Genomic DNA, 144,179 nt, shown 5'->3' with positions numbered 1-144,179 from the left:
AGGGAAGATATAATTCAAAGATCTGAAGACTTTTGGGAATTTATGCATGTCTAAGTACATATCCAAGTCTTGGGGGAAATGTCTGGAAGCTATTCCGGCCAGACTCTTGAATGTTTTGCTCCTTTTCTTTCTGATCTCAGCTCTACTGCCATCACCAGATTACCTGGTTTCACTCTATTTTCATAGCACTCATCACCAATTGATATTTATTTATTTGTCTAGTTGTTAATTGCTACATTTTCCCACTGGATAGGAAGCCCCAGAAAAATAGAAAACTTGTTTGTTTGGGCCCTGACATATTAAGTTCTCAATAGGTATTTGTTGAATGAAAGAAGACCAGGAATTTCCTACATCCTACTATAGGCAAGGAAGAGAGAAACGTCATCTCAACAATTTAATTCTTAAAACATTATCTCAATGTATATATTTATTTTAATTGCAGTAATTCACTTATTTGGAATAATCCAACATAGATTATTCTAGTTCTTATTAGTCAAATTTTTGAAGTATCCAGTTGATTTTCAGACAAATATACTTCTACTTTTTGAGATAATTGTAGAAAAAAAGCTACAATTAAGGCAAAATTCCACATTCTCTTAGAAAGTAATGTATTTACATTTTTAAATTTAATAAAATGCACAGAATGCATTCACCTTGCATATGAATGTCTTCATTCAAATAGCATATATATACATGTATATATATGTGAAACAATTGGTTTTCTATATTATGAAATAATTTAAGCAAATGAAAAGGTATATAGGATAATATAGTCAGCATCTATGTATTCACCATCCAGCTTTTTTGAATTTAACATTTTTCCATATTTGCTTCATATCTTTTTTTAGACAAATAAACATTTCCAATACATTTGAAACCCCCTGGATAACTGTCCCTTGTCTCATTCAATTCTCCCCTTCCTGGAGGTCATAATTATCTTGATTTGATTTTTAACTTCTCCATGCCTATTTTTATAATTTTATACATATGTATGATTCTATAAACAATATAGAGTTTGCACGTTATTATATAAGTGGCATCATACTATAATTAACCCTTAAACAACAGGGGAGTTAGGAGTGCCGACCTCCCACACAGTTGAAAATCTGCGTATAACTTTCAAATGTTCCCAAACTTAACTACTAATAGCCTACTGTTGACTGGAAGCCTTCCTAATAACATGAACAGTGGCTTAGCACATATTTTGTATATTATGTGTATTATACACTGTATTTTCATAATAAAGTAAGCTAAAAAATGTTATTAGGAAAATCATGAGGAATAGAACCTGTATTTGCTATTAAGTAGATGTGGTTCATTGTAAGGGTCTTCATCCTCATTGGTTTTATGGCATCATAAGGGTCTTCAATCCTCACTTGTTTTATGGCATCATAAGGGTCTTCATCCTCATTGGTTTTATGGCGAGTAGACTGAGGAGGAGAAAGAGAAAGGATTGTTCTTACTGTTTCAGGGGTGGCAGAGGCAGAAGAGGTGGAGGAGGAAGAAGAAGAGGCAGGAGAGGCAGGGGCATTTAATATAACTTTTATTGAAAGAAATCTAAGTATAATTGGATCCTCAAAGTTCACACCTGTTTTATTTAAGGTTCAGCTGTGCTGTGCATGTGTCATTCTGCAACTTTTTTTTTTTTTGATCAACATAGTTACTTGACATTTGTCCATTTTGATACAAATAACTAAGGCTTATCATAGGCTACTATATATGATTTTGCTTATCCGTCTATCTCGTAATACTGGGCTGGTGTGACAGTTTATACTCCCACTTTTAGTATATGAAAGTTGTTGTTTAATTCACGTTTTCACTAATTTTTTAAATTACTGAACTTTATTTTCATGTTTGCTTCTCTAATGGGTAAAAATTTCATTTTTTTTTTGGTCATGCAATTAATGGTACAGTAGAACATTGTTTCTTAGGTCTAATTAACTTTTAGCTTCTTTGTTCAAATGAATCAACTGTTCATTCATATCCTGTATCTATTTTTCCTTAGGTTGCATATCTTTTTATATTCATAAAAGTTTTTTATACTCTGCCTACCAAAATATTTTGGTTGCATGAATTATAAATATCATTATACAGTCTATGGTTTACCTTTTTAATTATTTATGGCATATTTTTCTGTATAGAAAGATTTTTATTTAAATATTCAAATTTAGCAAATTTTTCCTTTATAATTTAATATATCTAGTTTAAGACATTTTTTCTTACTCTGAGACCATAATGATTTTATCTTACATGTTCTTCCAAAAGTTTTAATATTTTAATTTTCACATTAAGACTTTTAATATTCAGTTTTAGTATCCCTTATCTGAAATGTTTGGGACCTGAAATATTTCAGATTTCAGATTTTTTCAGAATTTGGAATATTTCTATATACATAATGAGACATCTTATTGGTGGGATTCAAGTCTAAATACAAAATTTATTTATGCTTCATATATACCTTATACACATAGCTGAAGGTAATATTATTTTTCCCTTTGGATGCTAACTAAATGTTGTGTTGTGCGCCTGTGATTTGACTGAGAACTGTCATGTGAGGTCAGGTGTGAAATTTTCCATTTGTGACATCATGTCAGTTCTAAAAACTTTCAAATTTTGGAGATTTTCAGATTTCAGATTTTCATATTAGGGGTTAATCTGTATATAGCTATATATTTATATACAGTATGGATCAGGGATCTAATTTTGTTTTTATTTATTATTTATTGAATATCTAATTCTCTCCCTCACAGATGTATAATTATACCTCTGTAATACAGTAATTTTCTAAAAATATTTTTTATATTTCTGACCCCTCTCTAGTTTTCCTTGTGTTTTTATATATCTATATATCAAAACTACACTGTCAACTATATTGTTTTGGGGGATATAGCACGGCACTTCCAAAGTCGAATACCTGTGTTTAAATCTTGTCTTCATCATATTCTAGTGTATGCCCTTGTATTGTATGTATTTTTTAGTCTCTGTGCCTCAGTTTTTTCATCTGTTGAATGAATTTAGTAATGGTAACTACTTGTTTTAATCCACTAGGGCTGCTATAACAAAATATTATATATACTGTGTGGTTTATAAACAACAGAAATTTATTTTTCATAGTTCTGGATTGTGATCTCAAGATCAAGCCACTGGCAGATTTAGTGTCTGGTGAGAGCCCACTTCCTGGTTCATGAATGGCTTTTTCCTTTACCCTCATATTGCAGAAGAGGCAAGGAAGATCTGTGGAGTTGCTTATATAGGATCTAATCTCATTTATGGGGAGCTCACCCTCAAGATCTAATCACCTCCCAAAGGCCCTACTTCCTCCTAATACTAATGGACATTAGGGTTCAACATATGAATTTTAGGGGAGTGTAAACATTCAGTCCATTGTACTACCTAAGGATTGTTATGAGGATTAAGTTAGCAAATGCTTATGAAACCCTTAGCACAGCATGTCACACACACATAAAAACACTTGAAAAAATTGTAACTATGTTACTACTACTATTACATTAAAATAAGTCTTGATATTTTGGTACTTGCCCTTTTCCCTAAAAAATTCTCTTAGCTAATTATTGTCTTTTTGCTATTGCATATAAATTTCAGAATTGACTTGTTATGCTCCAAAAAATAACTTATTGAAATTTTAATTATATTAGTATTGACATTTTTGGATTAATTTGTGAAGAACTGGCATCTTATGTACTTAGTCTATCCATCCATGAACATAGAATACATTTTCATGTAATTAAATCTTCTGTGTTTTCAGTACAATTAAATAATATCCTCCATACAAATCTTGCATATGTTTTGTTAGATTTAGTGTAATTTTTTTAAAGAATTTGTACTTCTCAATTAGTTCTGGTAGATAAGAACACAATTGATTTCACTCATTTATCTTATACATAACTATATTTTGAATTTTCTTAATTCTTCTAATTGTTTTCTATAAGAAATTATAAAGTTTCTATGTAGATAGACTTTGACATTACCTACAAATTATAGTTGATCCTTAAACAATATGGGCTTAGGGATGCCAACTCTCCACCTTACAGTCAAATAGTTGCATATAACTTTTGACTCTCCCAAAACTTAACTACTAATAGCCTACTCTTGACTAGAAGCCTTACCAATAACCTAAACAGAGAGTTACACATATTTTGTATGCTATATGTATTATATACTGTATATTTACTAAAAATAAACAAAAGAAAATGTTATTAAGAAAATTATAAGAAAAATACATTTACAGTAATTACTGTAGTGTATTTGTCAATACTGTAAGTTTACATCATCTGTTCACAAGATGAATCATCTGTCTGAAATGGCAGGCAATCACAGCTGCAGACTCCAATCTATAGTACATATCAAGCAATTTAACTTTTTCTTGTTATGTCATAACTTTTCTCTGCTTCTTGGGAACACTTCCAGCATTACTAGTGGCACTTCATATGGTTCCCATGGTGTTATTCGAGGTTTACCATATGGCACTAAACATGATGAAAATAGGCAAGAATGACAAGAGATCACTTTTTACTATGGGATATAATTTACTAGAGAGACAAACTGCTCACACAGAGGTGATTAGCATCACGGGGTGATTTAAGTGGACATTTGCAACATTTGAGCTTACCACAATAGCAACAGGAGGTAGTTATAAAAGTTTTATAGTAGTGTAGTATACACTATAGTAGATTTATTCAGTTTTGATTTAATATTGCATCTTCACATTTATTTACATTTCTCTTGACTGTGATTGGTGCCATGTATGGTCTGTATATGTTTGTGTGTGTTAGTTTTAAACTAAAATTTAAATTTAAACTAAATTTTAAGTTTTGTAATAGGTTTGCATATATTTTATGGTAGTAACAAAGTAGATTAGTTTCTACATAAATTTTATACATCATCATATACCTAAATTTTTCTCAGTTTTTTGATATACCATGGCTATGTGTTTAATCTGCAAGTTTTTTCAAATTGTCATAAATCTCCAAAATTTTTTTCGATGTATTTATTTTTAAAAGTCTACATGTAAGTGGACCTTCACACTTCAAACCCATGTTGTTCAAGGGTTGACTGTAATGTAAGTTTTCAAATAATATAGCTTTCTTCTTCTTCTTTTTTTTTTTTTTTAAATTGCTTTGTCTGGGATTTCCTGAGCAATGTGAATAGAATGGGTAACTTTACTTAGTTCTTGACTCAAAGGCTTTGGGTCTCTTATTCCTTCATTGGGTACAATGGTTGCGAGTCTTGAAAGGTATACTTAATCAATAAAGACAGTTTTCTTTCATTTCTATTTTGTGTTTTATCATAAAAATAATTGCTCCTATCAAATGTGTCTTTGTATCTGATGAGCTCATATGTTTCTTCTTTAATTTCCTAGTGCAGTGAATTTATGTAATAGCTTTTCTGATGTTGAACATACTTGCTTAAACAATGATGTAACTTTTTTCCACTTTGCTGGCTTCCATTTAATAACATTGATGTGGTTAGGATTTGTGTTCCCACCCAAGTCTGATCTTGAATTGTCATCCTCACAATCCCTAGGTGTCAAGGGAGAGACTAGGTGGAGGTAATTGAATCATGGGGGTGGTTTAAGCTATGCTGTTCTCCTAATAGTAAGTTCTCATAAGATCTGATCGTTTTGTAAAGCACTCTTCTTTGTTCTCTCAGCACTTCCCCTTCCTGCTGCCTTGTGAAGAAGGTGCCTTGCTTCCCTTTCCTCTTCTGCCGTGATTGTAGGTTTCCTGAAGCCTCCCAACCATGCTGAACTGTGAGTAAATTAAACCTCTTTCTTTATAAATTACTCAATCTTGGGCAGTTCTTTATATTAGAATGAGAATGGACTAATACAGTAAATTGGTACCGGGAGTGGGGTGCTGCTATAAAGATAGCCAAAAATGTGAAAGTGACTTTGTAACTGGGTAACAGGCAGAGGTTGGAAGAGTTTGGAGGGCTCCAAAGAAGATGGGAAGGTGTGGGAAAGTTTGGAACTTCCTAGTGATTTGTTAATGGCTTTGACTAAAATGCTGATAGTGATATGGACAATGAAGTTCAGGCTGAGGTAGTTTCAGATGGAGATGAGGGACTTATTGGGAACTAGAGTAAAGGTCACTCTTACTATGCTTTAGCAAAAAGACTGATGGCATTTTGCTCCTGCCCTAGAGATCTATGCAACTTTGGACTTGAGAAAGATGATTTGGGGTATATGCAAAAGAAATTTCTAAGCAGCAAAGTGTTCAAGGTGTTACTTGGATGCTCTGAAAAGCATTCATTATTTTGCGTTCACACTGAGATGATTTGGAATTGGAACTTATGTTTAAAAGGGAAGCAGAGAATACAAGTTTAGAAAATTTGCAGCCTGACAATGCGATAGAAAAGAAAAACCCATTTCCTGATGAGAAATTCAAGCCAAATGCAGAAATTTGCATAAGTAACAAGGAGCCAAATGTTAATTGCCAAAACAATGAGCAAAATGTCTCCAGGGAATGTCAGAGGTCTTCATGGCTACTGCTTCCATCACATGCCACAGGCATAGGTGGGAGAAAGATGATTTCATGGGATGGGCTCAGAGCCTTGCTGCTTTGTGCCATCTTAAGAGTTGGTGCCCTGCACCCTAGCCATGGCTAAAAGGGACCAATGTACAGTTCGGGCCATTGCATTTGAGGGTGCATGCTCCAAACCTTGATAACTTACACGTGGTATTGGGTTTGCAGGTATACAGAAGTCAAGACTGAGGTTTGGGAACCTCAGTCTAGATTTCAGAGAATGTATGAAATGCCTGGATGTCCAGGCAGAGGTTTGCTGCAGGAGTAGAGCTCTCACAGAGAACCTCTGCTAGGGCTGTGTGGAAGGGAAATGTGGGGTGGAAACCCCTACATAGAGTCCCACTGGGGCACTGCTATTGGAGCTATGAGAAGAGGGCCATTATCCTTCAGACCCCAGAAAGGTAGATCCACCAACAGGTTGCACTGTGCACCTGGAATAGCCCCAGGCTCTCAATGCCAGCCCATGAAAATAGCCAGGGGTGCTGTAGTCTGCAGAGCCACAGAGCAGAGCTACCCAAGGTCTTGGGAGTCCACACCTTGCATCAGCATGCCCTGGATGTAAGACAGAGTCAAAGGAGATCACTTTGAAGTGTTAAAACTTAATGATTGCCCTACTGGGTTTTGGACTTGCATGGGACCTGTAGACCCTTTATTGGTTGAATTTCTCCCATTTGGAATGGGAGCATTTACCCAATGCCTGCATGCCCATTTTATCTTGGAAGTAACTTTTTTATTTCATAGGCTCATAGGTGGAAGGGATGTGCCTTGTCTCAAATAAGACTTTGGATTTAGACTTGGACTTTTCAGTTAATGCTGGAATGAGTTAAAACTTTGGGGGACTGTTAGGAAGGCATGACTGATTTTAAAATATTAATGGGACATGAGATTTGTGAGGGATCCAGGGCTGAATAATATGATTAGGACTTGTGTTCCCACCAAAATCTCATCTTGAATTGTAATCCTCATGTGTCAAGAGAGAGACCAGGTGGAGGTACTTGAATCATGGGGGTTGCTTCCCCTATGATGTTCTCATGATAATGAATGAGTTCTCATGAGATCTGATGGTTTTATAAGAGATCTTCCCCCTTCACTTGGTACTTCTACTTCTTGCTGTGTTGTGAAGAAGGTGCCTTGCTTCCCCTTCATCTTCCTCTATGATTGTAAGATTTCTGAGGCCTCTCCAGTCATGCTGAACTGTGAATGAATTAAAACTTTTTCCTTTATAAATTACCCAATCTCAGACAGTTCTTTATAGCATATGAAAACTAATACAAGTATTTTATCTATAATATTTGAGTCAATTTATAGATTTTATGTTCATATTTGATAATGTCCTCTACTTTCTTTTTCAAATGCCTTAACTGTTTTTTAAAATTCAGATTACAGTATTAGAAGGAGGTAGAGCAAGATGTCAGAATAGAAAGCTCCCCCAGTTGTTCCCCCCACAAACACACCAATTTACCAGCTATCTGCACAGAAAATATACCTTCATAAGAACTAAAATTCAGGCGTGTACTCATAGTACCTGTTTTTAACTTCATATTACTAAAAGAGGCACTAAACACATAGAGAAAAGCAGTCCTGAATTGAATTGCTAACATACCACTCCTCCACTTGGCTCTCCCTGCAGTAGCAGGCATGGTACAGGGATCATCTCTGGGTGCTCAGGGAAGAAGCGCACAGCAGTCCTGAGACATTAAACTCAGTGCTGTTCTGCTAGAGCAGAAAGGAAAACCTGACAAAATTCAGCTGATGCTTGCCCACAGAGGGATTATTTAAACCAGCCCTAGCCAGAGAGGAATCACCTATCCCTGAGGTCTAAATTTGAGTTTCTGCAAACCTTGCCATTGAGGACAAAAGTACCTTGTGTCTCTAAGTGAACGTGAGAGGCAGCCTGTGCCATAAGGGCAGCAACTTTTAGGCAAGCTCTAGTGCTGAAGTAGGACCAGAGACAGTGGACTAGGGGAGCATGCAACCTACTGAAACACCAGCTGGTGCAAGTAAAGGAGTGCTGGCATCATCCTCCTTTAACCTCAGATTACATGGGTCACTGCTCCAAAAGTTAAACCTTCCTTCCTCTGGAGGAGAGGAGAGAGAAGAGTGGGAAGGAGTTTGTCTTGCATCTTGGATACCAGCCTGGAAAAACCCTAGATCCTAGATGACATTTCTAGACACACCCTGGGCCACAAGGGAACCAGCAGCCATGAAGCAAGTCCTGGCACTGTTTATCACCTGCTAACTGAAGAGCCCTTTGGGTCTGAATAACCAGCAGTAATACCTAGGTACTACACTGAGGGTCTTGGTTGAATCTCTGAGACTTACTGGCTTCAGTGAGATTCAGAAAAATATTAGCTGTGGTGGCTATGGGGCAACACTCCTTCTGCTTGAGAAAAGCAGAGGGAAAAGTAAAGGGGATTTTTCTTGCTTTGTGGGTACCAGCGTGGCCACAGGGAAGAGCACCAAGTGGGCTCATGGGGTCCCTGATTCCAGGGCTTGACTCTTGGATGGCATTTCTGGATCTGCCCTGGTACAGAGTAGAGCCCACTTCCTAAAGGGTGAGTCCCAGGCCAGACAGTATTCACCACAGTCATTTATATAAGAGCCTTTGGTCCTTAAGGGAACATGGGAGGTAGTCTGGTAGTTCTTGTGGTTTGTGGTGCCAGTGACTATGAGGTGGCCTCCTCTCTCTTTGGAAAGGTGAGGAAAGAGTGGGAAGGACTGTGTCTTGTGGTTTGAATACTATCTCAGCTGCAGTACAGTAGAGCACCAGACAGACTTCTAAGGTTTTTGATCTAGTCCATGACTCCCAAATGGCACCTCTGGACCCACCTAGAAGACCTCACTGATGTGAAAAGAAGGACACAGGTCTGGCTGGCCTTTGCCAGTTATTGATTGTGGAACCTCAGTGCCTTGAGCAAACAGAAGCAGTAGCCAGGGATTAATCACAGCAGGCCTTGGGCAAGACCCAGTGCTGTGCTGGCTTCAGGTCTGAGTGGTGATGGTGGCTACAGAGGTGCTCATGACACTCCTTCCCCAGCTTTAGGTGGCTCAGAACAGAGAAGGAGACTCTGCTCTTTTGTTGAAAGTAATGGAAGAGAAGAAGGGTCTCTGCTTGGTATTCCAAGGAATTCTCCTGGATCTTGTCCAAGACCATCAAGGCAGTGTCTCTAGAGGTCTCAGTGTCTACTAGAACCACAGCATTACTGGGCTTGAGGTGCCCTCTAAAGCAGATACAGGATAACTAAGTCCCTCCAAATATCTGGAAAGCCTTCCCAAGAAGGATGGGTACAAACAAGCCCAGATTGAGGAGACTACAATGAGTACATGAATACTCTTCAGTGCCCAGACACTGAAGAATATCTACTAGCATCAATGCCATCAGGAAAACATGACCTCACTGAATGAGCTAAAGGCACTGGGGATGAATCCTGGAGAAACAGAGATATGTGACCTTTCAGACAGAGAATTCAAAATAGCTATATTAAGGAAACCCAAAGAAATTCAAAAGAACATAGAGAAGGAATTCAGAATTCTGTCAGATAAATTTAACAAAGAGATTGAAATAATTAAAAAGAAGCAGAAATCCTGGAGCTGAAAAAAATGTGATTGGCATACAGAGTAAGGCATTCTTAGAGTCTTTTAAGAGCAGAATTGATCAAATGGAAGGAAGAACTAGTGAGCTTGGAGACAAGCTACTTGAAAATACACAGTCAGAGAAGACAAAAGGAAAAAGAATGAAAAGCAATGAACTATGCTTACAGTATCTAGAAAATAGCCTCAAAAGGGCAAATCTAAGAGTTATTGGCCTTAAAGAAGAAGTAGAGAAAGAGATAGAGGTAGATAGTTTATTACAAGGAATAGTAACAGAGAACTTCCCAAATCTAGAGAAAGTTATCAATATCCAAGCATAAGAAGGCTGTAGAACACCAACCAGATGTAATCCAAAGAAGACTACCTCAAGACATTTAATAATCAAACTCCCAAAGATCAAGAATAAAGAAAGGATTATAAAAGCAACAAGAGAAAAGAAACAAACAACATACAATGGGTCTCCAATACATCTGGCAGGAAAATTTTCAGTGGAAACCTTACAGGCTGGGAGAGAGTGGCATGACATAAAGTGCTGAAGGGAAAACAAAACCAAACTTTTACCCTAGAATAGTATATCTGATGAGAATATACTTCAAACATGAAGGAGAAATAAAGACTTTCCCAGACAAATAAAAGCTGGGAGATTTTATCAACACCAGACCTGTCCTACAAGAAATGCTACAGGTAGTACTTCAATAAGAAATAAAAGGATGTTAATGAGCAATAAGACATCACCTGAAGGTACAAAACTCATTGGTAATATTAAGTACACAGAAAATCACAGAATATTATAATACCATAACTGTGGTGTGTAAACTACTGTTACCCTAAGAAGAAAGACTAAACAATGAACCAATCAAAAATAATAACTATGACAACTTTTTAAGATATAGGTGGTACAATAAAATGTAAATAAGAACAACAAAAGAGGAGGTAGAGAAAGAGATAGGGGCAGAAAGTTTATTCAAAAGGATAATAACAGAGAACTTCCCAAACCTAGAGAAAGATATCAATACCCAAGTGTAGAAAGGTTATGGAACACCAGGTAGATTTAACCCAGATAAGACTACCACAAAGCATTTGATAATTAAACTCCAAAAGATCAAGGATAAAGAAAGGATTCTGAAAGCAGCAAGAGAAATGAAGCAAATAATGTACAATGGAGCTCCAATATGTCTGTCAGCTGACTTTTCAGTGGAAACCATACTGAAAGGAGGCCGGGAGACATAAGCAGTACAATAAAATGTAAATAGAAACAATGAAAATTTAAAAGAACTTTGGGAGGCCGAGACGGGTGGATCACGAGGTCAAGAGATCGAGGCCATCCTGGTCAACATGGTGAAACCCCGTCTCTACTAAAAATACAAAAATTAGCTGGGCATGGTGGCGCACGCCTGTAGTCCCAGCTACTTGGGAGGCTGAGGCAGGAGAATTGCTTGAACCCAGGAGACGGAGGTTGCGGTGAGCCGAGATCGCGCCATTGCACTCCAGCCTGTGTAACAAGAGTAAAACTCCGTCTCAAAAAAAAAAAAAAAAGAAGAAGTTGAGAGCTAGAGTTCTTATTAGATTTCTTTGTTTATGCAAACAGTGTTAAGTTGTTGTCAGGTTAAAATAATGGGTTATAAGATAGTAATTGAATGCCTCATGGTAACTTCAAACTTAAAAGCATACAATGGAGACACAAAAAGTAAAAAGCAAAAAGCTAAATTATATCACCAGAGAAAATCACTTTCACTAAAGGAATTCAGGAAGGAAAGAAGGAAGATAAGACCACAAAACAACCATAAAACAAATAACAAAATGGCAGGAGTAAGTTCTTACTTATCAACAATAACATTGAATGTAAACAGACTAAACACTTCCATCAAAAGACATGGAGTGGCAAAATGGATAAAAGAAACAAGACCCATTGATCTGTTGCCTATAAGAAATACACTTAACCTATAAAGGCACACATAGACTAAAAATAAAGGAGTGGAAAAAGATATTTGATGTCAATAAAACCAAAAAAAGAGCAGGAGTAGCTATACTTATATCAGACAAAATAGATTTCAAGACAAACACTAAAAGAGACAAAATAGTTCACTATATAATGATAATGATAAAGGGGTCAATTCAACAGGGGGCTATAGCAGTTTTAAATATATAGGCACTCAATATGGGAGTACCCAGATTTATAAAGCAAATATGATTAGAGCCAAAGAGAGAGATATACCCCAATATATTAGGAACCAGAGATTTCAGCATCCCACTTTCAGCATTGGACAGATCTCCCAGACAGAACATTAGCAAAGAAACATCAGTCTTGATCTGCAATATAGACCAAATGGACCTCATGGATATTTACAGAACATTTCATTCAATGGCTACAGAATACACATTATTTTCCTCAGTACATGGATCACTCTCAAGGATAAACCGTATGTGGGGCCACAAAACAAGTTTTAAAACATTCACAAAATTGAAATTAAGCATATTCTGGACCACAGTGGAATAAAACTGGAAATTAATAAAAAAGAATTTTGGAAACTACACAAATACATGAAAATTAAATAATATGCTCTTGAATGACCAGTAGGTCAATGAAGAAATTAAGAAGGAATTAGAAAAATTTTTTGAAACAAATGATAACAAAAACACAACATACCAAAATCTATGGGATATTGCAAAAGCAGTATGAAGATGAAATTTTATAGCTATAAGTTCCTGCATCGAAAAAGAAGAAACACTTCAAATAATCTAATCATGCATCTTAAAGAACTAGAAAAGCAAGAGTAAACCAAACCCCAAATTAGTAGAAAAAGAAGAGATCAGAATCAAAATAAATGAAATTGAAATGAAAAAGAATACAAAAATCAATGTAACAAAAAGTCGGTTTTTTTGAAAAGTTAAAATTAACAAACTTTTAGCCAGATGAACTAAAAAAAAAAAAAAGAGAGAGAGAGAAGATACAAATAAAATCAATCAGATGTGAAAAATGAGACATTACAACTAATCCTCCAGAAATTCAAAGGATCGTTAATGGCTACTATAAGCAACTATATGCCAATAAATTGGAAAATCTAGAAGAAATGAACGAATTGCTAGACTTATATAACCTACCAAGAATGTATGAGAACCGAGAAATCTAAAACCCAAACAGACCAATAACAAATGAGTTTGAAGCCATAAATGTCTCCCAGTAAAGAAAAGCCCAGGATCTGATGGCTTCATTGCTGAATTCTATCAAACATTTAAAGAAGTAATACCAATACTGTCAAACTATTTCAAAAAATACAAGAGGAGGGAATGTTTCCAAATTCATTCTACAAGGCCAGTATTACCCTGATATCAAAATCAGACAAAACACGTCAAATAAAGAATGCTACAGTCCAATATCTCTGATGAATATTGATGCAAAAATCCTCAACAAAGTACTAGCAAACCAAATTCAGTCATTCACTAGAAAGATCATTCATCATCACCAAATGGGATTTATCCCTGAGATGCAAAGATGGTTCATCATATGCAAATCAATCAATGTGATACATCATATAAACAGAATAAAGAATAAAACCATTTGATTATTTTAATTGATGCTGAAAAAGCATTTGATAAAAGTTAACATCCTTTTCATGATAAAAACCCTCAAAAAACTGTATATAGAAGGAACATACCTCAATGTAATAAAATACATACATGACTGACCCACAGCTAGTATCATACTGACTGGTGAAAAACCAAAAGCATCTGCTCTAAGATCTGGAACATAACATAGATGCCCACTTTCACCTCCTTTATTCAACATAGTACTGAAATTCCTAACTAGAGCAATCAAACAAGAGAAAGATATAAAGGGCATCCAAATTGGAAAGGAAGAGGTCAAGTTATTCTTGTTAGCAGATGATACAATTTTACATTTGGAAAAAAATCTAAGGACTCCACCAAAACACTATTAGAACTGATAAACAAATTTAATACAATTGCAGGATACAAAATCAACTTACAAAAATAAGTAGCATTTCTAAATGCCAACAGTGAACAATATAAAAAAGAAATTTCAAAAAGTAATATCATTTACAATAGCTACACATAAAATTAAATACCTGAGAACTGAAAGGTCTATATAATGAAAACTATAAAACACTAATGAAACAAATTGAAGAGGGAACCAAATAAATGCAAAAATATTCCATGTTCATGGATTAGGAGAATCAATAATGTTAAAATGTCCACACTACCCAAAGCAATCTACAGATTCAATGCAATTCCTATCAAAATACCAATGACATTTGTCACAAAAATAGAAAAAAGAATCCTAAAATTTATATGGAATTGCAAAAGACCCAGAATAGCCAAAGCTATCCCGATCAAAAGGAACAAAACTGGAGGAATCACATTACCTGACTTCAAATTATACTACAGAGCTCTAGTAACCAAAATATTGTGGTACTGGCATAAAAACAGACACATAGGCCAATGGAACAGAATCAAGATTCCAGAAACAAGTCCATAAACCTACAGTGAACTTATTTTCAACAAAGGTGCCAAGAACATACACTGGGGAAATGACGGTCTCTTCAGTAATTGGTGATGGGAAAACTGGATATCCATATACAGATGAATGAAACTAGACCCCTAACCTTTCACCATACAAAAATAAAATTAAAATGAATTAAAGCCATAAATCTAAGACCTCAAACTATGAAACTACTACAAGAAAATATTGGGAACACTCTCCAGGACATCAGTCTGGGCAAAGATTTCTTTAGCAATACCCCACAAGCACAGGCAACTAAAGCAAAAATGGACAAATGTGATCACGTCAAGTTAAAAGCTTCTGCACAGCAAAGGAAACAACAAAGTGAAGAGACAACCCACAGAATGGGAGAAAATATTTGCAAACTACCCATCTGATAAGGGATTAATAACAAGAATATATAAAAAGTTCAAACAATTCTATAGGAAAAAATGGGCAAAAGATTTGACATTCCACAAAAGAAGACATATAAATAGCAAATAGACATATGAAAAGGTGTTCAACATCATTGATCATTAGGGAAATACAAATCAAAAATACGGTGATCTATCATCTTACCCCAGTTAAAATGGCTTATATCCAAAGACAGACAATAACAAATGCTGGCGAGGATGTGGAGAAAAGCGAACCCTTATATACTGTTAGTGGGAGTGTAAGTTAGTACAAACACTATGGAGAACAGTTTGGAAGTTCCTCATAAAATCAAAAATAGAACTATCATATGATCCCACAATCCCACTGCTGGGTACATACCCAGAAGTAAGGAAATCAGTATATCGAAAGGAAATCAGTATTATCTGCACTCACATGTTTGTTGCAGCATTGTTTATAATAGCTAGATTTGGAAGCAATCTAAGTGTCCATCAACAGATGAATGGATAAAGAAAACGTGATACATATGCACAATGGAGTAGTATTCAATCATAGAAAAGAATGAGATTTATTCATTCACAACAACTTGGATGGAACTGGAGATCATTAAGTTAAGTGAAATAAGCCAGGCACAGAAAGACAAACATCACATGTTCTCACTTATTTGTGGGATCTAATGATAAAAAAAATTAAACTCACGGACATAGAGGGTAGCAGGATTGTTACCAGAGGCTAGTGAGTATAAAATCACTATACTAAGAGAGAAGTGGGAATGGTTAATGGTTACAAAAAGAAATACAAAAGAATGGATAAGACCTAGTATTTGACAGCACATCAGGGTGACTATAGTTAATAATAACTTAATTGTACATTTTAAAATAACCAGAAGAGTGTAATTGAATTGTTTGGAACCCACAGGGTGAATGATTGAGGGTATGGATACCCCCATTCTCCATGATGTGATTATTTTCACATTGCATGTCTGTATCAAAATATATCATGTCCCCCAAAAATATATACACCTACTATGTACCCACAAAAATTAAAAATGAAAAAAAAATTTAAAGGTTGCAATATTGTAAAAAATGATAACCTCATAAAATGAGTTGCAGAGCAGTGTTTATTCTGGAAGAACTTGCATATATTCAAGAATAGTTTTCAAATAATATGTATAATAGCTCTGTAAAATATCTGGGCCTAGTATCTTTTATAGAAAGATATTTTATATTACTGACTACATTTATTAAAACTTATTAGTCTATTAAAGTTTTATTTCTTTATTTTATTTTATTTTTTATTGCATTTTAGGTTTTGGGGTACATGTGAAGAACATTCAAGATTGTTGCATAGGTGCATATGTGGCAGTGTGATTTACTGCCTTCCTCCCCTTCACCTATATGTGGCATTTCTCCCCATGCTATCTCTCCCCAGTTTTGATTAGTTATACTTAAGAAAATATCTATTTTATCTAAATTTTCAAATCTATTGACCTAAAATTGTTTAAATTACTTTCAAAATATTTACAGTTTGTATATCTATGAAATTTCTATTTTTTTATCTTCTCAATAGTCTCTTTCTCTTCTCCTTCATTACTTTCTTATTTTTTTATTTTATTTTTTTTTTGAGATGCAGTCTTGCTCTATCCCCCAGGCTGTAGTGCAGTGGTGCCATCTTGCCTTACTGCAACCTTCCTCTCCTGGGTTCTCCTGACTCAGCCTCCTGAGTAGCTGGGATTACAGCCTTGCATCCCTGGGATGAAGCCTACTTGATCATGATGGATAAGCTTTTTGAAGTGCTATTGCATTTGGTTTGCCAGTATTTTATTGAAGATTTTTGCATCAATATTCATCATGGATATTGGCCTGAAGTTTTCTTTTTTAGTTGTGTCATGCCAGGTTTTGGTATCAGGATGATGTTAGTCTCATAAAATGAGTTAGTGAGGATTCCTACTTTTTGTATTGTTTTGAATAGTTTCAGAAGGAATGGTACCAGCTCCTCTTTGTTCCTTTAGTAGAATTCAGCTGTGAACCCATCTGCACCTGGACTTTTTTTGGTTGGTAGGCTAATTAATTGCTGCCTCAACTTCAGACCCTGTTATTGGTCTATTCAGGGTTTCAACTTCTTCCTGGTTTAGTCTTGGGAGGGTGTAAGTGTCCAGGAATTTATCCATTTCTTCCAGATTTACTGGTTTTTGTGCATAGAGTTATTTGTGGTAATCTTTGATGGTAGTTTATATTTCTGGGGAATCAGTGGTGATATCCCCTTTATTGTTTTTCATTGCATCTATTCAATTCTTCTCTCTTTTATTTTGTATTAATCTGGCTAGCAGTCTGTCTATTTTGTTGATCTTTTCAAAAAAACAGCTCCTGGATTTATTGATTTTTTGAAGGGTTTTTTTATGTCTCTTCAGTTTTGCTCTGATCTTAGTTATTTCTTGTCTTCTGCTAGCTTTTGAGTTTTTTTGATCTTGCTTCTCTAGCTCTTTCAATTTTGATAATAGGGTGTTGATTTTAGATTTTTCTTTGCTTCTCATGTGAGCATTTATTGCTATAAATTTCCCTCTAGACACTGCTTTAAATGTGTCCCAGAATTTCTGGTACATTCTGTCTTTGTTCTCATTGGTTTTGAAGAACATCTTTATAGCTGCCTTCATTTCATTGTTTATTCTGTCATCATTCAGAAGCAAGTTCTTCAGTTTCCTTGTAGTTATGTGGTTTTAAGTGAGTTTCTTAATCCTGAGTTCTAATTTGATTGCATTGTGGTCTGAGAGACTGTTTGTTATGATTTCTGTTCTTTAGCATTTGCTTAGGAGTGATTTACTTCCAATTATGTGGTCAATTTTAGAGTAAGTGCAATGTGGTGCTGAGAAGAATGTATATTCTGTGGATTTGGGCATGGAGAGTTCTGTAGATATCTATTAAGTCCACCTGGTCCCGATCTGCGTTCAAGTCCTGGATATCCTTGTTGAATTTCTGTCTTGTTGATCTGTCTAATATTGACAGTGGAGTGTTGAAGTCTCCCACCGTTATTGTGTGGGAGTCTAAGTCTCTTTGTAGGTCATTGAGAACTTGCTTTAATTATCTGGGAGCTCCCATATTGGGTGCCTATATATTTAGGTTAGTTAGCTCTTGTGGTTGTACTGATCCTTTTACCATTATGTATTGCCCTTCTTTGTCTCTTTTGGTCTTTGTTGGTCTAAAGTCTGTTTTGTCAGAGACTAGGGTTGCTTTTTTGTGCTCCCCATTTGCTTGGTAAAGCTTCTTCCATATCTTTATTTTGAGTCTATGTGTGTCTTTGCACATGAAATGGGTCTCTTGAATACAGCACACCAATGAGTCTTGGCTTTTTATCCAGTTTGCCAGTCTGTGTCTTTTGATTGGGGCATTTAGACCACTTACATTTAATGTTAATATTGTTATGTGTGAATTTGATACTGCCATTTGTTACTGGCTGGTTGTTTTGCCCGTTAGTTGATGCAGTTTCTTCATTGAGTTGTTGATCTTTACCATTTGGTATGTTTTTGCAGTGGCTGGTACTGGTTGTTCCTTTCCATGTTTAGTGGAGCTCTTGTACAGCAAGTCTGGTGGCAACGAAATCTCTCAGCAATTGCTTGTCCATAAAGGATTTTATTTCTCCATCACTTATGAAGCTTAGTTTGGCTGGATATGAAATTCTGGGTTGAAAGTTCTTTTCTTTAAGGATGTTGAATATTGGCCCCCACTCTCTTCTGGCTTGTAGGGTTTCTGCCAAGAGATTCACTGTGAGTCTGATGGACTTCTTTTGTGGGTGACCCGTCCTTTCTCTCAGACTGCCTTTAGCATTTTTTCTTTCATTTCAACCCTGGTGAATCTGACGGTTATGTGCCTTGAGGTTGCTCTTCCTGAGGAATAGCTTTGTGGTGTTCTCTGTATTTCCTGGAATTGAATGGTGGCCTGCCTTGCTAGGTTGGGGAAGTTCTCCTGGATAATATCCTAAAGAGAGTTTTTCAGCTTGGATTCACTCTCCCTGTCACATTCAGGTACATCAATCAATCGTAGATTAGGTCTTTTCACATAATCCCATATTTCTTGGAGGCTTTGTTCATTTCTTTTCACTCTTTTTTCTCTAATTTGCCTTCTTGTTTTATTTCATTGAGTTGATCTTTAATCTCTGATATCCTTTCTTCTGCTTGTTCAATTCAGCTGTTGAAACTTTGGTATGCTTTGTGAAGTTCTTGTGCTGTGTTTTTCAGCTTCATCAAGTATTTATTTTCTTCTCTAAGCTGGTTATTCTAGTTAGCATTATTGTCTAACCTTTTTCTCAAGGTTTTTAGTTTCTTTGCATTGAGTTAGAACATGTTCCTTTATTTAGAGAAGTTTGTTATTACCCACTTTCTGAAACCTGCTTCTGTCAATTCATCAAACTCATTCTCCATCCAGCATTGTTCCCTTGCTAGTGAGGAGTTGTGATCCCTTGGAGGAGGAGAGGTGTTGTAGTCTTTGATGATTTCATCCTTTTTGCACTGGTTTCTTCCCATCTTTGTGGGTTAATCTACCTTTGATCTTTGAAGTTGGTGATTTTGGATGGGTTCTCTGAGTGGACATCCTTTCTTTTAACGTTGAAACTATTTCTTTTCGTTTTTTGTTTTCCTTCTAACAATCAGGTCCCCCTGCTATAGGACAGCTGGAGGTCCACTCCAGGCCTTGCTTGCCTGGGAATCACCCGCAGGGGCTGCGGAGCAGCGAGGATTGCTGCCTGATCTTTCCTCTGGTAGCTTCCTCCCAGAAAGGATCCTGCCAGGTGTCAGCCTGAGCTCTCCTGTATGAGGCATTTTTGTGGTTATTCAGGGCTTAGGGAGCCACTTGGGGAGGCATTCTGTCCGTTGTTGTTTGCCTGCGGAGGTGCTGCTGGGCTGCCTGGGACTCAGCCAACTGCTGTGTAAGCTTCCTCTGGCTTTTGTTTACACAGGTGAGATTAGACCTGCCTTCACAATGGCAGACACCCTTCATCTCACCGAGCTTGGTCAGCCTTGGTCGAGCTTGAACTGATGTGCTGGCTGTGAGAGGGTTTCAGTTTGCTGGTCTTTGTGGGGGTGGGACTTGTCAAGCCATATCACCTGTCTCCCTGCTTTCAGCTCTCCCTCTTCCTGGGGGAACAAGTAGATCTGTCTCACCAGCGCTTTCGGCGCTAGTCAAAACTTCTGCCCAGATCTGTGCCAACAACTCACGGTGCTGCACTGGCAGGAGCTGTCACTCAGATCTGTATTGATAACTCGTGGCACTTTTCAGCCTGGCAGTGTTCTCCTGGAATGTGAGTTGCAACAGCCATGGGAGAAGCGCAGTATCTGAACCAGAGTGCTGAGTGGATAAATTCCCTATCCTCCATCCAATTGCACTTCCCAGGTGGGGCAGTGCTCTGCCCTGCCTCAGTTCGCCCTCCTTGGGCTATACCTACTGTCCAACCAGTCCCATTGAAATGAACCTGGTACCTCAGTTGGAAATGCAGAGATCACTTGCCTTCTGCATCTTTCTTACTGGGAACTGTGCTCCGGAGCTGTTCCTATTTGGCCATCTTGGCGGAAGTCCATATATGTCAATTTTAATTGTTTTAAGAAATTTTAAATTTCAAGCATGGTGTCCTCTTTGAACCATGAATTATCCCATTCTAAAATGTTTTGTTTATTCTTCTGATACTGATTTATTGCTAAATTAAATATTGCTATACATTATTCTCTTTTAGTGATTAGATTCTTTAATGTTTACTTGGGTTTACTTTGTGCTTTCATACATGACAAATTTTGGTAAATTTATAGATACTGAACACAATGTTTTATTAATGTCCATTAAGTCAAATTCACTTTTGATTGCACTTTATATGTAATTACTTTATATGGTAGGTAAAATTATAAGATGGTCTCAAAGATTCCAGGCCTCTGTTTCCAACAGTTTTCCTAGTATGCATGGGGCTTGTGAATACGATGAGATTTCACTTCCTTGATTAGGTTGCTAAAGAGTTGACTATAAGTTAATAAAAAGGAAGGTGGCTAGGACCCCAGGGTGGCTAGGACCCCAGGGTGACCTTTAGGAGCTGAGAGCAACCCCTTTGTACCAGACAACAAGAAAACAAAGACCTCAGTCTTACAGCCGTAAGGGACTAAATTCTGCCAAAAATTGAATGAGCTTGGAAGAAGCTCCTGAGCTCCACATAAAAATGATACCTTGATTTCAGTCCTGTGAGATAATGAGCAGAGAATCCAGACTTCCCGTCTTCAGAAATAGTACTATAATAAATGGCTACTGCTTTAAGTGCCTAATTTTATGGTAGTCTGTTACACAACAAGAAAACTATTATGCTATATTTTTGAATTTGACATCAATTATTAAGGGACGTATGTTACAATTTTACATTGTGATTATTCTTGGTAATTTTTGTCAGTAATTTTGTCAACTTTTACTTTTTTTACTTTTAGCCTGCGATACTTGGGCTATATAAATTCCAAATGGTTACTTCTTATTAATGAATTTCTTTGTTATTACTAATTATATTTTTGCCCAAACATTATTTTGTCTGATATTAAAATAGTTATTCCATATATCTCTTGTATAGCATTTTTCCATCATGTTATTCTTTAACCTTTATTTTCACTCTTTGTTTTATGTTTTTAGTAGTATCTTTAGTAAACAGCAAAAAGCTAGCTAGATTTTAAAATCTTGTTTAAGACTCTTTATATTTAAAAGGTGAGTTTTCATATGTTACATTTAGTGTGATTACTGATTTTTCATAATTTCTATCACCTTATTTATCATGCTTTTAATTTATTTTTAAAAAGCTCTCCTGCCTGATATTATTTTGAGCAAGTTCATCTCTCATACCTTCCACCTCTGTTAGTTTAGTTCACAATATATTTTTATTCTTTCAAGCTTGGAAGAAACTCAATTACTTTAAAAATTATAATAGATATTTTTGATATAATAAACTTAAACATTAATCAAAATTATTTATATGTCTAAATATACAAGGACATCTCAGTGCATATTGCTCAGGTGATGGGTACACCAAAATCTCACAAATCACCACTGAAGAACTTACTCATGTAACCAAATACCACCTGTTCCCCAATAACCTATAGAAATAAAAATAAATAAATAAATACACAAGGATATTAAATAACACACAGAAACTTAGGTTTTTAAAGATCTGATTATACCCTTTTATCTTGTACTTTATGACATCTTTTACCTTCACCTTAATTTTATAACATTCCAACTAATCATTTTTATTGATATTGATTTATACAATCAGCACTTAGTTACTCATTTTTTCCCTCTTACTTTTGCACCTTATACCTTAATTCTGTGTTAAATTCCTTTTTTCTCCCATCCAAGTACTAACTGGGTCCAACTGTGTTTAGCCTCAGAGATCAGAAGAGATTGGACATGTTCAGTGTGGTATGCCTGTACACAATTAACTTCCTTCTTTCTGATGAATATTCTTTTGTAGTTCTGCCTTTATGCTCTCAGTATCTGCCTGCAACTGATTGATTTGGATGATAGTTTAATTGGGTATAGAATTATAGGATAATAATTTTTTTCTCTCTCTCTCATAGTGGTTTGATGATTTCTGGTGTTTTTGATCTAGGGAAGTCTTTAACACTCTTCCTAATGAGAGGAAGGCTCTATGACCCCTCCCATGAATCTTAATAATTACTAAGACTATTTGGAAAATAGACTGTGGTAGAAATGGCACAATGCCAATTTGTGTGCTCAGGCCTTGAAAGACTGGCAGTTTCTGTGTCTTTCCTCTTGGAATCCTCACTCTCAGAGAGGCCAGCTGCCATTTGAAAGGTTTGATTACCCTGATACTGCTATGCTGTGAGGAGGTTCATGAGAGTCACATGGAACAGCTGCATAGAACCAATCATCCAGGGCAGGTGACAAACATAGAAGTGAATACGCTATTTGAGACATTTAATCTGATGTAGAAAAGATCCAAGGCTGTGGACATAGGGCCCCATTCTCATTGTCCCAGTCTTTTTCAACACCCCAGCAAAGGCCTGAATCATTGTGGAGCAAAGGCTAGCTGTCCATACTATACTCAGCTAAAATTCCTGACCCAAAAATTATGATCATAACAGAATAATTGTTGTTTTACCTAGTTTTGGGGTTGTTTGTTATGAATTAATAGATATCTGAAATAATAACATTTTGCCTTTATAATACTTTGATCATATTGGGAAATTATGCATTTATTAGTATAAGTAGTTGTTTAATGTTTATCTTCTCCAAGATTTTAGGTTCTATAAAAATAAAAATAAAGCATAATTTGTTTTATACTTCATTCTCAGAGCCTAACACATACAGACACTCAATAAATATTTAGTGAATAAATAAATATTTTAAAAGTTTATATTGTTCAATTATTTTGTGCTAATTATTGCTTTATTATAAATTTCCTTAAAATTATTTTACAGTGTTTTTATTGGAACTTCTATAATCTGAGAAAATCAATGAAAATAATAGATGAAAATAGCTCCAAACATTCAATTTAATCTGCAGATGTAAGATGTGATTCTTTTTATACTTTCAAGGCTTAGTTTCATTTTCTGTGCTGATAATTTTTCTGGCCTTAGAGGCTGGAAAAAGTCAATGAACAAAAACTGCTGGATTAAGCAGATAGAGTACACATTGAAAAGTTTAAGATTTAAATTTAAAGATTGCTTAATCATTTTTATTTTAAAATCTGGGAAACATCAAAATGCTTTCTCCAAATGGGCCCTGGCTCCACTGTGTATGACATGATGATGCAGCTACTTCATGGTTTCCTGACATCTGTTGCTCCATGTCTTCATGGACAGCTGCTGAAGGTTTGATCTGTTTATTCTCCTTGTCACTTGGTTATTTCTGCTTTCACCCTTCAAAGATAAATAATAATTCCTTTGCAATGAGAGTCTCTTAAAATTGAGTTTTAGGGAAACAACTATTTGTTCATTTATTTATTTATTCAGATGACACTATGCTTTAGAAATTAAAGCCAGCTTTATGGATACACAAAATATTAAAAAATGAATTTTAAAATACAGAAAAAGAAGGAAAGGATAGAAGTAAAAGAAGAAAAAGAAAAGAGAGTAGTATGGTCTTGGTATAAGATTCAGAAAATTCAAACCATAATGACCTTTTTGTTGGCTTCTGGTGGGACAACATTTATCTTTATGTATCATAGGAAAGGGGAAACTGGTCAGTTACATGATTTGAAATGTTCCTAATATTTATACAAGCCAATTGCTCACAAGTACAGTTTTTCTTGGTTCCCATACCAGACAGTAATTTCTCCCAGGTTTCTCATAAAGGAGACCCAAGAGGAAGAAAATAGTTTCAGCAGAACTACATGTTAGTATAAAACAGCATTTAGGAGAGGCTGTAAGCAATTGAGGAATTTAGAAGAGAATAGGTTTCATTCATATTTGTCATCCCAGTTACTAACAGTGCCAGGCACATAGTAGGTACTTATTAAATCTTCTTTAAATGCGTGAAAAAAATAAAATGGAAAAAGTTTGTGATTTCTTAATTATTTTAAACAGAAAGTTCACTAGAAGAGGAACATTCTTTGAAAGACCTGACATGGACTGGGCATGGTGACTCATGCCTGTAATCCCAGCACTTTGGGAAGTGGAGGCAGGCAGATCGCCTGAGGTCAGGAGTTCAAGACCAGCCTGGCCAACATGGTGAAAACCCATCTCTACTAAAAATACAAAAATTAGCTGGGCCATGGTGCATGCTTGTGATCCCAGCTACTCGGGAGGCTGAGGAAGGATAATTGCTAGAACCCAGGAGGTGGAGGTTGCATTGAGTTGAGATTGCCACTGCACCCCAGCCTGGGCAACAGAGTGAGACTCCATCTCAAAAAGAAAAAAATAAAAAGACCTGACATGATATCTAGCACCACTTTCATCACCATCCATGTCAGGTTTGCTATGGAAAAACCTCTTGTCCTAAGAAGAGTAGGAGGTACCACTGAGGGTTAAGCAAATATTAGTTGCCTAGAACTGAGAACTGCCACTGTGGGTTTAGATGCATTGGAGGAAATGTCTTTTTAGCTTTTGCAGTCCTCACTGCAGCACTGAGAACTTGGGAGTCAAGCAGTAATACCCAGTGCTGTGAACCCATATTCCCTCTCTACTACCCAGAGCAACTGGTCAATTGTTTTACTTTATGCCCTTGGGTCCCCCAATTCCCTCACCTTCTAAGTTCTGTTTAATTTAATAAAATCCAAGGACTGACCAAGTTTTTTTCCCCAGGTCTTCATTTTCTGGAACAAATCTTAAAATATATGTCTACATTCAGTGATATTAGAGTTCACTTTTCTAAGCCATAGTTTTCCTCTTTATCAACCTTTATGTCCACTGAACAATAATTATACTGTGGCCTAAAAGACACAGTGTCATTGTGTGGGTTAAAGTCGGAGTATAAAAGAGGTGGGGTGCATAACAATAAGGCTATAGTGCTCTTTGCTGTGTTGCAACTGTCCATCTAGGTTACGTGAGAAAGCCCAAGGTAACACCAAGTCACAAAAATAGGTTGCTTTATTACCACACTGCTCCTCCCTCGGAAGCACATTTCTTCCATCAGAACAATGCTACACATTTTGTGTTAGTAAAGAATGAGGCAGTCTTTCCCTTTATTTTCTTTGGTCAACATTTTCTTTACCTGAAAAAGCAGTCTCTGTGTGAAAATGCAGAAAACAAAGCACTATCTTTTGGACTTTACTTTTTACCCCTGCCAGGGAAACACCAAAATACAGCAGTGGGCAAGGCTCCCGTGATGGCAGGTTGCACCTTCTCTGTCTAGCAATTGGATGGGAGGGAAGGAAATGGGGAGGCTTGTTGATTTTCTTTTTGTCCCTTCCACCATCCCCTTTTAACCTCAGAATTGGCTTTTCTTAGGGGCTGGTTAACATTTCTCCGCCAAAAGAGAACAACAAAGGGGAAAGAAAGGGAGCTAGGGACATCAGATATTTTCTGCTGTTCTGCAGACTGGGCTGTGTTGTAGCAGATGCTGAGAAAATCCAACAAGTCTTTTTGGTTTTTTAGAAGAGAAATCTTGCATGATGAAATCTCCAGTGAGCAGAGAACTAAGGGGGCACCATGTCAACTTGGGTTGTTTGGGAGACCTCACAGTTTCTAAACCATCAAGGTGACAGACCCATAACACATAGGCAGCTCTTGCCCAGTGGAACCTACTGGCATCTCAGACACTTATTCTGGCAAGTTAGAAAAGTAGAATTTTATATCCTTTCACATATGTGAGGATACCAGGCTACAGGGCAGGAAATGATTTAGAGTGGGCAGACTATGAAAACGCATTATATTTTGCTTTTATGAGCAAGTTGTCTCCTCCTTGGCTGTCCTTGTGCACACTAAGAGGAGGTCAAGAAGCTAGAGCAAGTGCTCTTCTGTAGACCAACCACACTCCACTCAGGCCAGTTGGCCCCAGCACAGCCCTCTGCACTGAACTGTTGTTCAGTGAGATATGCCAGTTTGCAGAACTGCAGAATCTGAAGAGGAGGAGAAGAGCGAGAGATGACAGATGTAACAGCTGACTTAGTAGTCTTCCCTGACTTACATTTCATGGGAAAATGTACCTACAAGAGAAATGACTAGGTAGAGGTGGGCTTCAGATAATCAAGGTTGCATGAGTGTTACACAAGTTAGTCTAGTGTAAAAGAAGTTGAGCCGCTTTGACATTAGATAAAAACAGAAGTTTAAAGCAATGGCTTTGTCACTTTCTTGCTATATCATTTTGGACAAGTTGAACTTTTTTGAACCTCTGTGTCTTCATCTATAAAATGCAGATACCTCAGAGTATTGTTGAGAGAATCAAATAAGATAATATTTATTTAAGTACCTAACTTAGTCATTGGTACTATTACCATCCTTCTATCAACACCATCTTCATCATTATAGCTACTCATTGTATTTTCTATGCACCTGGTCTTAAACGTTATTATTGTAATTAAATATCACTGCAAACACCCTGTATGTCACTGATCAGCATAGTTGCAAAGCAAGAATAATAATGCATTTACTCTTATTTACTCTTTAGAACTAAAACTCACTTTCCCCCAAAAGGCAAGAAAAAGCATGTTTTGATTTATTCAATACTTAATTAAGAGTTAGAACAGTAGCTTCATTTGTGGACTATTTTTTCTATAGGAAATACTTTTACAGGATCTAGTCTTTCAAAAACTAGCAGTGCAGCATTTAGTAAGTCATGTTACTTTGTTGGACCTCATTTTCTTCATTTATACAAGAGTGCATGAGGTTCTCTGAGTTCTCATCTGCTATGTACAACTCTCCTGAGCCTTGTAAAATCCCAATGAGTTTCATAAGGTAGGAATTGCATTCTCTATTTGGTGCATTAGCTAAGGTAGTTGAAGAAGTTACATGGTTTGTCAAGGTCAGTATTAGTAAGTAGAGAGAGTAGGACTTGAACTAAGAGCTTCTGGTCTTAAGAAGAGTGTGCTGCTGTCTTATCATCAATCACATGAGAATGATGACAATGTCTCAAAATAATTAAGACATATTAAAGCCTATTATTAACTATACTATTATTCTGGTGACTCATAAGCACTTAAGAAATTTATAGTTCTTCATGATTATCATTATACAAAATAGCACAGACCGGTTAATTTATTTAAAAAGAAATTTATTTTTTACAGTTCTGGAGACTGGAAAGTCTGAGCTTGTGGGGCTGCAAATGGTGAGGGCCTTCTTACTGAATCATAACACGACAAGAAGGCAAGAGCATGCCAAACTAGCTTTTATAACCAACACACTCTTGTGATAACTAACCCATGCCTGTGATAACCCATTAATCCATTAACTCAATAATCTATTAATCCATGAATTAATTAATCCATTCATGAGGAAAGAACTATCATAACCCAATCACCTCTTAAAAGTTCCACCTTTTAATACTGCTTAATACCATTACGTCAGGGATTAAGTTTTAATGTGAGTTTTTGAGAAGACAAACATCTAAACTATAGCAGTAGAACTCTGTCATTTCAAACAACGGTGACTCTTGAGATTTTTCCTTTGCTGATCTGTAAGACTCTTTTGTACCTTGATAGAGTCAACTATTTCTTACTTTATCCTATTCATAGTAACCAAAGAATATTCTCATTGTCTATTTCTTATCCCACCCGTGTTGCTAATATTTTCGACATGTCTGTGAATTGAAATTTACCTGTTAGAATGTATTTGGATAAGCCTAGTATATCATCTGGTAGAAATACAGTGTTGTCTGGAATACATATGGTCCTCCAAAGAGTGCATCTTCTAACAAAGCAGGAGACTTGCTGTCTTCATAGAACTCCATGTGAATTTTTACTAAACCCCAACTGAAGTAAAATGGAATGATTTTCAGATGATGTTAGTAAAACCACCTCAAGACTTAAAAATTAACTGGCTGTGAAGGCCACATAGTCAGAACTGGTAACTAGACTCTGAAGCCTGGTCTTAGGAAAGTGGAGTAAAGTACTCTCCCTCTACAACCACTGCCACCAAAATGTTGTCTAAATAGTCTGTACTTTTTCTTCATAACCTTATTCCCTTTTGTTATTTAATGTTTTCTGATCACTGGTTTAACGTTTCCTCATTACTAGAGACTATAAGCTTTATGAAGAAAGGAACTAGGTCTGTTTTGTTCTTCAGTTTGTAATTGTAGTTAATATAATGCTTGGCATATAACAAGTGCTCAATTCACAATTGTTGAAAAAAAATTGAGTGGATAATTTAAAACAAAGAACAGAACAGAGCTTTTGAACTTGGTGTGAACCAGAATTATCTTGAAGAATTTCCCCTTTGATTCCTTTATGTGGATATGGCAAGGAAAGAGGCAGTATGGAGAAGAAAATAGAACAGGGTCCTGGGCTGGGCATGGTGGCTCATGCCTGTAATTCAGCACTTTGGGAGGCCGAGATGGGTGGATCACCTGAGGTCAGTAGTTCAAGACCAGCCTAGCCAACATGGTGAAACTCTCTCTCTACTAAAAATACAAAAATTAGCCATGTGTGGTGGCAGGTGCCTGTAATCACATCTACTTGGCAGCCTGAGGCAGGAGAATTGCTTGAACCCAGGAGGTAGAGTTTGCAGTGAGCCAAGATCATGCCACTGCACTCTAACCCGGGCAATGAAGTTAGACTCTATCTCAAAAAAAAAAAAAAAAAAAAAAGGAAAATGGATCAGGGTTCTTTTATTCACACCCTCACTTCCTGTACATTGACAGTTAGTGCTTGTCTTCACAGTGTTTCCCTGGAACCAGAGTTAGCTTTTCTCACTCGCTTGAACAATGGAGGATCTTGGTTCTGAACTCCTTCAACGGAATTTGGTAGAAGTGAAAAACATCAGGGTCCAGGCTTGCCTCATAACAAGTTAAGAGAGGAAAAAGATCGTAAGAAAACTGAGCATGATGGCTTTTGACATGAGGAAGGGCATGTCACAAAATCAAGCATGTATCATTATTATTTGAATCTTGGAATTTTTCAGATGTTTGGAGGGCACTGACCTCCAGAGCACGAAGAATGAAATTGCTTCTAAATGATGGCTTTAATTATAATGAAATCATGATTTGATCCACTTAGTTTATGGAACAAATATGTACATGGGCCTGCTTTTGCCTCTCCTTGATCTGATTTCCTGCCTCTCTTCTCTTCATTCTCTACCCTCCAGAAACACAGTCACCTCTTTGTTTTTGAGGAAACTGGCCTTGCTCCTCTGAACCTTTGCATGTTCTATTCTTTCTGCTTAGAATACTTTTCCTCAAGCTCTTCATGTGGCTACTTCTTGCTCATCATTCAGTTTTCTGTTTAAATTTTACCTTCTTGTGTCTTACTACTCTGCCTAAAATACTCCCTCATTTGAGCCTTATTTTTATCTTTTCCCTGACAGTTATCTTTCTCTGTGATTAGCTCATTGCTTCAATCAGTCGTTCATTCATTCATTTTCTGTCTTTCTCCATAGAACATAAAGTTTATGAGAGCATAACTGGTGTCCGTTTTGTTCACTGTGGTATTCCTAGTGTTTAGGTTATTATCTGATACTTGGGAGGCATTTAACATATTTTTGTTAAATGATTAGATGAATGGAAGAGATAAGAGGAGTCTGGGAACATAAATATGCACTAGATTCTGGATGTTTGAGGACTACATTAGGGAGTTTGGATTTTATCCTAGTGTATTTTATCAGTCTAGATTCTGTGTTGCCAACAGCAGAATCTACTATGCTAGTTTAGGCAGAAAAGGAAAGTATTAAAACAAATACTAAGTAGTTCAAAGTTAGGATGGCCCCTAGGGTACATGGCCCCCAGGCAAATATTTTGTTTCAAGTGATACATGACAGTTAATAAATGATCAATCTAATTGATGAACATTTAAGTAATTAGATGACAGTGTAGGACGAGTGAGGCAAACTAGATAAATGAAGATGTTTCCTGTGATTTTTAGCTTTATAAGGATCTATTGCTATTGAAATAGAGAACTATTCCATGTATTCCAGGACTATTGCCTGACTTACTCTGGTGTATAAGACATTCCTATATCCTATACAAATAAGGTAACATATATACTTAGTTATGAGAAACACACATCATTTTGTGTGTTTCTGCGTACTTTTTCCCCCATTTCATTTTCCATCTTATTTTTGTGTGTGGCCATGATGAAGAGTCTTTCAAAATATGGAGGTCCCTGAGACTCAAGGCTTAGAGTAGAGGTCTTACTTGCCAAGGTCTAAGGGTGGTACTCCTTATAGATCGTTTGGGAACACTTAGAAGCCAGGCTCTGAAGCCATGCCATCAGGATCCACACCCATCCACACTGTGGAGGCTGCTCTGGTGAAAATTTCTTTTCACATTATCACCAGGGTTTGGGTCTAAATCCCAAAAGTCCTGCTCCATTTACTTTCAGAGAGCCAGGCACTTCCACTGCTGTGCAGGCCAGAAGATCAGTCTGTGTGAAGCTCTTTCTCATATTGTTCAGCCCCAAACTAGTCTCCCACAGGTGTTTCTTGATGTGTAGAAGCCAACTTACACACCTGCCCTCTAGGCTTCAAGAGTCTGAAAAGGCATTTTTCCCTCAGTTCTACCTTGTAAAGGTAGGGCTCCTGATATGAAAAGTTAATCAAATAGAGGGAGAATTTGCAATGATATTAGGTGGCTGCAACTGACAAAGTCCAATGCATCAGATTTTTAGTATTGTAAGTCAAAAGGTGATTTATGACTTAAATGTAAGTCAGATATGTTTTATGATTTTAAAAGATCATTCTGGCTGCTGATGAAATTATGGGTGGCTGGTGGCAAAGTGGCAGCAGAGAGACTGGTAAGGATGCTACTGCAGTAGTGCAGGAGTGATGTATAAGATAGGTGACTTGGACAAGGTGTGGCAGCAGGGATAGCAGGAGGTGTCAAGTGGTTGCAACAGTGCAAAGAATGGAATGGATTAAAGAAGGTGAGGCTGAGGCAATTTGCAATCTCCTCATTTAACTAAAGTGTTTATATATTAACAAATAGAGATAATACTCTTTTTATTAACTTAGTCTTCTCTTTCTGAGATGTCTATGAAAATGAAAGAAGACTAGATGTTGTCAAAATAATCATCTAATATCACTTAAGATGCTAAGTACCAGAATGAGCATGTAGCATCCCCCTTTTCTTTACTCATGTCTGGTTTTGATAGCCCTCCTCATAGATGACAACTACATTTTAATTAGATGGAGGGTCTAAACAAGACAGGTTAACAATAAATTTATCTTTTTTGGTCTATGCTACTTTTTTTATTTGCTAAAATTACAGCAGACATCCTGGTCAACTCACAGGGCTCTCTATTTCAGTTGGTTCTTATCTCCTTAAGAAACCAAGAACTTGGAGTTCACAAACTAAAATCTGAAGTGAATGTTGCAAATATGAGCTACCAGGAAGTGCTTTTAAAAGGAATTTCCTGGTGATCATAAAATAAATATTATCAACTCTTTTATTACTAATCTGAAGATAAATATATATAACCTGATCTAGTCACCACTCAGAGGAATATATAATTTTTGAGCGGGTCTGAAAGGTTGAAAACCCTTCATAAGGAAAAGGAATTGTTTTAAGGAGATCCGATTATGAATGATAGAGTGAAAACTGAGTGAGGAAAGAATTTGAGCTGAACATCAAAGAAAATTTCTTTCAATAGGGGTCCCCTTTGTGGTGAGAGAACCAATTTTGGAGTCTCTCCAAACAGGTCTAGTAAGCACTCTGAAAGACAGCCAAATCCTGACCTGGCCAGTCTTTGGCCCACACAGGGAAGATGTCTTTTTCCTCCAAGGCTATCTTTGCTCTGAGCAGTGATTAGATGAAAAATGAATTTCAGAAGAGATTTAGAGGTTTTGCACAGAGTACCCAGATGTCAAGGCACCTCTCATACTTCCATTGCTGCCTGACAGCCGAGGTGAAACAGAATGTGGCCAATGATCACCCACAGGAAACAAGTTTTCTGTCATGACAACAACCTATTTCAAAGGAAATTATTGCCATTATAATCATAATTTATTGATATGCGATGTAACAACATTATTCTAAACAGTGGCTGGCTGACTGGTAGAATGTCTTCATTATCCATGAAATGGGTGTTCCCGATGACATACTAAGAAACACATTCAGTGAGCTTCATATTTTGCCATTCAGAAAAAAAGAAAAAAACAATTTTGCCACTTTAAGAAAGGAGTACTACATTCAACCAGAATGCTTATATTTCCTAGCTTGACATTTCATATCTAATGCTAGAAAGTTTATAGTTCTTGTATGTTTTGGCTTTTGTGGTTAGATTCAAAGGAAAAATTAAAACCAAAACTTTGCCACAATCTTACATGAATGAATTTATTTTCCTTTTTTTTTTCCATTTTTTTTTTCCCTGCAGAGAGAGGGAGATGCACCATGAAGGGGGTTAGTTCAGGGGAACTCTGCTGTTGGTTTTCATGAAATACAGAAGACCGGGAAAAATAGGGACACTCCTGCCAATGATCACCTGTGCACTAAAAGCTATACAACATTGCTGAACAAAAGAGCCAAAAAACTAATAAGAGGGGAGATACACTGTGTCCATAGGTCAGAAGATTTGATGTTGTTCAGATGCCAGTTCTCCCCAGATTGATCCATACATCCAGTTCGGTTACAATTAAAACCACAGTGGGCTTATTGAAAATGAAATGCTGATTCTAAATTTCATATGGAACTGGAAAGTTTCTAGAATAGCCAAAACAACTTTGAAAAAGAAGCACCAAGTTAGAAAACTAATACTATCTGATTTCAAGGCTTGTTACTAAGCCACAGTAATTAAAGCATATGATGTTGGTGGAAAACAGGGATAGGCACAATTTTTATGTGAAGGACCAGATAGGAAACTTTTTAGGCTTTGTGGATCATATAGTCTCTGTGACGACTATGCAACTCTCCTGTTGCATCATGTAAATAGCCATACACAGTATGTAAAAAAAATGAATGTGCCTGTGTTTCAATAAACTTGTCTTCAAAGACACTGTCTTTAAAGAAATTTGAATATAAGTTCAATATAAATTCAAATTTCTTTAAATGCAGTGTCTTTGAAGAAAAGTTACTGAATAAAATTAATAATTTTTAAAAGTCATCAAAAAGTATTTTTTGATTTCTTTTTTTTTCAACCATTCTATAGTGTAAAATCCATTCTTAGCTCACTGACTGTACATAGATAGACAGTGAGCCAGACTTCACCTGTGGCTATCATTTGCTGATCCCTGGTGTAGAGACAGACAAAACGATCAATGGCATAGAATGAAGAATCAAGAAATAGACCTACATACATATAGATGACTAGTTTTTGACAAAGGCATTCAGGATATTTGATGAAAAAGAAAAACAATCAAATGTTCTATCATTTTCCATATGCAGGGAAACAAAAGAGCTTTGATCCATACACCATAATGTATACAAATATTAACTCCAAATAGGTAATGTAAAACTTAAAACTATAAAACTTCTAGAAGAAAACATTCATGACCTTAATTTAGAAAGGATTTCATAGAGAGAATACCAAAAGCATTTGGTATTCTTAGATTGAATTCCAAAAGCATGACATAAAAAGGCAAATTGGTAAATTAGACTTTATCAAAATCACAACAGCAAAAGAGTCCTGCTCTTTGGAAGACAATATTAGAATAAAATATCAATTGATAGATGAGTGAATAAACTATTATGATATAACCCATAGAATGTTTCAGTAGGAATAAACTTGATGCTTGCTGCAAAATGGATAAGACTCAGAATAATTATGCTATGGTAAATTTATATGTATAGTCTGGCTTCTTACTATATATATATTTATATACTTTATATATATAAATATTATATATTATATATAAATATATTAATATATTAATACTATATAATATATTATATATAATAAATATATATTAATTATATATTATATATAATAATTAAATCATATATTATATAATATATATTATATATCATATATTTATATATATTTATATATAATAATATATATAATATATAATTATATATAGTATATTATAGTATATTAATATATTAATACTATATATAATATATAAATACCATATATAATAAGAAGCCAGACTATATATAAATTTACCATATATTACATATCTGTCTACTATATATAGATATAGATAGATAGTACATATCTATTTAGTAAGCCCACTGTCTATGTACAGTTAGCTAAGAATGGTTTTTACATTGTAAAATGGTTGAAAAAAACAAATCAAAATAATACTTTTTTGTGACTTTTAAAAATTATTAATTTTATTCAATATATTTTCTTCAGAGACACTGTCTTTAAAGAAATAGATAATACATATCTCTCTATCTACTATCTATCTATCTATCTATCTATCTATCTATCTATCTATCTATCTAATGTTTGTATATACCAATACAAACATAAAGCAGAGAATAGAAACAGATACAGATACTCTAGGTATTGGAATGATTAGACAAGGCTTCATAAAGTCTATGATTACTATTGTCTAGAAGATAGATGACATGATAGAGATTTTTGTTGGAGAAGTGGAGTACTTTTTAAATTACCAAATAAAAATCTAAGAACTGATAAGTACAATTTCCAGAATTATCAATCCCAGAATTCAGTTTAACAGAGGATTAGATGCATCAGAAAGAACATTAATTAACTGGAACATAAATTATGCTTTGGTCATTTATTGTACAACAACCACAGAAACACATTAAAATTCATTTGGTTCATTGGTCTGCAGTTCACTCAAGACAGCTCTGCCTTAGGTTGCAGTTTTTGGTGGTGCTCGGCTTCAGTCTGCAGGTGTGTGTGTTGGCTCGATCCCCAGAGCTCCACATGCCTCAGCAGCCAGACAGGAGTCCTTGAACAGAACTCCATGTACCCAAGGAAATTTTTACAATTTAGACAAAGTGTAAAATTTACTTGAACAATACAATTATCGAGTCACCAAAACTGACACAAGAAATACAAAGTATGAAAAACATTAGATATGTAGCAAAAATGGAATCTGTTATTGAAAATAGTCTCACACAAAGATCCATGTTCAAATGGCTTTGGACAAAGTTTAACAATTTCTTAAAGAAGAAATAAAATCAATCTTAATTATTTGGAAGAATAGAAAATAAAGGGGCATTTTCCAACTTAGACTATGATGCCAGCCTGAGTTTGATAACAGAATTATAGGCCAAGTTCTCTCTTAGACATTGATGCAAAACCCCTAAATAAAATATTAGAAAATTTAATAATACATGAAAAGATAAATACATTATGACTAACTTTGCTCTACATCTCAAGAAAGAAATGTTGGTTTAACAGCTGAAAAAAACAATGTAAGTCACTACATTAAAAGAAATTCAAGGAAATGCAAATTAAAACCACAATGAGATATCACCTTACTCCAGCTAGAATAGCCATTACTAAAAAAGTCAAAAAACAATAGATGTTGGCATGGATATGGTGAAAAGGGAATGCTCCTACACTGCTAGTGGGAATATAAATTAGTAAAATCTGGCCAGATGGAGTGGCTCAGTAATCCTAGCACTTTGGGAGGCCGAGGGAGGCAGATCACTTGAGGTTGGGAGTTTGAGACCAGCCTGGCCAACATGATGCAACCCTGTCTCTACTAAAAATACAAAAATTAGCTGGATGTGGTAGCACACACCTGTAACCCCTGCTACTCAGGAGGCTGAGGCAGAAGAATTGCTTGAACCCAGGAGGTGGAGGTTGCAGTGAGCCGAGATCACACCTCTACACTATAGCCTGGGTGACAGAGTGAGACTCTGTCTCAAAAAATAAAAAATAAAAAAATAAAAATTAGTACAACCTATATGGAAAACAGTATAGAAATTTCTCAAAGAGCTAAAAGTAGATCTATCATTTGATCCAGCAGTCCCACTACTGAATATCTACCCTAAGGAAAATAAATCATTGTATCAAAAAGACCTCTGCATGAATATGTATATCACAGCACAGTTCACAATTGTGAAGATATGGAACCAACCTAAGTGCCCACAAACTGACGAATGGATAAAGAAAATGTGGTATATTTACACCATGGAATATTACTCAGCCAAAAACAGAATGAAATAATGTCTTTTGTAGCAACTTGATGGAGCTGGAAGCCATTATTCTAAGTGAAGTAACTCAGGAATGGAAAACCAAATACCATATGTTTTCACTTATAAATGGGAGCTAAGCTGTGGGTATGGAAAGACATACAGAGTGGTGTAATGGACATTAGAGACTCAGAAGTGAGGATGGTGGGAAGGGGGTGAAATAAAAAACTACATAGTAAGTATAATGCACATTTCTCAGGAATGCACTGAAATCCCAGGCTTCACCACTATGCAATTCACTCATGTAACCAAAAACCACTTGTACCCCAAAAGCCATTGAAATAAAAACATAAAAAACCACATGAGAAAAATCAGATGATCACTTTAATAACTGAAAAGATAGGATTAGAAAAACTCCAGCATCCATTCATGATAATAAAACATTTCATTAATCTACTAAAGAGTATCTGTAAAACATCTACAACAATCTTCACACTTAATGGTAAAATATTGCAATATTTTCCCTTAGATTGTGGGTTAAGATCTGTTCTTCCCAGTTCTCTTCAACACTGTACTAGAGGTCCTAACCAGCACAACAAGGCAAGAAAGAAAAGGCATAATAATTTAAAAAGAAGAAGTAAAATTTCCATTATTCACAGGTGACATGATTTTGTACATAGAAAATCCAAAAGAACTGAAGACAACTTATTAAAATTAATAAGTGAATGTAGTAAAAATCAATTGGGTTTTACGTGCCATGTAATAAACCTTCACAGTTCATAAAGCTCTGAGTGATAAATGTGTGCAAGGTTATTTTTAAAAATGTTGGGGGTCAGGTGACAAAGATCTCTGGGGTTAAGGTTTTCTTGCATGTCTTGGTGGAAGACCCAAAATTGCCAAGTCCCCAAAAAATGTCAACAAACTATTAGAAATTAAAATGTAAAGAATGGTGCCACTTAATACAGCATCAGATGGCCAATTACTTAGAAATAAATCTCGTGAAAGATTTGTTAAGACTTCTATAAAGAATACTCTAAAATATTATTGAGAAATTAAATAAAACCTTTCATGTTCTTGGATTGGCAGCTCAACATTGTAAAGATGTCCATTTTAAAAAAAATTAATCTATGGATTCAATGCCATTCCAATAAAAATGCCAGCAGATTTTTAAAATGGAAATTGATAAAATGAATCCAAAATTTATATAGAAATGCACATGGAAAGAATAGCCAAAATAATCATGAAGTAGTTTGGGAGATTTAAACTATGATATTTCAAAGTTTTTTGTCGTTCGTTTTTGTTTTTCTTTTTTTTTGAGACAGAGTCTCACTCTGTCACACCAGCCAGAGTGCGGTGGCAAGATCTTGGCTCACTGCAACCTCCACCTCCCAGGCTCAAGTAATCCTCTCACCTCAGCCTCCGGAATAGCTGGGATTACACATCCACACCACCATGAATGTTTTTATTTCATGATTATATTTATTATAACACAAAGGTGCCACCACAATAGAATGGAGAAAATAATTTTCTCTTTAATAAAAGTGCTGAGCCACTGTGTATCTATTAGGAAATAAGATGAAAGGACTTAAATATGAAAGGTAACACTTTTTAAAGATAACATAGGAGAATTTCTTCATGATGTTGTAAATAGGTAGGCAAAAATTAATTAATCATATTTTGTGCTTAGCTCCTCATAGTCAGAAGTAAGTTCCAAAGTGTGAAACAAACTATAAAGTGTCCTGTTTACCTGACCATCTCACTTTAGGCCCTGCATCTTGATTATAAATAGCCAGTTGGGGTCCACTTTTATAGACATTTCTCTGTAATGATATCTAAGATGTTTTGGGGACTTTATAAAAACAATAAAAGAAAAACTTTGGAAACCCTGAACTATGTTTGGTTTACTATGTAGTAAATGTAACAATAAATACATACAGCAAACTATAAACAATATACAGCATTATGATATTTATTTCCCAATCTATCTCTGAGGATTTAATGAAAACTGTAGCCAGCTGAAGCTAAGGGATTTTCTCTTTTTCCACTATGGTTTAGGTTTCTCCTCTTTCATCATTTGGGTTCTTCTCATGCTTTGTATTCCATGTCAGGCTGGAGGGGTTGATTATAGTAAACAGCTAGTAATAGAACCCCTCTGTTGAAGTGATATAAATTGTGATTAGGAATATGGGCTCTGGAGTCAGACAACTTTCTGTAGAATTCTACCGTAGATGCTTACAAACCGTCTAAAGTTGGACAAGATATTAAATCTCTTTTAGCCTGTTTCCCTAGTTGAGAAATACAGTAAGATACTCACAGGCTGCTGTGAAGACTAAATGTGCATGGTATTTGTGAAATGCTTGACCCAATGTCTAGTCCATAATAGTTACTCAAAAGTAGAAGCTGATTTTTCACTTCCTCTTAGTAAAACCCTTATTGTAACTGCAAGGAAGTCTTAATGTATAAAACAACAATGACTGAAAATTTAGATTTCAAATAAAAGTCCAGGTCAACAGATTTTCTTTAAAAGGCCCTTGCTTTTATTAAATATGTTCTATAAGTTCCATGCAGTTAATTACTTGAAGGTACTCTCTCTTTTCCCTTTCCCTTATTTCTGTAGATTTTGGTTTCCTTAACCTTCTCTAATGTGCTCAGCCCCATGGTACAAAGAAGGAGGGTTTTTGTTGTTGTTGTTTTCTTTTTTACTATCAGAACAAATTCTAGGTTGAGCCTCAAGTAAAAATAGGTTCTTCATTGTGCAGAACTGATGAGTTCCATGATACTTTTACACAAACTCCTTCACTGCTGCAGGAGTCCAAGTTTTACTGTTTAAAAACATATGGCACAAATTATGCCATAGGCCAAAGTTACTCATAAGCAGAGCCTTGCTTTTTTCTATGGAACTCAGTGCCAGTACTTTCTTGTTTTACTGGTGGCCACTGGTATGTGCTGCAGGGGTTGAAATCTTCTTAGTTATTCCATGGACGCCAACTCATGCCTGTCCCTTGGATGTTCTGTTATTGAGGAATAGGGTATTTTTTATTTACAAATGTGGAAACCTGCAGCCAGGCATAGATCTTTTACAATGCAGTGAACCTTCCAAACCCTTGTCTTAGTCTCTTGGAACCAAACAAATTACATGCCATAGTGTGCTGTATATCACAGCTAGAATGCTTATAATGTCTGGCTGAATGAAATTTGGGAATGGGCTTCTCTGGTGAGCTGCAGCAGATTGTGCCTTTGACTGACAAGCTGCCATTTTCTTGATATTTGATGATTTGGGGCCCTTCACCTATCCATGCAAAAAAAAAAAAAAAAAAACTTAGCCTCAGAAATCTTTGGCATTTGACCCCAATATTTTTATACAGTAACTGTACATACATTTATCACTCAGAGCTTTATGAACAGTGAAGGTTTATTACACTGCACTCGAACCTCATTTAACCTTTTATCTCGAAGCGATACTTTAAGACAGAGTTGGGAGAGTTTGTACAATGGACTGATTGGTTGACCCTTTTTGTGCTTTCTTTCCTGAGAAGCCTCTGGTATGGAAGCTAGAGGTCAATAAATATTTTCTCTGACCTTGAAAAAACTTACACGTCTGTTTGAACTTACCCTCTTAGGGCCTCAAAGTCCTGGAAGCTTTTTGGATAGCAGGGATTTTCTAAGGGGAAGACCTCAGTGTGGACTGGTCAGAAGTGGAAGTGATCAGATCTGTTCCTCTTGTGTACCATTATCACTTTCATTGCTGAGTATTTTGCCTATGCTTTTCCCATTTTCCAGTACACACATCAGCCATTCCATAAAGGCCCCTTCACACCTAGTGACTACTATTTCTCCTTTTGCTATTCTGGCCCATGTGGAACTCAATTCTCTAAAAGTTTCTTTTTGCCCGAACCACAGAATTTAACATTTTATTACCATAAACTATTTTAGATTATTTTATTATTTTATTTATACAAGTATTGCTTTCCCAACTTGCTTATTCATTTTTTGAAGACTGGAACTATATACTCTTCTTTGTGAATCCCATACAAACCTAACACTATATATAACATATAGCAGGAATACAACATAGGTTGAATGCACTTTGACATATTATCTGAAAAATACATTTCCATCATGAGAAAAATATTCCTTAATACACAGGCAATAATTCAGAATGGAGCAAAATCACCTGCCTTCAAGATTCAGAAAGTCATATGTTATTATTCTTTGGAATTAGACCTGTTTGGATTTGGTGTTTAAGAACAGCTACCATGTTGCTTCATGGATCTAGAAGCAAAGATTTGAGCCCTTTGTTTCATTCCCTCTCCATTCCAATCCAGTGGATGTGCAGGGCTATACTACCTTTAATGTTGAGTCACACAAGGAGACTCAATGAGAGTCTCCTCCTTTTAAGTTCAATGAGAAAGAGAACCATGTCTGTACCAGAAGAATAAATGGAAGTCCGTGTTCCATTTAATTTTCATTCTTGCAAGGCATATCTCAAAACCAGGTCTGAGAGCTGGTTCTGTGGTTGCTTTTGGACCTGCCTCATAGGTGTCCCACTGAAATCAGTGCCAATCAACAGTAATAACATGTCCTTCTCATTGGGGAAATGGAAGATGCTGACTCTAATTTCAAGTGGATCTGTAGACTTTCAGTAATGATGGGGTTGGGTTGATCATTTTGGCTCATCTTTTCAATTCTACTCAACAAAGCCGTTGTTTTCCTTTCTGTCCTTGTTTCCAATGTCAGCTTCCAAAGCATTCACACTATTTATGACCCTGCATGGAGTTTATGGTCATTATCCACATTTTGTCTTTCTGATGGTTTGGAGACTGGTAATGTAAGCAGAGCTGCCAAATGCTTTAACCAGCTAGTAGATCTGGGCTACAGTACCAGGAAGCACATTCAGAGGCCCAACATCTTTTTTTTTTTTGAGACTGAATCTCCTTCTGTACCCAGGCTAAAGTTCAGCAGTGCGATCTCAGCTCCCTGCAGCCTCTACCTCCCAGGTTCAAGAGATTCTCATGCCTCAGCCTCCCGAGTAGCCCAATGTCTTTTTATGTGCCATTGATTTGGTGCTTACTACCTGTCAGACACTGTTCTTTTGCTTCATAGCTATTAACATAGTTAATTTTTATAGCAACCCAATGAAGTAGGCACTATAATAATCCCCATTTAATAGATGAAGAAACTGAGACACCAAGAGGTTACAACTATTTTGCCTAAAGGGACACAATCAGTAAATGGCAGGACTGGAATTTGAATCAAGGCAGTCTAGTTCCAGAGTCCATGCCTTTGATTACTGTGCCTCATTCCTTTTGTTCTGTGCATTTTGTTTAGTTTTTGGCAGATACTTGTGGAATACCTTATGCCCAAAGCATTATGTAAAACAATCTTGGGAATATGGAGAAGAAGAGGCCCAGTTATTGTCTACAAAGCACATCAGCATTCAAGGGGAGTGAAGGACACGTCTGGCTCTGCACTGCACATGTGAGGTGTTCCCTCCATCCTTGTGGACATCTGATTCTTCACTGGGGAGAGGGAAATACTTCGGATGTTGGCAGGACTGATGACCCATTTTACAAAAAGAGCAAAGTAGTTGTTGAGGTGCTTTTCCATGTGGAGGGCTTTCATATGGGCTATGTGGGAGTATATGGGCTATGTGGGGTCATTTATTTAACATATGTTTATTAAGCATCAGTAAGTGCAAAGTATGAGATTAAGGAAAACCAGAAGCTTTTAATTTCTTACCTTTAAATATTATCATAAACTGTCACCAACTTTGACTACATGGGGAAAGATAGTATAAAAAGTAATACATATTACAGATATTACGTTCCATTAATGCAGCACTATTCCTATGCATCTGTTTTTATAAGGAATGGTAACAACAACAACAACAGCAGCAGCACAGGAGGGAAAAACACAGATTAGGTATATTCCAGTAATTTTGGCATCTATCAGTGACGAGGGCCTAGGGTTCCACCCTCTCTCTTTTTAGGGCTTCTCAATATGGGTGCCCCTGCTTGGCAAAAAAAAAAGAACCCATTTTCTTTTAAATCCATATGTAGCATGAACTTGGCCAATGTACCAGCCCCCTAGGAATATTAAATGTACACCATTTCATTTATAGGAAAGAAGCAAATTAAGACAGAGCACATTTGTGTAAACCATAAACTGCATTTAACAAGGCAGGAGGCTTGGGAATCTACGGTCAAGCTGGTTGTTTTTCCTGGCACCTTGTTAAACATGGTTGAAAGTCTGCATGCTGGGGAATAGCCCACTTTCTCTTTGTTCTTTGGAATGACTCTAACTGACCTGGTAGACCTGGGTGGATGGGGTGGAATCTTAGATACCGGAGCTGGAAGAGAACAGGGGAGTGTGGTGGCCTAAACTACTACTTTCAAGTGGTACCCAACCTCAGCTGGGCCTGACAGTCAGTGTGTTAATCCTGCTTGCAAGCCCTCCACAAAACAGGGCTGCCTCTAACACTGATTCCAACATCTAATAACATTTATTATCAAGCCACTTTTTCTATGCCTAAATTAAATCCTTCCTCCTGCAGTTTAGTGCATCTCCTTATATTCTTCCCTCAATAAAGATGGAAAACAGCTGGTCAGCATTCCCTGCAGAATAACTCTTCCAACTCTTGAAAGCCATTAAGTTCCTTGATAGTCTCCTCTCCTGAAGACAAACACTGAAGCTTTCCTCACTATTTTCTCCACTCATCTTTTTCTTTCTGGCTTTAGGTCTTTCTCCAGCTGCTTGCTTCTTGAGGCCACCTGGAAATATACCTGCATTTCTTCCTAATTATATTGTTAACTGGGAAATGATGATGAAGATTTTGTCTTCAGTCACCATTTTCTGATAGACTTTGTCATTAAGTATCCCAGCATATCATGCATTGGCTTGAATTAACTAAAGAATTTTCCCCAATCTTTAAGCATTCTGGGTCTATGGAGACCTTGTTGATAAAAATGTGTGTGTGTGCATGTGCGTTTGTGTGCAATTGTGAATGTTTTTTCTGAGATTTTTCATTCATCTTTTTCTAAATATTATATAAATATGTACCTCTATTTTTTTTTATAAATTGGGGATGGAGTGGTGTGTGTGTGTGTGTGTGTGTGTGAGTGTGTGTATACTAACTCTGATTAATTTGTAATAACTTCCCTGAAATCAATGGTGAAAAGGATTCTGAGTCTTTATGCAGTTAAGCAAGGAAGAACGATGTGGAAGTGAATGTTTTGTAGAATTAGCTGTGGGTGAGAATGAGTGTAGCAGTATGATTGCCAAGTTGTGTGGCGACAAACTAAGTGGTTGAAAAGTTAAAATGATAATTATTGTTCTTTTTCCTTCCCTCTGCTGATATGTCTTTTAGGAAACACAGTCCTTTTATCAATCTGCCTATGGGCAGCATCATTAATTAATTTCTCACTTACCCCGATTCAGTACCTCCCAGTACATTTTGGTGCCTCTTTAGCCATCAATCTCTGTATTCTATTGGCTAATCAGCAGTCCGGGAAACCGCTCCATACTAAAAATTTATCAACTCATCCTTGGATTACTATAACAGCCCAATAACTGGCCAGCTTTCCTCTTTTCCCACTATTTAGCCTTTCTGCCAACACCCTAGACTGATGCTTCATGTCTGGCCGTTCATTGCTCAAGAAGTTAGTGGCTCAGTATCACTTAATGTAACCCATTTAAATGTTGCTTCCTTCTTACTGTCTTTTGGGGTCCTCCCAAAATAGATACCATCCAATATACTTATTTCAGTTTCCTATCACTTCCCAGAAATGCTTTCATTTAAAAATTTTAAAAACATGTTTTGTACATTCAAAGAATTTTGAGCATCTCACGTAGAATCTCCTCCCTCTTTCCATGCATCTAAATCTTACTCATTGTATGAGACCTATCATCCATGAAGCTTTTCTAAATGTAGACTTCTAGCCTTTATTGATGTCTCTTTTCTCTAACATCCTACCACAATTATATTCTGACACTTAGCTCAATTATATATAGTTGCGTGCCTCAATAATTGTTGTATGAACCAACCAGTCTTCTCTCTTCAGACTCTAATTTTCTTCAGAGAAGAGACCATACCTTTCCTTTTATCCATTTGTTTTACTGTCCTTCCTTTTATATACCCTGCAGCAGTGCTCCACTCAGAAGTAGGTTTCCAAAAGCACCTATCTCACATGATCCTCCAAATAACCAGTTTAACTGTTTTTCACAATGATTAGATTCATTTAAAATAATTTGACTAGTCTTTATGGCTTTGGATAGATGGATTAATATTTCAGAAGGTATAGTTACTAGTGACATTAGTAAAGAAAAATGTATTTGGGCATTATACATAGTTAATAAATGATTGTCTTTGGGGGAAGAATAAAAGTGATTTCATTTTGACAGAGCTCAAAGTATTATTAATTACATAGATGCTAATATGGTATTGAGGAATATCATAGAAAGGCATTGAAATGCAACCTCTCACCTGGCTTGCATAAAGGATGATGAGATGTTCATCACAAGATTTCTCTACTTTGGCACAGTGAACATATTAAAGATTGCATGCAAAATCCCAAAGCAGAAAAAAATATTAATCATTAGTATATAACGTTCACTTGTACAGTAAAAAAAAAAAAATCAGAAAGGAACCTGTTGGCTGTTGTTTGTCTCTCATATTTTGGTAGGGCATGCTTCAGCCAAAGAAGTTTTAGAAGCCCAGAAAGATGCTGGAGGATCTCAACATAGCTATCATTCTGTCCATGCAAATGTGATGGTGACACTATCTGAAAGTCACCTGAGAGGCAAAGCAAAACTGCCATAGCATGGCATTTCTGAACCACAGAATAGTGACTTAATTGATTTATACTTTATTCTTTTTAAAAGACAGCTGAATGGCAAAGGTCTTTCTTTTGTGTAGTACTGGAAAACTGGTTGTCAAACAACCTCTACTCATTTAATAATTTATCCCATTTTGTAAAAGAAAGGCAGCTGACATTCAGTAAATCTACTCCATATTTAAATTACTACATTGAACAACAATAAGGAGAATGAAAAATCTAGTCCATTATTTAAAATTAAACATATATGAAACTGTTTTTTTTTTTTCAAATGATCACCAAAGGCTGTAGTTTAAAGGCAGCACTGAAGCCCTGAGTGGAATAAAAATGCCTAACAGTGGTTTGCAAATGGCAGCAGAATTATTTATTCTATTTTTTCTATACATAAGGAATCGAGCTAAATGAACAATGTTTAAGCATGTCAGAATTTCATCAATTTTGCATGAGCATTCTCAAATATCCTGGTGGGGGTAATTGCTTGCAAATACATTTAAACTAATGATATGTTATATCCTTACTTGATATAAAACTATTAAAAGATACATTATTGCATTTGACAATGCCATGCAGCTGGGTCAGATCTTAATGACAGATTTTGGCATTTGTGAATTAAGATACACTCTGCTGGAAGCAAATATTTTGTAAAAATAAAAGCTATATACTAGGTAAGTTTGATCATTTATCTAAAATTTCCTTTTCTGTTTGTTGGGAGCTACAATAGTTAGGAGTGAAGAGTTTGTTTCTTTCCTAATATTGGAAAAGGAATCCAGAGCTATAATTGAATCCTCCTCATACTCCTTTTCCCTCAGCAGGAGAGAAGAGAACTTGTAAAATCTACCATGTGGTTTTTAAAGTCCACTTAGAGTATAGTTTTGCATCTCTTACAGGCTAAGGTGACTGACATGCCTTAAACCAATTAGAGAAAGTGGCCCTTTTCCCCCATTTAAAAAAAAAGCACATTTATTTTTAAGGAAAATAAGCTAGGCTGGAAGGAAATATTGCAGGGGAAAAATAATTCAAGGAAAAAAATTAAATAAAAGCCCACTTGAAGAAATAGTTTCGCAAAAGGAAAATGTAACAATTGTCTGCAAGGAATCTTTGATGCTGAACTTTTGGGGAATATTGGCTTTCGTATTTTTTTAGCCCACTCTTCATTTTGCATGAGGTCAGTATACCGAGGGTCCAGCTTTTTTCAACGTAGATTAACTTGCCTGGATCTCACCCTAGGTTCTGTGATCAAAACCCCAGTGTGATTTCTATTGTTGACAATGGGCTAAAATGCATATTAATTTGACTCCACTGCCAGGATTTGTGAGACTCCAAGATGGATTGTGAGGCAGTCATTAATGCTTATACGTGATTATGGAACTTAGGGAGCTAGCTTGGCATCCCACTGGAAGTCAGATGATGTTATGATTACAAGGAAGTATTGATATACTTCCCTAATTGTTTCTTAGGACTTTGGATTCTATTTATGATGTCATTACAAAGCTATGCATTATCTGCATAATCGCCAAGGAAAATACTCTCTCATGAAGGGAAGTGCATCCCACTGAGATAATGCCACAAGCTACAGCTATACATCCAACGGCATATGTATGGTGTTGAAATAATAAGACAGCATGAAATAATGATGAATTCTTGTTCCCATCATGACAGAAAGCTTTCCCCAAATTATCACTATTACTGGCTTAATTGATCCATGTTCAGTGAAAGGATTTCAGCAAATGGATGGCCTTGGGACTCAATTCCTACCTCACAGCACAATTTCTAACAGTATCAGCCTAGGAAAGGCCAGTCCCTCTTTGCAGGAGCTGTGATCACCCTGCATAGAATGCACACTGCGGCTTTGGAAGTGTGTGCATATGTGTGTGCAGCCATGTGTGTGCACATGGGAGGATCTTTACACAAATGTGCACACACTACTCAGTTGATGGCTTGGATTGAAAAGCAAAGGAAAGATAAACTTGCCTCGGGAGTAAGAGGAGGATAATTTTTCTCAGTGAACAGACTCTTCACAGAGTGAAAAAAATTACACATTATTGTCGCTTGGTGTTATATATATGAAGCTCTCACCTTGACTCTGCAGCCTAGCAGGACTAGGTCTTTTATATGGCACAGAATAGTACAATATACCTCTACTGCAAGGTTTTCGGTTACTCGGTAATTCTGATACATATTCTCTCCCTCTCCTTAAAAGCCACGTATCCTCTGATTTTCAACATCATTGAAGATTATTACAACTTCCCTTCATAATATACTGTAAATTTTATTCTAAAGCACCAATTCCTTGGCTCCTAAGAACAATCTTAGAGAAAGAGTGCACTATACTTCTTACTCTTCCAGTAATGTGAGAGGAGACCTAATGAAACTCTTTATGCAAATTTTCCAGTTATCAGGTAAAATCTTCACATAGAAAATCTGTCACATGTTGTAAAATTTCTTTATGTTATCAAATGCTAATGATGACTCAGAACACAGCCCACAGAGGATCTTTGAAATCCTTCATAAAAACTGTATTCCACCCCAATATCAGAGGCTTTGGAAATTCCGCAACTCTGAAGACGTGGGTTTGTAATTAGCACGGTGCGGGCTTCTCTGCCCTCTGAAACCATAATGTTAATTACAAAAATTACACTGTGTTTAAAAGTGCAATTAAGAGACTCCACCGCACAAAGGGAATCTTGGAACCTCTTTTCACACTTTGAAGCCAGGTCATAATGTAGCCCATAAAAAGGAGGCCAAGGCTCATTCCCTTTTAAAGGCTTCAGAAGATCATAGAGGCTATCTCAGCGAGAATGAGCTCTACTGAGCTCTGCAGCGCTCTTAATGAATAATGCTATACCTGGAGCAAGGGAGGAGGCGAAAGGAGAAAATTAGCTGAAAAATGATGGCTGCTCAGCACCCAGCTTGGCTATTGCAAATATCAACACCCAGCTTGGGTCTACTTTGGGCCAATTCTGGAGTCATTTGCTTGGTCCTGGTGTCAGCATAGATCCCAAAGTGGGACTCATATATATTCAAGTAAAACCATGAAATGGCATTTCTTGGATTCAGATCTAGTATTATACTTAATTCAGAGTGGAAATTCTATAAGATTTATTTGAAAAAAAAAAAATATACTGGAAGATGAGCCCTACACCACGTCAAACTCCTTGGAGGAACTATGGAAAAGAAATGAGAGAATTAGGCTGATCACTTTATTTGGTGACTTCTTGGAAGAATTCAAACTATATTGTTGGTGGTGAATTGTGTTGTGAGTAGTGTGAAGCAGGCAGTGTGGACTAGTGGGCAAAACACTAGAGTAGAAAACAGGAGCCTTAAATGAGAGCCTTAGGGCTGCAGCTGTGTGACATTTAGTGACAATTTAACTTCTCAAAGTCTGAGTTTTCCCACCAGGGCAGTGTGAATAATGCAGCTCTTGAGGATGGTCAAGATAGAATTATGTGAAAGAAATTATTGGGAACGAAAATGCCCAGCAGTCTATAAAATGGCAAACATATACAATTTCACATTGCTGCAGATATGCCTTGAGTCACTATTACGAGAATTTTCTTTTGGTCAACTCTTAAAGAGGTTCTTCCTCTCACCCTGTGTTACTGGTTAAATTGTGTATCCCCCCCACCAATGTCCCCCATCCTCTGCCCCAGTTCATACGTTAAAGTCTCAACTATCAGTGCCTCAGAATGTAACCTTATTTGGAAATGGGGTCATTGAAGATGTAATGAGTTAAGATGAGTCTATTAGGGGGTGCCTAATCTAATAAGACTGGTACCCTTATAAAAAGGGGAAATTAGGGCACAGAGACAGATTTGCATGGAGGAAAGATGATGTGAAGCAACAGAAGAAGGCCATCTACCAGGAGAAAGGTTTAAAACAGATCCTTTCCTCACAGCCCTCAGAAAGAACCAATCCTCCTGATACTTTGACCTCGGACTTCCAGCCTCCAGAACAGTGAGACAGTATACTTCTGTTGCTAAAGCCAGTCAGTTGTGGTACTTTGTAACAGCAGCCCTAGGGAATTGATGCACCCTGAAAGTGTGTGTTTTCCTTAGGGCCATTTTTCTCTGATAACTTGAAATATCTTACCTGTTTTTCAAATGAATATACATGAGGTCACATAGCCCTTTCTCTGAGTGTTCCTTTACCCGCAGCCATAGTCTTCAAGTCACTCTTCTCTACTACTAGGGTTTCATATATACCTTTGGACTCCAGAAGCCTACCATAATTTATTTGATGCATCCCTTTTACTTGTCCCAGGGAACACTATAAGGCATAAGAGTTGTAGGTTGAAACCAGAATGGTGGAAGTTATAAAGACAGTCCCAGAAACAGGGCATGCTGGGGAGATGGGCAACTCAGTGCTGGTATTCTACAGCCAGCATAAGGCAAAAAGACATTTGCATGTTCTGTTAGGCCTATCATGCATCTCTTAGGCCTATCATTAAGTCTGTCATTAATCTCTGGCACTGTTCTGGCATCAGATGACAGTAATAGTTACTCCAGAAAGAGATGGGGATGAAATATTTTATAAAACCCAGGAAGGCATTTTTATCACCCTTTTTTTATGCCTCCATTTCCCCCTCTTTCTGTCTCTGCTATTCCTTCCCTCTCCCTCTCTCTCTCTTTCTCTCTCTCTCTCTCTCACACACACATGCACACATGCACACCCCCATGCTAAATTCTGAATGGAAGATTTTGCTTTTTTTGTAGATTTGTATTTCACAGATTATTTTTTGTAGGTTTGCAAAATCTGCAAAAATGCATTTCTCAGGTGTGTAGAACATCTATGTTCTAGATGTTCTGCCTAAGTTGCTGCCTAAGTAATTTCCATCAGGGGAATTTTTGATTCTGTGTCTCCTGAAAACCCTGGATGTGTTAACCACAACTGTTTTGTACTCATGAACTTTTATGTAGACTCTGAGCAGTTACACTTTCCTTAATCCTTCCTTCCATTTACCAATAAGTTTATTGTGAAGTCTATTGTGCAAACTCCCAACATTGCCCAATAAATCACCAACTTGACCTTTCATAGAAATATTGAAGGCTGGTATTGAAACTGGCTTAAAGATGAGAAGGAAATTCCTTGGTCCTCCTCCCACCCCTGTTATTCCACCCCCCCAATGTTTTACACAGTATGCTGCCCATTGGCCTGGGCTGTTTGGCCTATGTGTCTGGAAAAATTCACTTCCTCCTCCTTCATCTTCTACCTGCCGGACTCGTTACAGAACCAGACAGTTTACATATGTGATCCTTCCTATTTAGAAAATTAATGGTGTTTTCTGGCTCCAAATCACAGCTTGTGGTGCTCTGCAGGCGATGAAAAACTTGGCCAGCTTCAGCAGCAAGGCAGCCATTAGAAAATTAACCCTTGGTGACCAAGGAGCAAAGGTAGGCGAGCGAGGTCCTGGAGACGTGGCAGGCTGTAGCTTTCAGGTGTCGGTACATATGTTAGCCGTGTAGGAACAGCACACATGGGGCCCCCTGAGAGCTTCTAGCTAGCATGTTTGTGGTTGGCCACTGCGGAGAGGGCACGGACATAGCACTTGGCAGCCAACGCAACCAATATGCCACGCTTTTTATCAGAGCTCAGGAGAAAGCCCAGAGACCAGCTTTGGAATCCCAGCCATTGCTGTCTTGGCTCCACCTGATTAAAAGATGTGCCATTCAACGCCATCCCTATGTGCCTCCATTTCACACCCCATGCTGGGCTGGCCTCAGGAAGTAGCTGACCCTGGGAAGACTGAATCATAAAAGCCCGGGTGGGAGAAAACTTTAAAGTGATTAATTTCACATTAACTGAAATCTCCCTGCTTGCTTTCTGTTAGGGTTTTTTTTTTTTCCACCTTGGGTACATGGAAGCCAGAGAAGCTATTTCAATTTGTAGTCTCGTAATTTTGTGTGTGTGTGTGTGTGTGTGTGTGTGTGTGTGTGTGTGTGTGTGTGTTTGCGTAGGGAAACCAGGGTCTGGGTACAGGGCTTGGAAGTGGCAATAATAACTTTGGGAATTTGATTTCAAGGGCAATATTGCTTGGATCATTGTTACAGTTTTCTCTTATCACAGGAAAGACAGAGCCAACATGTTTTGAAGGCTCAACTCTGGTCCTGGATTTATCCCCCACAAACGTAAAATCATTTTCCTTGCTCTGTCCCAATGAACCAGCAGCAATGATCCCAAGGATCCAAAGCACTGGGGCACGCTTTTCTATATTTACTCCTTAAACTGAGGTGATACAGGGACTTCAGATAATGAGCAGTCATGGAACCCTGAGCCCACCACTGTGGGGGGAAACAGGGCAGCCAGAAGTGTAGGCGCATGGACGATCAGAGGCTGGAAACCTTCTCACTCCAGCTCCTGCACACCTATCGTGCAATCCTGAAGTCAATTTTTATTTTTAGGTTCCTGGTACAAGAAAACACAGCTGCTTATTTTACTGCTTCTGAATGCTTGCTCCGTGGTATTCAGTGAAATCAGGCTATATTCATCTCTAACATTGTGTAACACCAGCTTTAATACAAACAGGGGTAAATAACAGTGGCACATTAATTACTCCTTTCTAGTTTACTCTGACAAAAATGTACTAAAATGAAGACTAATATAATTATAGATGATGCATTTTCAATTAGCCTTTGTTAATACTATTAATAAGATTAATAATATATACTAAAAATGTCAATATGCTTATCTAAATAATTTTTTTAAATCACACTTTCAAGTCCCAGCATCAAACATTAAGGCACAGTGTCTTAATTACATGTGCTCATCAACAAAGTTAAACGGATAACATTCCTCAAGTGTAGTGGAGACAGACACAGGCAAGCTCCGAGACTGCCTATGTATTCACCTTTCTCAGTTTCGTTTTTCTTTTCTGTAAGCCATTAGTGTTTCTGGAGAGAGCATAACCAGCACAGGGCTTTGCAGACTTCTTACACTGTGAGGGCTACTCATGGAGTGGCTTATTTTCTAATACACATGCACATGTAAATGACCCCTTTCTGAACTGAATGATTAAATGTGGCCCTTTTGCCTTTATAATTTTAATAATATACAACACAACTGTGACTGGTGTTAATGTACAAATTAATTGTCCCAGTGAGACCTTTCTTCCAAAAAGGCAATAATAGCTGGATTCTCCTTGAGAATGTGAAAACCCTCTGGTATACTAATAAAATGAAAAAGGTTCACAAAATAATATCCTAAATAATTGGGTTCCCTGTACCAAAGGACCCCATGTTGTTTCTCTTAAGTGATCTAAAAAAATTGTGATTATTCCTTTGGACGTAATAAAACATAATAAAAAAATATATCAGTGAGGATAACATGGAAAAATCACATCCATGTCCCCTGAATATGTTTAAAGGTGAAATTCTGAACATTTTCTCAATATTAAGGAGAAAAGAAGTTTTGTGAGTAATGATGTTTATTTAGCTGATACCATATTGGTAATAGGCCCAGTTCTGTCTCCCACTTTGTGTGTGTGTGTGTGTGTGTGTGTGTGTGTGTGTGTGTTATGTATATTTTATCATTAAAACTTTTTAACAGCTCTACTTTGTAAATCCACTAGCCCTTTCCTCCCCAGAAACTGAGAAACTGCATGCTCCTACTGTGCTGTATTCATAATCAAATTAGTGTCCTTTGAATAGAGTGTGTGCTTATGTGCTTGTGTGTGTGTGTGTGTGTGTGTGTGTGTGTGTAGTGGGGGTGGGGGTACAAAACTGTTCTCCTTCCCAGATGGATGTTTTCATCCCAGGAGCTTTTCTTTTTTCCCCTTCAGATATAAAGGCTTATCCAGACTGAAAATCTCACCCCTCATTTTTTTTCTCCTTCTCATCATAACCTGTTTATTTACTTGCTCTTATGTGACAACAACCAGAAAAATACAGCGGCTGGAAATGAACATATTTTCCATGAAGAAAGAGGAGTTATGGAGAGTGGTGGGGACCTAGAGGGAAACTAGGAAATGCAAAGGGGGCTGTGGACAGAGCAGGGGGTGCTGGAGCGACAGAATGCTGAAGATAGTTGTCCCAGCTACGAGATAAAAGCTACATTACATGAAATTAATGGAGGCTGTCTGCGACATACATGAATCACTGTTTCAACACCAAGAAACCAGCACAAAAGAATAAAGAAATCTGAGTACTAACTACATCTTCAAAGGTCTCCTATTTACCCAGCTATACTGGGTACTGACACAAGTGGGGGGAAATATAAGAAAAAAGCACTGCTGTGATCGAATGAATGCGACCATATGAGCTATATTGGAGCCGTATGCATCCTATTTAGCTGATATCAAACACAGTTTAATGAAAGTTAAATAGTTTCTGAGGAGTGCATGAGCTGGAACAGATTAGATTCCACCGAGGGGTCTCTCAGCATATTGTTGCTCACATGTATTCCCTGCTCAGGGCTGCTACAATTCCAGCACTCCATTAGCAATACACAAAAGACTTATGCAGATAGCGGGCATAAGCTCCTACCGCCATGTTGGGAAATAAAAACACACATACACAGACACACGCACACACGGATGAAGGTTTTGTTCAATGTGTTCATCTCAAAATAGATCTCTGTAATTCAAAATTGATAAGCGCATTTGTGGAAAGAAGGAAGTAGCTGCCTCTATTTTTAAAGAGAGAAATATGTAAACTGCCTCAAATAGAAGATACTGCATCAGGCACATAATGAGAGTTTGATCTTTTAGAGGACAATGACATGGGTGAGTGCAATGCCCTTTTGATCTGCAGGCTACATCTGGCCTCAAGGTGCCATGGCTTCCCTGTTAACACCCCATGAACTTATAAGGCTGTATGCTCCTGCAAATTCCCCACACACAGTATCTCTCCAGCAATGCCTCATTTTTTTAATGTACAATTCCTTCCAGAAATGCTGCTGAACAGTCTGTCCATCTATTCACATGACTGTCACAAAAACTGACATGAATTGCAATTAATAATTTCATTACTTAGCAAAGATTTTTTTTTTAAGTTCCCCACCATTAAATTGTCTATGTGCATTTTTTCCTTCCTTCTATCCAGGCACCCCCTACTCTGTCTTTATTGAGCTGACTTTTCATGGACAGACAGTGGTGTTCTAATTTAAACGGGAGAGATCTTTCACATTGGTCTTTCTATAAAAGTGACCAGAAGGGTTGAATAGCATCATTTGCTCCTTTCAGATGAAGGGCAAAAGAAGTCCTTTCCAGCCTCAGCTGTGTTCACTTTTTTGCTCTTGCATAATTGCAGTCAAACTTCATTGAACATTTACTCTATGTCTGGCATTTTCCTGGGGCTAGGCTGGGTTATAAAGAAAAATCAGATATGCTCCCTATATTCAAAGAGCTCATAGTTTAGAGTAGAGGTTCTCAGCTAGGGGCAAGGTTAACACTCCCCCCACCCTAGGAAATATTTGATAATGTCTGGAGACATTTATTTTTGGCCGTCCCAACTGTGAAAATGCTACTGGCATTGAGAGGATGGAGGCCATGGATGTTGTTAAACATCCCATAATGAACAGGACAGCCCTCAGCAACCAAGTCCAGAATGCCAACAGCACTGAGATTTAGAGAGACAATTGTTTCCCAGGGAGGAGTAAGGTGAAATTCCTGGTCCACTTTGGACTCTCTGGTGTAGCTCTGTACCTTGTTCCTATTCCCAGTGAGGTCTGAACACTGTGGTGTATTGTCCCCTGATAGTACCAAGGGACAGAATGAAGCTCCCATGGCCCTTTGCTTAAACTTTGAGAATAAACTCTTGAAAGCTTTTGGTGGCTAGGAACGTGCTTCAAGTTTTGGGAAATCCTTTTTAGTTTCTTAAGTTTCTGAGATTAGGAGTAACGGCTCTTCCATAAATTCAGCCACAAGGAAAGAAAACAGAAAACACCATGCTCCTGTCCCGCATTGTTTTTCAGCTATGGGGAGAGTTTTCTATTAACATTATCCAAGTCCTTCTCAAAGGGGCAGGATTTTCTCAGTCATCTCTTGTTTGTCCTTTAGTTATTATTCCTAGAAATAAAAGTGGCCTCACATTAGGGAATGGAGTGTCTGGGGCGACCCGTCAGAGGCACTAAAGTCATCTTGGGACTCTGGCATAATAATTTTATTAAGAAGAAGAGTAGGTGTGAAGTTGATATGAGCTGTCTCTTTTGATCAAGAATTTCCTCACATTATTCCTGCTGTCCCTGTCACCATATTACATCATCATATTCCATGTGACATCATGTCAGAAGCGGTGCACACATTGAAAGTTGCTTCCACCTGGTGGTGACAACATGGGGAGCTGATGTTCTGTTTGACAGCATCAACAAACCTAGTTTATCTGTAAAAACATTGACAGGCATGTCCTTTGTTTCCTCTTAGATTTGTGCTCTTCAGATAATTGGGAATATAACATCACTGTGGCTAGAAGCTGAAGCATAATTTATAAGGAACTGATAGCAAAGTTTATCTACTATGACTAATAATCATAATGTAGTAACGGTAACGTCTGTCATAATTAAAAGGAACTAATTAGAGCAGAAAACAATATCTCTCCTTAAGAAACCTTACCTAGCCGAGGAAATAAGACATGTAGATGGCACAATGTGTGCTAATTCATTTAGCACAGTGAACCCAGGTAACAGCACGTGTATAGAATGATTGATTGACCTGGAAATAATTCACATAGAAACTAATTGATTGGCCGAGTGTGGTGGCTCATGCCTGTAATCCCAGTACTTTGGGAGGCCGAGGCAGGCAGATCATGAGGTCAAGAGATCGAGATCTTCCTGGCCAACATGGTGAAACCCTGTTTGTACTAAAAAATACAAAAATTAGCTGGGTGTGGTGGTGTGTGCCTGTAGTCCCAGCTACTCGGGAGGCTGAGGCAGGAGAATTGCTTGAACCTGGGAGGTGGAGGTCGCAGTGAGCCAAGATCGTGCCACTGCACTCCAGCCTGGCACCTGGTAAAGAGCAAGACTCTGTCTCAAAAAAAAAAAAAAAAAAAAAAGAAAGAAACTAATTGATTGAGGATAACTGTCATACCACCTTTACCTGTAACATGAGGCACTTTACAAGGGCACAGGGATGCTGTTGCATGAAGTAGCCCAAAGCAATTATATCAGGAGAATGACTCCTTCCTTTCATGTTCTTAGATGTTAAGTGTTGGTCAGCCTGAGACTTGAATAAGGAGGAAAGGCTGGCTGCAATGATGATTACAAAGACCTATTTTTGATAAAGAACATTGTCAATGAAATGAGACTACATTCCTGATGATTGGCAAGATTTGGGAAATATTTTGGAGGGACTTATTACAGTGTGCTGTGAGGATTTCAGGATTTCCAGAATCTTGCAACAGTTTCTCTTTAACCTGCAGGTGGCATTAGTAGTAAAAATGTATTTCCTATCATTCTTGAAAAAATATTCAGCAATGAAGTGAGGGAAACAGTAAAGGGCTTCACAGCATGACTCAATTAGAGGAGCAAGCCCGATTCATTGCAGATGGCTTTTTGCTATGTTTAATAATCCAAGGAACTCAATGATCCAAATCCAGAAATAGTAAACTACAATTCTTATAGGAATTGAAAAATCTGGGGAAGTTTTTTCTTTCTCTTGAGTTTGGAATACAAGCATACGTCTATATGCATACACACACACATGTCTTTGTGATTCTGTTTCCATGTGGGAGGCCAAGAATTTGAGCACTGGGAGCAAACTTGGTTCTTTACTTACAGAGTGAGAATTGAAACTCAACTAAGTGTGATCGAAACTCTCTAAAACCGACCCCCAGGATTCTCTCTCATTGCTGCTGGGCCCTATATCTAGCCCGGAGAGACTTGCGCATTGCTCGTATAGCAGTTCCCACAGCCATGGTACTTACTTTTTTCGCTTCTTCCTGGTGCAACAGCAACTCACTAACTGCACTGGCCAAGCAAATTCTTGGACTGAATGTGATGAAATACCTGGAATGGAGCCAATTTAGGGAAGTCTCCCAACTTAGAGAGATGACAATCCAACTAGTTATACCTGGAAATGGAAATAGGAAATTCAGAGAATATTTCTTTAAAAACTCCAAAGCATCAAAGAAATTAAAAACTCAGGAAAACTCAGAGAGCAGGTATAAAACCTGTTGGGATTGGAATCTGTGATCTTATTCTGAATTAAATGGAGGAGAATGACTATGAGGGTGAATATGTTAAATAGGATGGCCCAGCACACAGCCTTCTAGCAATCCCTAAGCATCCTTTGGGGAACATGGCCTTCTAGCGGAAAGAAGCTGCAAAGAAATGACAAGCCCATTGGAGATCTGTGTAAACAGAAAACTCTGATAGATAAAGATTCTCCAAGAATAGGTCCACTAACAGTGAAGTTAGAGGTTGTTGTGAAGTGAGCATTTTCTCACACTGAAATGTTTTATTGTTCATGCCTCTGGTTTCTTTTCAATGGACAGTTGAGAATTCTGCTGATTTTTTTTCCCCCAGAGACTAGGTCTCACTCTGCTGTCCAGGCTGGAGTAGAGCAGTGCAATAATAGCTCACTGCAGCCTCAACCTCCTGTGTTGAAGCAATCTTCCCACCTTAGCCTCCTAAGTAGCTGGGACTATAGACACATGCCACTGTGTAGAGATGGGGTCTTGCTATGTTGCCCAGACTGGTCTCAAACTCCTGGCCTCAAGTGATCTTCCTACCTTGGCCTCCCAAAGTGCTAGGATTACAGGTGGGAGCCACCATGCCCTGCCGAATTTGTTGACTTCTAACAGTCTTGATTAAGTGCGAGAAGTACATCTCTAGCCATGGATGTATTCCTCAAAGTTCTCTTTAGACACTCTTATGGGAAGAGTAATGCTTTATTAAATATTTAGCACTGACATAATGTGAAGGGGTCTTTTCGATGAATCAGTTCAATCTTAAGCTTTTACTGAGCCTGAAAGTTGTCACCTACATTTCTCCTTTGCTCACTAGCCTCTGTCATGCATCACTACTGCCCTGGCTCTGGTTCATACTCTGTCTTTCTCCTAGGAAGCACAGCTCCTCATGCAGCCAGTGCTGATGGGAGTTTCCATCAAGAAGTCCATTTCTAGTGGAGGCTGCCACTGCCTGCATCTCTAGGTTTCCACCAGACACTGCTATGACCTTGCACTCTGCTGTTCCCTGCAGTAGGGGAGACTCTGGAGCCCAGAGAGCCCCCAGGTTGCCGACCTGGTCTGTGGGAAAGTGGCAAAAAGGCCTCCTTTACGGTGGTGTTATTTTCTATTAGAAGGGACTTCAAGCATTGTTGGATGTGCCCAAAGACTTAAACAGTATTTAGGAAAATCACTTATTCAATAATAACTGATATCCTCTAAGCTCTCCACAAAACATGGACACAAGTATCAGGGAGGCTGGCTGGATACAGCGCCAGCATACCTGAAGCACAGTCCAGTGCTAGGCTGGGGTTTCCTATCTTGGACGTGCTCTGTGGCAGAACCAGCTCTTCCTGATATAACTTGCCACATTATGTGGAGCTGAGACTTCATAGTACTTAGATGAATCTTATTCGAGTGTCCCACTTTTCTTTCCTCCTCCTGGGTCTTGCTGGGAACGTGGAAAATCTGATTTCTTCTGTCTGATCTCCTTAACTACAGATCTTGGAAACTTTTTAAAAAAGATCTGATAGTCTTATTCAGATTAAAACATTAGCTGAGCCAAAATAGCATGTGGTCTGACTTTTCTTTCATTATAAAAGAAAATCCTTTATAAAAAAGAATTTTTCTTTATAATTTGAAAAGTTATTTTTTGAGATTTGCACAGTACTATAGATTGCATATTTGTGTTCTCCCAGAGTTCATATGTTGAAATCCTAATCCTCCATGTGATGATATTTGGAGATTGGGCTTTGGGGAGGTAATTAGATCTTTAGGGAGGAACCCTCATAAATGGGATTCGTGACTTTATTAAGAAGAGACACAAGCTTGCCTTGTCTCTCTTTTTCCACTTAGTGAAGACACAGCAAGAAGCTGGCCATCTGCAAACTGGTAAGAGGGCCCTCATGGGAACCTAACTATGTTGGCACCCTGAGCAACATCTTCCCAGCCTCCAGAATCGTGAGACATACATTTCTGTTGTTTAAGCCACCTAATCTATGGTATTTGGTCACAGCAGCCTGAGGAGTCTAAGACACGTGTCTACAAAATGTTTCATAATTGGCTTGATATTTAAAAGATAACTTTAAAGAATCTCATGAAACCTAGACAGTCTTGGAATTCTGGACATAGGATTGCTTCAGCTTTAGTGTATGCAGTAGTATTGATCAGCAGCTGAGAAAACACTAAGTCATCTTTACTTAAAATTCTCTTATTAATCAGTTTATTCTGCCAGGATTTTAGCTCCTTCATATTGTACAATACAGGAGATGTATGTGGCAACTTATGAGACCACTGCAGGTTAATTATGCTATGTAATGACTATCAGCCTCTTGGCTGTGTTTTCTGTTCCTGGTCTGCTACTTATGTAGGCCATGACCCCTCAGTTTTCATGGGTAGGACCTCTGTATATGTTTCAACTCATTGGCATTTCAGCAGCTTTCAGGATACATTATTTTACTTTCATCAAATTCTCTTCAAAGATTTGTTATGGACATTTCAGGCCTTGGTATTATAATGACTCAAATATATACCTCCTACCTTTGATCGTTTGGAAGAATTGGAAGAGTGAAAACTATCAATCCTTGTAAATCCACTAATATGTGTTTATTGCTTCTCATAGACTTAGTTTTTATTTCTACTCTGCAGATATATACTGGATTGGCTCCAAATTGCACTACACACCATGTACCACAATTCTTCCAGGAAATGTGCACGTGCACGTACACACACACACACACACACACACACATCTTCAAGTATATGCAATTGAATTCAATTACTCATTTCTAGGTTTCATCCTAAGAACAATTCTGAAGAAACTTCAAGATTACAAAACAATAGGTACTTCAGACTTTTGAAGCAAAGAAGTTAAATTATTCGTGAAAGTAGGATATCGAAAGAATCAAAATAAAATATGGGAAATAGAAAATCTGTAGGTTTAAGGACTAAGTAGTGGCTTTATAACAACTGCTCTGTCTCAACTTTCTCATCTTAGAAATAGAAGTCATTATAGTAGCTGTTCTCCATGTTTTATAATGTTATCAAAGTAAATAAAATGAAGGGAATATTTTGAAAAAACTTAAGGATGGCCAGTGTCTGATTTACTGTTGCTGAAAACATCTGATTACCTGCAGGAAACTCAACAATGCCCAAGAGTCCCACCCAGCATGGGACTGCTATCATATCCACAAACTTGTATCCCTATGGGCACAAATCTGTGGGCTTGTGCTATTATGGACAATGGTATGTTAGGATTTGTCTCATCCTTTATGAAAATTCCTCATCCATTCACTTGACAGAACAAATCAAAACATGTGAGAAGGGATGATTGTTTCAAAAGAAAAGTGGGATGTGCAGAAAGGGTTATGCATGGAGAGATGCCTTTGTGAGTATTGTGTGCAGAGGGAGAGAATATGAAGTTTCTTTGGACTTGGCAGCAGGAAGATGCAGTAAAAGAAACTAAGTTCTTTTTTTAAATTAAAAAAAATGCCAGACCCTTAAAAAAGGGGAACACTGACCTGGTAAGTCTCAGGCATTGTTAAAAAGGACCCAAGACACATTTGTTTTGACATAGGTGTGCATATTTCTACATTTCTGCCCCTTTACAAACACATTTGTTCTAACCATATTGCAACAGCTCTGCATTCTTAGCCAATTCCCCTGAATTCTTAATTCTTGTTAACAACTCTGGCAATTAACCAATTACTCCTACCACTGAAGGGCTCAGGGAGGAAGAGACCGATGATTTATAGCAGCACAGCATCCACCCTTGTTGAATTGAGCTCAATTGCTGGAGTACTTCATTTAGAGAATAGATGGGGAGGTGAGTAGCCAACAGGCTGAAGACAATCAAAAGACTACAACTGCCAACAGGTGACAGGTTGGAAGTGCTGCTTCCTCTGACTCTTGTGCTGTTACTTGCCTCTTGTCCTTGTTCCCAAAGCTCACACAGAATCCTGATGTCACTTGGGTGGATCAGCCAGCTAACCCAGTGTTGAGGGTTTTACAGAAAGGTAGAATCACAGTTTTTAAAGAGCCTCAGAGATTGTCCTAGCCTGTAAGTGCAGGAAGCTGTTCTATAAGGCCCTGGTAGATGACCCTTTAGATCCTTTTTAAAAATTATCAGTAATGACTTTGGAAGGCAGTTCATTCCACTGCAGGACAATTGCTTGTTAGAGAGCATCCCTTAAAATGAGATACAATCTGCCTGTTTCTAATATATGCTCATTGATTGCATCTTTGTATTGTGAAGCAATCCAGAATTACTCCACTCTTGCTCCTAGATAATGTGCCTCCAAAACTTGAGAACAGCTTTAATATCTTCATCCTCTTTCTTCACTGCACTTCTTCTTCTGTTTGTGGGACAGAGTTTTCTTATCTTTTCCCAGTCCCTCCTAAAAACAGCCTTCTGTTTCTCAAGGCTCTTCTTAAATTGCAGCATCAGCATTTTTAACATAATTGCCCATGGTGTATTCCTTGTGAAGCCCATTCCTGCCATTTACATCCTCATATTATCTTTGGTCCCAATAAAACCATGGATTCTGAGGGACTCATTCAATTAAAGCCAATAAAATGACCAGGACCATGCGGATGACATTTGCTAGTCCTTCCCTGAAATAACTTTGGATTTATCATTTCTGTTACAAGAACTGTTTCGAGGGCTGTGTGGTATGGCTTGAACTTTTGATGTACTCTTTAAGAGCATCTAAATTTACTGAGTTAATAAAATTATAGACACTGATAAAGGCAATAATAGAGCAAGAAGAGGTGAACAGTGGTATCAGCCAGAGGGAGAAAAGGGAAGGACACTCAGAGTAGGAGAAGGCAAACAGTTTCTGCAGACAGGAAAGCTCTTTGGTAGTGGGCCTAGAGTCATCCCAGAGGGCAGGCCCAACCAGATAGGCAGACCTGCCAGTGTGCACATGTGAACTGAGGGGTGCTAAAACATTCGTAGTCCCCAGATATCTGTTATACTCCTCCTACCAGAAATCCCCATGCGACTAACTCTTTTTAGCTTAAGGCCACTGTAAAATTGTAAATGTTCCCTGGGAGAGTAAAATATTAATCCATGATCAACTAGTGACATCTCAGCTACATTTGACCAAATTAGAACTAGCTAGTCACTGAGCAGACTCCTAGAGGAATAGGCTACAAAACTGATATGTTTTAACTGAAGGAGCAATACCAAAGGACATTTCAAGACTTTATGGTGTAAGGGCATGAAGAGGAAGGTTAGAGATAAGGATTTGGTGGAAAGCAAGTTGCCTGAGAAAAACGGGGTGCCTCTGTGGAGGCCTGAGCAACCCTCAGCAGGTGTGTGGCTACTGGGAACTAGATGAATAAAGTGAGGATGCTAAAAAGCAGCTAAAAAAGATTATGAATAAATCTCTTAGGTTGAAATGCTGTGGAAAGACACCCTGAGGCATTCTCCATCGAGCTTGAGCTCGGGAGCTATGGGTTGGCTGGGTGGGCAAGATGCCCTAGTTCTTTGATTTTTAATTTTAATTCCCCACTTCTGAATGGACTTACTTAAATTGCTTCAGAGCTATAAACTATAAGGGGAAATTCATTTGATTCCCTGCTTTTTTGCTGATTTTATTCTTTCTTATTCTCCCCATTATATTCCCGGTGAGGCCCCAAAAGGGTGGTGAATTTGCAGGGGTAGAGGAGTTAGAGGTCAGAAGGCAGATCATCAATGGAAGAAAAAGCTGAGGAAGAATAATTTTCATATTCTTTATAATCATGAACTAGAAAGACTCTGAATTCCAATGACAGAGAAACAACTTCATGTAACTTAGGCAGAAAACGAGAGTGGATGAATAATAAATACATAAATAAATAAAAAAGAGTGGAAGGAGAGGATACAGTCAGGATGCCTCGATGTTGAGACCTCAGTGTTGGCTCCTCCCTCTCTCTCTCTCTCTCTTTCTCTCTCTCTCTCTCTCCCCCCCCCACCCCCACTCCCTGTCTCCTGTTTCTTATGTGTGCCTCTTTCTGCTGTTAGGTTCATTCCTTCTAACCACAAAGAGGGTTTCTCCAATTGCAGGCTTACATCTTCTCAACCTCAAGTTCCTTTTGTCGTTGTTGCTTTTAGTTCAGTTTAGGAAAAAGACAAAAGGGCCGAGGATGGTTCATTGTGGGTCCTAGGCTTATTCCCAGAATGATCACCAACTACAGTAAAGTGTGAGGCAATTAGCTTATTCTGGATTCAGTGTTACCCCCAAGGCCAGATAGCTGGTAGCTGCTACCAGGAAAGGGGAGAAGAGATGTTGGACACACACGTTAAGAATTGTAACAGAAAGGAAGATCGAGAGAATCACTAAATAGCATTCCTAATGGCAGCCGAGATCTTGGTGGGGTTTCTACACCCTCTAATCTAATTACAAAATTGTAAAATGGACCTTATATGTCAGCTATGGCTTCTGCTACAAAGTACCACAGAATAGGTGGCTTAAACAACAGAAATTTACCCTCTCATACTTCGAGAGGCTGTAAGTCCAAGATGAAAAAGCTGGCAAGGGTTTCCTGAGGTGTCTCTCTCCTTGGCTTGAGATGGATGATTCTGTGCATGTTCATCCTTGGTGCTTCTCCCTCTTCTAAAAACACCAGTCATGTTGGACTAGGGCCTCACCCTCAAGACATCAGTTAGCCTTACTTACCTTTTTAAATGTACTGTCTCCAAATATAGTCACATTGAGGCTTAGGGCTTCCACATATCAGTTTTCCAATGGACACAATTCAGTCCATAACATGGACTAGTCTAGGTTTCAGTAAGGAAATGGACCAGCTGTGGAACGGTATTTGAGTTTTTTCCCCTAAATTGTAGAGGAGAAGTCTGAATCAGGGAAGACAAACCCTTGAAACACATATATTTGCCATGCAAGGGTTGAGGGGGTTAAGATCATGTGATTATGACTGATAAGGCTACTGAAGACCAGATGTAGCAAACAGGAAAGACATTTTCCTAGAATGAGCTGGAAGTTTTGCCTAACAGTAGACTGATTTTATATTCTAGGAAGTGTCTCCCCAAAGAGGGAAGCCCTAGTTTTCAGAGAAGCAAGTGCTTCTGTGCCAAGTTAAGGAATAATCTGTCTCTGATCCTGTCTGATGTATAAATTGGACGTATATTTTTGGCAGTGCCATCATCCAAGAGCTAAGTTTTAAAAAATGTCTAGGAAAATATAATACTTATCTGCAAATGTGAATGCTAATGAAACCCTGTTGCTGGCTAATTTCCATCAGAGGAAATAGCTGCATATTCAAAATATCTATAGGTGGGCACTTAAAATCATCATTGCCATTAAAAAGCAGTTTATACCAGAGCTCGTGTTTGAACTAAAGTGAAAATTCTGTCTCATGTTAAGAATATAATAACTAGTAGTTCTCAGTATTTAATAGGAAGAAATGAAATTTGAGAAAACAGAAAGAAAAGCTTTTTTTTTGTTGTTTTTGTTTTAGAAATCAGTTAGATCTAGGGAATAATTACTATAGTGATCCATTGAATAGAAACTGCTATGTTTGTTCACTTGGTGTGTAGTTTATTTATAATCCTCCTACCTATGTACACAGACTACATTTGGGGTGTGTATGTATGTGTGTAGGCAGCAGGGAAAGAACAAGTGAAAGAGAATGAAATCAATGTATGAGGAGCATAATTTAGGAATTTATCTTTTTTTAGTAATAGAGTTTGAAAAGCAAGATAAACCTGATAATGAGTTTTCTTCCTTGTAGCCAGGTTTGTGTAAAAAAGGAAAAGACTTTCTCATATACAAATGCAAATCCATGTACCATGCCCCTTGCAAATATAAGCAAGGATGTGCACATATGTCCCAAATTAATTCCAAAGCAATTTCAGACCCAGATTTGTGTTAATGCATTTAGCAAGTAATTAGTTGTCCATTCATTCATTAACGGCATATTTTAAAACTTCTTGCAAAACCCAACCTCCCCCCTCAACAAAGTGGCACTTCTAAGAAGACAGAAGGGATAGAAAATATGTCGGGTGAGATGAGAAAACAAATCAGAGAAAGAAAATTACACATTAGCTATAGAAGAACATTAGTCATAGAAATGGGATTTACAAAGAACACACTTTGCTTTCCTTTACCTTTTCACACAAAAAGGGGCGAAGTTGCGAATTGGAACTGCATCAGTGGGTACTTTAGCATTTTATGATTCCAGTTTAGTATAATGTTTTTCTCTCTTGGACATTATAATTTTTCTTCCATTTGTAAAGCGCTTTATAGTTTTCTAAGCAGTTTCACATAGAGTAGTTCATTTGTGGAACTAATAGCATTTACATGGGATCACAATATTCTAATAGAATTGTGCAATTCGCATAATGAGTTCAACTTGTTATTAAAATGAATGTCACTTATATAAGATTAAAGAGGATACCAGGCAGGTCAACAATCTTGAGGTAAGTTCTGACCATTTTGGATTTGTAAGAGGTGAGGGTAAGAAATAAAGTTACTTTGGGAGAATATGACCATAGATAAAATAAGTTTAAAAAGGAAGGCTAAAGGCACAAAGGCGTCCTGTCCCTATTTCAAAATTTCCCTAAGAGTTGTGATAGAGATTACCAATTTCCATTTTCCTCCTTTCCCCCACCCCCTAACAAACACAGGCTCCACATTACTGAATGTGCCAAGCTGAAAAACTGTATCACCCAGCCTCCCTTTCCCTTTCTTACTTTTATTAGCCTATGGTTTTTGCAACATGTCTGGACCCTCTGACTCCAAGGAGTTCTAGACAATGGAAGCTACACAGGAAGAATGGAGAAGAAAAAGATGGAAGGAATCTAAGACATCAGTGTTCTGTTGAACACCTCCAGGCATTCTTCTATTATTCCAGCCATTGCTAGATGACTAACTTTGCTCAGATACAACGGAACAGCTTGGTGAAGTCTGTAATGTACCTCTCCCTCCTGAACTACAGAATCTCTAATCATTACCTTCATATGGGAAACTCATAGGAACTTCTTCAGCACTCAAGGAAGTGCAACCCAGTGGTGGTATATGTAAAGAGTTAACACATGCTGGGAATAAAAAATAAGCCTTTTCATTGGGTGATGTAGCCAATAGATCCATGCTTTCCTTTTTCTTTCTTTCATTTCTCTTTCTTTCCTTCTTTCTTTCTTTCATTTCTCTTTCTTTCCTTCTTTCTTTCTTTCTTCTTTCTTTCTTTCTTTCCTTTCTTTCCTTTCTCTCTTTCTTTCTGCCTGTCTGTCTGTCTGTCAAAGAGTACTGATATGTATTTCAAAACGCTTATCTGGCAGCCCATGGAACATTCCAAGAGGTGATCCATAGTGATTTTATATGAATAAAGCAAGATTGTCCAGTGTTGTCATTCCCTTCTCTGGATATACACTCCCTCCATTTGCCATTCCTGCTCACAAATAAACATCCTACATACCAGCCTTGGTTTCAGACTTGTCTTTCCAGGGGTCCCAGGTGATGACAGATAAAATTATCCAAGAATAAACCAGTCCTGGATTGCCTAGCTCTGAGCTTTTCATTTTCAATATAATCAGGACAGTTCTTATAGTTTTCAGCTCAATAATTTGTCTATTGATGAATTATTAATATTTACGGTCATATTCTCCCAAAGTAACTTTTATTTATTTATTTATTATAAATATTAACCTATTGATAATTAAACCAATAATTTATCTATTTGTTCTGTTTTTATAATTTTTAGTTTTTGATTTATATTCTCTATTTAGTGATACTTCATTCTTGTATTTTCCTTTAGTCATTTAGACATAGTTTTCTTCAACTCTTTGAGTATATTTTAAGTAGCTGGTTTAAAGTCTGTTTAAAGTTCTTCTAGTAAGGCCAGCTTCTGAGTTTCACCAGGCCAGTTCCTACTGACTGGTATTTTTACTGTGTATGGGCCATACTTTCTCATATTTTTGTATCTTTTATAATTTTCAATATTTTATATATATATATTTTATCTCTTTATTTTTAAATATTTAATTGAAAAATAAAGACTGCATGTATTCAATGTGCACAATGTGATGATTTGATATATGCATACATTGTGTAATGATTATCACAATCAAATTAATTAACATATAAAATCATAAAATCAAATTTACATGTCCTCTTTGTGCAGGGGCCATGCTAATCTTCTCTGTATCATTCTGATTTTAGTATAAATGCTGCCAAAACAAGCACTAAATATTTAGTTAAATAATGTGGCAACTTTGGAAATCAAATTTTCTTCCACCTTTCCCAAGGTTGTCGCTGTTGCTGTTTGTTATTTTTATGGCTATTTGTTTAATTACTTTTCATGACTAATTCTATGATATCTCTTTTCTTTGCCCTGTGTGGACAGTTAAGCTTATTGTCCAGCTGATGATTAAACTGAGATTTTCCTAAATGCATTGAACAAATAATATTCCCTGCCTTCTCAAAGGGGGTTTTGTATGTGTTGGGGTGTGTCTTCAGTGCTTTGCAAGGAGTTTGCAACTCTGCCTTCCTTTTTATTCCTGCTTGGGGAGATTCTCAAAGTTGGCTAAAGTTGAAAAATAGAGCCTTCTCAAGTATTTCTGGGCATTTCCTAGCCAACTGTATGTGGTATTATAGATTCCCAGGAATATGTCAGAACTTTAAAAATATCTCCTATGAACAACTCTTTTCCTACATTTTTTTTTTCCCCTTGTAGTTATTTTTTTGGTCAGCTTCTTATTTATCCCAGCTGTTATCCCACCCCAAGCAGCTGCAATGTTAAACAATTACCACTAATTGTTTCCAACAAATGCCATGGAGAAATGCCATGCCAGAGTTCACCCGTTTTTAGAGGGTGAACTCTGAGTATTAAAAAAGATTAAGAAAATCCATGCAAGTGGGGGTTTCCAGGGAACTTCCAGATAAGTCAGATAATGATAGTTCAGTGGCTATAGGACTTTTAAGTAGTCCAAACCCAAAACCTGTCTGCCCCTACCAATGGCTATGAAGCTGCTGGTTTTGATGCCTACATTGATTGTGAGGACTTTTGTTTTAAAAGGTTCTGTAGATCTAGAGAGAGAAAACAGCAGGACAATGGTCAGTTAAAATGCCACAGTTTCCTGTCCTTACCTCAATCTTAACACAATGCTTTTATTGAATATATACATCTTGGGTTTGGTTAATTTTCAGAGTACTGAAAATATTTATTTCACCTTTTTTGGTCAGTGTTTTCATTGCTTTTGTAAAGGAATAAATTTTTGGATATCATTATTCTGTTATTCCTGCTGATGTTACCCTCTGAAATCAATCTTAATCCAAGAACAAAGGGGAAGTTAAGATATTCTCAGATAAAAGAAAGCTGAAAGAATTAGCCACCAGCAGAACTACCTTAAGAGAGTAGCAAAATAAAGTTCTCTTAACTAAATAAATTAAAACACACACACACACACATGCACACACACACACTAAGAGAAGAACTTTTGGAACATTAGAAAGAAAAAAAAGAGAACAAATATATAGGTAAATAATATGGAAATGTCTTCTTTTTAGTTTTCTAAATTGTGTTTGTATAATGTGTTTCTCACTGTATGTAGACAAAACTTTTAAGATAGTTATATAATGAATGTGGCAGGATAAATGAGTGTAAAGAAAGATAATATTTCTACAGTTTGCTCAAACTGGTAAAATAATGACACTAATGGACTCTTATAAGTTACCCATATATTATATAATATCTGGAACCTTCACTAAAACTATGTATAGATATAAACTCAAAGCCACTGCATATAAATCAAAATGGAATCATAAAATGTGCACTGAATCCACAAAAAAACAGAGCAACAACACCAAAACCCAGAAAGCAAACAGAAAATAAACAGAGAAAGAATTAAGCCCTAAAATATCAATAATTACATTAACTATGAAAGGACTAAATACACCAACTGAAAGATAGAGATTAGCAGCATGGACAAAGATAACAAGCTCTTCATATGTTGTACATAAGAAACCTGCCTCAAATATAGTTTTAAAGCAAAAGTATAGAAAAAAGTTATACCATGCAAACATTAATAAAAAGAAAGCAGGGGTGGCTATATTGATATCATATAAAATAGATTTCAAAGTGTATTAGTTCATTATCACATTGCTGTAAAGAACTATCTGAGACTGGGTAATTTATAAAGAAAGGTTTAATTGGCTCATGCTTATGCAGCCTGTATAGGAAGCATGGCTGGGAAGGAAACTTACAATCATGGTGGAAGGCAAACGGGAAGCAGGCACATCTTACATGCTGGAGCATGAGAAAGGGAGCAAAGGAAGGACTACACACTTTTACACAACCAGATCTTGTGAGAATTCATTCACTATCATGAGAAAAGCAAGAGGCAAATACACCTCTATGATCCAGTCACCACCCACAGATGCCTTCTCCAACACTGAGGATTACAATTTGACACAAGGCCAAACCATATCACAAAGCAAAGAAAGATACTAGGGTTACAGAGGAACATTACAGAATGATTAATGGATCAATGCAATGAGAAAAAAGATATAACAATCCTAAATATGTATGCACCATAGAACAGAGCTGAAAATATGTGAAGCAGAAACTGATAGAACTGAAAGGAAAAGTAGGCAACCCATAATTACAATTGGAGATTTCAACCTCCCTCTTTCAACTATTGATAGTACAACTAGACAGGAAATGAGCAAGGTTATGGAAAATCTCAATAGCTTCTATTAGACATTTATAGATCATTTTACCAAAAGCAACAAAATATACTTTCTTTTCTAGTAGTTATGGAACATATATTAAGATAGGCCATATCCTGGATCATAAAACAAACTTTAAAATATTCAAAATAATTGAGATCATATAAAGTGTGTTCTCGGACAACCATACAATTAAATGACAATCTAATAACAGAATTATAATGGTCAAATCACCACACTACTTGGAAACTTAACAATACAATTTAAAATTATTCATGAATCAAATAGTAAGTCTCAAAGAGTTTTAAAAATACAGTGAAATAAATGAAATGAAAAACATAGCATATTAAAATTTGTGAGATACGGAGTAGTGATGAGAAAAGAATTTATAGCACTAAAAAAATCTCAAATCAATAATCTAAACTTCCACCCTGAGAAAGCAGAAAAAGAAGAGCAATTAAACTCAAAGTAAGGAGAAGAAAGAAAATAACAATAAGAGCAGAGATCAAATAAAGTAAATATACATAGTTTGTGTGTGGTAGCTCATGCCTGTAATCCCAGCACTTTGGTAGGCCAAGGTGGGAGGATTACTTGAATGGTTGCTATGTCACCCAGGCTGGTCTTTAACTCTTTGGCTCTACAAAAATTTTTAAAAACTAAGTCAGACATGGTGGTACACTTCTGTAGTCCCAACTACTTCAGAGACTGAGATGGGAGGATCATTTGAGCTCAGGAGTTTCAGGCTGCAGTGAACTATGATTGTCCAGCCTAAGTGACAGAGCAAGACCCCGTCTCAAGAAAACAAACAACACCACCACCAACAAAAACTGATCCAATTGATTCAAGAAAAGGTGAAAATCTTGCCTAGATCAGTAACAATAGAAAGGCAGTGAAAGCCCATCAACTGGATTTCTAATAATGGTAATAATTAATAGATAATTTAAATTAAATATCTTGTTGAAAACCCTAAAAAATATTTCTAGTTGAAAAAAGGAAATCCAATATGTATATATTTTATCTATCTATCTATCTATCTATCTTTCTATCTATCTATCTATCTGTCTGTGCTTGAAGTCATTGAGGAGCTAGTAAGACACTGAGAATTTATCAGACTAAAACATAAAACAAAAAAGAAATATAGAGAGGTAAGCCTAGCATCTAGAGCCTGTTTTACTTCAGTGCATTGGCTAATACCTGATCCAGTGAACTGGAATTAGGACAAAAAATGACAAAAAATAAATAAATAAACAACTGGGAGCTATAAATATATATATTCCAACATTTAAGGCAAATTCTGAAGTTTAACAATATAATTACCACAATTGAGAACTCAATATATAGCTTTAATTGCATATTAGGTACAGTTAAAATGATAATTAGTAAACTAGTGATTAGGTCAGATGGAAAATGTCTTAAGTGCAGCATAGACAAATGAACTGAAGAAAAACAGAAGAGAGAATGAAAGGTGCAAAATGGGAAGTTCTAACATACATGCTAAGGCATAGAAGAAAAGTAGAAAGAATATAAGAAAGAGAATGATATTGGAAGAGACAATGCCTAAAATACAAATACAAACTATAAATGAATTCCAAGTAAAACAAATGAAGAGAAACTTAGACCTATCATGGTAAAACAACTGAGGACCCAGGACAAAGGAAATCTGAATGGCAGTTGAGCAAAAAGACAAATTACTTTGAAAAGAGCCACAACTTGACTGACAGCAGACCTCTCAACAGAAACAATGGAAGACAGAAAATATTGAAATAATATTTTTAAAGTGCTGAAAAATAAAACTGTTAAATATTATTCTGAAATAAAAAAAATTTTCAGAAAAGATTAAAATATTTATAACTAACTCAGTAAAAGAATTTCTAAAGAGTATTCTTTAAAGAAAAGAAAATAATCTAGTATACGAAGAAAGGAGAAAAAGAGTACCAAAAGTTAATTATTTGGATATATCTAAATGAATATTGACTGGAAAAAAATAAAATGACAAATGTATCTTGAGGTTTTATACACATACATACATACATGCACTTACAATTAAAATATACAAAATTGGCAGCTTACAAGACATGAGTGTGGTAAATGGAAGTTTAAGTATTTTGAGGCCCATGAAATGCCTAGGAAAAAGTGAATAAACCATCTTATATAAAGTTTTTGTAAGTAAAAAAAATATGTTCTAATTTCCTGTGTAATCACAAAATAAAGAAACAAAAGTAGTAGCCAAGATAATAAAAGAAAGAAATAAAATGGTTACAAAGAGCAAACTTCAATTAGCACAAACCTAGATAAAAAGAAGAACAAAATCAAAGAAGTGAGACAAACTTATAGGAAATGGTGCTTTTAGATTTAAATAATTGGCATTAGCTATTATATTACATATAGGTAGAATAAATGATAGAAAAAAGACAAAATTTCAGACAAAGTAAAAAAAAAAACCAAATGCAATTTTAAAAGACTTTATGTATAAGGACACAGAAAGATTAAAGGGGTGGAAAATGCATCAACCAAATGCAAATTTAAAAAGACTTTATATATAAGGACACAGAAAGATTAAAGGGGTAGAAAATGCATCGGGCAGGTTTTATAACTATGTTATTTTTAGACAAAGACTTCAAGGCAAAAATTGTTAAAAGAAATTAAGGAGGATAATTTGTAATGGCAAAAGATCCAATTCACCAGAAAGAAATAATACTTTTAAATTTGTATATTTATCTAACACATATCTTTAAATATATAAAGCAAAAATAACTGATGAAGCTATAAGCAAAATGTCCCCGAAAGTCTATAACCATAGTGGTACATTTTAAGACAATTCTCTCATTAACTAATAAGACAGAGCAGACAATAAAACAGTGAGAATATAGAATATTTGTACAACACAATTAACAAACAAGATGTGATTGATTTAGAACACTGCATCCAACATCTGCAGAATATGAATTTGTATAATGTGCACATGAAACGTTAACCAAAATAGATCAACTGCTGATTCATATAGAAAGTCTAAACAAATTTCAAAGGATTGTCTTCATGCTGTATGTTCTCTGACCACAGAGCAAATTAAGCTAGAAAACAAAAACAAAAAGATAACAAAAATTTCCTTATGTTTGGAAATTAAGAAGCATAATTCTAACTAGGTTTTGATTCAAAAAGGGAATTATGGAGGAAATTAGAAATTTCTTTGAAATGAGCAATGATAAAAATATTACAAGTTGAAGATTAGAGTTAAGGAAATTTAGAGTGATAATTATAGCTTTAGATCTATATATATAATAATAAAGATTAAAAATAACATGAGCATGAATCTAAAGAAATTGGAGGGTGATGGTGAAGTGGCAACAACTATGAAACCCAAAGAAAATAGAAGGAAGAACATTATAAATACAGTAGAAATTAAAGAAATAGAAGAAAACAACCATGCAACAAATCTAAATATTAATTATTTGAAATATATACTGATATTGATAAATTTCAGTTACACTGATAAATCCGATGAGAGAGAGAGAAAAAAAAATTCATGAATAAAATTTGAAATGAAAAGGGACATTGCTACATATCCTACAAATAATAATACTTTTATACTCTGAAAACTTTATGCTAGACATTTTAAAATATTACTTGCATGGGAGGCCAAGGTGGGTGGATCACCTGAGATCTGGAGTTGGAGATCAGTCTGAGCAATATGGTGAAACCTCATCTCTACTAAAAATACAAAAATTAGCTGGGTGTGGTGGCATGCACCTGTAGTACCAACTACTTGGGAGGCTCAGGCAGAATTTCTTGAACCCAGGAGGTGGAGGTTGCAGCAAGCCAAGATCACACCACTGCACTCCAGTCTGGGTGATAGAGGAAGACTCTGTCTCAAAAAAAAAAAAAAAAAAAAATGCAATAGCAAATGAAATTGTTAGACAAATTTTCTGTTACAAAAATGGAAAAAGGAAAAAATAGAAAATTCAAATGTATATAGCTGTTAAAAATTATTTTCTTATGAAAAGTCTTCCATGGAAAAAAGAAAAAAACCCTCTGTGACCAAATGGCTTCTTGCATGAATTCTACCAGTTATTTAAGAAGAAAGTCATGACAATCTGATGCACCTTCTGCTAAAGAACAAAAACAAAAATAAAACTAGGAAATACTTCCACTTCAAGCATAATCTCCACACCAAAACTGACAAGGAATTCCAGAAATAGCAATTATGTGGAATTATTATTTATATAGAATAAAACTCTTATAAACAAACTAAGAGTGAATCAAATGCAGCAATATATAAAAGTAGCCATTCTTCATGACTAAGTTGATTTTATTTCAAAAATGCAAAATTTATTTAACATTATTAAATTCATTAAAATAATTCACATCAGCAGAGTAAAAAAATTATAAATAAATGTAAAAAAAAGAAATTTTAGAAACATTTTCTACTTATGATTAAAACAAACACATAAAACATACTAGCAAACTAGAAATAAAAATAAATTTTCTTAATTTGATAAAATATAACTATGAATAAACCTGTAGCAAACATCATATTTAGTAACAAAATATTGAAAGGAATTCAAGATTGAGAATGATTTAAGGGTGTTTTCTACTACCAGTGCTATTGAACTTTGTACTAGAGGTCATTTTCAAGGCAAAGAGATTTTTAAGAAAACAAAAGATATAAGAATTAAATGAACAAACTAAAATTTATACTATCAAAGATGATATAATCATAAAAATCTAAAAGTCTTTCAGATAAATTAATGGGTGTAGCAAGTTTGCAGATAAAAGGATAATATATTTTTGTATATATTACACTTATTGTATAGTTACCTCTAAAAGAAGAAGAAATATATCAGGAAAAACCATTTTAATTTGCAAAAATAAGAAGTTATTTGGGACAGATCAATGGACAATGTATGTGATGTTTACACAGAAAACTAAAACAATGTTGAGAAAAAAATAAAGAGTTTCTAAATAAATAGAGGTGATACCATGTTCAATGATTGGAAGACTCAAAATTATAAAAGTGTCAGTTCTCTCCAAATTGATATTTAGATTCACTGAAATCCCAAACAAATTATCCAACAGATTGTATTATGGATATTGGTAAACTAATTCTAGTGTGTATGGAAAAGAAAAAGGCAGGAATAGCAAAGGCAAGTTGCAAGAACTTGTTCTATTAGATATCAGACTTAATGTTAAAGCTACAGTAATTAAAACAATATGGCATTGAAAAATATACTAATGGAATAGAACACATTCAGAAACACACACACACACCATGCACACACGAAGACTTGATTTATGATAGAGATTCCTGTAAGAAATTAGGAATGATCAACGTTTTCATTGACTTTGTTGGGTCTACTGGATATTCCATTTGGGGAATAGACATTTTTGACCCCTACTTCACACCAATAACAAAATCAATTTCATCTGGGTTATAGATCTTAAAGCTCCTAGAAAACACACAAACTCCTTTACCTGTAAATTATTTGTAGACTTAAATGATCAGTTCAAAATGAGAATATTTAAGTGACCAATAAACATATGGAAAAGATGCTCAAAAGGAAAATGGAAATTAAAATAACTGAAATATCAGTATGCAATATCCATACTAATTAAAATGAAAAAGACTGACATTGGAAAGTTGTAGCAAAAATAGCAGCTGTGAAGCATTGCTGCTGCTCACTGTTGCTAAGAATGTCAGCTAACACTACTCACTGTTTGGCATTATCTCCTAAAACAACTTCACTCTTTGGAATAACCAGTAGAAATACATGCATGTATGTGCCAAAAAACATCAAAGAATATCAAGAAGGATGGCTTATAATAGCCAAAACCTGAAACAATTTGTTTGGTAGGTAAATTAATAAGTCATATATCTGTACAAGTGATTATTATACAGCAGTGAAATGGATGTACTGTTACTACATGCTGAAACATGAATGAATTCACAGACATAGAATATTGAGCAAAAGAAGTCAGATATAAAAGAGGACACCATATCCTATATGATTCCACCTACATTAAGTTCAAAAGCAGGCACAACTAACTTATAATGTTCAAAATCAGGGTATTGATTGCAGTTTTGGAGGAAGAGGGCAATAACTGCAAGAAGGCAGGAAATGAGGGCATATTGGTTCCTGGTAATAGCCTACCTCATGATGTGGCTGCTAATCACATGGAGGTCCACTTGTGATAGTCACTGAGCTATAAGCTATATTTTGTGCACTTCTCTATATTTTTCTAATACCTGAATTATTAAAATGTGTAAAGAGTAAATATCAATTATATTCCCCAAAGTTTCAAGAAAATAATAAATTACAAAAGTAGTCCAAACCCAGAAAAAAAAAAAGGAAGGAAACTTTCCTAGTCTGTTCTATAATAGTGCTATATTGATTCCCAAATAGGATGAATAAAGAATTCATAGATATAAAAAACAAGCAAGAAAAAAACTAAAAGACAATCTTACTATTAACTATAGAAGAAAAACGTAGGCAAGTATATTCAATACAACAAATATAACCAATAGATATAAACTATATTCAGTAGCAGATAACCTGTTAAAATAATGCTAAATCCTAAACAAATGTGTTATATCTCGGAAATGCAATAATGGTTCAAAATGAGAAGCTCTTTTAAAAAAATAACAAATTAATAAAAAAAGATAATCATCTCAATATAGAATAAAGTATTTTTCAAGTAAGTCAGTATCCATTCTTAATAAGTATTTGAGTGAAATAATAAAGGCCTGAAGTTTGTTTTTATTTTGTTCTTTTTGTTTTAAGGCCAAAAAATAAAAGGCAATGAAGATTTTGAGGAGGAAAATTTAGTACAGTGTTTCTAAACCTTGGAGTTGAGAAAGCTTTCAAGATTGACAGATTTTTTGCCATTAAAAATAATGGATAAGTTTAAAGAGACCTTAAACCTAAAAAAAAAAAAAAAAAAAAAAAAAAAAAAAAACAGAAAAATTTACATGAAAAAAGACACTCTAAATAATTGAAAGTACTTGTGTATTATTTGAACATGTTTAGGAAAATGAGAACCATAATCCACTATTGATGCACATGCAAACTTGCATAGAATTTATAGAGGAAAAATTTTCCATTTTCTATAGAAATTCAAAATTCCCATAAACTTTGCCCTAGAAATTCCACTTTCAGTATTTATTTTTGAGCAATGCTTGCAAAGCACACAAGGAAGCAGGTAAAGAGATGTTAATTATAATGCTTGTTTTTATAATTGAGAAAAACTGGGGATAAAAGATTCTGTTTCAATAATGAAATATTTATGGGAATTAAGTTCATCAATGCTATGGAAAACTATTCAAAAATGTAAACTATTAAGGTGGATTTACAAATACTAAAATAGAAAGATCTTCAAAATAGTTCTTAAGTAGAAAATTGTTATAAAACATTAAATATTACTGCATTTATAAAAAAGTAAACTCTATATATATTAAATATACATGTGAAAACATGTATTTTATGTAAATTAATAAGACAAAGTACAGAAGATGCATTTAAATGATAACAGTTGCAGTGAACAGTTCTGTGAGAGGAGTGATACTGGGGTTGTGTGAAGTGAGATATTCACTTTAACTCTAGCTACATATTGCTTCCACTTATAAAATAAATTTGTGTTTGTACATTGTTTATGTAATTAAAATGTGAATTATAAATGGTGAAAGTATTACTGTAACACTCACTTGTGTCATGGTATATGGATTTATGGTTTTATCAGCCTCTCTGTGAGTTTTTTTTCAAGAACGCAAATCTATACTGTTGTCTCTTTCTACAAATCATCTCAGGAATCAAATTATGAAATTCTAACCTGAAATATCAGTTAAGTGTCTAATAGAAAAAAATAGGAATAAAAAACCATAATGAAATGTAGTAAACAGTTGTAGTAAACATAGTATAACATGAATCACAGGTAAATTATTCTTTTCAACTGAATTTGGCATTTTTAGAATGATGAAATATCAAAGAATTTATAGATTACTCTCAGAAAGATCTCCACCAAATACTGTGATGCAAAAATGGCTCTATACTCCACTTGGTATTTATTGTGGAATTGGAGACCTACATGGGAACATTCCATCTACTGCCTCTTCATTCCCTACTTCCCTTATTATTTTGGCTACATGGAGAAAGTACTGACTTTTGTTCTAAACATATGTCTTTTTTAGTGGGACTTCCCTTCTAGACCCTAGGGACCTCAAGCAACTAGTTTGTGTGCCAGCAGTTCTGTACTTTTGGATGATGAAAATTGATTTTCCTCCTCTTAGCAGGTGCTGTCTGAGTGAGCCTTTCCCCTCACGACCTGTGCAGATCGTGCCATCAATAGCAGGAAAGGGAAAGGGGATGAATGTTCAGAGTTCTTAGCACACAGTACCTGAGGGATCTGGGGAAACCTTGTGGCAATGAGGGTGCACTAGAAAAAACAGTAATGATAAACTTAGTTTAGAACTGTTCTCATCCTTGATATTTCCTGGACTGGTTCAATATCTGTATGCATTTTCTGGGACTATCAAAATCAACAGATCTTCATGCAGGGTTTATTATGCTCTTCATAGCTCTAAATGGATCATTTTCGTTAAATGAGTAATGAAAAGACTCCTTTTAAGGAAAAAGAATAATTATGAAGGATCTCACTGATGGCTTAAATTATGTTCATTATAGTGCTACCTGTATTTGTTAAAACATAAAACTGAGTATTATTTTGCTTAGAACTGTTTTACAACTGTGAAAGCCTAGCTACAGAGATGAAGTTTTTCTTGGTACACACTGGATAACTAGGAGCGTTTGAGTCAGAAAATGAATAGAAAAGTACATTTTGTGCTAGCTTATAGAATAGATTTGGAGTTTTGAGTCTACAGGATAATCAGTTCCAAAGTTATTGCAGGTTCCCAGGTCCAAGATGTTAAGTGTCTGAACATGTGTATGGTGGCTGTGGGGACAGGGGAAGGGTTAAATGTTGATAGTAAAATAGGAGTCTCTAAAAGATGAGAAAACTCAAGAGCAATGCCTTCTAAAATTCTTGATATTTTTAGGTGTTAAAGAAAGTGAGGCTGTTATCTCGGAATGTAAATCTGTCAATTCTTAAGACCTTTGGAGACTGAGCCATGACTGACTTTTGGTGTGGTTAGAGGGTTGGGTCATTGGACTGACTTTCAAAAATAAGTCCTTCAGTAGGGAGTACACAAGGCAAGTGGATAGTCTGTTATAACAACTTACAAGTCATTTGCTAGGAGAAGTCACACGAGACAGTGGCTCCTCTGGATATCCAGAGAGTGTCACTGCAAGAATCGTCCTAATGCCCTATTATGTTCTAGGTTAATTTTCCTCCTTCAAGTACTCAACTGTTGCATGTGCTATGAATGGAAGTTTGTTTGCTCACCAGAGGAGAAGGTAAAAAGAAAACAGGGAAAGAAGGAACACTTTTTAATGCTTCAGATAATTACATGATGTGGAAGAATTCTAGAGACAATGGAAGAATATCTACAGGATTAAAGTCCCAGAAAAACATTTAGAAAAATCATGAGAAAGTAAAATCAGGATTATATATAGAAGACAAAATACAAAGGCTATAAGAAGCACCTCAGTGATGTCTCATTTCTATTTGATGTTGAACAAATGTAACTGTGAGTAGACATCAACATTTATTTCTAATGATTCTGAATTTGAGGACCAAAAAGTGGACTTATTATGCTGGAAAAGTGTTTAGGTCACTAAAATTATGTAAGATTATATTTTTGTGATTTGACCAAGAGCTCTGCAGATACCTTTGAAAGAGTAAAACAAAATTTCCCAGCAAAACCCTGAGGAGAAGATGTGAAGGAGGAAGTACAGCAAATGGTGTGCCTGAGAGAATAGTATACTAGGTTTGTGGTAATTTTTTGGAAGAACAATATGGGCTTTCATATGTTAATATAATAGGTGTCCAAGAATGCCTAGCAAATAATTAAGTTAAAACTTTGGTACAGTAAGTTATAAACATATACTTGATATGTGACTTGGGATTGGAATACAAACATAGAAGTGAATATCTGCCTGGGTATAGCTTATGTAAAAAAATCTTTTGGATATTAATTAATTCCTCAGAGAATCAATGCAGGAATTGATGCATTGGAATAATAATAAATATATAAAAATATATAATAATATACAAATATGTATGGAGTTCATAAACATCTGAAATAATATGGTTCGCTTTTCTGGATCCCACATTTTAATGAGGATTCCCCCACTGCAAAAATAAATGGTTATTCAGAAGAGCACAAATAGAAAAGTGCCTTATTTGGCAGTCATTTCATGTAAGGATTGGGATAATTGATCAAGAGAGCGGAAAACCTACGTGGTGTATGATTACTCTTCCACACATTTGAAGAGCTGTGTGTTGAGGAAGAACTAGCTTCTTTATCATTCTAGAGGACAGGACTTGAGCCAATAGCTTAAACTTCCTCAGAGATGAATTTTTTAGCTAAGTGTAAGGCAACACTTTCCTTCTAATAATAAAAGCTTTCCCATGTTGGCATGACCTTCCTGTGAGGCAGGGATGTATGTTTCAGTCACTAGAAGTGATTAAGCTGAGGTTGGATTATCACTACCAAAATTGCTACAGAGGATTTATTTGTTGGAAGGAAGGCTAGACTAGCTTAATATTGATGTTTCTTTCAACTTCAAAATTGTATTATTCTATGAAAATAAATTAAAATCTGATTTTTTCAGAATGTGGTAGCTCTTCATGTGTAGTTTAAAATTTCTCTATAGAAGTAAACAGGCAACCTATAGAATGTGAAAAAATACTCACAAATGAAGCATCTGACAAAGTTCTAATATCCAGAATCTATAAGAAACTTTTAAAAATCAACAATCAAAAAACCAAATAACCTTATTTAAAAAATGGGCAAAGAATATGGACAGCAGATATGTCTCAGAAGAAGATATATTTGTGGACAACAAATCCATGAAAAAATACTAAATTATTAGTGAAATGCAAATCAAAACCACAGTGAGATTTCCTCATAATAGTCAGAGTGGCTATTATTAAAATGTCAAAAAATATAATACATGCTGATGAGGTTGCAGAGAAAAGGGAACACATATATACTGTTGGTGGGAATATAAAAGTTCAGCCACTGTGGAAAGCAGTTTGGAGATTTCTCAAAGAATTTAAACTAGAACTACCATTTAACCCAGCAATCCCATTACTGGATATATACTCATAGAAAAATAAATCATTCCACCAAAATGACAAATGCATTCATATGTTAGAACAGCACTATTCACAATAGCAACGACAGGAAATCAACCTAGATGCCCATCAACAGTGTACTGGATAAAGAAAATATGGCACATATATATTATGTAATACTACACAGCCATAAAAAAGAATTAAATCATGTCTTTTGCAGCAGCATGGATGCAGCTGGAAGACAGTTATCCTAAGCACATGAACACAGGAACAGGAAACTAAATACTGCATGTTCTCACTTATAAGTGATAGCTAAATATTAAGTACACATGGACATAAAGATGGAAACAATAGACTCAGGGGACTTCTCAGGGGAAGGTGGGAAGGGAGCGAGGGTTGGAAAAACTACCTATCAGTACCATACTCACTTCCTGGGTGATGGGATCATTTGTACACCGAATCTTGGCAAGACACAATTTACCCATGTAAGAAACCTGCAGGTGTACCCTTGAAACTAAAATAAAATTTGGGGGAGAAAAGTAAACTGAGGAGAGAAATAATAAAAAAGAGTAAAAGATCAATCAGAGCAAGGGTAAGATAAGAGAATATAATTCCAAATTGGAAACATAGAAAGGTATAACATTTGTTTAAAAAATTGAGATAGATGATTGATAGATATGCAATTAGAGATATAACTACTAATAGATATAAGTGGCTATTCATTACTTAATAAACATAACTCATCTGCTTTAAAATATCCAGATATTATAAGGCATTTTCCAGGGAACAGGTATTGAAGTGGCAAGGAAGAGTTAATCTTTTGTCCTCAAAGCCCACAGGAATGTTTATCAACTTTGGCCCAGACCTCCTTTCTTCCTTTTGGTGAGTTAAGTCAGTCTCTGCTTTGTTTGATGCTGCCCATTTGAGGAAAGCTTATCCCTGACCTTCTGCCAGAGAGACTGATGACAAGGACAGTTTGCACTAACCTTGACATTCACCAGGGTAAATGGCTTTTTCCACAAGTAGTCTGCAAACAAGGAGAGCCAGTCAAGAGCTAATGAATCTGCACCTGAGAGAAACTGAACAACAATTGTGCTTTTAAAGAAGAAAAGAATCCTTGGAAGGTGCAGGCCTGTCTGATGCTTTAAGGTTCAGGGGAAATTAACTCTTTTAGTCAATGCAGTTTGAAAATAAATAAATAAAACAAACCCTGGTCTGAAAACCTGGCATGAGGGACACTGTTTAAGCTTGTCTCTCTCTGGACTTTCCTTCCTCCAGTGAACTCTCACGGTGCCATTTGATGGTGCCCCAGGGAGATGGCATAATGTTTCAGAGTGACCAGGATGGGAAGGCAGATTTTTTCAATCATCACTTATGACACACAACCCAAATCCCACTAAGTCTGAAGAAAATAAATTGTGAATCTCATTTTATAAAAGTGGCTCAATTGATCTAGTATGGATGCTATAAAAATCCACAAAAAGCAATATAAAATGGAATCATTTTCTTATCATAATCAATCATACAAACTATTTTCCCCCAAGGGATCCCTGTGACAAGATATATAATAAATCCCATTCGCCAAACAAAAAATTGTAGTTCTGTGATATTATCCATCTAAAGCCTAGCTCCATACGCTATGGATTCTGCTCTTATTCCTCCAGTATTGATCACTCTATTTTCAATGTCTGTACATTATAGTCTCATATATATTATTTTATCCTTAATACAAACTTACAAAGACTATTCTTTATTTTGGGTGTGTATAACTTAACTCTTTACTAGACTTGTAATAAACTATTCAAGGTCTGAGACATTTTCTCATCTACCACAATCTGTTGTTCAATTCTGGGGTACTTAATAAGAGTTCAGCATGGAAATGTATGCTGGTGCCTTACAAATATTAACAAACGATTTTTTCCCAAGCTTCTATCATTTTTTTTCTCACTTAATGGAACATCAGTACTGATATTCTCATCTAAATGACTTTATCCACCACACCAAAAGTACTTCTACATTTTCATTCTTGTTTTTCTTCTTATTATTGAATTACATGTAGAGAAAAACACATACGCTTTAAATGTACAGTGGAAGACATTTTTACAAAATGACACATTCACCCAGAGGAAGAAATTACACATTATCAATACACCAGAAGCTTCCCCAATGCTCTATCATAGTAACCTTCCTTCCAAGGTAACTCCCATGTAAAAGTTCTTACAACAGATTAGTTTTCTTATTTTTGAGTGTTGTGTTAACAGTATCCTATAGTAAACACTCTTTTGTGTCTAGATTTTTTTTTTGCTTAATGTTATGTTTTTAAATTTTATCTGTGTGTTTCATTGTAGCTGTGATGTGTTCATTTTCAGTAGTACATAAAATTTTATTGTACAAATATACCACTATCCAATCTCCTTTTGATGAACATTTGTGTGTTTCCATTTTTTAAAACTGTGTTTGTTATTAAGAATAGTGCTACCATGTAAATTTGTATACATGTATACATTTCTGTTGGGAGTAAAATTGCTGAGTCAAAGATAATGCCTCTGTCAGTTTTTGAAGGTATTCCCCAATGTAGTGCTTTCTTTTTCTATAATCTGATAACTATTTTAATATTCATTCTTTCCTTTAACTATATTTAAGTTGTACATCTCATTATTATTCTTTTAGTGTTTACCCTAGATATTACAATATGAATCCTTGGCTGATTACAATTCACTACAAGTTAGTATTTTATCCAGTTTTCTGCCAATACAAGAGATAATTTAACTCCACTTATTCTTTAACCAAAATATATGCAATTGTTGCCTCTAATTCTCTCCACATTCTAGGACCCTCAATAATAATTTTTAATATTCTATTCATTCAGTATTAACATAGGTTTATCCACATAGCTCTTCATTTATTCTTGAACTTGCAAACTTCTCTCTGAAATTGATTTGTTTTCTCTGTAAAGCAGCCTTTGATAATTTTGTCACAGCTCTGTTGATAATTATTTCTTTCAGTTTTTGTTTGTCTGAAAATGTGCTTTATCATCGATATTTTCTAAAGAAATATTTGCTGGATTTAGAATTATAGTTTCACAGGATTTTTTTTTTTTCAAAGAGAATTCAATTGCTCTTTGGCTTCATTGTTTCTCTTGAAAAGTCAGCTGTAAGTTTTGTTGTTGCTCTTTTGAAGACAATTATCCATAAATCATCTATTTATCTCTGTCTTTTTAATATGTTCCCTTTGTCCTTGATTATAAGCAGTTTTACTATGTTGTCACTATGTATGTTTTTCTTTGAATTTATCCTACATTTGGTTCACATTTTTGTGTGTGTGGCTTTATATCTTTTTAAAAATGTGGACAAGTTTTTTGCTATTTCCCTTAAAACATTGCCTCTGTCCCTTGTCTGATTCTGATTACATTTTCATTAGAATTTTCCATCACGTTCCACGTCTCTTACATTTTTCTACCAGGCTTCCATCTAGATATTTTTCTTTCTCTGCTGTTGTGTCTAATGTGCAATAAGTCCTTTTATTGCATTATTTCTGAATTATTACATTTTTAAATACTTTATTTCTTGTTTTTATGGATTTGTCTTGACATCTGTTTTCTTAAATATATTAATTATTCTTGAACTTTAACTCCAACATCTGAAGCATTTCTATATCTATTTAATTTTCTATTTCTTTTCCCTCTTTGTTTCTAGTTATTTGATCATATCTCTTGATGTACCCAGTTACTTTTTCCTGGTATTATATATAAAAAGAAAATTATAGAGGCTGTATATAATGTTATCTTCTTTTGATCATATTTACATTTATTTTGGCAAGCATTGAAATATGAGCAGATTTCCTTGAGATCAGGAATTGTCTTGAGGCTGAGTTTCACTCTTCGTAAGGGCTAGTCTATTTGTTTTTCAGGGTTCTCAACTGAAAACTTCTGTGTTCCCCACATTACTCCAACTTGACAGGCTCAACTCCAATTATTGTTTTCCAAGTGCCATGAGATTGTCAATAGCTTTGCTAAATTGTTATTTTCTATTTGGCTTCCCTGAATCTTGCTGTTTTTAGTCTCAGAATTGGCAAAGGCCTTAAAGAGAAAAACAGTATCAAGTGTTGGACTTACATGTTTGTATTCGTTTTTTCCTTGGGTACTTTGACCGCTTGGCTGCCTTGGTAGCAGTGAAATCTGTATTTTACCACCTAGACTCATATGACTACTGAAGCCTCTGAGCTACCATTCTATTCTTTGTTTTCCTTGGCCTTGGGAGACTTATTTATGGTAAAATGCCTCAAGGAGAAAGTAGAAAACAATGTCAGCTTATCTTAATGTGTTTTTTTTCTCCTTTAAAAATTATAATATCTTATGTCCTGGATTTCTTGGCTGCCTTCAAATAGCTATGTTTTGTAGTATCTCTGGCACTTGCAATTCTCTGTTAAAGGCTTAGTGTCTGATATTTTCTACTCTTTATATCCAGATGATTATTAATGCTAGTATGTTCAAATGCTATTCCAAGAGGTAGTAGTAATGGACACCAGCTACTTTCGTTACTTGAAAGGAAAAAGAAGAGGAGTGAATAACGATGCACAATGTTTACATAACACCAGGCAACTATGAAAAGATTGGGCAGATAGAATTTCTATGCTCTGAAATTGTTATACATACTCAAACCATTTTAAACATTTGATCTAGAAATTATTAGCTCACTATATTAGAAAAAGGAAGGACTGCATTGAAGAGCAGCTTGGCCTTTTACTCTAGAGACAGCTGGTGAAAATCAGAGTCGAGGGTATGTCCGAGGTTTCCACACTTTGAGTAAGGTAGCCTTCCCACTAATTCAGCTTTATCTTGTTCTTTGGAGTTCTATTATTTCATAGAAGTGATTCAAGGAAGTTGGGAAATATCTATTCCCACCTTAATCAAAGGCAGCTCTATGTTTACCTTTTCTTGATATTGGGATTCTGCATAATATTTTGTTTGAAATAAAGGCCATGATAAAAATAGTTTAAAGTCAGTTATGGCATCACGTTCCAGGAGTAGGAGTATTCCTGTAAACAACGATATATAAAGTAAGATCAAAATTTTCCTTCCAATTATTGTGTTAGAAAGAGAGCTGCAATAGCTCTGCTGGATATTGAAGGACAGTGTGACATGAGGCAATTTATTTTAATTTCTCTGAATTTCAGTTTACCCATCTGTGTAGCAGGTAGTAATTCCAGCTCTTGTGCAAAGTAGGCTGTGCAAGAAATATAAATTTGTTTATTCTTATATAATTCAATTTAATTTTTATTTTGTCAAGATGGCAGAAATGTAATGTCATTCATTATGTTATTTCTCTCTCTATGGCCGTTTCTAGATTCTGGAAGTCTTATTAGTGTCATGGCTTCACTGTGGAAAGGAGGAGATTAGAGTTATCTGACTGTTGATGATATATGTTTATGGTGGCAAGCCTTGAGACATCCTCTTTCCTATGTGATCCTTTGTGGTCATTTTATACAGGTTACAACTAAGGCACCTCTTGCTGCTATCTTTAAGTCTTTCCAACTTCGATGTTTTTTTTCTGCTACTTTCATGTTCTAATACTCACTAGATGTGGTAAACTCTTAAAAGGGTGATCTAGGCCTTGCTATCCTAGATATAGCCTGTAGACATTTCCCTTTGGTGGTTTTATCTTCCTTTAGCCCACCCTAGATAATGGAAAACAAGTTACATATGTTTTCACATGCTACAAATCTAAGGGTTTCACCAATTCTCTAGGGCTTGATCCAGGGAGCTGGTAACTGGGTTCCACTTTCTTTGGGATTTACCAACTTCTGTGTATCTATCATTTTCTTAACCCAGCCCATGGGAAGTAGACTGCCTAAACATATGGAAAGTTTAGTTCTTTTATCATTAAGTGTATTCCCCAATTGCTAGTCTATACTGAATCATTTATGTTGCCTCTAGGGTCTTAGGCTTTGAAATTCAAAGCTAGAAGAATGGTGTTCCCATTTCCTTTCTACTGTCACATCTCTTCCCTGAGACACATGAATAGAATAGTTTAGGTGCCATTTTAATAATGGAGAAAGTGTTGAGGAGGAGCATTAGAGGGATGGATAGAGGGATGGATGGATGGTTGGATGGATGGATGGATGGATGGAAGGATGGATGGATGGACTATGGATATATAGATAGATAGTTTTCTCATACAATGAGATATTTATCTTCAACTAGATATCTAGATTTACCTCTAGTCTGACAATTCTAGGATATAATAAAAATAATAATTCTACAGTTTCTTTTGCTGAGAACATACTGTGCCAGATTATCATGCTAAGTACTTTAAATGCATCAATCATATTTTAACCTTCCCAGTAATTCTGAAAAGCAGGTCTTATTTTTTTTTTATTTACAAATTTAAAAAACTAAGCCTTGGAAATAGTTAACAAAAATCATGGAATTACCAAGTGGCAGAACAACTATTCTAGTCCAGGTGGATTCTAGCTTAGCATTTGTGCTCTTAATCACATAAAACTAAGTCTTGCAATTCTGCAATCTGTGTCAGAATATATTTAATTGTGTTAAGCAGATGGAAAGCTCCGAAGGAAAGCAGCAAGACATTGACATTAGGTATGAACTAGGCCAAATTTAGTGTGTAATAAGTAATTGGCACATGTTAGTTTAATCTTCACAACCAAGTTTAAGAATTGTACTCTAATGATCTTCATTTGATAGATGGAGAAACTGAGGCACAGAAAAGATTTGAACCCAAGCAGTTGGGCTCCAGAGTCCATGTCCTTAACCACCATATTTTGCTGCCTTTTCTGTAAAAGAAACAGAAAGTTGATGGGTATCCCTAGGAAAAGCCCTGCCAAGTGGTAGACAATTGGACAAATGTGTAACTTTTTCAGTTCCTCCTGGAATCCTCAAATCCATGGCCTGTAGTGCCTGAAGGCTTACCAAGCAAAATACATATGAGGGAGACGATACTATTTCATCTCCCTCCGGGACAATTGGTTCTCAGTATCATGCTTCCTGGTTTGAAATTTGAGTCTCTACAGACAGACAAACTTCACAATCCAGCAAACGTCAGGCTAAATATTAGCCATATAAGCAACACCTTAACCATGAGCACAAAGCTGATTTATGGATCTCAATTCATTTTTTTCTCTTCTATGATAGGGCATAACATGAATAACAGAGAAGGCAAGGAGTCAAGGAGCTGTCTGACTCCAAAAGTATTTTTCCTGTTTGTTCCTATATCCCTCTGCAGCCTGAACCTTTCTAACACTACCACCACGTGTTGAGTCTTCGGTCTTCCTTTACTTCTCCCTGCTCCCATTTTCACTACTGGGGTTGTTGGAGTGTGTTTCTGTTTGTGTGTGTGAGTTTGTGAATACATATTTATGAAAAGCACCTTTGTTGCAATTTGCAAAATAACCATGTAATGAATGGAAACATATTTTGCTTTTTTTCTTGTTTGTTTGTTTCACTCTTGTTACCCAGGCTGGAGTGCAATGGCGCGATCTCGGCTCACCGCAACCTCCGCCTCCTGGATTCAGGCAATTCTCCTGCCTCAGCCTCCTGAGTAGCTGGGATTACAGGCACGCGCCACCATGCCCAGCTAATTTTTTGTATTTTTAGTAGAGACGGGGTTTCACCATGTTGACCAGGATGGTCTCGATCTCTTGACCTTGTGATCCACCTGCCTCGGCCTCCCAAAGTGCTGGGATTACAGGCGTGAGCCACCGCGCCTGGCCTATATTTTGCTTTTTAATGCACTGATTTCATGTAAATAAATACATATTGTTCATCATAAATAGGTCATTACCTAGAACTCCATCTCTTCAAACTTCTCCTTTGTTCACTGTGGACAGTTGTCTGCATATTAGAGTCCACCTCAGAAGTCAAGCCCTTTTTCTAATGAACATTTCTGACTGGACTCAATCATAAACCATCCTCACAATCTTTTCTACTCTTTACTCCCTGTAAAATATAGGAGCAAAGTAATAATCTTCTCATTGTTCAGGGAGATGTAAGCTGGGTTGGCTTATTGCACTTAATGAATTTAAACAGAACTTTGGCAAACTTTATAATTACATTGACTTGCTTGCTTTCTGCTTCCTTTTATTGCTAAGGGCGCTGATGTTACTCACTTGTCATGGGTGAACCAGCCTAGAAAATGATTCTACATGCTTGGTTATGGTCACTTTACACCTTAGACACAGTGTGTTCATATAGGGAATCTAATTCTTTTCAGCCATTAGCTCTTAGGTGGGGTATAATTTATCAAGGGACCTTGGTGACAAATACAGACAACTCTTAATTATCTGATTGGGGGTTACTCATGTGATGTTCCTGAGCCTTATATTTATTCTCAGATTGGCATCTTCTATTTCTAGGCCTTGGTGTAAAGGGGCTGCCAATGAGTTTGAATGTTTGCCTAAGATAACCCAGCCTTGTCCCCAGATCACCACCTCCATAATACTTACTATATTCAAAATATTCATAGAAGATTTGTTTGTTTGCTAACATGCTTTTCAATATACCTCTGTCATGTATCACCTATATGACGTAAGCAGAGAAATACTTGCCTAAAAGCTGAGACATCCTTTTACCCTGGATTTTGACACTCACTGGATGGATGGCCTTGAGCAAGTAACTTGATGTTTGTGGAACTCAATTTCCTTATCCTTAAAATGAAGAGTTGTAGTTCGGTGACCTCTAAGGACCCTTCTATCTCTGAAATGTTCCTATGTCACTCTGGAAACTTCAGTAACCTTCCTCACTGCATTTTCTTTAACTTGCCTTTAGAACCTTGTCTGGTTAGCACATCACATGTTAGTTCATCAGAGGAATTGAGGAATCAGCCCTGTGGTTTGGATGTCTAGCATGTGCTGTGGGGCATTCTGTGCTCCAAAACAAAAAATTGATACTGAGTTGAGGAAATTGTCTTGCAAGTCTCTGTCTTTCTTCTTTCCATACAATGAGGCTTGAATGTTGATTACGTTCAGATCACAGTTAAAATTTTTCAACCATTTGCAGAAATGTGTGCTTGTGTGCTCTCCATTCTAGAGCTCTGTATTTTTTTTTCCACTAGAACTCATTTGCCTTTTCCCAGCAGATACTATATTTAGTCAGTTTGTGAAAACTAATTTTTGGTGTCACTGAACATTTGCTCAAGGTATTTATTTATTTTTAAACTACAATAAGCTAATATTTGCCAGTGAAGGATCCTGTTTGAGGTTCACTGATGCAACTGGAGAGGCTGGCAAGGGAATTCTGGTTCTGTTAGCCAGCTTCCTGCTGATGGCTCAGGATTCCTAATTGCACAGATTATCTCTCTGCTTTGAAATCTTAATATAAATAACTTTTCAATAATTAGTAAGGTTTTATAACATGCATAAAAGCATTAAAAAGTTATAAAAAACACTGATGTTATTTTAATTGCTTTAAAGTTCCCTATGGGAGTTAGATTTTATAAGGATACCCTTTATAATAGTCACAGTTGGGAGGACACGTCTGAGTCCAGAGAGAAATACCTTTTAATTCACGTATCTCTTTCATTTCCTCTTATTCTCTATCCAAATACTTGTTTACCTTTTTTATATATAAAGTTCTACCTGAGAACTATATTAATTTCTTGAAAAGATGCTAAATGGGAGGTCAAGCAAAGAAATAGCAAAGAATAGCTAGATGAGGGAAAGAAAGGGGCAGAAGTGAGGTGCTGTCTTTCATCAACAAAACTAGGTGCTGGGCAAGCACATGGCAGACTGCACGCTCAAAATGCAGGTGCAATTTGAACTTAAGTAACAGTGTCATGAAACATGAAATTAAAGTTTTCTTCTTAAGATTACCTTCTTTAAAAATAACAGAAATTGTATGGAATCATTGGAACTCCCTGGCCACTTTGGATAACAGTGCATTGTCAATATGATTGAATTGCCAAGCAGAAATTGGGCATCCATTTCCATCTGATAAGGAAGGACTCAACAGCTTCCAGTTGGATCTTACATACAAATCTCCTGCCACCTCCCCACTACCCCCACAAGGGAAGGCCAATCAAGACCCATTGTTACAAAAACTTGTCTGTCTGTCACCATGCTGGAGTCCCTAGTGTGTGTTCCTTCCTGACCCAAAAGCCTTTATGTGACCCCTAACATTCTCCTTCCTTCCTTTTTTACCTGCCTTCCTTCCTTCCTCCCTCTCTCCCTCCCTCTTTCCTTCCTTCCTTCTTCCTTCAGTCTTTCTCTTTCTTCTTTCTTTCTTTCTTTCTTTCTTTCCTTCCTTCCTTCCTTCCTTCCTTTTTATTCATTTTTCTTTCCTTTCTTTTTGCAGTGTCTCTCTGTCACCCAGGCTAGAATACAGTGGCACAATCTTGGCTCACTGCAACCTCCATGTCCCAAACTTAAGCAATCCTCCCACCTCAGCCCTCTGAATAGCTGTGACTACAGGTACATGCTACCACTTGGCTAATTTTTGTATTTATAGTAGAGATGGGGTTTCATCATGTTGCCCAGGCTGGTCTCATACTCCTAGGGTCAAGAAGTCCACCAGCCTCACCATCCCAAAGTGCTGGGGTTACAGGCATGAGCCACTACACCCAGCCAAACCCATCTTTTGGTCTCTGCTTCTCCCTCAGTACTGGGCTTTGAAAAGTCAGCTAGATTTTAAGAAAATGAATAAAGGTAAGTTCCCCTCACCTTTGACTCTACTTTCCTCAGTTCCAAACATAGAAATATTCTTTAGGGCAGTATTTTTTTTTTTTTTAGATTAATGATCTTTGGCAAGTATTGACCTTGACTGAGAAACATTCCTTTTGGTCTGCACCAAATTCCAGTGCAGAGCCCCTCAGTTCTTCATATATGACTTGCTACATATTTCCCCAGGCTGTGGGACTATGACCAGCGGCTTGGAGCTTCCATTGCACAGTAAGTGTGATGGTGAGTGGAGGGGAATATTGAACCCTCCTGATGGATATTTTGCCAGAGGAAAAGGGACATGTGTGGCAACCTAGGTTCTAACTTTTAAGATATTCTGGGTAAATAAAAACTGGGTAATAATATTTTATAGTACTGTGACTAACACCATATCACAGCTACATTACGGTAGGATTCAGAAACTTCAAAATTATGTGTTACATAGAATTTCGAAAAAAGAATGCATTCTGAATTTCCAACAACTTATCCATAAAGAACTTACTGAGTAGTACCTCACACCTTTGCATAATATAAAGACAAAAAAAGCAAGGGTTTTAAAAAGCAGTAGTTATATATTAAATATGCAGTTGACAGATTTTTTAGTCTTAAAAAATAATACTGAATATTTTAATAAAGCTTTGAATTTACATATACACACACAGACACCTTTTTGCCACTTCATTTGATCTTTCAAATTGACTTTATTTGTTAGGAAGGCTTTGGCTGAAAATTAACAGAAAATCTGACACTGTAGCTTAAATAATTTTTTTCTTATAAAACAGGATGTCTATTAAGTGACTGCTAATATTAGTTAAACTATTCAATGATGTAAGGATTAGTATCTCTGCAGTTTTCTTTTCCTGTTTTTTTGCTTTTGGTTTTCCTCATAGTTATAAGAGAGCTGCTGAAGTTCTCAGTATTGTATTAAGATTCAGAGCAAGGGATAATGGAGGAAGGGAAATAGTAATGCCAGGTCCTCTCTACTTTTTATAAGAATATAAATCTCTTCCAGAAGTTACACCTCTCACCAACAGACTTCCATTCATGTTTTACCAGTTAAATAGTGTCATGTAGCTAGAGCTCTCCATAAGCAAATAAATTTGGGTAAATTAGTATTTAAGTTTTCTTAGCCTCTATAGTGATAAAGAAGTCATCTGAAAACAGGAGTTAGGTTAGTGAATTGGCAGGGTCTTACATAGGAGATACTTAGACATCTAATAAACAAAAGAAGTTTAACTTAGACTCAGGAGAATTTCATATATGCTGGAGTGCCATATAGGGAATAGGAAAACTCCAGTCTAGTTCTGGCTGCATTATTCCTTGGTTTGTGATCTTGAGTAAGTTACTTGATCTTGCTGGCTTCTTGTGAACTTACTTGTCTGCAGTCACAAGATTAAGTTTAGAGACTTTAAGACCCCCCTCCTGAACATAACATTCTATGATTCTAAGATCTAATTATACAGAGCTATATAGAAGTATGATCCATGTGAGAACAAAATGTGGTGCTCTTTTTATTGGACCTCTGCATTTCTTCATGGACATAGCTGAAGGGTTCTATGAACTATTTGGGGAAGGAGAGGAAGGTGGACAGGAAGGACAGGGATATTAGAAGAATAATTGAAGAGAGCAGGTAGGGTTGAAAACCAAGAAATTCTTCCTCCAAGTCACAGAGAACAGGGGAAAAAAGACTATTATAAGTGGATGAGGTTTTAAAGAAGATATCAAATACATTCTACTTCCAAGGAGGAATGTCTAAAGTGTTTGATAAAGGGGAAGGAGAAGGTGTGCCAGGCCCTTACTCAGCTCCTCATCTAGTCCCTAGAATATCTGAAATAATAGTGTAGCCAGCTTATAACTGTTCAGGTAAGATCACCTGGATGGTCTAGTGTGATCTGTGGAAAACTTTGGATATAATCTGAATACAGACAAAGCAAGTCTGCTTTGATTCAAGTCTGCACAAAAAATAAAACCAAGAATTACTGGGAATGTAGATATGCTGTATGAACGATTACTATAAGAAAAATGGGCATTACAAAAGCAAAAATAGAGTGGGGATGTGCTTTATATTATACATAAGGATATTTTGCTCTATACAAAGGGGTCGCTAAGACTATTTAAAATAGCAAACTTCCAAGACTTTTATGTGTATAGATATAGATGCAGTTAATTAATTACTTAAAAGAATTGGAGGTTGAAAATAGATTGGAAAGGTAAGTTGAATCACTTCTACTTCACTGTTGATGATAAAAATGAAGATAAAAGTAACCTGTAATAAGAATGTTAGAGAAGAGAGAGGTTTTGCATATATAATTTAAGGAATATTTATTTTTCCACTGTACACCCATGTCAGGTAAAAGTGCATTTGCATCCAAATCTGCTTCATTATTCCTTCAATGCGCCACTCTACAATGGTGTAAAGTATAGAAACAGAAAGGACCAAAGAGGTCACCATTCCATTTAGGAAAGACTGTGTTTAATATTTCAATGAACAGTTCTGAGTACTGATATACTGTGCAATCTTCTTCAACATAACTAACTTAAATTACTTTGTCTGTAGTTTAAACATATCCCCTTAAGTGAAAACATAAACTGGCTATGGATTGTCAGATGTGCAGATGTCCTTCTTAGAGTGATAAGATGATATTTTTGAAACATCAACCATTTTTTTCTCAGATATCCCTAACTTGGCTGTCCTTTAACTTTTATGAATTCATGCATCAGCTAGGCAATTCTAAGCTTATCTCAAGAAAGGAGAGTGCTAACAAAGAAGAAGGAAATTATTTTTATGTTTTTAGTTTCAAAAGCCCAGACTCTAAAGTAGATGAGAAGGACTCAGGGTTTATACAATAAACTTAGAAGAATACAAATGGAATCAAAGGAAAGCTTTCACTTGGAGACTGACTAATCTCAGTCATAACAGGATGAGGATAAGAGGAAAAGCAAAAAAAGGCCTAGATGTTTGAGCTTCTGTGTCCTGCCCTTCCAGGAATTCAGGGGATGACAAACTTCTCACACCGGATAGATTTAAGGAGACTAAGATTGTCTTAGACAGTGCCCTAAGAAGGGATGGAATAGCTCACAGAAGGACTAATTGTTGTCTTGTCTTAGTAAGTATCACCTTATAGAGATCACATGTCCCAACATGACTAGAGAACATCCCAGTATTTCCTGAGAACACAGAGGGCATGGTATAGCATACAGCATATTTGAACCTAAAGGACTACACAGGCTGTAATATCTTAAAATGACATCAATGTACTAAAGCATGAAGATTTTAAGGTTCAATGAGCATCTCAGTGGTTATTAGCATACACAGACCAAGATGAAAGACCAGATACTTTCTTTCCACAACTTGACATTAAATAACCTCCAATGTTCTCACACAAGAACATAAGAAAAACGTTTATGTATATTGAATGAGACTAAATTTTAATCACTGTGGAAGAATCTGAACTTATAATACGAAGTAAATTAAGATTCTAAAACATAAAAAATACACATACTCCTCATATAATTTGAGCTTGTAATCTAAGATTTATGTTATATTTATATTAGGTTTAAAAATAGTGGGAAGCATTTCCAGAATGGTAAAGTAAGGACCTCTGAGAATCTGCTCCTCCATAAAAGCTGTGAAGACCCTGGCAAAGATTGTCAAAATCAACAATTTTAGAACACTGGAAAATAGCTAAAGACTTGCAACAATTCCAGGAGCACATATTCAGGAGAAACAGATGATTCTTTGTAAAAATACTAAGCTTTGTGGTATTTTAACTTGCTGCCTTCACATTGCCCCCACCCCAGCTCTGATAGTCTTGAAACCCAGCAGCCTCCAAATTATGAAACTATGAAACCTGTGACCACCACCAGGCTAACACCCACTGGGCAGGGTGAGGACAGGAGAATAATTGGTTTGGAGCATCCCCAAAAGCTCCATCCTCAAAGAATTGTTATTATTTGACTTTGTGGCAATTCTGTGGAAAATCATATTCATAGGACCAGTCTTTAACTGACCTGATGCAATACTCAGTGGGAAAAGTCCTTTTCCCAGGGTGTTTGTTGAAAACAATCAGTGGCAATTCTTTAACATTGCAGTTGCCTGAGGTAAATATATGAGACAAAGGAAACAATAGGCAGGTCATGAAACCTAAAAGAAAATATAATTAGATGCTATGGGGGCTTTGAAAAGTTCCAACATATTCCTAAATACCTAAAAGGCCACATACATATGTAGGGCTTGAACATGTCCAGGTAAAACTGAAGAAGATACTAATCTTACACTTCTGACGGAGTTGAGGCTATGCACATCAGGAATTGAAGGCCAAGGTAGTGTTGTCAACTATCAGAGTATTGAAGGTAAACTCAATACACATGTACAACCTCTCAGCAAAGGCTGAGATAATAATTGGTTTCTGGAATTTAGGAAAATGTGTATCTAATTATTAGTTGACCACTAAGCGAAATGAGCAGAGACTTTGATGGCTGCATATATCAAAAAAATGTAAAGTTGTAAAAATCAGTCCAAGAATGTCATCAAACAAGAAAATAAAAACAAAACAACAATAAAAAACCTGGAAAGAAAATATCTGATTTCTGGAAATGCCACATTTTACTATTTAAAATGTACAGTTTTCAACAATAATAATAATATAAAATAAACAGAGAAATATGGATCATTTACTGGGGGCAAAATAGTGAATAGAAACAATTTCTAAGGAAGCCAAGAGGTTTCATTTATAAGATAAAGACATTAAATAAACTATTATAAGGGTGTTAAAGAAACCAGAGAAAATCATGTCAAAAAGATTAAATGAATGTATAAGAATATTATCTCACCAAATAGGAACTATCAGTAAAGAGATAAAAATTAGAAACAGAACTATAAAAGAAATGGAGTTTAAAAATACAATAAATGAAATAAAAAGTTGAGTAAAGTTGCCCAACAGCAGATTAGAGGTGGCAAAAAAAGAATCATGAGACCTGAAGATAAGATCACTAAAATTATAGTATCTGAGAGAGAGAAAGGAAAACCAAATGAAGAAAAATGAACAGAGTCATAGAGATCTGTGGGACATCATAAAGCATATCAATATACACATAACAGTTGTCCAGAAAGTGAAGACAGAGAGAGAGAAAGAGAAAGAATATATGAAGAAATAGTGGCTAAACGCTTCCAAAATTTGATTTAAAAATATTATACTACACATTCAAGAGCTGAATAAACAGCAAATAGGAGAAACTCGCTGATATGGTTTGACTTTGTGCCCCCACCCAATCTCATCTCAAATTGTAATCCCCAGATGTTGAAGGAGGGACCTGGTGGGAGGTGATTGGATCATAGGAGCAGTTTCCCCAATATTGTTCTTGGGATAATGAGTGAGTTATTATGAGATCTGATAGGGACTCTTCCTGCTTTACTCTCTCTCTTACCTTCAGCCATGTAATATGTGCCTGCTTCCCCTTCTGCCATGATTGTAAGTCTCCTGAGGCCCCCTCAATGAGCCATGCAGAACTATGAGTCAATTAAACCTTTTTTCTTCATAAATTACCCAGTCTCAGATATTCTTTATAGCAGCATGAGAATGAACTAATACACACTCAACTAGTGATATGGTTTGGCTCTGTGTCCCCATCCACATCTGATATTGTAGCTCTCATAATCCTCATATGATATCAGAGGGATCCAGTGGGAGATTATTGAATCATGGGGAGGTTTTTCCCATGCTGTTCTCATGATAGTAAATGAGTCCCATGAGATCTGATGGTTTTTAAAAAACAGGAGTTTCTCTGCACAAACTCTCTCTTTGCCTGGTGCCATCCATGTAAGATGTGACTTGCAGGGAGAGAGATCCAAGATGGCTGATCACTAGCAGCTCCAGCCCATAGCTCCCAGTGAAAGCGCAGAGAACGAGAGGACGCCACACTTTCAGACGAATTTTTGTTGCTCATGGACTAACAGATTCCCAGTGGAGGAGCCCCACGGGTCACCAGGGTGACTCCTGTGGCTGGCACAGCGGTTTTGCTGGCACCTCAGCACGGCAGTTCTTGGTGCAGAGTCCAGAGATTCCTGGGCAGAAAAGCACCATCAATCTTAACACCGCTGTTTTGGCCGGCACAGTGGATTGCTCAGATTTCGGCGCTGGGAATCAACAAGTTGGACGTCAGCTCAGAGATCTACTTAGAAAGTTGGTAATTACAAAGACAACAAAGGGATAAAAATATAATGAAGGGAAGAAACCAGCCTAAAAAGGCAGAGAATACTCAAAATCAGAATGCCTCTCCCTCTACAGGGGATCGCAGTTCCTCACCAGGAATGGAACAAGGCTTAATGGAGAGCGAATGTGTTCCATTATCAGAAGCAGGTTTCAAAAGGTGGGTGATAAGAAACTTCTGTGAATTAAAAGAACTTGTTCTAACCCAATGCAAAGAAACTAAGAACCTTGAAAAAAGGTTTGACAAAATGCTAACGAGAATGGACAATTTAGAGAGGAATATAAGTGAATTGATGGAGCTGAAAAACACAACACGAGAACTTCACGAAGTATGCACATGTTTAAACAGTCGAATTATCAAGCAGAAGAAAGGATATCATATGTCGAGGACCAGCTTAGTGAAATGAGAAGACAAGATTGGAGAAAAAAGGATAAAAAGGAATGAGCAAAGTCTCCAGGAAATATGGGACTATGTGAAAAGACCTAATTTATGTTTGATAGGTGTAACTGAATGTGACGAAGAGAATGAATCCAAGTTGGAAAATACTCTTCAGGATATCATTCAGGAAAACTTTCCCAACCTAGCAAGGCAGGGTAATATTCAACTCCAGGTAATACAGAGAACACCACAAAGTTATTCTTCAAGAAGACCAACCCCAAGGCACATAATCACCACATTTATTAGGGTTGAAAGGAAGGAGAAAATACTAAGGGCAGCCAGAGAGAAAGGTCAGGTTACCCATAAAGGGAAACCTATCAGACTTACAGCAGATCTCTCAGCAGAAACCCTACAAGCTAGAAGAGAGTGGGGACCAATATTTAACATCCTTAAAGAAAAGAACTTTCAACCCAGAATTTCATATCCAGCCAAACTAAGCTTTATAAGTGAAGGAAAAATTAAATCTTTTGCAAACAAACAAGTACTTAGAGACTTCACCACCACCAGGCCTGCTTTACAAGAGCTTCTGAAAGAAGCACTATACATATAAAGGAACAACCAATATCAGCCTTTCCAAAAATATATCAAAAAGCAAAGAGCATCAACACAACGAAAAATTTACACCAACTAATGGGCAAAACAGCCAGCTAGCATCAAATGGCAGTATTAAACTCATATATATTCAAATTGGATAAAAAGCCAAAACCCATTGGTATGCTGCATCCAGACCTATCTCACATGCAACGATACACAAAGACTCAAAACAAAGAGAAGGAGGAAGATTTACCAACCAAACAGAGAGTAAAAATAAACAAATAAATAAAAAGCAGGAGATGCAATTCTCGCCTCTGATAAAATAGACTTTAAAGCAACAAAGATCAAAAGAGGCAAAGAAAGGCATTACATAATGGCAAAAGGATCAATGTAACAAGAAGAGCTAACGATTCTATAGATCAATGAAACAGAAAATTAACAAGGACATCCAGGACTTGAACTCAGACCTCGAACAAGTAAATTTAATAAACATTTATAGAATTCTCCACTTCAAATACACAAAACATACATTACCACCTCACACCTATTCCAAAAGTGACTACATAATTGGAAGTAAATCACTCCTCAGTAATCACATAACATTTCATAGATTTAAATGAAATATTGGTTGGCTGCTTGTTTGTTATTTTCTTCCCTTATTCCTTCCTGTCTACATCATTAAATATAATTATTGGTATAAAAGAGGTTTTCAATACCCATTACTGAACTGCATTCTAGCCTGGGCAAGAAAGCAATACTCCCATTCTCTCTCTCTTTTTCTCTTCCTCTTTCTTCCTCTTTTTCATTCTTTTTTTTTTCTTTATTTCTTTCTTCCTTTTTTTCTTTCTTAAAAAAAAATAAATAAAATTCAGTATTCACTTTTAAATATAGGTAAACATTCTACATGACACTTGAAGTGGAACACCTCCTTTAAGTGTTTAGAGATTGGAATTTTAACATTCAGTCAAAGTAAAAAAAAAAAAAAAAAAAAAGATGTGACTTGCTTCTCCTTGCCCTGTACCATGAATGTGAGGCTTCCCCAGTCACATGGAACTGTGAGTCCAATTAAGCCTTTTTCTTTCGTAAATTTCCCAGTCTTGAATATGTCCTTATCAGCAGAGTGAAAATGGACAAACACAATAAACTAGACCAGAAATGGGGCACTGATGAAAAGATACCTGAAAATGTGGAAGCGACTTTGGAATTGGGTAACAGGCAGAGGTTCGAACCGTTTGGAGGGCTCAAAAGAAGAAAATAAAATGTGGGAAAGGTTGAAACTTCCTAGAGAGTTGTTGAATGGCTTTGACCAAAAGCCAGATAGTGACGTGGACAATAAGGTCCAGGCTGAGGTGGTATCAGATGAAGATAAAGAACTTGTTGGAGACTGGAGCAAAGGTGACTTATTGTGTTTTAGCAAAGAGACTGGTGGAATTTTGCCCCTGCCCTAGGGATTTTTGGAACTTTGAACTTGAGAGAGATGATCTAGGGTGTCTGGCAGAAGAAATTTCTAAGCAGCAAAGCATTCAAGATGTGACTTCGGTGTTGTTAAAGGCATTCAGTATTATAAGGAAAGCAGAGCATAAAAGTTCAAAAAATTTGCAGCCTGACAATGTGATAGAAAAGAAAAACCTACTTTTTGAGGAGAAATTCAAGCCAGTTGACGAAATTTGCATAAGTAATGATGTGCTGAAGACAATAAGGAAAATATTTCCAGGGCATGTCAGAAGTCTACCTGGCAGCCCCTCTCATTACAGGCCTAGATGTCTAGGAAAAATGGTTTCCTGGGCCAGCTCCAGAGTCCCCGTGCTGTGTGAAGTCTAGGGACTTGGTGCCCTGCATCCCAGCCACTCCAGCCATGGCTGCAAGGGGCCAACTTAGAGCTGGGGCTGTGGATTAAGAGGGTGCAAGAATAAGAAAATATGTCCTCTTTCACCATGTCAACATTATATTGAAGGTTATGGTCAGGACAATTAAGAAAAAAGCCACCAGATTAGAAAAGAAGAAATAAAACTGTAACTATTTAGAGAATATATAATCTTATATAAAAAAAATCCTAGGAACTCACATGCACACAATTATTAGAACTCATAAATAAGTTCAGTAAGGTTGCAGAATACGAGACCAGTATATAAAATCAATGGCATTTCCATATGCTTACAAAGAACAATCTAGAAATAAAATATATAATTTCATTTATAATCATACTAAAAAAAATAGAAGACTTAGGAATACATTTAAGGAAATAAATGCAAGATGCATATGCCAAAACTGCAAAATATTGTTGAAGGAATTTAAAGATGATCTAAATAAATGGAAAGATATCATATGTTTATGGATTGGAAGAGTTAATATTGTTAAGATGGCAATATTTTTCCCCAAATTTATGTATATCACAAAATTCCAATAAAAACCCCAGTTGCTTTTTTTTGTAGAAATTTATAAAGCTGATTCTAAGCTTCACATGAAAATGTAAGGGTCCCAGAATGGCCAAAGCAATCTTTAAAAATAATAAAGTTGGGATACTTTTATTTCTTAATTTCAAAACATACTACAACTATAGTAAACAGTATAGTGCTGTCTTAGTCTGTTTTCACACTGCTATACAGAACTACCTAAGATTAGGTAATTTATAAAGGAAAGAAGTTTTATTTACTCACAGTTTCCTATGGCTGGGGAGGCCTCAGTAAACTTACAATTATAGCAGAAAATGAAGGGGAAGCAAGGTATGTCTTATATGGCGGCAGGAAGCAGGGGGAGTGGTGCCATACTTTAAAATTATCAGATCTCATGAGAATTCACTTATGATAACAACAACAAGGGAGAAGTCTGCCCCCATAATTCAATCACCTTTCACTAGGCCCCTCCCCCAACACTTGGGAATTACAAGTGGAAATGAGATTTGGGTGGGGACACAAAGCCTAAATATCATTCCTCCCTGGTCCCTCCCAAATGTCATGTACTTCTCACATTTCAAAACTAATCATGCCTTCCCAACAGTCCCTCAAAGTCTTGAATCATTCCAGCATTAATTGAAAAGTCCAAGTCCAAGGTCTCATCTGAAACAAGGCAAGTCCCTTTTGCCACCGAGCTTGTAAAGTCAGAAAATTGGTTACTTCCAAGATACAATGTGGGTACAGACATTGGGTAAGTATTCCAATTCCAAACAGGAGAAATTGGCCAAAACAAAGTGTCTACAGCCCCCACTGATGCCCAAAACACTGTAGGGCAGTCATTAAAACTTAAAGCTCCAAAATAATCACGTTTGACTCCATGTCTCACATCCAGGGCACACTGATGCAACTGCTGGGCTCCCAAGGCCTTAAGAAAAACTCTGCCTGTGTGGCTCTGCAGGGCACAGTCCCCACAGCTACCTTCATAGACTGGCATTGAGTGCCTATGGCTTTTACAGGTGCATGGTGCAAGCTGTCAGTGAATCTACCTTTCTGGGGTCTGGAGGACAGTTGCTCTCTTCTTACAACTCCACTAGGCTGTACTCCAGTGGGGCTCCCACCCCACATTTCCCCTCTGCACTGCCTTTGTAGAAGTTCTTTGTGAGGGCTCCAGTCCTGCAGCAGACTTCTGCCTAGACATCCAGGTATTGCCATACATCCTCTGAAAACTAGGTGGAGGTTCTCAAACCTCAACTCTTGTCTCTGCAGTTCTGCAGGCCCAGCACCATGTGGAAGCTGCCAAGTCTTGGAGCTTGCACCCTCTGAAGCAACAGCTCCAGTTTTATCTTAGCCCCTTTTAGCCACAGCTGGAGCTGGAGGAGCTGGGACACAGGGTACCATAACCTGAGGCTGCACATAGTAGCAGGGTCCTGGACCTGACCCAGAAAACCACTTTTCCTTCCTAGGCTTCAGGGCCTGTGATGGTAGGGGCTGCCTTAAAGATCTCTGGCATTCCCTGGAGACATTTTCCTCATTGTCTTATCTGTTAACATTCAGCTCCTTATTACTTACATGAATTTGTGCAGCAGGCTTGAATTTCTCCCCAGAAAATGTTTTTTTTTCCTACAGCATGATCAGGCTGCAAATTTTCCAAACTTTTGCCCTCTCCTTCCCTTTTAAACATAAGTTCTAATTTCAGACCATCTCCTTCTTCAACATATAAGAGTACACTTCAGGCAGGTCACATCTTGAACACTTTGCTACTTAGAAATTTATTCCACTACATACCCTAAATCATTTCTTTCAAGTATAAAGTTTCACAGATCTCTAGGGCAGAGGCAAAATGCCACCAGTCTCTTTGCTAAAGCATAGTAGGAGTGACCTTTACTCTAGTTCCCAAGAAGTCCCTCATCTCCACCTGAGACCACCTCAGCCTGGACTTCATTGTCCATATCACTATCAGCATTTAGGTCAAAACCATTCAACAGGTCGTAGGAAGTTCCAAACTTTCCCTTATCTTACTGTCTTTTTCTGAGTCTTCCAAACTCTTCCAGCCTCTACCTGTTACCCAATTCCAAAGTTGCTTTTACATTTTCAGGTGTCTTTATAGGAATATCCCATTACTCCCAGTACCAGTTTTCTATATTAATCTGTTTTCACAATGCTATAAAGAACTGGGCAATTTATAAAGAAAAAAGGTTTAATTGACTCACAGTTCCACATTGCTGGGGAGGCCTCAGGAAACTTTCAATCATGGCTAAAGAGGAAGGAAGACATGTCTTACATAATGGCAGGAGAGTGGGGCCATCAGATCTTGTGAGAACTTACTAGCATGAGAACAGCAAGGGGGAAGTCTGTCCCCATAATTCAATCACCTCCCACCAGGCCCCTCCTCCATCATGTGGGGATTACAATTTGAGATGAGATTTGGGTGGGGACACAGAGCCAAACCATATCAAATGTAATACTTGCATAAGCATTGACATATAGATCAATCAATGCAGTAAAATTTGGGAATTGAGATTTTTAGTTAATATACCTACATTACAGTCCATTTATTTTTAACGAGTGTACCAAAAATTTCAATGGGAATCAAAAATCTTTTCAACAAATGACTGAGACAACTTGATATCCATATCCAAAACAATTTATTTGTATACCTCTGTCATATTACATGTAAACATTAACTCCAAATGGATCATAGACTAAATATGATAACTAAGTCTAAAACTTTTAGAAGTTTTACATAGGAGTACTTTTTTATGAGCTTGTGTTAGGCATGGTTTCATAGATATGATACAAACATCAGGTGTGACAAAAGAATAGACTAACTGCATTTCATCAGTATTAAAAACTTGTACTCCAAAGCACATCATCAAGAAATACAACTCAAAAAACAGTAGAAAATATTTACAAATCATCAATCTGATTAAGGCCTTGTACTCAGCTCATATAATGAACTATTATAACCCAATTACAAATCAGCAGTAAACAGACAATTTAAGAGCCACTGTGGCTCATGCCTGTAATCCCCACACTTTTGGAGGCTAAGGTGGACATATTACTTGAGCCCAAGAGTCCCAGATCAGCTCGGGCAACATGGCAAAACTCTGTCTCTTAAAAAAAAAAAAAAAAAAAAAAAAAGCAAAAAAATTAGCTGGGCATGGTGGCATGTGACTGGATTCCTAGGTACTCAGGGGGCTGAGGTGGGAGGATCACTTGAGTCCAGGAGGTTAAGGCTTCAGTGAACTGTGACTGTCCTACGGCACTTCAGCTTGGGTGACAGAGTGAGACCCTATCATTAAAAAAAATAGAGACAACTGCATTAAAAATAGGGAAAATATATAAATTAAAAATTTTAAGAATACATACAAATGGTCAAAAACCCATGAAAAGATCACCATCACTACTAATTAGAGAAATTCAAATTAAAATAAGATATGACATTATATTCAAAGGATGATTTAATAAAATAGAAAATAACAGTGTAGATAAGTACATGGAGAAATTGAAACTCTCAGACATTGTTGTTGGGATTGTAAAATAGTGCAGCTGCTTTGGAAAATGGTTTGGAAGTTACTCAGAAATTTAAATATAGACTTATGATATAACCTAGTAACTACATTCTTTGGTAAATATCCAAGAGAAATAAACATATACTCACAAAAATGTGTATATGAATGATCATAGCAGCATTATTTGTAATAGCCAAAATGTGGAAACAATCCAAATTTCCATCAACTGCTGAATGGATGCACAAAATGTTGCATATCCATGAGTTGAGGTATTATTTAGCAATAGTAATGAATGAAGAATTGATACATGCTACACCATGAGTAAAGTTTGAAAATGTGATGAAGTTTTTTAAAAAGGCCACATACAGTATGATTCCATTTATATGAAATACCCAGATTACTCAAATTCATAGGCACAGAAAGATGAGTGGTTTCCAGGGGCTTGGAGAGGGAATGGGGAATGACTGCTAATGGATACAGAATTTCTTTCTGAGGTCATGAATATATTCGCATATTAGATAGCAGAGATGGTTGTCCAATTCTGTGAATAAACACAAAACAACCTCCACTGAATTGCATATTTTTAAAGGGTGACTTATTGTATAGAAATTGTTCCTCAATAAACCTATTTACAAAAAGAATAGTTTGCCCCACCCCTAGATTTCAGAGAAGTCTGAATGTCTGAGATCCCTGGAATTGACCTAATATGAGACAATATAGGCATATAGAATGCTAAAAATCAAAATAATAGAAACCTGAGGTTTGCATAGTTCTAGTTCATGTCTTGTCTTTATCATAAAGTAAAAATTCTTCACAACGTGTCTTTTAAGTGAGAAAAGTGTATATCAATTGCATCACTAGTTATCAAATTAGATTGTAAGGGAGAAGATAGACATGAAATCATACATAAATGGGTTGCTGAATAAAGTGTGAACTTTTTTAATCCATGTGGGCATAAAAAACATATATATCCCTGATATCTACTCTATCCAAAAAACACCCATACTATCAAATGTGCTTTTTGCCACATTCCTAATTATGTAGGATATTTCATGCTATATCACAAGAGCTTTTATTGCTACTAGACTACAAGCTTCTCAAGGAGAGAGGTCCTGTGTTATATACCCTTGACTCTCACAATAAATGTTTACCTGACAATAATAGGTGCACAGAAGATGTTCAGTGTGTTTGGGGAATATTAGAATGACAAAGGTTTTGATATGAATAATATTATAAGGGATCATGAAATTTGTTGTTCCCAGATGTTGAAGAATACTTCATACCTTAAAAAGATAGAAGGAATGTGGACCTCTGCTTCTGGCAATGACAGGGTAACTGGCACAGGACCCACTCCCTTGACATAAAAACTTATAAAACTCAACCAAGTAATTGAAGCAAATGTTTTCAGACTTCGGACAACAGGCAGCACAGTTCTTTGATCCCTGAGAAAAGGGAAACAAATGAAGTGAACCCTATGATTATTCCAGCTTTTTGCCTGGAAGCACTTTTCGAATCAAGGTAAGGGAGAGAGATCCCAAGCAGGGTACTTAGCTATGGAGGCAGATATTGTAATTGGAGGCAACAGGAAATTTGCTGGGCAGGGCTCCAGAGAGGAGAAAGCTGTGCAGAAAAATATCACCAGAAATAAGCACATAGGTCCTTTTAAATCTTTGGCTTAATACTAAGCTGCACCTGCACATGGGGAAATTCCACAAGGGCTGGTGGAGAGCAGCTTCTTCAGGAACTGTGAGTTGGACACAGATATTCCAGAGATTACTCAGTGGTAGGATTTCTGATCAGCCAGAGTGAAGAACAGAATATCTTACTGAGCACCCCAGGCATTCTTTGAGACTTTAGAAAAGCGTCAGAATACAAGTAGAGAAAATTATGAGCTATTCTAAAAGAGCATTAAATAAGCCTTGAAATGATCAAACTGATCTTCAGAAAGCCAAATGCCTTGAAGAATAAAAGTAAGTACTCTTTAAAGGAAATAAACAAAATCTGGACTCTCAACAATGTATCAATCTCAAAAACTTGCACTAAGAAAAAGTTACTAGATCTGTGAAGAGTGAGGAATGTGATCTGTTTTTTAGGAAAAGTTTAAGAATGAACTGCCATTCACAATTGCTATGAAGAGAATAAAATACCTAGGAATATAACTAACAAGGAATGTAACGGACTTCTTCAAGGAGAACTACAAACCACTGCTCAATGAAATAAGAGAGGACACAAACAGATGGAGAAACATTCCATGTTCATGGTTAGAAATAATCAATATCGTGAAAACGGCCATACTGCTGAAAGTAATTTACAGATTCAACGATATCCCCATCAAGCTACCAATGACATTCTTCACAGAACTGGAAAAAAACACCTTAAACTTCATATGGAACCAAAAGAGAGCCTGCATAGCCAAGTCACTTCTAAGCAAAAAGAACAAAGCGGGAGGCATCACACTACCGGACTTCAAACTATACTGCAAGGCTACAGTAATCAAAAGAGCATGGTACTGGTACCAAAACAGAGACATAGATCAATGGAACAGAACAGAAGCGTCAGAGGCAACACAACACATCTACAACCATCTGATCGTTGACAAACCTGACAAAAACAAGCAATGGGGAAAGGATTCCCTGTTTAATAAATGGTGGTGGGAAAACTGGCTAGCCATGTGCAGAAAGCAGAAACTGGACCCCTTCCTGACACCTTACTCTAAAATTAACTCCAGATGGATTAAAGACTTAAACATAAGACCTAACCCCGTAAAAACCCTAGAAGAAAATCTAGGCAAAACCATTCAGTACATAGGCGTAGGTAAAGACTTCATGACCAAAACACCAAAAGCATTGGCAACAAAAGCCAAAATAGACAAATGGGACCTAATCAAATTCCACAGCTTCTTCCCAGCAAAAGAAACAGACATTAGAGTGAATCAGCAACCAAAAGAATGGGAAAAAATTTTTGCTGTCTACATATCTGACAAAGGGCTGATATCCATAAACTACAAGGAACTAAAACAGATTTACAAGAAAAAGACAAACAAGCCCATTCAAAAGTGGGTGAAGGATATGAACAGACACGTTACAAAAGGACATACAAGAGGCCAACAAACATATGAAAAAATGCTCATCATCACTGGTCATTAGAGAAATGCAAATCAAAACTACATTGAGATACCATCTCATGCCAGTTAGAACGGCGATCATTAAAAAATCTGGAGACAACAGATGCTGGAGAGGATGTGGAGGAATAGGAACACTTTTACACTGTTGGTGGGAGTGTAAATTAGTTCAATCATTGTTGAAGACAGTGTGGCGATTCCTCAAGGACCTAGAAATAGAAATTCCATTTGATCCAGCAATCTTATTACTGGATATATATCCTAAGGATTATAAATCATTCTACCATAAGGACACATGCACACGAATGTTCATTGCAGCACTGTTTACAATAGCAAAGACCTGGAACCAACCCAAATGCCCATCAATGATAGACTGGACAGGGAAAATGTGGCACATATACACCATGGAATATTATGCAGCCATCAAAAACGATGAGTTCGCGTCCTTTGTAGGGACATGGATGAACCTGGAAACCATCATTCTCAACAAACTGACACAAGAACAGAAAATCAAACACCGCATGTTCTCACTCATAGGTGGGTGTTGGACAATGAGAACACATGGACACAGGGAGGGGAGCATCACACACTGGGGTCTATTGGGGGAAAATAAGGGAGGGACAGCAGGGGGTGGGGAGTTGGGGAGAGATAGCATGGGGAGAAATGCCAGATATTTGTGATGGGAAGGAAGGCAGCAAATCACACTGCCATGTGTGTACCTATGCAACAATCTTGCATGTTCTTCACAGGTACCCCAATACCTAAAATGCAATTAAAAAAAAAAAAAAAGAAAATCCAGCACTAGAATATAGACTAAATCTTCACCAAATTAAAAGACAAACAAAGAGAAAAACAATCCAAGGGCAGGCCGCTCCACCCTATGCCGGGTGCCCAAACAGGGGTCAGGTGCAGAGAGCCCCTTGTTCTGGGAAATGGGGTGTGGCTGGAAAGGCAGCTGCTTTCTTGCCTATCACACAACTCACACTCATGGGAAACCTGCTGCTAAAACATTCCTAGAGGACCAGCTTCTGCATCCGGGTTTATTACCTAGCAGAGCAGCTCTCTCACTGTGATCCATTGAAAGTCAGCCCTCAACACTAAGAGTTTGTAAAAACAAAAACAAAATCCCAGAAATTGCTTACTAAGTAGAAGTAACACACTCAAAGTCTATAAAGCATCTATTATTATATTCTAATGAATTTAAAGGAAAACCTAAATTTAATGACGAAAAATGAAAGAATTAAGAAAAGAACCAAATGAAACTTACAGAGGTGAAAATTACGATATCCGAAATTTAAATATCACTTGTTTCACTTAGGATTAGATTAGATACTGCAAAAGAAAACATTGATAAACTTGAATTTATTGTACTAGTGAAATAATTTATAGTAACATTTAGAATAATATATTCTAAACTGTAGGAAACAGATTATCTATATGTATTAGTAACAGGGTAAATACATAGATTTATAGCACAAGTAGGCAAAAATCATTAAGGATATAGATTTTTAAAACTCTACCAACTAGACTAATTTAACTGATATTTATAAAACACTCCACACAGGAACAGCAAAATACTCAATCTTTTCAAATGATCATGGACTATTCCCTAATATAGACCACCTACTGGGAAATAAAAGAAGTTTTAATACATATCAAAGTGTTAAATTAATACAAAGACTATTTTGTGATCAAAACAGAATTTTATTATTAATCAATAATAAAAAAGTCTGAAAAACCCCAAATAATAGTGTTACCAAACCATCAGGTGTTTAGTCCAAGTCCTGCTGCTTGCTGCACAAAAAGCCAATCACTAAGACAATGGATATTGTCAGGAAGGAAGACTTTATTTGGATGGTACAACTGAGGAGAAGAGAAGATATGTCTTAAATCCATCTCCTCAGCCTACTGAAATTAGAGGTTTATACAGCAGGGAAAGAATGTAACTATGTGTGGGAAAATAGGAACTAGGGATGTTAAAAACAGAAGTTGGTCAACAGGAAGCAGTTGGTCATTTAGGCAATCATGATGGATGAGGAGTCTGGCATCTCATTGCCACATGTAGTGATCTGGTAAGTTTTAGCTCCTTGACACTATTTGGGAAGCCTGATGTTCTATCTATCTGAGAAAGGAAAGAAACTCAGATAAGAAAAATGTAACTTTCTCAAACTTTAATACTTGGAGGGCCAATTGCTATGTTTATTCAAAGAAAGCATAAAAATCAGTTATATGGGACAGTTGGGCTAATTTCACTTAGAAATTGAACAAGTTTTAATAACCCATCAATCAAAGAAAAACTTACAAAATATTTTGTCATAAATGATAACAAAAACAAAGCATATTAACAAAGCATTAAAGGGATGCAGCTAATGCCATAGTTGAAGCAACAATTTGAGCAGATTTCTTTTTTTGGCATTTTACGTTTATGTGTATATATATATATATACATATATATATATAATTACACTTTGGGTTCTGGGGTACATGTGCAGAACATGCAGGATTATTGCATAGGTACATATATGGCAATGTGGTTTGCTGCCTCCATCCCCCCGTCACCTATCTAGCATTTCTCCCCATGTTATCCCTCCCCAACCTCCCTACCCACCACTGTCCCTTGCCTATTTCCCTGCAACAGACCCCAGTGTGTGATGCTCCCCTCCCTGTGTCCATGTGTTCTCATTGTTCAACACCCGCCTATGAGTGAGAACATGTGTTATTTAATCTTCTTTTCTTGTGTCAGTTTGCTGAGAATGATGGTTTCCAGATTCATCCATGTCCCTACAAAGGATACAAACTCATGGTTTTTTATGGCTGCATAGTATTCCATAGTGTATATGTGCCACAGTTTCCTTGCCCAGTCTATCATTGATGGGCATTTGGTCTTTGCTATTGTAAACAGTGCTGCAATGAACATACATGTGGGATGTGTCTTTATAATAAAACGATTTATAATCCTTTGGATATATACCCAGTAATATGATTGCTGGGTCAAATGGAATTTCTATTTCTAGTTACTTACTTGAAAGAATCTTACCTTGAAGAATCGCCACATTGTCTTCCACAATGGTTGAACTAATTTACACTTCCACCAACAGTGTAAAAGTCTTCTGATTTCTCCACATCCTCTCCAGCATCTGTTGTCTCCAGATTTTTTAATGATCGCCATTCTAACTGGCATGAGATGGTATCTCGGTGTGGTTTTGATTTGCATTTCTCTAACGACTAGTGATGATGAGCATTTTTTCATATGTTTGTTGGCCTCATATATATCTTCTTTTGAAAAGTGTCTGTTCATATCTTTTGCCCACTTTTGAATGGGTATGTTTGTTTTTTCTTGTAAATCTGTTTTAGTTCTTTGTAGATTCTGGATATTAGCCCTTTGTCAGATGGGTAGATTGCAAAAATTTTTTCCCATTCTTTTGGTTGCCAGTTCACTCTAATGATTGTTTCCTTTGCTATGCAGAAGTTCTGGAGTTTAATTAGATCCTATTTGTCTATTTTGGCTTTTGTTGCCAATGCTTTTGGTGTTTTAGTCATGAAGTCCTTGCCTATGCCTATGTCCTGAATGGTTTTGCCTAGGTTTTCTTCTAGGGTTTTTATGGTGTTAGGTCTTATGTTTAAGTCATTAATCCATCTGGAGTTAATTTTCATGTAAGGTGTCAGGAAGGAGTCCAGTTTCTGCTTTCTGCACATGGCTAGCCAGTTTTCCCACCACCATTTATTAAACAGGGAATCCTTTCCCCATTGCTTGTTTTTGTCAAGTTTGTCAAAGATCAGATGGTTGTAGATGTGTGGCAATGCCTCTGAGGCCTCTGTTCTGTTCCATTGGTCCATGTCTCTGTTTTGGTACCAGTACCCTGGTGTTTTGATTACTGTAGCCTTGTAGTATAGTTTGAAGTCAGGTAGCATGATGTCTCCAGCTTTGTTCTTTTTGCTTAGTATTTTCTTGGCTATGCGGGCTCTCTTTTGGTTCCATATGAAGCTTAAGGTGGTTTTTTCCAGTTCTGCGAAGAGGGTCATAGGTAACCTGATGGGGATAGTTCTGAATCTATAAATTACTTTCAGCAGTGTGGCCATTTTCACAATATTAATTCTCCATAACCATAAGCATGGAATGTGTTTCCATCTGTTTGTGTCCTCTCTTATTTCCTTGAGCAGTGGTTTGTAGTTCTCCTTGAAGAGGTCCTTTACATCCTTTGTTAGTTGTATTCCTAGGTATTTTATTCTCTTTGTAGCAATTGTGAGTGGGAGTTTGTTCTTGATTTAGCTCTCTTTAAGTCTGTTATCAGTGTATAGGAATGCTTTTGATTCCTGCACATTGATTTTGTATCCTGAGACTTTGCTGAAGTTGCTTATCAGTTTAAGGAGATTTTGGGCTGAGATGATGGGGTCTTCTAAATATACAATCATGTCATCTGCAAATAGACACAATTTGACTTCCTGCTTTCCTAACTGAATAGCCCTTATTTCTTTTTATTTCTGGCTAGAACTTCCAATACTATATTGAATAGGAGTAGTGAGAGAGGGCATCCTTGTCTAGTGCCAGATTTCAAAGGGAACACTTCCAGGTTTTGTCCATTCAGTATGATATTGGCTGTGGGTTTGTTGTAAATAGCTTTTATTATTTTGAGATATGTTCCATGGAAACCCAGTTTATTGAGAGTTTTTAGCATAAAGCGCTGTTGAATTTTGTCGAAGGCCTTCTCTGCATCAATTGAGATAATCATGTGGTTTCTGTCTTTTTTTTCTGTTTATGTGGTGGATTAAGTTTATAGACTTGCGTATGTTGAACCAGCCTTGCATCCCTGGGATGAAGCCTACTTGATCATGATGGATAAGCTTTTTGATGTGCTGTTGTAGTCAGTTTGCCAGTATTTTATTGAAGATTTTTGCATCAATGTTAATCATGGATATTGGCCTGAAGTTTTCTTTTTCAGTTGTGTCATGCCAGGTTTTGGTATCAGGATGATTTTGGTCTCATAAAATGAGTTACAGAGGATTCCCTCTTTTTGTATTGTTTTGAATAGTTTCAGAAGGAATGGTACCAGCTCCTCTTTGTATGTCTGGTAGAATTCGGCTGTGAACCCATCTGGACCTGCGTTTTTTTTGAGGGGTAGGCTATTAATTGCTGCCTCAACTTCAGCCCTTGTTATTGGTCTATTCAGGGTTTTGACTTCTTCCTGCTTTAGGCTTGAGAGAGTACAAGTGTCCCGGAATTTATCCATTTCTTTCAGGTTTACTGGTTTATGTGCATAGAGTTGTTTGTAGTCATCTCTGATGGTAGTTTGTATTTCTGTGGAATTGGTGGTGATATCCCATTTATCATTTTTTATTGCATCTATTTGATTCTTCTCTCTTTTCTTTTTTATTAATCTGGCTAGCAGTCTGTCTATTTTGTTGATCTTTTCAAAAAACCAGCTCCTGGATTTATTGATTTTTTGAAGGGTTTTTTGTGTCTCTATCTCCTTCAGTTCGGCTCTGATCTTAGTTATTTCCTGTCTTCTGCTAGCTTTTGAGTTTTTTGATCTTGTTCCTCTAGCTCTTTCAATTTTGATGATAGGGTGTCGATTTTAGATTTTTCCTTGCTTCTCATGTGGGCATTTATTGCTATACATTTTCCTCTAGACACTGCTAGATGTGTCCCAGAGATTCTGGTACGTTGTGTCTTCATTCTAGTTGGTTTCAAAGAACATCTTTATTTCTGCCTTCATTTCATTGTTTATGCAGTCACCATTCAAGAGCCAGTTGTTCAGTTTCCATGAAGTTGTGCAGTTTCCAGTTAGTTTCTTAATCCTGAGTTCTAGTTTGATTGCACTGTGGTCTGAGAGACTGTTATGATTTCCATTCTTTTGCATTTGCTGAGGAGTGATTTACTTCCAATTATGTGGTCAATTTTAGAGTAAGTGTAATGTGGTGCTAAGAAGAATGTATATTCTGTGGATTTGGGGTGGAGAGTTCTGTAGATGTCTATTAGGATTGCTTGGTCCAGATCTGAGTTCAAGTCCTGGATGTCCTTATTAATTTTCTATCTTGTTGATTTGTCTAATACTGATAATGGAGTGTTAAAGTCTCCCACTATTATAGAGTCTAAGTCTCTTTGTAGGTAGTTAAGAACTTGCTTTATGTATCTGGGTGCTCCTGTATTGGGCACGTTTATATTTAGGATTGTTAGCTCTTCTTGTTACATTGATCCTTTTATCATTATGTGATGCGCTTCTTTGTCTCTTTTGATCTTTGTTGGTTTAAACTCTATTTTATCAGAGACAAGGATTGGAACTCCTGCTTTTTTTTTGCTCTCCATTTGCTTGATAAATCTTCCTCCATCCCTTTATTTTGAGGCTATGTGTGTCTTTGTATGTGAGATGGGTTTCCTGGATACAGCACACTGATGAGTTTTGACATTTTATCCAATTTGCCAGTCTGTGTCTTTTGATTGGGGCATTTAGTCCATTTACATTTAAGGTTAATATTGTTACGTGTGAACTTGATCCTGTCATTTTGATGCTAGCTGGTTGTTTTGCCCATTAGTTAATGCAGTTTCTTCATTGTGTCGATGCTCTTTACCATTTGGTATGTTTTTGGAGTGGCTGGTACTGGTTGTTCCTTTCTATGTTTAGTGCTTCTTTCAGGAGCTCTTGTAATGCAGGCCTGGTGCTGACAAAATCTCTCAGCAATTGCTTGTTAATAAAGGATTTTATTTCTCCTTCGCCTATGCAGCTTAGTTTGGCTGGATATGAAATTCTAGGTTGAAAGTTATTTTCTTTAAGGATGTTGAATATTGGCCCCCACTCTCTTCTGGCTTGTAGGGTTTCTGCCGAGAAATCCGCTGTGAGTCTGATGGGCTTCCCTTTCTGGGTAACTCGACCTTTCCCTCTGACTGCCCTTAGCATTTTTTCATTCATTTGAACCCTGGTTAATCTGACGATTTTGTGCCTTGGGGTGGCTCTTCTTGAGGAGTATCTTTGTGGTGTTCTCTGTATTTCCTGGACTTGAATATTTGCCTGCCTTCCTTGGTTGGGGAAGTTTTCCTGGATAATATCCTGAAGAGTGTTTTACAGCTTGGATTGATTCTCTCCATCACATTCAGGTACACCTATCAAATGTAGATTAGGTCTTTTCACATAATCCCATATTTCTTGTAGGCTTTGTTCCTAGACTCTTTTTTCTCTAATGTTGCCTTCTCCTTTTATTTCATTGTGTTGCTCTTCAATCGCTGATATCCTTTCTTCTGCTTGGTCAATTCGGCTATTGAAACTTGGGTATGCTTTGTGAAGTTCTCATATTGTGTTTTTCAGTTTCATCAAATCGTTTATATTCTTCTCTAAGCTGTTTAATCTCGTTAGCATTTCATAAAACTTTTTTCAAGGTTCTTAGTTTCTTTGCATTGGGTTAGAACACATTCTTTTAGCTCAGAGAAGTTTGTTATTACCTACCTTCTGAAGCCTGTTTCTGTCAATTCATCAGACTCATTCTCCATCCAGCTTTGTTCCCTTGCTGATAAAGAGTTGTGATCCCTTGGAGGAGGAGAGGCGTTCTGGTTTTGGGTATTTTCATCCTTTTTGCACTGGTTTCTTCCCATCTTCATGGATTTATCTACCTATTGTCTTTGTAGTTGGTGACTTTTAAAATGTGGTCTCTGAGTGCATGTCCTTTTTGTTGATGATGAAGTTATTTCTTTCTGTTTTTTAGTTTTCCTTGTAACAGTCAGGCCCCTCTGCTGTAGGACTGCTGGAGGTCTACTCCAGACGCTGTTTGCCTGTGGATCACCTGCAGTGGCTGCAGAACAGTAAGGGTTTCTGCCAGTTTCTTCTGTTATCTTCATCCCAGAAGGATACCTGCCAGATGTCAGTCTGAGCTCTCCTTTATGAGGTGTCTCTTTGGATATACAGGGGTTGGGGAGCTGCTTGAGGAGATAGTCTGTCCCTTATAGGAGCTCAAGTGCTGAGCTGTGAGCTCTGTTGTTCTGTTCAGAGCTACTTGGCAGGTACGTTTAAGTCTGCTACAGTGGAACTCATAACTGGCTTTTTTTCAAGATTCTCTGTCTTGGGAAGGTGGGGCTTTATTTATAAGTTCCAGACATGCTGCTGCCTTTTTTCAGAGATGCCCTGCCCAGCAAGGCATGGTCTGCCTAGCCTAGTCACAGTCTGCCAGCAGAGGTAGTGGTGGACTGCCTCAGTAATGGCTGACACCCTTCCCCCCACAGAGCTGGATCATCCCAGGTCCAGCTCCACTTGTTGTGAAACTCTCAATCCAGAGTGTTTCAGATTGCTTGTCTTTGTAGAGGTGGGACCTACCGAGCCAAATCACCTGGCTCCCTGTTTCAGCCCCCTTTTTTTCAGCTGAATGGGTGGCTCTGTCTCCCAGGTGTTCCAGGTGCCAGTTGAAACGGCCACCCAGATTTGTTTGAGTTTTTGTATAGAGACCCGCTGTGCTGGCTGAAACAGCCATGCTGGAAACTCATGGCACTTTTCAGGGTAATCTCCTGGTCTGTGGGCAGTAATAACTCTTTTGGAAAGTGGTGATCACTCACCCTGTGTGTTGTTCTTGCTGGGGACAGCACTCCAGAGCTGTTCATATTCGGTTATCTTGGATCCCTGTCTGATACTTTATTAAAGAATATATATTGGCAGGGCATGGTGGCTCACGCCTGTAATCCAAGCACTTTGGAGGCCAAGGTGGGCGGATCACCTGAGGTCGGGAGTTCAAGACCAGCCTGACCAACATGGTGAAACCTCGTCTTTAAAATAAATAAATAAATAAAAAATAAGATATATTGTAGTCAATAAACATGAAAAAAATGGTATCATTAGTCATTAGGAAAATACGAATAAAGACTATAATACAATGCTCTTTCACATTCACCAGAATGGCTAAAATTGAAAAGCTGACAATACCAATTGTTTGTAATCATATAGTGAAATAGGAGTTTCTTATACTACTGAGCATATAAAATGCTACGTCCACTTTGGAAAAGTTTGACAGTTTCATATCAAGTTAAACATGCACATACCACATGACCCAGCAATTCCACTTCTGTGTATGTACCCAAAAGAAATGAAAACACATGTCTACACAGAGACTTGCACGTAAATTTCCATAGCAGCTTTTTTCATACTAGCCCTAAACTAGGGGTAATGCAAATACCCAGTAACAGATGAATACATCAACTATGATATATCTATACAGAAGAAAACTAAGCAATAACTATGAAACTTGCAGTAACATTAGTAAGTCTGAGAAACATTTTGCTTTGTGAAGTAAGCGAGTCAAAGAAGTATCTATTGTAAGATTTTACTGATATGAGAGTCTAGAATAGATGAAAATAATCTATGGTGAATATATTTTTTGAAGAAGAGCAATGGCCTTTGGTGAAGTGGGTGGGAATTGATGGAGAAGGGGCACACACACTGTGTGTGTCAGATATTGGGAATATGCATTTTTAAAAACCTTTTGAGCGATAAAACTTGTTTTGTTTATTTTATTTAGTTGGATAAATTATACCTCAATTAAAAAAATTAACAAAGCAGAGACTAATGTGTGAGGTTGCTATCTTTTTATTTTGCTAAGAACGTTTAAAATTTAACCCAATAGTCTAGGTGCAGTGGCTCACACCTGTAATCCTAACACTTTGGGAGACTAGGCAGGAAGATCACTTGAAACTAGGATTTTGAGACCAGTCTGGGCAGCATAGCGGGACCCTGTCTCTGCAAAAAAAAAAAAAAAAAAAAAATTAGCCGGGCATGGTAGTGTGCACCTGTAGGCCAAGCTACTCGCTACTCAGGAGGCTGAGGTGGGAGGATCATTTGAGCCTAGGAGTTTGAGGCTGCAGTAAGCTAAACTCCAGCTTGGCTGACAGAGCAAGTGCAGGTTCTTGACTTTGTGGCACTTAAGAGTTTGAAAGAGGGTCCAAAGTAAGAGTGAGCAAAAAAGATTATTGCAAAGCAAAAGTATACTCTGAGAGGCAGAACAGGATGCTCAAAGATAGAGACAGCCTCTAGTACCTTAAGGGGAATTACCCTTATGGCAACTGTACATGCATATTTATAAAATACTGGGGTCAAGTATGCAAAGATGGACCTATGGTTGGTGCATACACTCAGTATCTACATGCCCTACCACACACGGCATGTATCATTCTCCACCTAGGGGTGCATTTTTTTTGTATGTTTGTTTTGGATTTGTGTGTGTGTGGTTTTATTTTTTTACTTTTAAAATGAAGAAAAGTTTACCATAAGCCAGCTGCACATGAGGGACTCTGAAGTCCTTAGCCCCATGAAGGCAGGAATTTGTAGCTAATAGTCTCTTGAGCTTTTGGTGCTGATGGGCTGGAGACTGGGGAAGCTACATCAGGAATAAGAGGCTTTTGTTCTCTTTCCTAGGCCATATTTTGTATCAGGATCTTGTAACCATCTAGCAATCTGCTGGTATCCTGTAGGACTGCTTACCTTGCAAAATAAGTTAGGTGCTGATTTACAAGGGTAATAGGGATGAGGAGCTCAATGCTAAAAAGGAGCCTAGACTGCTTTAGACAAGGAAACAAGTCAGTATACTCCTAACCTTACTTATCCTGCCTCAATACAACAAAAACTATCATTTCATGAAAAATCAATATTTTAATTTCCTAAGAGAAAAAAGGACAACATCATAGAAAGAAAGTCCTTTAAAATGAACACATTTAGCAATTTGAATAACTAAATTCATAGCTCTGCTGTTTCTCATTTCAACAGTGACTTAAACATTTCATGATGAATTGACATGCTTTCCTGGGCCAGTCCTGACCATTTGGCCTATCCAAATCAGAGTGGGCAGATTTAGCAAATAAAAGTAAGCACATCATATTTGCATAAAACAGACATTGCCACATATTGCATGGGACATGCTACAAAGTTATTCGAGTGTTTATCTGAAATTTACATTTAACTGGGTGACCTGTATTTTACTGGGCAAATCTAAGTCAAACTACTCTTGACAGATGAATGAAACAGAAGCCCAGAAATAGTAAGATTTTCCCAAAACCTAACTAAAAAAAAGGCTGCAATTAATGCTCTGGATCCTCACCTGCAGTTTAATGTTTGGGGTTGGTAAAACGAATGGTCAATTTTTTTGGAGCAGAAATATGAAACAGTGTTTCCCTTCTAAAATTATGCTAAGTTACGTTTTCCACTTGGAAGTACAGCAATACAATCAGTAAAATCTGTCAATCCAATAGCACCATGGAGGGATATTCAATGAACGTTTTTCTGTATCTCATTTTCCTCCTCTTTAAATGTGATGTTGAAGATGGTAGCAACCTCCTAGATTTGGTGTGAGGATTAAATGAGGCAATACATGTCAGTCGTGAGTCATATGATGTGGCCCTTGGAAAGTGCTCAGTTAATAGTTTGGCTGCTGTATCTCCTTCTCCAATCTCACTCTTTAGTCCTAATACTATTACCTATTTTTAAATGTACATGCCTTTCAAAACTATTGCCTCTGCCTCAAAAACACATGTAAAGTATCCAGCTACATGAAGGTTATATCTGTGCACTCAAAGTGTGGTGGAAAATGAAATTAATTAACTGGAGCACATATTGCAACCTATAATACCCAAACAATCATCACTATATGTAAAAATTTTAGTTTGTAATAAAATGCCAAATCCCCTACCACACCTAGAGGGTCCACATTCTCTGCTGTCTCCAACCTTATCACTGGTCATGCTCCTCTTCACTCATTCTTCTGAGCCACTGGGCAGGTGTTTTCTTGTAACATGGTCTTTGCTCATTCTGTGCCCTCTGCCTAGAATGTTATTCCTTGCATTTCTTGTGTATAAAACTCTTTCCTACCCTTTATGTCTCAGCACAAACGTCATCTTTTTACATGGACCTTTCTGACCATGCTGGTGATCATCCTTTGTTATTCTCCACCTGAATCCCTTGCTTACATCCATCAGAACACTTATTATTACTCAAAATTATTCTGTTTATATTGGTTTGTCTGTTTATTACCATCTCATCCATTAGAAGTTGGGCTCCATGAATGCTGACATGGTCAGCATTGTCTTCTTGGTCTCTGACACTTGGCACAGAGCTTCATACTATGAAGAATGGACTGCTTCCTGCTCTGCCCTCTTTCCACCCTGATCACCCATCCTTTTTCTCTCTGCATGTCCTCAGTGAGACTCTCCTGACATCCATCCCCAGCTCTGGGTCCTCTGATATGGACCCTCATACTGAGTTGCTGACATTTATCACAGTTTGTAGCCATACAATCATTTGTGTGAATAGCTGAGTGATACGGTTTGGCTCTGTGTCCCCACCTAAATCTTGTCTGGAATTGTAATCTCCATGTGTCCAGGGAGGTACCTGCATGTTTTAAAGGAGGGGGGTTATTGAATCATGGGGGTGGTTTGCCCCATGCTATTCTTGGGAGAGTGAGTGAGTTCTCATAAGATCTGACTGTTTTATGTGTTTGAAAGTTCCTCCTTTGCTCTTCTCTCTACTGCTGCCTTGTGAAGAAGGTGCCTACTTCCCTTTCACCCTCACCATGATTTTAAGTTTCCTGAGGCTTCCCTAGCCATGTGGAATTGTGTCAATTAAACCTCTTTTCTTTGTAAACCACCCGATCTCAGGTATTTCTTCATAGCAGTGTGAAAATGAGCTAGTACTTTGAGTAAGTTCTCTTTTTCCTACTAGGCGAAGTGATCTGCAGCCCTGTTTAGGGTCCATTTGTTCACCTCTGCACCCCAGTATCTTCCACAGTGCACATAGGATTAGATAGAAAAGTAAGAGATTAACAATATTCTGCCAGTTTTAACATGCCAAAATGACAACTTCACATGTCTCAAAGTAAATTTTCAACATGTGACTTTTCCTTTGGAACTTATGCTAAACTCCATTTTCACTTGCAATTCTAGGAAAATCCATTTCCCAATGGACATGGGTCACCTGGTGCTGTAGACAACTGCAAAGCAACAAGGAAAGGCTCTATACTCAACGAAGTCAGACTCTCAAAAAAATCTCACCAACAAGCAAACAGGAACTCCTCTCTCCTCATGCTACACTCCGTCTGTGTACTCACCACTTTCTACCTGCTTCAAGAGCAGAAGCAGAAAAGGAAGCACGGCCTGTGAGATATTCAGGGTTAGCAATGTCTTACTGTACCCAGCTGTGTAAGTCGCTGCTGGGCCAAGCTGTACTTTTCTGTGAGTTTGTTATTTTGTCCACTTCTTTCTTTTACTATTATAGGGATTGGTTGTGTGGGAAAGCCAGGGAGCGTGGAAATTTTTAAGCACTAAATTCTGTTTAATACATATTTCATATGGGCATATTTTTAACATCTAAAAAAGGTCAAATGCCATATCAATTATTTTAATATCCCACATTTTTTTGATGGACTGTTTTTTTTTTCTATTACAGTCTTCAAACATACGTCCTATCTCTACCTATCATTCCTCAACCACCACTGCTCCTCTTTCCCTTTCTTTCTTCTCTCTACCGTCACTTTTCACTATGGAGAGTTTTCAGTCCATAGAAAGTGTCCTAAACTTTAATTTACTAGCACTGTTTACATCAGGAAGGAATTTTTCTTAGTCACTCTTTCAGCTATACCATGGGATCAAACTCATCACCCTCTTGACCTCCTCTGGGAGTAGAATTAGTACACACACATTCCACTGATACATTATCATAGTGGTTAGATGGGTGGGTATTTCACATTGGTGTATTTCCACTCTCCTCTGTTGTGTCTGATTTAATATGAGTGCAATTTGCATCCTGGGATATATCCCTGCCTTTCATCATTTGTCAGGATCTGTTGGGAATGAAGAGGCCAGAAAGGGAGGCTTTAAATGAGCAAAATGAATGAAGAAGGAAAGAAGCCAGTACATAAACAACAGAGATTTGCTGTGGTTAAATGGGGGATTGTGATCAGATGGAAGCTGATTAATGTTGTCAATGTTTATCAACGATGATTAGTGATAGAATAATAGTCACGGACAAGTATCTTCAGTCTAGAATCCTGGCAGCCCTGCTCCAGAAAACAAATACTCAATATCATTACCAGATTAATAAAACATATTCCATGGAAACTACTGCAGGTCTTATATGCAGGGATTTAACACTTTCAGGAAACCAAACAAGACAATAATTTGACTTGGCAGTACATTTGCTCTGTCCTGAGTTATAATAGCTTTATTCATTTCAATATTCTCAGGATTATATATTTTGGGACTGGAGCTTGGAGAGGGCTGTTTTCTGAAATTAATCTGAAATTACCCACAATGAATCTCAGGGAGGTAGGGGGAATAACTAGTGAACATTTCATTCTTTTTGGCCTCCTACCAACTAAAACCTTTTTCTTTATTTGAGGAAGACACACTTTAATTAACAGGGCCTGCTTCCTAATATGCAAGCTAAAAATTCCAGATATTCACCTTCTTAAGTGCCCTTGCAACTAGGTAAAAGGCCTCTACCTTAGGTAGCTGACCTGGGCATTGCAGCTGAGACACACTGGCTTCTCATTGATTTTAAAGCTAATAATATATTTACTGGAAAATAGGGATCTTGCAGGTACCATTCTCATGTAGTTGGCAGCAGTCAGTGGCTGCATGTGGTTTCCACAAGCAGCAGTGACCCTAGCAGTAGGCTCCCATGACCAGCTGGAGTGATGTTGATAGTGTAAACTGGGGTCCATGTCCAGTGGCTACAGCCATGCTATCCCCATGGGGCCACTCCTACTGTGTGATTTGGAGGCTTATTCCTAGATGCATAGGTTCCAAACCTGGTCTAGGCCTCTGGGAGATTCTGTGAGCTATGTGATAACCTTTAATGAATTAGCCAGAGTTGAATTCTGTTGCTTATAACTAAGACCCTGTCTGATACAGAGCCAAGGATAGGCCCAGGAGTGATTTGGCAGTTGTATTAGTTTTGTACTGCTGCTTAACAAATTACCTCAAACTTAGCACCTTAAAACAACAAACATGAATCATCTGACACTTTCTGTGGCTCAGGAGTCAGGGCATGGAGCAGTAGGATCCTTTGCTTAGGATCTAAAAAGCCTGCAATTAAGGTGTTGACTGAGTTATGTTCTCATCACAGGTTTGACCAAGGAAAGATATGCTTCCAAGCTCCCTCAGGTTGCTGGCAGAATTAATTTTCTCAGAGCTATAGAATTCAGGGTGATTTGTTTCACCAAGGCCAGCCAGAGAGGGAGTCTCTAACTTTTAGACCTTTAAAATCAGGCAAGTTGTTAAACTCACTTGATTTTGTCACGCCCATCTAGGATAATCTGGGTTTTGATTTACTTAAAGTCATTTTATTAGATGCTTTAATTACATCAGTAAAATTCTTCCATTGTTGCCATGCAAAGTAATCACAAGAGTGATGTCCCATTACCTTTGCCATATTCTGTGGGTTAGAAACAAGTGACAGCATGTGGGTCATTAGGGATCATCTTAGAATTCTGCCTTTCACAATTATATTCACACATATTTGAGGGTAGCTGAACGTATCATTTCAAACTGGGGCTATAGTGATAATGATTCCTAATCAATGCCTCCTTGGGAGACTGGGGTCCACTGTAAAATCCTACCTTAAAGCAAGGATTTCTTTCTTGAGTCAATAGACTATCTTCTAAATTAGATGAGGCTTTTGATCCCAAGATTATAAAAAAGATGATACAATTTTGTTACATGGCTGTAGATTGACTATGCCTGTACTATGTTTGAATTTTCAGAGGGTAGTTGACTTTTACTTTTATAATTTTAGAAAATCTGTGGGTTATTTGTACATGGGAGCTTAACCTGTGTGTCCCATCTGTTCTCAATAAAAGTCCATACCATTTAAGTCGCCCAAAAAGGTGAAACCATTTTATTAGTTCTGTTCCGTGCAAATACTGCTCCATATACTAGGACCTGCTCACAGAATTGGCATCTTGATTGGGTAAGACTGGGGCAGAGCTCCTCAGAGAGGAATCTCACAGGCTGTGGTAATGTATGCTAACTTACCTTACTCTTTCCCCCACCCACACCTTGTTGCTCCTCGAATGGGAGACTTCAGTATGAGGCGTGGAGTGGTGCCACGCCTTCTAGCCCTTGCTGCCTTCTTCATTAAGAACCTTCACTTGCTTCACTAGATGCAGAAATGGTGGGAGTCTGCTATAAGCTTGCCTTCGTTTTTACTTCCTACTGGTGAGTTCATGTTTCCTGTGTATAGTCCCACACAATTAGAAAAAAACAACTTGTTCTTAGTTTCACGTTTAAAAATAGAAGGTAATTTTTTTTACCCAGATAAAAATGGTGGGAGATAGATGTCAAATTTGTTTTCTGGAATGTGGTAGCAAGCACAAAACACTTACTTACACTGTCACAAGCTTCTGGACTTTCAAGACTGTTATTCATTGAGTATGTGATGTCTGGCATTCATTTGAAAGGCAAATGTGTATCATTCTAATCTCTGTGAGAATTAGTTCATTAAAATTTTAACTATGCTCAGGCAGAGAGGGGAATTCATTTTTACGTTCTGATGAGGCTTTCTCCCTCCTGTATTTTTACCTCTCTTCTCTATTAATTTTTCCTATCATTACATACAAGCCCAAGTCTCTTAATTTTAAAAGAGACAAGAAAGCAAACAAACAAACAAACCTTATATAATCCTAAGTTCCTCACTAATTACTACTCTGTCTTCCATCTAAGTCAAGTTCTTCAAGTTGTCTACAAAACTTTATCTTTCCTTTCTTCTCATTTTCTTTGCAACCCACATTGATCTGGCTTTGCCACTACTAATTAACTGAAATTGCTTTAAAATTTGCCCCAGGACTTTTTGATTACTTAATTAATGAGCACCATTCAGTCTATATTTTGACACCATTGGCCATTCAGGATTCTTGACCCTCTCTTCTCTCTTGGTTCTCAAAGACAACACACTTTCTTGCTTTTCCTATCTTTTTACATTATTCTCATGGTACCTTTTGTCCTTTTTTTCTCCTCTTCATCTGACTGCCTGCAATGTCTTCTTCACCTTCTCTTCCCCTACCATTGTGACATCTGCTGTTATCCCACAGAATCAGGACTTTAGCCTCCTCATCTCATGGTGCATGGTTTTCTTGGAATTTTTCATCTACTCCATGCTTAGTAATCACTGCTTTTACAAATGACTCCCTTCCCCACCAAGAGATAACTGCTACTTAAATTTTGTGTAAATATGTTCTTGTTTCTTCTTTAAAGTTTTGCCACCTTTGTTTATATGCCTAAATAATGTTATTTTTGCTTATTTTTGAAATTTATGCACATGGATTCATATTATATGTATCTTTAATGGCTTTTAAATTTTTCTAACACTAATTTTTAAAGATTTATACATGCTTCTGGTTGTATTTCACTCATTTTCACTGTTATTTAGTATTTTATTATACAACTATACAACAGTAAATTTACTCACTTTCTGGTCTACGGATATTTACTTTTTTTAGAATGTTTGGCTACTATGTACAATACTGCTCTAAACATCTGGCATATACCTCCTGGTGCCCAAGAGTTTCTGTATTTAATAGTACAATTGAAGGATTGCAAAATATATGCATGTTCAGTTTTACCAGGTAATGCCAGACTTTTCCAAATACATTGTTGTCAATTTAGTCTCCTTTTATTAGTAGTTTGCTTTATATCATTCAATACCTCCTCAACACTGGGCATTGTCCCGTGTTACAACTTTTCCCATCTACAGTTTAACATATTTCTACTCAAGTCATAAACTCTGTGTAGGAGGAAATGGGTGCCTATAGACTTTGACCTTACCACTGAAAATGTTACTGAAATGCCAAGGACTTGGTCTAGGACCCACTGCTCACTACACAGAAAGCCAATCACTAAGACAGTGAGTACTGCCAAGGATTGAGACTTTATTTGGGTGGCGTAGCCAAGGAGTACAGGGAATCACTCTCAAATCTGTCTCTTTGGCTGACTAAAATTCGTGGTTTACATAAAAGGAAAAATATAACTATATGTGAGACCACAGGAATTAGGGAGGGAGAGGGAAGAGGAGTTGGTCAACAGGAAGCAGGTAGTTTTAGGCAATCATGATGGGTGAGGAGTTTCGTGTCTCCTTGTTCAGATTTGGTGATCTGGTAAGTTTTAGTTTCTTGGCACTGTCTGGGAGGTCTGATGGTTGGTTTCCCGAGAAAGAAACTCAGATAAGACAAATGTAACTTTCTCATGTTTTAAAACTTAGAGGGTCCATTTCTATGTTTATTCAAAAGAAAGCATAAATATCAGTTCTGTTAGACAGTTGGACCAGTTTCAAAATGAGGAGTCATAAAACCTGAAGGTCTTAATTTCTTTGACTATGAAATACAAAATTAAGTCTGTTCTCCAGGCAATTCAATTAAATTTAATATTTTTGTCTGATATCTGTACTAATGGAATTAGAATATGGTTTAAATCCTATTGAATATATTTAGCTAATTGCCTAAATTATCCAAAACATTTTTGGTGAGAATAAACAGGTTTTGATGATTTCATTTCAAGTAATTTTTGTGGTGGTCGTTAAATTTAAAAGTACATGTATACTTACAAAGTTATAGTGGATCGTCAACAGTTTTGTTTGTTTCCTATTCTTTCCTCATAGGTCTTTGGAGAGTTTAATAATACAATCCACAATAACATTACATTGGAAATAATAATAATAACAATTTTTATTAATTGGATAAGTAGACAGTTGTAACACAAAACTTTTGGTCTAGGACCTAATTCAGATAGGAAAGTATCCAGATGACTTAAAACTTTCAAGCAGCATAATATGACTCAATGGAATATACTGCTAGTAGTCTGATTTCTATTTAGAAAGAGACTTAAAAAATTAAGCTGCATTAACTATTTTCTAAAAGGTTTATGAAAAATAAAGTTGAGTTTGGTGGCTCACTTCCTCAATTCTGAATGATGTCCTAAAAAAATTAGAAAACAAAATAAAAATATTATTAATTTATTCTGGCTTTTAATTTTATATCTTTTATTCTTATGGGTTTTTTTTTTGCCCTGGAATATTAGCAGATTTGCCTATTTCACAAATAATTAATGGTAAAATATTCCTGTTTAAATGTAAAAAATAAAGTTATAAAATTAATCACATTTTTAAAAAGTCGCTTGTGTATTGCAGTCATGTAAATGTCAACCTTATACTTGACTGGTCCAAGAGGTGGTAATGGTGATGAACTGTTCTTATAATATTACCATGCGTTTATTATGGTACTTTGCCTTTTTCAAAGCCCTTTCACACACAAGTGAAGAAACTGAGGTCAAGGGAGTTTAAGTGACTTGCCCAGATGCAAAGCAGCTGTTTCTATTTGATAAAATGTTATGGATCAGAGTGATGTTAGTAAGTTCCAAAGCCAGCACAGCAATCTTGTTCCTCTGAGTCCTTCCCTGGTACATTTTTCTCCTGACATCCCAGGCCACTCTAGTGAAGTGAAACTGATGAACAGCATATTGACTGGTTTGTTTGATAAGTTATTACCCACTGACTAAAGATTTCAGTGAACACTTCCAAAAAAATCAAAAAAAGATTTTGCCATATACCACTCATATCCTTTGAGGTAGAAGTGTATCTTTTGGCTTAACCAGTTCTGTTTTTATTAGCATGCATAAAAATGACCTATGTTTCCTACGACACTGAATAGATTCATTCATTCAACAATAGATATGTATTAATGGTCCTGGTTTAGAAAAAAATAACAGTGTCAGCCTTTATGAGGTGCTGGACACTGGCTGTTAGGTGTTATGGGAATAAAACCTCAAGATTGTAATTCAGTGGGATATATTATAAGTGTAAGGGGGCATAAATAAATAATTGCCTCTGGAGGAGGAGCTGGGTATTTAAATGCATTGCTGTGATAGCATGTATTGACAGCCACACTCTGAGACCTCTACAGAAATTAATGTTTCTTTTATGAACTAAAATTTGAGCAGTATGTCACATATGATATAATATATCGTATTGGGGTGGGATGGACATGGGTGAAAGAGTAAAGCTGGAGGAGAAAAGGCAAGGCAGATAAAAAGGGAGTTGAGTTGAGGAGAAAGTCAAAGGTAGGATTACTTCAGTGGCCACTAATACCTTCCTCCTCTTCCTTTCTTCTTCTTTCTCTTCTCCTCCACTCTTCTCTGGCAGGGCACAGGGTTTGCAATTTGATTCACAGCCACTGCCTGCTCCTGTTGCACCAGATACGCTTCATTCATTGCCATTCCCCTCCTTTCCCATCCTTTGAAAACAAGCTCTACTACCCTGCTCTGTTTGTTGTCAAGAATGAAGGGCTTGGTGTAGGAATGTTTCCCAGACAGGAGGTAAAGGGGTCAGGCTGGACCTCTGGACATTTGCAGTGCTTAACTTGCTTGGCATGTCCTGTGAAAGGGAGGGTGAATCCCAGTGCTTTTGATGGCAGTTTGTATATATGCCTCAAAGCACGAGTCAGATCATGAGATTGCCTGTCAGGTCATCTCCTGTGAAATCCATTATGAAAAACACCCGGAAACTGATGCCTGACTTGAAATCCTTAGTTTACTAAATTGCAGAAATTATCTTTGGAAGGTTTTGTCACTTTTATATATTTTATTTTTTTTTATAAAAAAAATAATGTTTGCAGTAATGCCTCATGCAAAGTGCTAGTTGAATGAATCTGTCACTGAAACTTCAATTCCAGATTAGCACACTGCAAGATCTGCTATTATAAATGAAAACACATCTTTAGAAAGTTCACAACAGTTTGAAGTAGATGAGCTATTGAAATGCAATAGAAACATCTACCCTTTACAGATTAGTCAAACAGTGATTGTAGTCCAATATGTAAACACAGTTTCACTTTATTGTCAGGGTAAAATGGTCCTTAATGTACTACTCCAAGTGCAGGTTAGCATTACCTAAGCTTATGAATAATGATATAAATTATCTTTAAGAATCCTTTGCTTGTGAGTATGACCACAGAATTCAAAAGCAAATAGAAAATCACTGCATTACAGAACAACCAGACTTTCTTGATAATTTTTTTTAAAATCTCTGTGAGCATGGAATCACAATTTACTAGAGGAATGCTACTGAGCAGTTCTTAGTGGAACTTTAAAAGTAGGTTTTAGCAAAAGAGGTCTAAAAATGCCACATCCTTGTATTACAAGAACAAATGTAAATAAGTTGGTTTTACTTTCAGGGCACTGTTATGTTTCTAGGGTGTCGTAGGGGTACAGGGCTCCTTTCAGTTTATTTATTGCTCCGTTGGAAAACTATTATTTTATGATATTTTATCACCAATGTGAACTATACATTTTTTTAAATAATAAAAATTATATTTACTTAGTTCGTCAAATGACAGGAAATTGTCCAGATCATGTAGGAAGACCAAAGCAGAATGCATTGAGAATCCTTGACCAATAAATTAGAATCTTGTTGTACTTGAAATTTTTACTTTGAGAACCACTCACTGTCTATGAAATTTTTTATTGAGTGTATGTATAATTAAAACCTTGAAATGATGATCTAACCCCTAAAGTTGGTAGAGTATGGCAAGGAAAGAGACAAAGAAGAAAGGAGTGGGAAAGGAAAGGAAAATGAGAGTTCTTTTCCATTGTGCTTATCGTGAAACAAATTCCCACAGAGGGTACGTGATCACAGCTGTTCATTCAGATTTCAAGGCTGCCCATGGCACATTTCACCACTATACCTTTTTATTTGCATAAAGCAATTACCCACATGGTCAGTGGCTTCATAGTTGTCTAGACAACATGCTTCAGATGGTATCGATGACCTCAGACGCACCAGGCTAGCTCTAAATTAGTGATGAGGAGAGCTGGAGGGATGTATTATAGTAGTTATAAACCATAAGAAGGTATTTAAATAGATAGATAAGACACATGCAAATCTTTTCATTGCCATGACAACCATCTTGATATAGGTTTTCCATATGTAGTAAGAAGGGCAGAGCAAAAGGCACTGGGAAAATAGCAGGAACCTGTAATGAAAATGAACCCTGGCAGAGGATTAGTCCAGATCTTATTTATTAACTCTTAATAGAATACAAACTTCTGTAGTTATACTGCTTGCCAGGTCAGAGAATCATTATTTCTAAACCTCAGCTGTATAGTTCTCAGCTCTGTGAGTATATCCCAGGTCCCAAGCCTTCACAATGACTCTGACTGATGAAAGAAAAGAAGGAAGAAGGTGATGCCAAGGTGCTACTCAATGAAAATTCTTTGTGGCCCTTCAGAAGCTCTCAGAGAAGGATTCATCTAATACTCAAATGCATGTTTTGTAGGCATGTCTTCATTTTTGTTGATCAAAGAAACTGGTGAATTCCCAATTAATAATGATGTAGTATACTGCTTTTCAAAACAAAGTGGTGCTTGTTCTTGTGCAACTACCTGGAGGCAGAAGAAGGGAGCTTCTGTTTTTTTCCCCTCCATCTCTCCCTTTCTCTCTCTCACTTTTCTTCCTTCCTTTTTCCCCCTAACCCCCACTTCTCTCTAGTTCTTATTCGTCTCTGTCTCTTTTGTTGTTCCTGGAGTTCTTCATTTTTTTCTAAACACCAACATAGTTTCAGGACCAGCTTTAGGCACTGCTGATCCTCCTGCGGCCTGGGAAGCTTCCTCCAGGAATGTTTGCTTCTCCTGCCACATATCTGCGGAGTGAAGTGAGTCCTGCTGGACCTCTCATTCCTTCCTGGTTCACCCTGAACATCTGCTCAGAGGTGAATGACGACGAAGGAGGGAGAACACATGTATACCTTCAGCTAAGTGTAACATTTTCCTCTGCAGATTACAGACCTCCACAAGGTCCTTAAATCTTTTGAAATATAAATTGCAATTTTACTTGCTACTTGTGGTACCATGGGTGGCACCACAGAGTCATTAAAATTCTTCAGTCAGATCTTTGTATGTGCAATCAATGTATGGATTCCTTTTGACACAAACTGGCATTTCGACACACAAGGAGGGAACATTGGTGAAAACAAGCTGTTTATTAATTAAAGTGATAATAAATAATTCCCCTAAACTTCAATGTGTTTAGGACAAGTCTTGGCTCCGTCCTCTGCGCTCTGTGGCCATTTTAAAACATGAAATTCCTTTGTGCTTTTTCCAGCACGAAACCAAATCAAAACCAGAAAGATCCTTTTCTATCGCAAAGTTACTGAAGTGTTAATTTGGTAGTAGCCCTTGTGCACCAAACTCTATAGGGTATAATTTAAATATGGTTTCTTTAAAAACTATTTAAGTGGTAACTTGCAGCAGGTGGCAGAGACGAGAAATGGTTAAACAACAAGTGCCCTTCAGCAAAGCACAATTTAAAATCTCATTCATCAGATTCCACCTGTCTTTGGAAAACATTCTAACTTTATAGAAATTGCAGACTATCCACAGCCCCGAAAACTGTCGGTATTAACACTGTAGGGCATCCTGAATACTGACGTCTCAGTTCCTTATCCAGAATACGTGTTCTGTCTCACAAATTTTGGGGATGTTGTTTTGCCTCCAAGATATTCAGATACTCCTTTTTTGACATGCGGGGTTTTAATTAACAGTATTTCTGTGTATTTAAAGCAAAATGAACCTGGTCTGGTCTAGACAATAAAGCATTTTTATTTATGAATGTCATTCCTGTCATGTTAATTTGTACCACGTTTCTGATTTATCCTAAAAGAACACATTATACAGTGGATTTGGAGGAGTTAAAGGGAATCTACAGGGTGACTTTAATCTTTATGTCTTTATATACTGGAGGGCATTTTACTGCACCTCTGCACTGCTCTCACTACACAATCATTTTCTGCTTTAGAGATGTAGCCATTTGGATCAATAGTTACAGTACAATATATTGTACTTCTCATGGGGGCCTCCTAGGATGGTTAAGAAGCACCATGGTGATTTCACCAAATACTTGATTATGCCCAGAAATCTATTTTTAAGAAGAAAGTTATCACAACACACACAGAGCCAAATTTATAGGCATTCTAATGAAATGTTACTTACTCTACTTACATATATTAAAATAAAATTAGGAAAAATGGAGTGCAAAAGAACACTTTGCAGCCTGAAAAATAGAGACTTTTTTTTAATGGGACACTAGAGCAGTAGCAGCTAGAAGTGGCTGTCTTTTGGAATTTGTAGCCGCTGTGATATTTCGACTTCTACCAAACACTGAGATTTTTGGGTTCGGCATCTATTTCTGGCCGATGTGATGACTATACACTTCTAATATTGGAAAGAAAAGGGGAGAAAAATCCCTGAGATGGCCACAGATGTTTGCAGAGTGCACAGAGATGGAGCAAGAAAAGACGTAAAGACATTATATGTCTCCTAAAGTGTTCACAAATGTAGGCTTCAAGTTGAGGATTTTACTGTAAATTCTTAATCTATAAACAAACTGGGTTATCACAGCTGTTTATTGTACTGCTAGTCCTGATCCTAACCTTTATGTCTTTATTGCTTATATACCATTCCCTTGTTTATGCGTCTGTACCATTTGGTGCCCTTGAACTTGGTTCCTCTGAGCCCCGACCCCTGCATGCTTGCTCACTCACTCCACTCACGTCTGCAATCGGTAAATCTGAGACAGGCCCTGGCTGATAGCCGAGCTGCAGTAGGGCAATTAACACAGAACTAAAGTGTCATTCATGGCAGGGTGGGGAGAGTGGCAGACCGCAGATGACAGTTCTCAGTTCTGAAGCTGTGACATCCAGGCCAGACCCGGGATTATAGGGAACAAGGGGAAAAAAGGAAAGGGAGAGGGCGGGGGGTTGTATTTGGAGGGAGAGAGTTCTCCAAAGAAAAGCGCTGAGTGCTTTCTCTTTGAAGAATTGTTTATTCCCTGTATCAGATTCCAGCTGTCTGACCAGTTAATTGGATGAATACCTAGAGGAAAACATTCTGTGCACTAAGTGAATTGGGGAAAATGGGCATCTTTCTTTCTCTTTAGAAAGAGAAAGTGCTTTTTCTTTAAAAAAAAAAAAAATCACCAACTCTCAATCAACCTTTAACGGTGTTTCTGCCAGACTTAGATTAAAGAAAGGAAAAGAAATATCTTTTATTAAGTGTTTGCCTTCCCCCACCTTTTTGCCTGCTCATGGTTTCCCCTGCAGCCACCTACCTGCTCCAGCTCTGATATCTTAATAAAGTTAGTGTTGAATAGAAACAGAGCGCCCAGGCAGCTGCTTTCTGAGAAGCAGTTTCCTTTTTAGCCCCTTCCTCTGAGTGGCTCTGGAGACCCACCTATGCAATAAGAGAAAGCTACTCTCATTTACCCCAAGTCAGAGGGCTAGAGGGCCCCCAGGCCACCAGGGGGCATTTTGGATCCTGAGTTTGAACATCTAGGTGTCAGCTTTTTGAAAGTTGTGCAAATCAATTCTGAGAGCAAAGACAGTTGTTTTTTAGCTTTGAGTGCCCTCCCTCCCCTCCATCTTCTCACTCCCCCTTTGCCACACTGGACCTTGGCTTACAATTCTCTCCAAACATTTAACTTTCATGAGATTGTTAGGAGGCCATATTTGATAATAGTAGCTATCATTTATTGAGTATTTAATTGATGCTAGGTGTTCTATATACTGTATCTTTTTTATTCTTCACCAAACACAAACAAATCAAAATACAAAATATGGATAATTATATTTATGTTCCAGATGAGGATGCTGAAACCCAGAACAATAAATATCTTGCTCAAGGTCAAATAGTGAGAAAGGATAGAAACAAATTTCAACCTACTCTGATTCCAGAAAAAATAAATCTGAAGCACTGGGCCTCTATCTCAGCTCTATTCTTTATTGGCTATGAGATCTTTTGGGCCAGTCCCTTAACCACTCTGTGTCTCAGGTACTTATCTGAAAAATTGGAATATTAACACATGTAGGATTGTTGTGAGGATTCGGTGAGTTGATCCTGCATATACAAAGTGCTTGGAGTATTGTCCAGCAAACACTAAGATTCTTGTAGATGTGGTGGCTGTTGTTACCATTAGCACCATTACCTTGCCTCTGTGATTGTTTGTGATGCAGAGGTGAAGGGATTAGCAAGTTGGGAAAGCTAGTATTGTAATTTACACAGAACAACTGGCAATCTATAGAAGTATGGAAACATAAAAAAAAAAAAGAAAAGACTTGTATTTTGGATACAAGATTTATTTTTGAAGCATCATATAATTCCATCCAAATAAATGTGGATGATTCAGATGTGTACTGGGTTCACACAAAGGATGGATTTCTCAAAAGGAGTTCCTAGACTAATGTTTTTCCATTAATGGTTTGCTAAGAAAGCAGCTAATAAGGCTTCAGCATTACTGTGTTTCATATTGTATGCTCTACAGTGTGGTTGCAAAATGAAGGCAAACTGCCACATGAACATGACATATTGGAATTAGCATCTTGTCCAGGAAGATAAGACTCAAGTCCTGAACATCTACATTTGGTAGTATCATATTTTGGAATAATATATATTGTGCTAAAATGAACTTTAGGAAATCATTTTCAGGATGAGATGATTGAATGGTTAAGTGATATGACAATTATTAGTTACTAATTTCTACCAAAACTAAATGAGAAATTCTAAAATTCTTATTTGAGCATTGAAATCATGAAAGATTACTCCTTAAACAAATGGTAAGGCTAGGAGTCTGCCCTCTATGCTATTCTGTATTTATTTGCACATTGGTATTTGCATGTGTCATTGCCTTTGAAGCATTCTGGATGTGGCACGTTTTAACTGAAGGACATTAGAAATGAACATCTCTTACTTTATCCCATGCCTTTATTAAGTCTACTCTTAATTCTGAGTATTTCTGCTCTTACTCTATCATCTCAACATTTAAACAATGTTTCCCATACTGTGTGCTATGGAACTTTATTTTCTTAAAAGATGGCTAATGTTTTTCAGAGGAAACATTTCTGTGAGTAAATAACTTTGGAAAATTCTGAATGATCTAGTCCCTACTTAGAGATTGATGATGACCATTAGTATATTAGAATTTTTAAAATGATCCCAAGGAAGAAGTGTTTTAAATCTTGCTTGGCTGAGCATTGCCTAACCGTTGTCAAACACAGTCAAGGGAAGAACAAGTCCAGGCAGGATCCAGAAGAGGTACCTCACTTCTGCTCACATGCCATTGGCCAGAACTCAGCTATATGGTCACACCTAACAATAAAGAATGCCAGAAAATAAAATCTAGCTGTGCCCCGAAGGGAAAGGAATTGCATTATTGGGAACAACTAGTTTTTGCCACAAATACCAATTGATAACATCTTGAAGAACAAATGTTACACAATCCAGACTGAATTCTATGCCATATTCTTTCACCTGTTTGAAGTATGATTAGAGACTTTCTAAATTCCAATTCTAACACCTACAAGTTATCGTTAAGGTATGCTTAGGTAATGCAGTAGACAGTTATTCTGCTCTAATTTGATAAAGTGAAATAAATGCTCTGAAATATTTTATTTCTCTTAATTATAATATTGAAGAAGCAATATTAAATCTTAATTCAGAAGCAGAACAAAAAGAGTATCAGACTTAACGCTTATGTCTAGATCCTTCTACTCTTTAAGATTAACACAGAAATAGAAGTTAGATATTTGAAAGAAATGGGTTGTTCCTGATCCATTTGGCAGTCTTTTTTATATATCAGATGTCTCAAACAAGCTTTGGATTAGTAGCAGCCCAAATTCAATTAATGGTTGAATCATCTAATGAATATTTGAAAAGTTGATATTCATGCTTTCAATTGAAAAACTATGGACATGATTTGGTGTTTAGGCAAGCAAGAAGTAAAATGTAAAAGTTCTGAAACCTGGCTTCCTTTTTCTCCAAGGCACACAGTCAGCTACTAACCTGAGAATAGGTCATGGGGCTAACCTGCTTGAGGGTAGAATCAGGAAGTTCGTGAAAAGAAGTAATGAGTCAGCTCTAGCACTGTGATATCCACAGAGGTGATACCCCAGTGCTCTGGATCCATCATGTGGATTTGGAAAAACAGTAAAGACAATTTTACTATTAGTTGTATTGTCTATAAAGGAACCTAAATACATGTGGAATAAATGACTTTCCAAAGAAGACTTGTGTTCCTGTAAGTCCTCCAGGTTGAGTTAATTCAAAACCCATCTTGAAAAGTTTAACTGATCAGTTCACAATTATCCCATGTATGGAATTAGAATATATCTTAGAAGTAATCTAATTTCTGCATTTTTTAGGAGAGAAACTTAAAGTCCATATATGCAAAGTATCCTGGCAAAAATTACATGTAATTTGTGGCAGAACTGACCATAAACTTCATGTATCTAATGGAATTGCACAGTACCTAACTGATACATTATTTCAAAGTATTTTAATGAGCTGTTTATACAGCTATTTACTTAGCAAAGAGAAACATAAAAACATAAATTTGGTTTTTTTTCTCACAACTTATTGGATGCTGTGATATGTGCTGGGTTTACAGCAAGTAATCAAATAAAGTCAGATGTTATAAGGAGTAAATGAGCTAATATGGTGTGCACTTACAATAGGGTTTGGTGAATAATAGATGATCAACAGATGTTTGCTGCTGTTGTTTGTTGTTGTGATTCCTGTTTTTATGGAGTTTCAGCAAGACAAGAAAACATTTCCTGGTTGGTTTCTTCTTTGTAAAGTTTTATATACTGTGTTTGTGGCTTCATGAAATTTATTCCATAAGAACACCTGACAAAAGCTCCCTATTCTTCATGGACTTCATTCCTGTGAAATTGCAATCCAGAGCTTGTTTGGCAAGGTGTTTCCTTAGAATATTTATAGATAGGAGCTGATTTGGAGCAAACAAATTTGTATTAATACTTTTTACTACATTTTCTGAATTCACTAAGTGTGCAATTGTAGCAGCTACTAATCTTTGCCAACAAAAGACAAGACAGGAGGGATCAAATGATGATGATTCAGATTCTTTAATTTATAAATGCTAAGGGGAGTGAATGTTGGTGTTGCTGGGACTACATAAATGAAGGAGATTCCTCTTTGTCCTTAGTGGACTTTACTTACTCATATAATGAGGATAAAGAAAGTACACAGATAAGATGACTCACGTGAGGATGGAGAAGGAGAAAGCTCTGTAAGGGAACCAAACAAACTCAGAAGAAAGTCAGAGGAGGCAAGCCACTTGCCTTTGAAATCATCAAGAGCCGTGACCACTGGGTCAAAGACGAAGGTGTTAAACTCATGATGCAACAGCACTTCCTCACATATTCTAATTGCACAGTTTGTTTATTATAAAAATATGTGTTCAAAATTGCCTGTTGTTCTATTAGTATTTATTTGCTGATCACTGAAAGTGCATTCTATGCCTGAGGAAATTTCACTTCAAATGTTTCAGGAAGATCAAAGATGTGAAGGGGCATAAACTCAGAGGTAATATTGTTATAAAAGATAAAAATTCAATGCTGAGTGACTTGAAGGATTCAAAGGTATAAGACAGAAATACTACTTGAATGAAGAAGGGGCTTATTTTGGGGATAGAGGGATGTCCCACTGACAACTAGAGTTGTTTCAGGCCTTAGAAGTTTTTAAAAGTCAATGTATGTTTTCAAACTTTGTCACAAAACTGTTAAAAAAAATTTCCTCTTTTTGTATTGTTTGGAATAGTTTCAGAAGGAATGGTACTAGCTCCTCTTTGTACGAGTGGTAGAATTCAACTGTAAACTCATCTGGAACTGGACTTTTTTTGGTTGCTAGGCTCTTAATTGCTGCCTCAACTTCAGTCCTTGTTATTGGCCTATTTAGGGTTTTGACTTCTTCCTGGTTTAGGTTTCAGAGGGTCCAAGAGTCCAGGAATTTATCCATTTCTTCCAGGTTTACTGGTTTATGTGCATAGAGTTGTTGGTAGTAATCTCTGTAGTTTGTATTTCTGTGGAATCAGGGGTTATATCCCCTTTATTGTTTTTTATTGCATCTATTTGATTCTTCTCTGTTTTCTTTTTTATTAATCTGGCTAGCAGTCTGTCTATTTTGTTGATCTTTTCAAACAACCAGCTCCTGGATTTATTGATTTTTTGAAGGTTTTTTTGTGTCTCTATCTCCTTCAGTTCGGCTCTGATCTTAGTTATTTCTTGTCTTCTGCTAGCTTTTGATTTTTTTTGATCATGCTCCTCTAGGTCTTTCCATTTTGATGATAGGGTGTTGATTTTAGATCTTTTCTTGTTTCTCATGTGGGCATTTATTGCTATACATTTCCCTCTAGACACTGCTTTAAATGTGTCCCAGAGATTCTGGTACATTGTGCCTTCATTCTCATTGATTTCAAAGAAGATCTTTATTTCTGCCTTCATTTCGTTGTTTATCCAGTAAGCATTCAAAAGCCAGTTGTTCAGTTTCCATGAAGTTGTGTGGTTTCCAGTTAGTTTCTTAATCCTGAGATCTAATTTGATTGTGCTGTGGTCTGAGAGACTGTTCGTTATGACTGCCGTTCTTTTGCATTTGCTAAGGAATGATTTACTTCCAATTATGTGGTCAATTTTAGAGTAAGTGCGATGTGGTGCTGAGAAAAATGTATGTTCTGTGGATTTGGGGTGGAGAGTTCTGTAGATGTCCATTAGGTTCGCTTGGTCCAGATTTGCATTTAAGTCCTGGATGACTTTTGTTGATTTTCTGTCTTGTTGATCTGTCTAATATTGACAGTGGAATGTTAAAGTCTTTCACGACTATTGTGTGGGAGTCTCTGTCTCTTTGTAGGTCGTTAAGAACTAGCTATGTGTATCTGGGTGCTCCTGTCTTGGGTGCATATATATTTAGGATAGTTAGCTCTTCTTATTGCATTAATCCTTTTACCATTATGTAATGCCCTTCTTTGTCTCTTTTGATCTTTATTGGTTTAAAGTTCATTTTATCAGAGACTAGGATTGCAACCCCTGCTCTTTTTTTGCTCTCCATTTGCTTGGTAAATCTTCTTCTATCCCTTTATTTTGAGTCTATGTGTGTCTTTGCATGTGACATGAGTCTCCTGAATATAGCACACTGATGGTTCTTGACTTTTTATCCAGTTTGCTAGTTTGTGTCTTTTGATTGGGTCATTTAGTCCATTTACATTTAACGTTAATATTGTTATGTGTGAATTTGATCCTGCTATTTTGTTGCTGGTTGGATGTTTTGCCCTTTGGTTGTTGCAGTTTCTTCATTGCATCATTAGTCTTTATCATTTGATTCTTTTTTGCAGTGGCTGGTACTGGTTGTTCCTTTCTGTGTTTAGTGCTTCCTTCAGGAACTCTTGTCAGGCAGGTCTGGTGGCAGCGAAATCTCTCAGCTATTGCTTGTCGATAAAGGTTTTATTTCTCCTTTACTCATGAAGCTTAATATGGCTGGATATGAAATTCGAGGTTGAAGGTTCTTTTCTTTAAGGATGTTGAATATTGGCCCCCATTCTCTTCTGGCTTGTAGGGTTTCTGCTGAGAGATTCTCTGTGAGTCTGATGGGCTTCCCTTTGTGGGTGACCTGACCTTTCTCTCTGGCTGCCCTTAGTAATTTTTCCTTCATTTCAACCCTGGTGAATCTGATGATTATGTGCCTTGGGGTTGCTCTTCTAGAGGAATATCTTTGTGGTGTTCTCTGTATTTCCTTATTTGAATGTTGGCCTGCTTTGCTTGGTTGGGGAAGTTCTCCTGGATAATATCCTGAAGATTTTTTTCCAGCTTGGATTCAGTCTCTCCATCATCTTCCAGTACACCAATCAAGTGTAGATTAAGTCTTTTCACATAATCCCATATTTCATGGAGGCTTTGTTCTCTTCTTTTCACTCTTTTTTCTATTTTCTTGCCTTCTCATTTTATTTCATTGAGTTGATCTTCAATCTCTGATATCCTTTCTTCTGCTTGACTGATTCATCTATTGAAACTTGTATATGCTTCGCAAAGTTCTTGTGCTGCGTTTTTCAGCTCCATCAAGTCATTTATGTTCTTCTCTAAGCTTTTTATTCTAGTTAGCATTTCGTCTAACCATTTTTAAAGGTTTTTAGTTTCTTTGCATTGGGTTAGAACATGTTTCTTTAGCTCAGAGAAGTTTGTTATTACCCACCTTCTGAAGACTGCTCTGTCAATTCATCAAATTCGTTCTCCATCCAGTTTTGTTCCCTTGCATGTGAGGAGTTGTGTTCCCTTGGTGGGGGCAAGGTGTTCTGGTCTTTGATGGTTTCATTCCCCCTTTTTGCACTGGTTTCTTTCCATCTTCTTGGATTTATCTAGCTTTGATTTCAGGTAGTTGTTTGAGGTGGTGGCCTTTCCTTTGTCTGCCTGCAGAGGTGCTGCTAGGCTGCCACAGATTCAGTGGATGTGCTGTGTAGATTTGCTGCCTCTTTTGTTTACTCAGGAAGATTAGGCCTGCCTCTGCAATGGCGGCTGCCCTTCCACCCATTGAGCTCAATCATTCCTGGTTGTGCTATAACTGATGTGTTGGCTACGATACTCTCAAGTGACAGGGCATCAGCCTGCTGGGCTTTGTGGGGGAGGGATCCTCCCAGCTGTATTGCCTGATTCTCTGCTTTCAGTTTCCTTTCTTTCTGGGGAGTGGGTAGCTCCATCCCATGGGCTTTCTCAGCGTCAGCCAGTGCTTCTGCATAGATCTGTGCCAACAACCCCAGCACCACCACAGTTGCTGCTCAGCCCTGTTCCCTAACTCATTTTATCAGACCAACATCATCCTGATACCAAAACCTGGCAGAGACTCAACTAAAAAAGAAAACTTCAGGCCAATATCCATAATGAACATTGATGCAAAAGTCTTCAATAAAATACTGGCAAACTAAATGCAACAGCACATCAAAAAAGCTTATATATCATGATCAAGTAGGCTTCATCCCGGGGATGTAAGGCTGGTTCAACATACACAAGTCTATAAATGTAATCCATCACGTAAACAGAACCAAGGACAAAAACTACTTGATTGTCTCAATAGAAACAGAGAAGGGCCATTGACAAAATTTAACAGCCCTTTATGCTAAAGTCTCTCAATAAAGTAGGTATTGATGGAAAGTATCACAAAATAATAAAAGCTATTTACAGCAAACCCACAGCCAATATCATACTGAATGGGACTGGAAGCATTCCCTTTGAAATCTGGCACTAGACAAGGATGCCCTCTGTCACTACTCCTATTCAACATAATATTGGAAATTCTAGCCAGAGCAATCAGGCAAGAAAAATAATTAAAGGATATTCAGTTAGGAAAGGAGGAAGTCAAATTGTCTCTATTTGCAGACAACATGATTGTGTATTTAGAAGACCCTATCATCTCAGCCCAAAATTTCCTGAAACTGATAAGCAACTTCAGCAAAGTCTCAGTATACAAAATCAATGTGCAAAAATCACACTCATTCCTATACACCAATAACAGACTAACAGCCAAATCATGAGCAAATTCCCATTCACAATTGCTACAAAGAGAATAAAATACCTAGGAATACAACTAACAAAGGATGTAAAGGACCTCTTCAAGGAGAACTACAAAACACTACTCAAGGAAATAAGAGAGGACACAAACAGATAAAAAACCATTCCATTCTCATGGTTAGGAATAATCAATATTGTGAAAATGGCCATACTAGTGAAAGTAATTTATAGATTCAATGCTAACCCCATTGACCTTCTTCACAGAACTGGAAAAAACCACTTTAAACTTCATATGGAACCAAAAGAGAGCCCACATAGCCAAGAAAATCCTAAGCAAAAAGAACAAAGCTGGAGGCATCATGCTACCTGACTTCAAACTATACTACAAGCCTACAGTAATCAAAACAGCATGGTACTGGTACCAAAACAGAGACATAGACTAATGGAACAGAACAGAGGCCTCAGAGGCAATGCCACACATCTACAACCATCTGATCTTTGACAAACCTGACAAAAACAAGCAATGGGGAAAGGATTCCCCGCTTAATAAATGGTGTTGGGAAAACTGGCTAGCCATGTGCAGAAAGCAGAAATTGGACTCCTTCCTGACACCTTACACTAAAATTGACTCCAGATGGATTAAAGATTTAAACATAAGACCTAACATCATAAAAACCCTAGAAGAAAACCTAGGCAAAACCATTCAGGACATAGGCATAGGCAAAGGCTTCATGGCTAAAACACCAAAAGCATTGGCAACAAAAGCCAAATAGACAAATGGGATCTAATTAAACTCCAGAGCTTCTGCACAGCAAAGGAAACAATCATTAGAGTTAACTGGAAACCAACAGAATGGGAAAAAATGTTTGCAATTTACCCATCTGACAAAGGGCTAATATCCAGAATCTACAAAGAACTAAAGCAGATTTACAAGAAAAAAACAAACAACCCCATTCAAAAGTGGGCAAAAGATATGAACAGACACTTTTCAAAAGAAGACATTTATAAGGCCAACAAACATGAAAAAATGCTCATCATCACTGGTCATTAGAGAAATACAAATCAAAACCACATTGAGATACCATCTCATGCCAGTTAGAATGGCAGTCATTAAAGTATCTGGAAACAACAGATGCTGGAGAGGATGTGGAGAAATAGGAACACTTTTACACTGTTGGTGGAAGTGTAAATTAGTTCAACCATTGTGGAAGACAGTGTGGTTCTTCCTCAAGGATCTAGAAATAGAAATTCTATTTGACCCAGCAATCCCATTACTGAGTATATGCCCAAAGGATTATAAATTGTTTTAGTATAAAGACACGTGCACACATATGTTCATCATGGCACTGTTTACAATAGCAAAGACTTGGATCCAAGCCAAATGCCCATCAATGATAGACTGGACGAAGAAAATGTGGCACATATACACCATGAAATACTACACAGCCATAACAAATGATGAGTTTGTGTCTTTGTAGGGACATGGATGAATCTGGAAACCATCATTCTCAGCAAACTGACACAAGAACAGAAAATCAACCAGATGTTCTCACTCATAGGCAGGTGTTGAACAATGAGAACACATGGACACAGGGAGGGGAGTATCACACACTGGGGTCAGTATCGGGGTAGGGGAGAGATAGCAGTGGGTGTGGAGGGTGGGGAGGGATAACGTGGAGGGAAATGCCAGATATAGACATGGGGGATGGAGGCAGCAAACCACTTTGCCATGTATGTACCTATGCAACAACCCTGCATGATTGTACGCCAGAACCTAAAATACAATTAAAATATATATATTTCCCCACTAATGATAGGGAGCAACCTAGATACCTTTTACTTAATGAAGATAATCAGCTTCACCAGTCAGCAATTGAGGGCCACAGGATTTTCTTCCACACAGCAATCATAGCAAGCCAATAATGTACTTCAAATTATTAATTGTAAGTTAAATGTGGAAATGGGCTAAGAAGGACACTCAGTTGATATCAAATATCTATTTTTAAAGAACTAAGTCAAGTGACTCTGATCTTTAGCCAGACACTTTTTTTTTGTTTTTTTGTTCAATTTGTCTATCTAGACTGTTGATAAGAGCTAATTGGTTATTTTGACTACATTAAACTCTTCTCTTACATATAACATTTTAAAACAATATCATTAGAAAATAATAATCTATTTTACACCTCTATTAATTTCCCTCTATTTTTAGAACAATGTTAATACCATAAAAAAATCAATGTCGGGCTGGGCGCGGTGGCTCACGCCTGTAATCCCAGCTCTTTGGGGGGCTGAGGCGGGTGGATCACGAGGTCAAGAGATCGAGACCATCCTGGTCAACATGGTGAAACCTCGTCTCTACTAAAAATACAAAAAAATTAGCTGGGCATGGTGGTGCGTGCCTGTAATCCCAGCTACTCAGGAGGCTGAGGCAGGAGAATTGCCTGAACCCAGGAGGTGGAGGTTGCAGTGAGCCGAGATCGAGCCATTACACTCCAGCCTGGGTAACAAGAGCGAAACTCCGTCTCAAAAAAAAAAAAAAAAAAAAAAA

General features: G+C 36.9%; 1 non-coding gene across 1 annotated transcript; it reads right to left on the bottom strand.

Moving 5' to 3' along the window:
• Window positions 1-67,645: 67,645 nt before the first annotated feature.
• On the bottom strand, window positions 67,646-67,748 carry LOC135269767 (U6 spliceosomal RNA). The gene has a single exon (XR_010338028.1). It is a non-coding gene; the product is annotated as a U6 spliceosomal RNA (small nuclear RNA).
• Between the last annotated feature and the right edge of the window lie 76,431 nt (window positions 67,749-144,179).

This window comes from Aotus nancymaae, unplaced genomic scaffold (genome assembly GCF_030222135.1).
Source record: "Aotus nancymaae isolate 86718 unplaced genomic scaffold, 86718_ANA_hifiasm-v0.15.2.pri h1tg000057l, whole genome shotgun sequence".
NCBI classification, from domain to species: Eukaryota; Metazoa; Chordata; class Mammalia; order Primates; family Aotidae; genus Aotus; species Aotus nancymaae.
Note: the sequence above shows the minus strand (reverse complement) of the source record. Positions and strands in the feature narration are given on the sequence as shown.